At 32.6% G+C, this 140,653-nt stretch overlaps 3 protein-coding genes and 2 long non-coding RNA genes across 5 annotated transcripts; 3 read left to right on the forward strand and 2 right to left on the reverse strand.

Annotated features, from left to right (window-relative positions):
* Positions 1–20,134: 20,134 nt before the first annotated feature.
* Positions 20,135–38,356, reverse strand: LOC133204193 (fibropellin-1-like). Its single transcript, XM_061339943.1, has 18 exons — positions 38,081–38,356; positions 31,700–31,924; positions 30,583–30,695; positions 30,114–30,215; positions 29,492–29,596; positions 29,160–29,264; positions 28,725–29,072; positions 27,666–27,770; positions 27,378–27,482; positions 26,883–27,236; positions 26,671–26,778; positions 26,000–26,107; positions 25,535–25,888; positions 25,331–25,345; positions 24,915–25,178; positions 24,532–24,771; positions 21,771–21,848; positions 20,135–21,442 (listed from the first exon to the last, which is right to left on the reverse strand). Exons 1-18 carry the CDS (start codon positions 38,149–38,151, stop codon positions 21,087–21,089), a joined length of 3,156 nt encoding a protein of 1,051 aa, XP_061195927.1. The 5' UTR covers positions 38,152–38,356; the 3' UTR covers positions 20,135–21,086.
* A 23,538-nt stretch (positions 38,357–61,894) lies between these two features.
* On the reverse strand, positions 61,895–81,626 carry LOC133204108 (L-rhamnose-binding lectin CSL3-like). The gene is made up of 2 exons (XM_061339864.1): positions 81,463–81,626; positions 61,895–62,621 (listed from the first exon to the last, which is right to left on the reverse strand). The coding sequence occupies exons 1-2, from the start codon at positions 81,581–81,583 to the stop codon at positions 62,314–62,316; spliced, it is 429 nt and encodes a 142-aa protein (XP_061195848.1). The 5' UTR covers positions 81,584–81,626; the 3' UTR covers positions 61,895–62,313.
* A 12,940-nt stretch (positions 81,627–94,566) lies between these two features.
* LOC133204106 (uncharacterized) lies at positions 94,567–95,525 on the forward strand. The gene is made up of 3 exons (XR_009723549.1): positions 94,567–94,657; positions 95,074–95,310; positions 95,456–95,525. It is a non-coding gene; the product is annotated as an uncharacterized LOC133204106 (long non-coding RNA).
* An 870-nt stretch (positions 95,526–96,395) lies between these two features.
* LOC133204203 (uncharacterized) lies at positions 96,396–106,541 on the forward strand. Its single transcript, XM_061339950.1, has 7 exons — positions 96,396–96,540; positions 97,517–97,634; positions 101,088–101,227; positions 101,558–101,602; positions 102,124–102,180; positions 104,375–104,441; positions 106,151–106,541. Exons 1-7 carry the CDS (start codon positions 96,402–96,404, stop codon positions 106,539–106,541), a joined length of 957 nt encoding a protein of 318 aa, XP_061195934.1. The 5' UTR covers positions 96,396–96,401.
* Positions 106,542–117,222: 10,681 nt separating this feature from the next.
* On the forward strand, positions 117,223–119,209 carry LOC133204100 (uncharacterized). The gene is made up of 3 exons (XR_009723547.1): positions 117,223–117,321; positions 118,221–118,326; positions 118,675–119,209. It is a non-coding gene; the product is annotated as an uncharacterized LOC133204100 (long non-coding RNA).
* Positions 119,210–140,653: the final 21,444 nt, after the last annotated feature.

Genomic DNA, 140,653 nt, shown 5'->3' on the forward strand with positions numbered 1-140,653 from the left:
CACGTAAACTACAATACTTACACTTTGATCTCCATTTATTTATTTTTTTTATTGGTGAAATATTTTCCAATTTATGTACTTCAGTAGGCAGACTTAACAATTTTAATCATGTAATATTTGCTGCTGGTGTTCTAACGTCTATCATAGCGTGTGAGATCGGATTCTTCGGTCCAAATTGCACAATACAATGTACTCCTCCAGGATTTGGACTAGAATGCCAGTTCACCTGCAACTGTAGCAACCTTCATTGTCATCATGCTTATGGTTGTCAAATATTGTCCGAAGGTAATTTGCATATACCTCACATTATAGACTTTAAAATATTGATTTTATATAAATGCTAATTTTCTAGGATATCTTAACAAAACTTCAGTAAGCTTTATCACTTAAATTTACTTGAATAAGCTATCATCCCCTAAATCGCATATGGTATTTTCATAGTCCAAATCTACCTCAGGGATTGGTTAATCAGGAATGTTTTGGGCTAGCATAGATATAAAGGATATTCAATGTTTTGTTGTTGGATTTGGAATTCATTTCATAAGTCGGATAGAATGTTTTGATATTTCCAAGAGTGCGAAACACTAGTGAATATTTAAGAAAATTCTGTCTCACTAGTGAAATAAAATCCATATTAAACTACAACATATTAATTTTTGTCTATTACACTTGCTTTGATTTTCCCTTTGCCTCTTTTCCTAACACAGTGTCATAGGCTGTGACGTCATATTTGACAAAACATTGTAAACATGGTTTTAAACAACACATTTGAAGAAACTTGAACACTTTTAGTCTATGTCAGGATGGTTTATTTACACTAACCTTATATCAGGCATGGAAGAATTTTTTAACAAACTCTTCCTAAAGGAACGAAAAGTCTCGAATTTTGCCTCACTTCTGATATCCTTTCACACTGTGACAGAATTTCACTTTGATATTCTTTCATACTGTGACAAAATACTAGTATCATTTTGATATTCTTTCACGCTGTGTCAAAATATCACTTTCATTCATTAGATAAATTACTGTAGTTCACTTGCTGAAAATGTAAGAAAAATGAAATTTTACTCGAGCCGGCAGAGGAAAGTATTGAACACATCCGCTGTCAGCAGTACTAGTTAAAAGGACATTTATGATGTAGCTTAATTCGTAGTTAACTTCTGTATCGATATAAAAAGAAGATTAAAGAATTAGAATCTGCAATGTTTTTATAAAGGTTATAAGCTAGGGGTAGAAAGCATGCAATTGGTTGGATAAAATCATCCAATCAGGATACCTAGAAATTCTACGAGGGTTGTCCGTAAAATCGTGGATATCACGTTTTAATAAAAAAATAATTCACGCACTAAGCTGAAATTTTCAACAAACATTTATTCATCTTATTTAAATACATTCTAATATTCTTAATAAATTATAGACAAAAATAAGGATGTTATTATACTTGAATTGCATAGGGTATTATCCTACAGCGCAAACAAATCAGGGATTTATCAGGGAATAGTATTATTTCGTAGTTAAAGCATTTAATAAAAGGCTGGGGTAAAAATTATCATATTTTTAGTTTACTATCTTTTATGTCATCATTTGGAAAATGTCAAGGAATTTGCTTATTTTTGGCAGTTTTCCGAGACTTTGAAATGGGAAAGTGGTAAACGCAAGTTACGGCGCACCGGAGAGGAGTTCAGTTATGTGTTGACTGAGTAATGTCGATTAAGAAACTTTAAATGTTAACAGTAGATAACAATATCACTAATATATTAGAATACAAGGGGAATGGGCATCTTTTTAAGCGGGAGCTTTTCGATCGAGTCCCCCGGTAGATCAAAACATACAGCCAATCAGCTTTGGAAAAGACAAAAGACGCGTACATTGCAGACCGTCGAAAAAAGCTGTCTCTTTAGTTCAGTGAAAGTGAGAGTCCCTTCCATAACTCACTAATAGAAGTTTTCATAAGGTTCCATGTGTGTGCGAAACTGGTCCCTCGACTGTTTATGGAAGAAAAAAGTGGTACTCGATTGTGTGAATCAGTAAATTTTCCGGAATTTAAGTGGGGATTTTACACTTTTTCTAAGCAAAGAAGACACGTAACGTTGCTTTAGACATTTTTAGGCGATACCACGTATAATATAAAACCCCATATTTTGTTTATTTAAGCATATAACTCTTTGAAATTTGCTATATATATATTGATGAAAAATATACTAAAGAGAAGGGAAATTTTTTAGAAAACAGCGTTGATTATTTTACAATCTAGACTACTTGTCTATGGTTTTACCGGACAACACTTACATACGTATCGATTCTACTTAGTTACATATTCAAGTTTTGACATATATTAGCTATTTCTTGATACCTTGTTCACTTTGTTTATTTAAAAAAATCAAGTTATTTGTCAATCTAGAATATAAAAACAAGTCTGTCGAGGAGCAGACAGAATTATCAGGGCATATATTATTATCTTCCAATTTTAATAATGGTAAGGATGTTGTCATTAGATCATTAGAATGATAGTTAACACGTTAAGATTAAGAAATTAACCCTTTGCAGTTGAAAACAGAACAATCGCATTTACAAGCGACGCAATTCCTACTTTAGATGGGGATACAGCAACTGATTTTATATTAAAAGAAAATAAAGGTATGTATTACGTTATCCAAGTCTATATGATTTTATAAATCAGATACTCTCTGTACAAAGTTATACTTCCCATTAACAATAACAATCCAAAAATTGATTTTAATTAACCAATGACAAGAAAGGAAAGATTTAAGAAGTATCTTTTATAGGCATCGACATTAGTTCATCTGAAATTGTTTGGGCATTATTTTTCAAACCAAATTAAAATTGTCAAGCCATTATTTTCAAACCGATTTGTTTACGGTATTTTCCGTTTTCCTGATCAAATGACAAAGAGCACACAGCTGGTGATACCGGTCGACAAGGCATGCTCACTCCTGCATGGCACCTGGTTCCGGGGCCATAAAACTTAGACGAGCTCACTTTTGATCTTAGTCTAACTTTTACAAAAGGAATAATAGTGAAAAATTGAGACTGAGTTCAAAAGTGAGCTTGTCTTAGTTTTATGGCCCCGGAGCCTGATCCCAATTGTTTCTCAGAGGTCTGTGTTTGTTCTGCTCACAATTTGTATTGTTAAATTGGACTCTTGAGCATGATGACTGTTCGTTATCTTCACATTTTATGCTAAATGAACATATTTTGATTCTAACTATATAGGAAAAATGCAGCACTAACAAGCGCTTGATAATGATTTGATAGTACTCGAATGAAAAGAAGTAAAATATTTATATGACAAATTTTAAATATGCCTGAACATTTCTCTGTTTCTGTTTTTATTTTCAAGATTTAACCATTTCTATGTTTACAACTAAAAGACGATCTAAATCTAGCGAAGCTTTGGGAAAAAACATTTCATTTCCATTGGCAAAATAGATGCAAAAAAATTACCTCGCTTTATTTTTTTTACTTCCCATTTAGCAGAAAATTAGTCTACATTTAAAAAATCATGCAAGTTAAAGCATGTCATATTTGGTACTAAATACTCCATGGTCTAAAATTTCACGATGTTTAACAAGGGTACCAATAGAGATGGTTTTAATTTCACACTCCATGCATATACCCTGTAAAAACATACCCTGTATAAAAAATATTTGTTTATCATATACGGTACCAGTTTTGATGTACCAGATGCGCATTTCGATAAGTGATATCTCTTCAGTGATGCAAATATCGAAACGTTAGAAATCCAAAATATCTTTAAAAAAAAAGACTTTGAAGAGCTGAAAAATGGGTTCCAAAGACAGGAGCCAAATACGTCGAAGGAGCTTTGCGTGAGGGAGATAATCCTTACTTTTGAAATAAATTTCTAAATTTAACCACATGAATTAAATATATAAGCGTAATTTCAAGCTTGTACAGAAGTACTTAGCTACTGGGCTGTAGAGGTCTTATAACCTTATTCAGCATTGGTTTTATTTCGCAGAAAAAAGATAGTGAACATCATGCAATTAAAATCATCGTGTTTATTTTTAGGGTATTTTGCTGATTTTATCAAAATATATGTTTATCTTTTTTAAAAACATGATGTTTCGCCAAAGGAGTTATTAGATGCGAGGATGAAGATCCACAAGTGAAAGCTGATAACCTGTCTTTGACCACAAAGTCCGGTTCCATAACTGTTAGTATCATCTGTCTTGCAGCAGTTTTTGGTATAATCATAACAATATATGCTGGAATATTTTTACGGAGATGTACTGGTAGAAATAGTGTAATTTCTCAAACTCAAAGTAATGTCTGAGAAGACATAAGTGAACAATGTAACATGTCCTTTGATTTAAAACTTTATACATTTTATTATAATGTACAAGTCAACACGATAAAGTTAATTTTACATGGGTTAAAATGCAACATTGATCTATTTGTCTACTTTGAGACTTTAATAAGTGGATGAGATCATGTTGAAACGGTTTACTCTATTTTATGAATATGGTGTATGATCATTGTACACTTACATGGAGGGAATTGGACATTTATTGTTTCCACCTGGTATACTTAACTGAAGTAATGGAAGAGCAAGTAAGCTGAAAAACTGAACGAAGATATAGCATATGAAATAAACCATTTACATATATATTGTAGCATACGTTCAATAAATAAATGAATTATCTAGGTAGTTGATGTTTAATATGAAGGAAAATAAGGGGGATAATTTATTAATGTTGATAAGAATCTGACAAAAGTATAGACAGACTACTCATAAACACGTAGGTGTTATCGGGCTGTCAGCAATCTCTTTTTTTTTATCATGTGTCCAGTTTTTGTCCTCTTCAAGATTTGCATTGTTTAAAGTATTAATGAGATTCTTCACTATTCGTTATCTTCACTTTTTTTATTGTGATCTAAGAATTACGCGGAACTCATTTTTAATCATCTGAACCTGATATGAAAGTTAAAGAAATTCGCAAAACAAAAATTGTATTAAATATTACAAAGAAGGTCATACAAGTTATAGTTACACTATAGATATTAATTGGCTATCGGTAAATACACTCACAGTTTTTCATTCACGAGGGGCGGAGCCCCGAGTGAATAAAAACTGTGAGTGTATTTACCGATAGCCAATTAATATCTATTGTGTAAGTTATTTGTACCAGAGGACCAATGAGAGAAAAGCAAGTTAATAATTAGCACCGCCTACTACATGGTGTCATGCCACGGTCCGGAGTCTGTATTATAAATAGCTGTCTCCATCTGCAAGGATCATGTTTTGACACGGCGCTGCTGCTGCAAATGACTGATAAAAAATTCGGAATGGGTGCATGTGACGATGTTGTACTTTCGAAATGTTGAAGACACAGAAGACATGACGTTTTGGTCAGGTACAGGGGTAAAGATTGTAAACTACATGTAGTATACTGATGCCGTCAACTCTGAAAGAAAATTCATCTTTCGAGATCGTTATTTTTAAAGGGGGAGGGTGGTGTCAATGGGAAACATCGCCGTTGAAATTGTTATATTTGGCAATCGACGTATAGAAACAGGGACATATATACTGTCTAGTATATAGGTCCCTGATAGACACCATGAAATGATTTCTGACATTTTAATGAAAGTTTGAAATGCTATGTGAAGTAAAAAAAAATACACAGGGACTTCGGATGTTAAATTGCTACATGTACTTGGAGAAAGGAAAGGTAATTCGAGATAGAACGTATCATTTACTGAATAAGCAAATGCATTGAAAAATATGGAAAAAATTACGAGGCGAATTTTGGCAAGTTAATGTTAGTATTTTTTAAATTAAAAATGTTGACTTCATTCATTCATCAGCCATTGCCAAGGTCTGGAAATTAACATCATTCATTCATCATTCAAGGTCTTGTCACAGTATGGCTTGATGCCAAAAAGTAGGCGTGACTTAAAAAACTCGCAGCACTGTTAAGGCGTACATCAAAGAAATCAACAGAATATAAACGTGCATAAATACATACCTTTTTAGACTGAGTTTATTTTTGTAAAGGTACTATATTATCTTATGACTTTAACATTCCTTGAAATAACATTGTATACCCCGCTCTGTACTGAATTTGGTTTGGTCACGTAATTTGATAGTCACGTGATAAATGCATGTAATGTGTACTGTATGTAGGTCACAAACAAATTTCAATATCGCAAGGGCATACCCTAGTTAAAATTAAAAATTAAAGTAATAGTTTGTTTCTACATAACTTGTAGTTTATGGAAAGTGCTGCTGCTTTAAATAGAATTCGCATTTTATTAGTTTAAATTTCAAGTTATCTGGCTAATGTTGAAATATGTGTGACCTTTACCAAGTATTTTATGTATTTATTAAATCATACTATCGATTTCAGGAAAGCAGCAGCACTTTTCAAGTTAAGGAATACGTCCGTTATGTGTATTCAAAAAATGGTCAAGATCTATTAAGTGTATGCCCTTGCGAAAAGGCGATTTAATGAGGCACCTCGGCGTGAAACATGCACACCCTGTAGACAAAAACACGGTAGAAATAAATCAATACATTCTCTCGATATTTTTTAAATAATGGCACTAAACAAACGTTTCAGATTTGTATTAATGGTCTACCTAAGATTTGCAAATAATATTCTGTTTAATAATAAAATGCATTTTTCACTGTGAAAAAATTACTTGATCCGCCTCTCACAGCACATAAAATGCGTCAAACTTTACCATGATGACGTCATGTCGACAAGTGCATTGCGATCAGTGACTTGTTTGTATCTTGCTGTGTGGGATTTAACTAGCGACAAAAATGAATGCAGTGGTAAGTTTTGATGTAGTTCATTACTCTTATGCAGCTTAGATTCGCAAATTATTTCATTTTCTGTTATTGTGAGGAATTGCTATATTTGTGTGATGTCACAGTAAACTTTTCCCGTATAAATTAGGCCCCGCCCCCTTTATGCAGCCTTAACAGAGCTGCGCTGTGATTCTTCTGGCAAATACACCACAGCAACATCAAAGCAAAATCTAGATTTACCACCAGTCCTATGGTACAATTTGCCATTGTACATACATAAGTGCTACTAAAATTTATCTGTTAAAAATGTCGTTATCAAATTTTAGATATAGATCCATTAAATTTTGGTTTTATGCTAAAGTAAGATTTTTATTTATTTTTTTGTGTGATATTCTCAGCATATCCGTAGCTACAGGTTGCGCTTGGTTTATCTTTGACTGGTCATAAGCTATTCTCATCAATGCACTGACCAGTGATATATAATTAGTGTTGCAACTCTGTGTCTAGAATGCTTCATATGCAATAATTATTAATTTATATGAATTAATGAACAAGAATTTCAAATAGGCAACTTTTGGCTACTAGTATTACCTTATATGATGAAGGGATGTGTTTCATAAAACGCTACCTATATTAGTTAAGGAAGATGTTCAAAACTTGATTAAGTTTGGTTATAAGTTTATGTGATACATCAATGATTCTTTGTTGTGATTGTGAAAACTACAGTATAAACATGATAAAAGTAAGTTATCTAAAATTATTACAAAGTGCATATGTCTTTTAATAATAGTAACAAATAATTTCTATAGTGTCCTATATGATAAAATTATCAGTCTAAGGCGCTTTACATAGAATGGACATAAAACATAGTATATATAACTTCAAAAATAAAAATTAGCCAAACATTAATTTTTTACAACAAATAAAAAGATGTGGTTGATTAAAATTTAAATAAACAATTAAGAAAATCACAAGATACATAAATTTAAAAAGTCAATCAAAGCTAATTTATAAAAATGGGTTTTCAATTGTCTTTCGAAACACTGGATGGATTTGGCTTGTGGAATACACACTAGAATGCTGTTCCATAAATGGACAGCAGCATAGTTAAACTGTCTTTCACCATACGTCCCGGTGTGCACCCTATGTGTATTGAGTTGCAAGCTTCTGTCGGTTCGAGGAGTCCGGTTTATTTTACTGATAGTAATCAGTTCCTGTAAATACTCTGGATCAAATACACTGCTAAGAAGGTATATATAAGGATTTTGTACTTAGGGCGGAATTCTACTGGAAGCCAGTGCAAGTCAGCGAGAATAGGAGCGATGTGATATCTTTTTCTTTTCTTTGTAATAAATCGAGCTGTAGTATTTTGGATTTTCTGTAATCTATCCATGAAACCTTTATTTTTGCCAAAAAGTAAACTATTCCCATAGTCGAGACTTGAAGATACTAGGGAGCTCACAAGTGTCTTACAAGCAACTATTGAGAGGAAGCCCCTGATTCTTCCAGTGTAGTGGAGATGATAATTACACGTTTTAATGATGGAACCTACTTGCTTTTCTATGGTGAGAAACCTGTCAAAATGAATGCCAAGATTACGGACAGATGTTACACTGTTGATGACGCTTTCTCCGACTTTAAGTTGTAAGACTGGCACATTTTTAGATTGGAATTTTGTTGTAAAAATTATCAATTCGGTTTTGTCCTGGTTTAATTTAAGAAGATTATTTGACATCCAGGTGCCTATATCCTGCAAGCAAGTTTCGAGTCGTTTAAAATAGAAGTTTCAGTTTTCATGGGATCTTATTATCATGTGTGTCATCGGCATTGCAATGATTTTTGAAACCGTATTGACGACAAATTCCTACGACTGGTATAGAAAAAAAAAATACAAAGTTTTGGTCCTAGAACGGATCCCTGTGGGACACCAAACTGAAGATGGCAGGGGTCTGACGTGTCCAATCCGATGATAACGCGTTGGTGCCTGTTGGTAAGGTATTATTGTATCCATGCTAGTCATTTTTTACGGATACCATAACTTGTCTCTGAACGTTGGAAAAATTATAACTTTGCAATTTTGTACCATTAATTAATGTTCTTTTTTTTTTATATACATGATGCAAGTTTTTCCAAAGTCACTGTTACTTGGAGATAGATAAAAACATTATTCACAGACGACGTCACCTCACTTCAGTTCTTTGAATAATTTATGCTAATTTACCGGAGGAAAAATAACAACATGCTTATTTTACCATACTTTTTCTCAAAATCTTATCAATTATGTTATGCTTTAAATAAATGTTTGTTTTTTTTTTTTAGAATTTTATTTATATGTACAATATATTAAGATATATATATCTTGAAGGAAGAGAGCTCTAGACAAAACAACCATTTATACATCGCAGCACGGTTAAGGCTACATAAAGAGGGCGGGGCCTAATCTTTACGGAAAATGTTTACTGTGTTCACACACAAAAAAGCAATTCCTCACAATTACAGAAAATGAAATAATTTGCGATTTAAAACTGCATACGAGCAATAAACTTCATCAAAACTTACCGCTGCATTCATTTTTGTCGCTTGTTAAATCTCAAACAGCAAATATAAAAACGTCACTCTTCACAATTCACTTGTCGACATGACATCATCATGGTAAATTTTGACACAGTTTATGTGCAGTGAGAGGCGGATCAAGTAATTTTTTCACAGTGAAAAAATGCATTTTATTATTAAACAGAATATTATTTACAACTCTTAGGTAGACCATTACTACAAATCTTTAACCTTGGTTTAGTGCCATTATCTAAAAACTATATATCGAGAGCATTCATATACATGAATGAAATATTCCTTAGCTTGAAAAGTGCTGCTGCTTTCCAGAAATCGAAAGCATTACTTAATAATACATAAAATACTTGAAAGGTCACACACATTTCAACTAGAGCCAAATTACTTGAAATCTAAACCTGAGAAATTGCGATTTCTTTTTAGAGCAGCAGCACTTTCCAAAAACTACAAGTTATGAAGAAACATTTTATTACTTAAATTTTTAATTTTAACTAGGGTATGCCTTTGCGATATTGAAATGTGTTTATGACCTACATACAGTACACATTATACATGTAAGTACTTATTATGTGACTGTCAAATAATGTGACCACACCAACTTCAATACAGAGTGGGATATACAATGTTTTTTTTCAATTTATATTAAAGTTTCGTGATATTATAATAATAATTTACAAAAATAAATTCAGTTTACAAAGGTATGTATTTATGGACGTTTATATTCTGTTGATTTCTTCGTAGTACGCCTTAACAGTACTTCGATTTCTTCCTCTTCAGACATTTTTGAGAATACTTATTGGTTAAAAACAGATCTCAGGACGCCCTGACATTTTTCAATACACAGTCTTCGAGCAAGGGGGTAGATTACACATCAGGCTTGTTCTGTTCTACTTCAATGTGTTGTAAACAAATCCTTTGTTTGTTGAAACTTAGGTTCGTACATGTACATGTACCTTTAACTGTGATGATGTAATACTGAGAATATATGATATTCAATTATAGTTTGAGTTATATTCTTATTTAATTTGTTACTGAACTATGCAGTCTCCAACAGTTAATTCGTAACACGGGAGTCCTCCAGGGTGTGAAATGGAAATATAAAAAACATAGTGTGTGATGCATATGCGAAGCTGAGCCCAAATATGGATTTCCATTTCACTCTGGATAACTCCATATTAGTACCTAATTCACTGTGTCAGATATTTGCAGGAAACAAAAACCTTCATTATATGTCAATCATTTTGAGGAAGTATAAATACTATTAAATAATTTTCCGCATAGTACCAGCGTTTGGAATGATAAATTTGATAGGTTTAAAGCCGAAGTATCGATGCAATCGACTACATTGTGAAGATATCTCATCTGGATGTGTATATTAATTATTTCCATGTAGTCAGGAAGAGAAATATTTTTAAATGATATTCTGCTATTGCTAAAATGCATTCATATTATCGCGCAATTTTGTTTATTTATGTATCTTCGTTCTTTGCTGTTTCGCCGGAATTCAGGCTTTGTGGAGGGTATGTAAGAGTTTCTTTTATTACTTGATAGTGCATTCTTAGTATTAAAACTTGAGTAGATAATTTAAGGGGAAAAATACCCACTGTTTATAAATTTTAAGAGTATGTTAAAGAGATTATTCTTAGTTCATCAAATATATTTTTGTTTTTTTTTGTTTGGTGGTCCCAGAAGCAGAAAAATATTTGATGTAAATTGAACATGTAATGGAAAAAAATACCATCCGTAGAGCCTCATATACTAGTACATGTAAATGTATTGATGGATACTAAGATTTATTTAACCATACATGTACCTTCTGACTACAGTATTTGTTATCAATGTTTATCCAGTTTTACATTTGAATAGGACTACAGGAAAGGGTAATTATCATCAAACTTGTAATTCCATTTTAGACTACATCATTGTTGCGCTGGGTATAAGTGGAACAAAGAAAAGAAATCCTGCACAGGTACGTTAAGCTACATGGAATAAGCTAATAAAGTCTCTTTTACCATATTGTGTATTTTTTTTCTGTTACCCTCAACATCATCATTACAAGAATTAGGATACCCTTCTGGATACCTCTCCGAATCTTTTTCTTGGGGTCAATGTTGTAATTTTACTTGTTTATTGACAGAAATAATACTTCTTTTCATTTAAGAAATGTATTAAATTGCAATATATCACCCTTTCCATAATAAAATTTGTGGAAAAATTTTTAGAGAAAAACCTTTAAGCTGTTTTAGTTTTGTATCTTTGTTTTCGTTGGCTGATAATGGGAAACAAAAACTTTAATTCGGGTCTTTTTATTTATAATAGAGTGTGAGATCGGATACTTTGGTCCAAACTGCACGAAGCAATGTAAACCACCATCATTTGGTAGATATTGTCAGTCCCTTTGCAACTGTAGCATAAACTATTATTGCCACCATGCAAATGGTTGTATACAACATTATGAAGGTACTTTGCTTTCCTTTCATTACTCATACTAAAATGTCTCATTGACACATCAAGATATTAAATTATTTTGAGCAATGATACTTTGTACCGGGAGTTGCTTATTAATAATTTGTAACCTATCACTTTTGTTTAAAATATTTGCTTAGATGTCATATATGAATTGCCTCTTCACGATATGTTGAATGTAGGGCCACTTTGCATCATTGAACCTATATAAACAACATAATTGTTTATTAAAACTATGCAGATATCTTTCTTATTTTATTTAATATTTATCTATTTTTGTTTGTTTGTTTGTTTATTTATTCCTTAAGCCATATGGCTTATCAGATTACATACACATTAGACAATTACAAAATCCAAAATGTACATATATAAAATATTTACATACACTTGTGTTAACATAATATTATTTGTGTACAATATTTCAAACCAAATATTAAAGAAAAAAATCCTTAGTTTACAGATGTGAATCTCTACGTGCTTCTGCTTTCTGTAGGAATTTCCCTATATTACTTGGTTCACTCACATTTTCAGTTGATAATAATTGTAAAAGTTTATACAAACTAGGTCTATACCAATAATACTTTTAATACAATTTCCTGTACTCATGATAAAGTGAACATTTCAAAATAAAATGGTACTCATCTTCAACCTCTAATTGACAGAAAAACATAATCCATTTTCTCTAAGAATGTGAGTAAATCTTCCCTTCTCAATCATTAATAAATGTGCACTTAGTCTATATTTTGCAATCAATTGAATATACTTGGTTGGAATTGGTTTCATTAAGTAAGATTGCATGCACAGCTTTTTATTCATCACATATTTTTAAGTTGCACAAACCTAAATTAAGTACTGGGTTGATTAATATTAATGTTGAGAAAAAGCACATTTTTTTTTTTTACATAAAATATATTTTGATTAGCTCAACTTGTCTACGTTTCATACAATCATTTCTCACATAAAATTAAAAAGCAGGCTTTTTGAAATCATAGGCAACTGCCTCTCAATAAAAATGTAATTCGTTAATTTTAATTTCATATCTTTTGATTGGTCATCTACAAAGTTACTTTGTTAAAAATCATTCTAATTCTACATACAAGTAACCTGAAGTCGATATTAAAAAGATGCTGTGGTTTCTAATTGACAATGTCTATGTAGCCTTCGGAGGCCAGATCTTCCAAAAATCTGTTGGAATTGCGATGCACAAAAACTGTGCCCCTTTCTAAGCTGATCTGTTTTTATATTCTTACGAAGCAGAATTTATTCAAAAAACCTCTACGAGAGAAGAAGTAAACACTTGCTGTGGCCTTCAACTCGACATTTAGATTTATCGATTAATGCATACCGGAGCTATGAGATCCATTACTGTTTGTCACCTTCACCTTTTACATTAATATACACTACAAAAAGAAATCATAACGATAACAAAAAAATTGTCAAGTAATAACATCACAAAAAAATAGTAACTATTATGACTATTAAGCTTATAATTATGTAGTCTGTTTCATAAGGAATGTCTACTGAAGTTTCTTAGTAGAATTTTTAGCATTATTTTATCTTCTTCCAGCTGAATACAAGCAATCTACCATAAGGACCAACATGAATAGGAAAACAACAGAAAATGATGCATCGTCTACATATTCTTCGAGTTCACAGGAAGGTAAACTTAGCGTACCTCTTTATGACAACGATGAATGACAAGTTCCCAGAAATTTCCTCACAAAGGAATATTTTATTTCTCGGTTAACCCTCAATAACAATACACATTTGATTTATTTAATAAGAAATCTCGATGCAAAATCTCAAACTACTTTAAATGTTTAATAAAGTAGATTGATATTCCTTCAAAAATTGTTTCCTGTTTAATGGATGCTAAAAATATATAACGTTTCTTGTTTTGTTACCTCGCTGTCCAAGAAATAGGATGTTGGACAGGTCGGTGAGGTATTGGACAGTTCGATGAGATTTTTTAAATGTCACACCATAAATGGCATTTATTAATCCTTAAGTAAGGCATGATCATTCGGTTCGAGTGAAAATGATATTCTGGTCTTTGACACTATATAGCAGCTACGGAACTGAACGAGTTAAAGCCATCTTGGGCCAAATAAAATTACTTTACTCTAAAAATTATCATCTACATCTTAAAAGTTGATGCTGGAGAGGATTTGTTATAAAAACAATTTTCATAGGTACAACAAAACAATATATTGACTGAAATCTCAGGTAAAATGCGTATTGTTGAAGCAAACCGTTTGGCTAAGGCCATTGGTATTGCATTCGAGCATGTGACCCTCGAATTCAGTCAATAAATTTGTAGTATTTCGCTTCGTTTGCATCACCTGCCACTGCTCATTTAGCAGGGGGTTTTCTTCGTGTTTTTAAGGTCAAAATATAAACTTTTCGACTCGACGAATTATAACGATTGTTCTTCACACATATGTAATCGGCAAGTGAATAACATGTCTTTTGGATGGGACCTTATAAACCCAGTCCAGAAACATGCTTGGGCATAGAGGTAGAGAAGCTGAAATTAAAGCGAGTCCGTATGGTATGTCAGGCATTAATTGCAATATCCAAACTTTTCCTTTGAAACCTATAATTGTCCTTTTGTATTGTATTGTATATTACACAGTTTATCAATGTGTATTGTAATTATTTCTAATTATATTATATAATTTTTGATTTGTATTCTTTAATAATCCATTTGTATTACATGTATGTACTTCATCGTTTTCACCTTTAAAAGAAACCCAATTTATTCTTTTTAAAAGCTTGATTAATAATTGTGTACATAGAGGATATTCAATGTTTTGTAGTTGGGTATGGAATTTATTTCACGAGTGAGACAGGATTTTTTTATATATATATTTTCACTCGTACTTCGCACTCGTGAAAATATAATAATAGATCCTGTCTCCCGAATGAAATAAATTCCATATCTAGCTATAAAACAGATTTTTCTGTTTATTACATTTTCTTTGATTTTCCCTTTGTCTCTGTCTTTTCTTAACGCAATGTCATAGGCTGTGACGTCATAGGTGAGCAGATGAGACGTCATAGCTTAGCAGTTGTGAGATTGAAAACTTCGTAATATGGATTTTAGCAAGATATTTGGGACCAAATTGGCAGCTTTAGTCTCTATCAAGATAGTTTAGTTACTATCTCAATTTTATTACAAGCGAGATATTAATTAATATATTTTTCTTACTTTGATATCCTTTCACACTGAAACAGAATATCACTTAGTGTAATTTCAAACTGTGACAGAATATTACTTTTATTCCATGAATAAATCACAGTATTTCACTGTTGAAAATGTAATAAAATGTATTTCAAACATATAGTCCACTAGGTGTACGATACATGTACCACAGATCTATATGACATCTGAAAACCTACATGTATAGGGTTAAGAGCGGACATTTTATTTCAAAATCATAATACTCGGAATACATACGTGGTGAGTGGAAATGATGGACTTAATATAATTAAAAAATCGTAATCAGTTATTAAAAGCAAAATTTTAGTTAATTAAACCAGGATGAACATTAGTTGAACACCAAATACAACGAATGAACAAATAAAAAAGGATCTTTTAATTCCATAAATTGTAATTATCTTTAGTTGTTAGAAGAGATTGGAATATGATGTTGGTATATAATCTGGAGATGTTTGCATGACTTGTTTGGCTATGATGTTATTTTTTTCAGCAATAGCCCTTCATAAACATTCGTCTAAAAGTTCTATCAGATGCAAGGATAAAGATACGAAAAGCAATAACCCGATTAACAGCGAACAATCAAATTCCATAACTGTGGGCATCATCTGTCTCTTAGCAATTGCTGGTGTGCTTGTGTTTATTTATATTAAAACATATTTCGTAAGATGTCAGTATAGCAATAGGACAATACCACAGACACAACGTAATATTTGAATAACTTTTAAGACTGTTAAAGAAGTCGCTTAAATTGCTGTGAATTTTTATAGGAGATGGAACACAGATTTGAAATTAATATTTTCTCAAATTGTTTGTATAATATCATGGCTTATATGTTGCTATAGCAATTCACATGAAAATATAATAAAAGCGTGTTCAGAAACTTCTTTTATCTGGAAAGCATTAAAACTACAAATTTCGGGATGCGTTTGATTGACACATAAACTTGCACTTTCACGATGTAAACTTTATCCTTAATACTTAAGAAAAGTAGAAATTTTGTCGTGTATTTAAGAAAAATATTAAAACTATAATCCAGAAAATTCAGAATAGAAATTTGAGAAAGCAAAACCAACTCACCTGTTATGTCAGTCAGTGCTCAGTGATGTGTGCAGAGTTTAACAAATTCAACAAACCCGGTGAAACGTAAACATTAACAAGTAACAGAGTTCGTGCTTTTGTTCATTACAAGTTTACCCCAATGAAAATCTGTTCTTACAACACAGTAAAAATGTTTATTTTAGCTATACAACTTTTAAAAATCTTGTGTACATGTTTATTTGATGAAATTTTATGTAGAGTTTTATAATAAATGTATTATAATAAATATATTATATATATTATATGCATAGAGGAGTAATTTCGCGAAGGGGAAATTCGCTTATTTTCCTTGTGCATCCAAAAATGGTGTGTTTGAAACTGTAAATATAAAACATGTTTTTAATGTATATGTTATCCTACTTTTTTTTTTTTTTTTTTTAAAAAGGTATATTATGTGCAATTTTATTTATTTATCTTTCTTTTTTAATTTTCCATTTTAGCAAAAGAGCAAATACAAAGCGAATACAGCTAAAATTAACACTGCTTATTTTCAGACCTCCTGATATGCTTTTTCTGAATATTTTAAAACTATTATATGAACCCTGTACTGAAAAAAAATTACTACTGGTATTTATGTATTTTGCAACTCACTTCTTTCACATGAAGAATTATGGACAAATTACGATATTTTGTAAAGATATAAAGAAAGCTGAAAAATTATTTTTATGTTTAGATTTGTATTTATTTGAAAACGAAGAAGGTACCAAGCCAATATTGTCAGAACAGACATGTCAATTTAGCTTAAACTTTGAATATCGTTATTGCTTGCAACAAAGTGGTTTAAAAGTCGTAATTTTCAGTTTATAGTTTTGAGACCTCAGTATAAATTAAGAGGAAAAGATTAAACTTTCCGGTGGTAAATTATTATCATGTCATTACGCTGTAACCTGTTGCTGTAATGTTTTTTTTTTAATCTTTGTAAAGTGAATTCAATTAAATATAAATGTAATACATAATTAGTGCATGTTTTGTGTGATATTATACAGTTATTGACTTTTGATTAGATTATCTCGTTACTTTACGGACCTGGTCAGGTATTGATTGACCGAGTCCGAAGGCTGGGGTTATCTAGTACATGACCAGGTCCGTATAGTCTTTATAGTCCCGAGTACACTGAATTCAATCAATACAAGTTTCTTAAATAGTAGTAATTTTATAACATATTTCGCACTATAGATCTTGTCTCCCACTTCTATAGACACTCATTATCAAATGTGTTTTGTATTAACATGAAATATGAAGATAACGAACAGTAATTGAGCACGAAAGTCCATTGGAGCAATACAAATTGGGAACATATGGAGAAATGGTGTTCATTCTGCTCATTTACATATCGGCCATATTGGAGCTATAATGGCGACAGATTCCATAAAGGTTTATATAGAGAACGAATAAAAACCTTCAGATTTTTATATACTAACTATTTCGGATAAAGTTCTTCCGCCGATGTTTAGATTTTTCTTAATATCTTCTTACGGAAATGACAATATTGTTGATGCCAAAGTGAAAGTTGCGACCGCCTTTTTGATTTGAAATTCCGAAGCGAGAGTATAATGTTTTAATGAAGGAAAGAGCACAGAATTGGTGTCTTTATCATTTTTGGTGATTAAATGTAAGTGTTTATCATAAGTTGACAGAGTTCTTCCGCCGATTAATAGGTGCAGACGAATGCCTATTTTTATAAAATACAGATGATTTATCATTTCATTAAGAGTTACGACCGCCTTTATAATTTGAAAACGACAATTTCTTGCATCAGTGTGACCTACTTATTACCAAAAAAAGATGGTTTCATGAGTTGTCAACTGTTAATAACCCAAATTCTGCCCAAATAACTATGACGGAGGCTTAAAAAAACAAAACAAACTGTGCTTGCAGGTTTTGATATAAAAATTTTAAGAAAAGGAATATTTCGAGTTTATGCAGGATCTTATGAATATTAATGAGAAGTAAATCAAGTGGGAGCAACCTCATGAATAAACTGTGCATCATTTCTCCATATGACAAAGCAAAAACATCCAGAGGTGGGATCGGGTGCCGTAGAGGAGTATGCATCCCCTGTCGACCTGTCACGCCCAACGTGTGCTAATTGTCATGATCGGGTAAACGAAAAAAAAAATCATAGAGAATTCAGTATGAAAACAATGGTCTAACAATTTGTATGAAAAAAACATTTGACTTAACGGTAGATAATAAAAGTTACCTCCCTTGTCTATATCTCTTTAATCCAGAACGACATTAATCGGCGTTAAGTATTCACTCCAAAAACAACAGGGTAGGTTTATATAAAATAGTTAGGTTTAATAATTAATTGACGACTAATTAAAACAAGTGTAGTTATAATAAAAGTCCTTGACTATAAACGTCGAATGACTTTCTTATATACTATTACGATGAGCGCATGTACACCCCAAGATCTTCTTTCTGAAGGGATAATACATCGCGGCGAAAAACCACTAGACGGTAAGAAATGTGCTAATGTAGGTCGAAGAAATAATATCCTTCCACATCTTCAGCAAGTTCAAAAGTTATTTGAATGATTTTATAAACAAAATGTCGATAAAAACTAATGCGCATGATAATGCAGGTAACAAATACACTTGGTCACATAGTTATGCACGGGTAATCAAAATCAATGACCCACGTGTTATGATTGATGTAGCGTGGGCTATTAAAACAGCTTTTAAACAAATACGGGTTTATTATCTACTGCTCTAAATTAAAGTAAAGCGTGATAATTAAAATAATTGTGCGACTCGTAATTACTGTAATGACCATGTAATACACGTATATATACCTATCGTAGTCTATTCTCAAATTTCCAAATATAACATGGAGGTTATTGAAAACTTATTCACTGTTTCTTGAATTCACGGATTTATTAACACCGTGAATATAGCGAATATTAACACCGCGAGTTATTTTCCCCCTATACAGTATTTGCTAACAAGGTCATTGTATCGACCATAAAATTTGTGAAATGTTAACTTTAGAAGAGACTGCAGATATCCTTGTATCATCAATTTATTTGTCAAAAGTTCCATCGATTTAGAAATTGTTCTTACCTAGAGCATGCTCATGCGCATCGATTAACTGGGAGACATAAACTCCATATACAGGGGATAATGGTATATTGCATATTTGCATAAATAAAGAAATTAGCAATAAAAAGTTGAAGTCATCACATTTATCATCAAGTTTTATTGTTATAGATTGCCATTTATGTCCTTTTCTAGTAAAATGTCCAAATATGAAATAGATGTGTAAGACTCTTTGTATCTTTTGAGTTCAAAGGGACATATCGAATCAATGTAGGAATGCAAATGAATATTGTTAATTGATGAAACCTCGTCGATTTAGCTAAATGTCGAATTAAGGCCAAAGTAAGAAAATTCTTTTCATGTAGAAGTATTTGAATAAATTCTGATTCATTTGACAAAAAATAGATCTGCTAATAACATATCAATATTATATTTCAACAGTTTAACAGCTGTTCAGAAATTTAAATAACAATATCGACATTATAAAAAAAAAATTCTTAACCATTAACTATTGAAAGAGTTAAGTCTCTTCGATCTTGGCATCTGCCATTCTATCATAATTTTCGATTTAGATTTCTCTTAACGTTTCGGAATTAGAACATAGTTCCTCGAATTTTTATCCACTTGTATTGAAAAGAACTTCCAAAATTTTTCTAAAATTCGATTTGATTGATTTATGATTACCTTCATTGTCATCAGGGAAAACTCTCAGTTTTCTAGACCGTATTGCAACCGTAGTTTATGACATTCATAGGTCACAATACACTGGGCAGCACTTCAATCCAGTTACACTTCTAAAATTGACCGAGGCAAAATAATGTATTACTTATATTCTCCCGTCTGAATTCGAGTGATCCTCCCCATTGTTCATGTCAAACTTATAAATCCTACTTACCCTTTTACCATATTTACTGAATATTTGAAATAAACTAACACAGGAGCTTTTAATATGTAGTTTTTAATAAAATATTGAGTATATTGCATAAAAACAGTAAAAACATGAAATATATACAACCAAAGAGCACATTTTCTCTTCTTTTTAACAACAGACCGGCTGCTTAAAAAACGATTAGCCAAGCAACAAGATATAATTTTCAACAAAAAAATATTATGCTTAAAAATGTGGAACAACGGGAGAAGGCTTTCTTTCTATTTAAAATTGTAGAAAATATAATAATGAAAAATAATTGAGCATCATAACATTTTGTGATACATGTATTACATGCATATAGATATTAATGTTTATGCATACAATTTGAATAAGGTTATAAAAAAGACGATATGTCGTATAAGTGGAATTTTTAGCGAGACGCAAATTTAGCGATTTGTCCTTAAAAATCAGTATTTAATTTTAGCTAAAAGTAATTTTTGCGATTAAATGGTTTATAGAAAGATAACAGTAACGTCTACTGCGGAAAGTTTTTTAGCGATATCTAAATTTAGCGATCTCATCACTCTCGCGAAAAATGCCAAAATTGAATCCTCGCTAAAAATTTCTGCTTATACGGTAATACAATCAAAAAGAATATTAAAAAACCCAAACAAACACAAATTCGATAAATAAATCCGTATACATTATACAAGTCAAGCAATGTCTAAAAATTAGAACTCATGTTTGAAATCAAAATTCATAAAAATACATATAGATAAAAATATGCTTAAATATATAACAGCTCCTGCAAGATGTCAACTTAAATTATAATCTGGTTCGCTTTTATTGAAGATTGTTTCAAAACTCGAGTTGGGCATAAGCAAAATGTTAATGCACACAAGTATGAAAAGAAATTCCAGCACATAAAACACTTAAAATTATATAAATCAACCATACACGTTGGTTAAAAGCAAATACATAAGGAGCACATGCAGGTTTTGTCGAAAGTCTTTCCTCCAATTTTTATCCGCTTACGTTTTCATTATACTTGTTGTCGAGGTCCATTTTGACATCAATAGTACTGACGTATGCTAGATTTTCCACTCCAAAGGATTTCTGTGGATGAGGATCTTTGGATTCATAAACTGGAGGCTCAGAGTTGGAATATTCCGGAAGTTTTCCCTTACCCGGATCCTCGTATTCCGGAGGTGGCGTGCCATACATGGCGTAAATTCCATTATCAAAGCCATTGTTGAACGAAGCCGATGGAGACCTGGATCTATTGTGGGCTGCGCGCGCAGCAGCAGACCTTCGACAGCATATGTAAAGGACAACAACAACGCCAAGAGTTATAAGAGCTCCAAGGGCTGCGCCAATTCCTGTTAGCAATAAATAAATAAATAAAATTGAAGTATCAAAATAAGTTGCTCTAACAAATCAACTCTATGACACAGCAAAGATTTAGAACGTATTTACAATCATAATGCGAGAATAGAAAAATTAATACGTTGTAACGAAATATGAAAATATCGAACAGTAATAAAGCTTAAAAGTCCATCGGACATATATATACAAATTTGGAGTATAGCAATCACTCAGAGGTGGGATCAGGTTCCTTAAAGGAGAAAGCACCCCCTGTCAACCGGTCACACCAATAATAAGACGATCTATAAGAACACTAGCCCTTATAAAGTTAAAAGTACTTACCGACGAACATTTTGTTGCCCTCAACAGTATCCTCTTTAACTTTTTTCATTTGATGAGGCATACTGATATCTGTGGAATCTGGTAGGGGAAAAAATAATAAATTCCAGTTTAATTAATTCGTGATAATTTTCTTTTTAATTTTTTAAGAGCTCTTTAATAAGTCTTTCTTTGCATATATATTGTTAGATACATATTGATATAACATAAACCAACTTGGAGGAAGATGGAACAAAATTTTCTATTACGTATATATATGTCTATCCTAGGTCTATTGCGTTAGCACGTTAACACAGAAAAGAGAATCTCAGGGTTTACTACATAAAATGCTTCCTTACTAATTAATTGAATAACTGTTCATCGCCAAAAGTATGCAAAAGCACAATTTTTACGGTTTAAAATGTGATCAACAGCAGCTGGTGGAATATAAATAATTGAATGCACATAAGAGTACATGTGGATGTATGTTGACAAAAAGGTTTTTTGCATCACTTTTACGGATTTTTAATATAACTCAATATGTTGACGGTGTGACCGTAGGGCGAGCGCAGATACCTTTTCAGTGTATCTATACTACTATATTAAAATAATAGACTCGAATTTTTGGCCTTTAATACCGATAAATCGGAGGAGTACTGTCTTTTGTTTGATATATTTTAAACATCATTGGTACTTGAAGATTACCAATTTGTTTTTATTTCTTCTTAATTAAGCTTCGCTTATTAATAATCAACGAAAATTCCTCAAAAAATTCCGGAAATCAACTGGATTTTTTGGATTTTACAATCTTGCGCATGCGCATTACATTCACGCTAAATCACGGTGTTCAAATCAATCTCCTTTGCAGAGTTGTCGTTCGTTTCTCTCTCATACACGAATGTATGAGCCGTTGGTCGAGAGTGTGTTCAAATCAGAGAAGACAAAAGTAAATACTAAGTAGATGTATATTTGTTATTGTATAATTTCTCTAATAAGAAATCAGTAATATATATGAACAGAATATATAGCAAATTTCCAATGAAAATTTAAAAGTATTTGTCATAGGGGTCGGAACCGGGGGGTTGGGGGGTTGGGGGGGGGGCTAGGGGGGCTTAGCCCCCCTTTTTTTTTGCAAAGATAGACATAATATAGGCATTGAAAATTGGGACTTACCTTTTTTCGTTGGTTTACCCCCCCCCCCCCCAACTTTCAAATAGCCACCCCACTAACTTTCAATTTGCTTCTGATGCCTATGTTTGTATTATTGTAATCGCTTCTGAGTTTATATCCATACAAATGTGATACTGTGGCCACGTGGGTAATCATTCGCCATCTCGGAGACACATTTATTATATGTTATTTATATCTCTGGCCATCTCAACGGAGGCAAAAAGCTCATGATCGTAGGAGCAACATTAATGTAACTACCCGATTTATTTTATCCCTCCTCTTTTATGCTTTTTTGAGGGGAACTGAAGGGGGGTGTTACAACTCCAGTTAGAATCACATCTTATTGAAGTAGGCATTCTTTTTCCGCCAAAAATTACAATAATAACTACTATATAAAAATTATAGACTCGAATTTTTGGCCTTTAATACCGATAAATCGGAAGAATACTGTCTTTTGTTTTATATATTTTAAACATCATTGGTACTTGAAGATTACCAATTTGTTTTTATTTTTTCTCAATTAAGCTTCTTTTTTTTATTACTTTTTCTATGTACTAATTCAAGGATATTACATTAATTTTTATCAAAACAGACAGTCTTTTACAGATTATATACCTGTCTATTACCTGTGTATATATAAAGTACATGTATATGTATTAGCCGTGCTTAACTCTTTTATTGTTGAGGTCATATTTTGAACAAGTTGAGACCTGCAGTGTTAAAATTGTTACAAAAATTTTTACACCTTTACTTTAATAACTGATAGTGTAAAAATACCAGCTTAGCACATTTCTTCATTTTCATTACTTTGCTTGATATATATCAGCAGTGTGCTCAACTCTTTGCTGTTGTCATATTTTCAATGAACATCCATAATTTCTTTTATTAAATTTCTTTGGAAGGGTGAAATTTATGTAAGCTCCGGCGTGATTCGAACTCAAGACTTGATTTATAGGTAACTGGTGGTCAAACCCATTCTGCGCTACGCCGTTACGCAACAATTAAAAACAAAAACAAAAACAAAACAAACACCAAAAAAAAAAACAAAAAACAAAACAGAATTATATTCACATTCATTGTTTATTTAAAAAATACTTTATAATATGAATGTGTCGATGTATCTATTTTGTAAATGTCCGATATGCACATGGATGCATTCATAACAATGTCAACCCGTGCACGCACGGGTCAAAGTCTAGTTGTTTATAATGTATTCAAACCGCACGTGACATTTGGTGCGTCTAGACTCTGACGTCACATGACGTCGTATGTAAGTTGCATTACCAAACCGAAGCCTGAACAGTGCTGATTTTAATGAAGAACCTTTTATTTACTATCTATCTGCAATATATTCATTAAATCAAGGCGAGTTTATTTTTGTTGAACTTCTGTTGTTATTCTCGCGAGAACGCAGCTTAACAAGCGATGCATTGTCGTTCCAGAATTACTGCGGAAAAAAAATCTATTGAATGAATGTGCAGTTGTCCGACTTTTCTCTTCGCCCAGGCGTTGTCGTTAGAGCTTGCAGTGACGAGCGGCGCTTCGCTGCGCTCGCTATTAATGATTTTCCTATGGTCAATAATTGATTTAAAGCAAATAATTTTAGTTTACTTACCTTCCTCCCAGATTGAAACTTTGAACTGACATACAGCAACATTTCCTTCAAAGTCTCTGGCAATGTAACCCAGCAAATAGTTTCCACTGGGAAATTTGGTATTATTACTTTGTGAACCAAGGAAGTCGATACTACCGATTCCTACATTATCAGCGACTGTTGGCCTGTCCCACATTACAAATTCTGTGGTAAAAAGCTCGATGTTGGAAGGACAAGAAGCAAAAATCGGCGGATGAACATCTGAAAATTCAAAGAAATCACTTGTTTTAATGTATAAAATTCAAAACTAAATCACAAATTTTAAGACGAATCAAACAATGGATGAAAGTCTTGGCCAATTTTGAATCTTTCTCAAATAATTCTCAGTATTACAATAACACTACCCTTCACTTTCACAGCCATAGCGCATGTAGCGATACGTCCAAACTTGTCTGGTTTTGATGTTGCAACAACATTGTGAATATTACGTTGACTGTGTGGACAAACACAGTGCTCAAGTTGCCATACACTAAGGGAAACTTCCAAAGCTTGGCCCCAACCATCAATGACTTCAAGTTTTGGCAAGAGAGATTTCCGAAGGTCGACTAATTTATCGTATGAATTGACCTCCAACGTAATGTGTGATGGGCACCGCTGAAATTTAGGTGCTGAAAAGAGATGAGAGATTTTTAAACATCATTTAACAAACATCAATAATTTTCATTTTTAATGATGTTTCATAGTAAAATGGTAGAATGTAAAATATGTCCATTTTAATTATTACATCAAGGAATCTTCTTAATAGCAAATAAATACTTACGAGAAACTGTGACTTCTGAAAATATAGAATTTCAGAATGAATGAGCATTGTTTAAAGATTTAAGCATGTGATTTATGTATCAGAGGAAATGTAGATCAAATAACATTCACAATCCTTTATAAGAAATAAAAAAAATCAAGGATATTTCAAATGTGTATCAACATTTGCTTAATACTTATGTATTGCGTAAAACATCATACCCACCTTCGCAATATGGACAGCATCTGTCTTTTGATGTTTTGTACTCAAATCCTGGTGCACACATGATCTGTGGACAGTCCATCATAGAACATATAAAGCCACTGTCATCGGATCCCTGACCTTGACCCATACATACACAATTCTGACATACTGACATTTGAACTTGCTCGCCCTTCCGGTAAGTCACGTTTCCAACTTTGCAGATGTTTGGGTCTAGGGGGATGCTGCATTCATGACCACATCCATTTGAACAACACTTTTTATCCCCTGTACATTGCAAATCATGAGAGCACAATTCAACACAAATTCCTACTCTTCCCTCCGTGGATGGACAAATTCCTTTCTTTTCATCAACCCCTGTAGGTATAAGACATAATAGAAACACATATAACATCATTTGTATGTTATCAGTCCCTCAGTCTGAAGATAAAAATGATTGTTCAGAGAAAAAAACTTATATCACATTACTTGATTCGCAGTATTTGCCAGAGAATCCGACAGGACATGCACACATCACATTGCGGTCACCATTTGGAACGCACCGTCCTCCATTTTGACAAGCAACTGGACATCTGGCTAATGTAATAAACCAAGAAAATACTATACTATAATAAATGAAAGAAAGGACCAACCATCTTATCTTTTAATGTATGATTTTATGTGAAATTGTTTGCAAAATTTTAATTCATATGCTTGAATTATCTTAATCTTGTAGACGAGACAAGCCGTAAATGTTTTTAATTGCAATATGCAGTAGTATATTTACAAACATGGCTGTATATGACATGGTCATGATAGCTAGTTTAGATTTTGGTTTAAATGAGAGTGCAGCATTTATAAATGTAAATAGTCCTGACATTTATGGCCTGAGATTCGGGGGTATAAACAGCGGAATTACAGCATGGCTGTGAAAAATTTACATTTAAGAAGTTTATTCAGCAGTGATTAGCAGTCCTTAAGTTGGGCACTTCTTAATATCTAGCGTAGAATTTTAATGATAAACATGTAACGCAGTCGGGTTCTTTTTTGTTAAGTGTTTAAAAAAAGCACATTAACCTGTTTCGAAAGTTGTAGGTGTATTTAATTTAAAACGGAAAAGTTTCTTTATAACAGTATGTTATTCTTTTAAAAATACTTACCAATTTCACAAAATTCTCCCTGGAAATATTCTGAACAAATGCACTTTGGAGAGCCCTCATCTAATCGACAATCTCCACCATGCTGACAAGACTGCTGACATTTAATCTCTGTAAAATGAGTAGGAACAAGATGAAATTTCCAATGTTGCTTGAAAAAATATATTATTTAGTCCATATTCATACAATTTTAATACAAGATTTGTTCTACATACCTACACATCTGGCGCAACATTCCCCAGGGAGCTTCTTGTATGTATATCCTGGCAAACAATCCACCATAAGGGGACAGGGCGTCGGTCTACAAGAAAATCCACTCGGGTCCTCTGTATTACCTTGTCCTTTGCACGTGCATGTAGTACAGTTTTCTTTAGTGATAATGGTGTCAATGCCATACGTCATGTTCTGGTGAATACAAATATGGGGATTCAATGGCGGAACGCATACATGGCCACAGGAAGTCAAACAACATTTGTCTGAGCCTGCACAATGCCAGTCACTATTACAGCTATTTCCACAGAGGTGAGAGCTGCCAACCCGTGGGCATATTCCCTCTTTGTCAGGGATTCCTAGATATAAATTTGTAAAATTAAGCTTTGGAAAACATCTCAATAATGTACAAAAAATTGTGACAGGAAGATGGAGAGAATAAATTCAATTAAAATTCCTTTGTTTTTTCTGACTTTTAAACAGTAGCTAAAGTAACTCACTACTCTCACAATGATTCCCGGTGTGGGCTGGGCCACAGAGACAGACGGCAGAAGTGCCTCTAGCAATGCAGGTTCCTCCATTCAGGCAAGGCTTGTCACAAACGGCTAAAAATGTACAAAAATTGAACCTTCCTTTATTTCTACTCGGTAAATTTGTAAATTAATATTATTTCAATTGTACTTTGCAATTAATTGAAAGCTTTAATTAGACATTAATATGATCTTATATCAGGTATAATTTGGAAGTCTACATCCTGATAATCCATTACATGTAAATAAAGTCCTCACGTGTTTCACATGATGCTCCCCGGAAGTTGGTGGGACAGACGCACTGAGGGGTTCCGTTCACCAGACTACAGTGACCTTGGCCACAACTGGTGGGGCATTCGATTGCTGAGGATATTAAAAAAATATTCAATATACATTAATTTGTTATAGTTTGTCCAAAATGAGCATTTCCATTTTAAACGTTTTAAAAGATATCAATGAAACTTTGACTTATTTTCAAAGAAAATATCATTAAAAGTATAAGGTTTTAAAAGGTTTTATAATTCTACAAACAACTTTAGCCAGATTGATATATTAAGCAATTTGAAACGAACAGATTAAACATGACTCGATATTTCAAAGCTGACAGAAGTTTACAAAGTTGTTGTCACGCTTACAAGGGAGTATTCGTTATTTTCGAAATCATCCTAGTGTGACGTATAAATGTATTAAGTGAAGATAACGAACAGTGATCAATTTCATAAATCCAGTGAGCAAACCGAATCGTGAATTGGGCAAAAAACACGGACCTCCTAGAAACACCAGAGGTTGGATCAGGTGCCTAGAAGGAGTAAGCATTCCCTGCCGCCAACCGGTCACTTTAAATTCGCTCTCCTGTCAATATATACTAGTTGACCTTGAGGGTTACTCAGAAAGCTGTATTGATTGAACCTGGTGTGAAAGGCATGTTATGTATGTTTGAGATCTAATGCAAAAGACTTTTTACTGTGAGGCGGAGAAAATTTAATAATTGTTAAATTGCAGGAGCGGACTTGTTTAACAAGTATTCCTTGTCCAATGCAATTAAAATACTGTTCGTTCTGAAAAGAACATGATGAAATGTAATGATTGTTTGAATCTTAGGTTGAAAATTATTACAAATTTGACAAAGTACTGAGATAAATATATATGTATATAAATTTACGGCATAAAATTACCATGAGAATTTATCACTTGCGTCAAAACTTTTTTTTCTCAAAAAATTAGGTGATTGTGTTTACCTTTACTTTGCAAGAGACGTTTAGATAAATATTGTTAACTTCACATACCTAACGCAAATATTTTGATAAAATGAAATACCTTCACACTGTCCACAACATTGTCCAGGGATCCTTTTATACACCATTCCATCGGGACAGGAAGTGACGAAGCAGTCAATGGTGTAACAGTCAAACCCGGTAGGGTCATATGACATCCCCTCTCCCTGGCATATACAAGTAGTGCAGTCATCTTTCTTCATCTGCTCTCCTACGTTGTATGTATGATTCTTGTAAACACAGCGGCTCGAATTGATAGGCTTCATGCATTCATAACCACAGCTATGGTGAGGACAGCATTTGTTGACGCCTGCGCAGTCGTTATCTGTGTTGCATCCTTGATCACACATGATACTTGACGTGTCAATCGGACAGTCGCCCTCTTTGATAACTGAAAAACCAGTTTCATGTTGCAATTTCATTTCATTGAGCAATGCAAAAATAAAATTTTTCCAGAAAGGGTAATATTTATATTTACCTATCTCGCAGAATCTGCCAGCGTATCCAGCTTTACAACGACATCTAGTCTCACACGCGTCTGCCACGCAGAGTCCGCCATTCAGGCATGGCTTTTCACAGATTGCTAAAATTTGATTGAAACTTTTTAGAAACTCGTGCTCAAAATATATATAAATGAAATTTTAATTGTGTTAAAATTAAATGACAGAACCAACACCAACACATATTTATTGCGCTCATAAGTTTTTCCAATGAAAACATACCATGACAACTAACGTAAATTGTAAACAAAACTAAATTCACTTTAATTATGTATATAAGACAACATAAATACTCTTAATATATACTTACGTGTTTGACATTGGTCGCCTCCGAAATTTTCGGGACAAACACAAATTGGTTTCCCGTCTCTAGCTCCACAATGGCCATTGTTTTTACATTCTGGTTTGCAAACAGCTGTAAAGAATATACATATATAAATGTTAAAAGGGAAATGTTCAAATAGGTGATATAAACACAAGAATTTTTAGTTTGAAAAAAAAAAATATATGTACAATGTCTCAAAGGTCCTGGAATAAAGGGTTAAAATTTAAATATTTTCTTTGATAAAAAATTATTTAAAAATTCCTCGTATTTGATTTAATGAACGAAATAGTTTGAAATTTTAGCTTAAGCTTTTATCTCCAAAACTCAACGAAAGTATTAACTAGTGACGTACTTTATTCATTTATTGTGTATTATTGTTTTTCTTTTCATTTACTTTGAATCAAAAACTTGATTACCCAAAAACTGTGTTAGATATCTTATTGGCTTCTCTCTATAAACTATAGTATTTTCTTTATTATAGCAAAATGTATATATACAAAAATATATAAACTGTTTTTTTTCAAAGTTGGAAAAAAAAAATATTTTAAGTTCATCCGCCTGGTAATTCCCCTGTTGCATCATATGTTCATGTGAATAAAATACTTACGCGTCTCGCAGTGAGTTCCTATGAACCCATCAGGACAGACACATGCGTTATCAATGAGAGAACCGCCATTATCACAATACAAGGGGCCAGTACCACTATCCGCTATTTATAGAAATAAAAAAATACGATTTTATATTGTTGGTGTCATCTAACTCAACCTGCAACCAAGATTACCAAGTATATGTCGTCTAACATATTCAATTCAGTATCGATAATGTAAAGCATAATTATATCTGAAATTGCCTTGAGTAAACCTGATATTAATTAAATGACTATGTGTGACAAGTAAATCGATGCATGACACATGTAGTTTTAATATCCTAACTTACGATAATCATATTCTTTAATGATTAAAGAAAATGCTGAACAGAAAATTTCCCGATTTTTGCCAAAACTTGACAGAATACAAAACAAAAGGTCATGAGTAAGACTTTTTATGATACATATTAATTATAAAATGCAGTCTTACGGATAGAACAATCGCCGTATTCATCTTTATTCCACCCTTTACAACAATTCCAGCTGTTATAACTCACAGTGACATTGTAGGCAATCCACAGAGGGCAGAGGTTATACCAGGACCTAAAAGAGAAAGAAGTCGAAAAGTTAAAGAAGAGAAAGATTACCTAATTCTAATTATAGATCAAGCTCTAAAGTACATGTACTATGACTTGTTATGCAGCAATTTAACATGCACTTCGATTTAATTTTGTAATTCTTGAATGCTTTCTCAAGGGTTGATTTAAACGTCCAATAATGGTGTGAATTTAATAAAATTTGTAATCTTATTAGAAAATTTAAAAGTTCTTGATCCGAAACATAAAGCATAGACCCTGTTTTAAACATATCGTTCAATATAAAAGATCTTATGAAATTCATTTACTTCTTGAACTACTGTGCTTAATATAAGGACCCTCTATACACTAATGAAAATATTTTTCGGGCATAAAGAAAATTAAGGTGTCAATATTTAGTTTGTCTTTTTCATTTTCATATAGCTATAAGGTATGTACCGGCCATTTACTTTCAGGAAAATCTTCAAAGACAACGAAGAAATCACAGCTATTCTCATGTTAAAATAGGGAAAAATACTATTCAAATAAAATGTTCAATCAATTTATTTTAGTCAAATAAAATGCAAATATTAAGAATGCTTGAACTGAGTACCCATTATTTAATACACAGTATTTTATTTAGGTCTCTAAGGGAAGACCACTCTAACGGCACAAAATTCACCACTGAATTATAAATACAATGCAGAACACGCACAAGTGTTTATAGTGAAGTTCATGTAATGCTGTCTTGATGGGGACTTTTAAATATATTTTAAATTAAGTAATTAAGGTCTATAGTAATCATATCCTTAAAGAAATGTCAAAAAGAAAAATTTCTGGAGTCTCTATAGTCTAATTTCAATACACAAAATATCAATCGTTTATAATGACATATTTCAGCCCCCCCCCCCCCCCCCCTCCCCTTCCTGATGCATGTTCATGTAATGGTTCCTCATCCAAAAATTAAATAACACTTGTATATATCGACCAGTAGCATTATCCTTTGGTAGAAAAAGAATGAGAATATTAAACCTTCTGTCCCCCGATGATCTACGTCTCCGGTCACTTCCATCAGTTCCACACCAATTCCACTCTTCCTCAGATGGATGCTCGTCACCATGGTCCTCTTGAAGAGCGTCCATTTCGTCACAAGGCCACCAAATCAAGTTCCAGTGCGTCACGTTCTTGGTTTTGACGTCACAGCACCAATGATCGCCATTAGAACCATCATCTGTCTTAGGGCAGCTACGCCGACGTCTATCAGTAAATCACAGGTACAAGTATTTTGTAATCATTAATTTTTTGGAAATCACAAATTACGTATTTTATAAATTACATTCAGTCATAACAGTACAGTAATTTATCAACTTCAAAAGTTCTTTTACAATATATTCCATTCATAAAAAGTAGTATATGTAGGCCTATACAAGTATGAAACTCCTGCTTCCAAATTAAGGAAAGAATTAAGGAAACTTGACTAATCCTGGCCGTATTACGTCCAAATATTTGCATGACTTTCTTTATTTTTAATTTTCACTGAGAATCTTACGTGGTTTAAAAAATACTTGAACAGATAACAAAAAATATAATAAGTGTTTTTGTTTATGATTATGTGTGATTCGTGATTTGTTAAGGTATACTGCAGGGGTGTGCAATTAAAAAAATCAAGTACTAGCCCACGGGCTAGTGGCAGTAATAAAGTTATTAGCCCCAAGTAAAAAGTTACTAGTCCAAATTGTGTGGGGGGGGGGGGGTGTAACTAATATTGGAAAAAAGTAGTTTATTGGTGAAAAGACCAGGATTTTAAGGTTATTCTTTTTAAAATCAAAGATTAATTCTCACTAGTTAAATTGATTCATAAATAAATTAATAATTATAATATAAAATAAAAATTAATTTAAATAAATTATTTTTCCTTTTTCTGTGCATTGCACTAACTCATCTAAAATGAATTGAAATAATCTTTTTTTTCATTTTGAATTATTACTGGAAATATATTTTTATGTAAATCACATAACACTTATCTTTCAGTTGATTCAGTAATCGTAAATAATTTATTAAGATTTCAGCATGTATTTACCATATAAACAGAGGAATGGAGGAAATTCGGATTGGGAAAAAACGATCATTTTTGGAAGTAAGTAAGTCAGGAAGTACTGCAAATTGGATAAGATTATGGATATTTACGAACAACAGGAGCATGCTGCCTGGAAATTTTTCATTGGTTGGGAATTAAATAGCAAAATATGAGTGAAAATACCGGTAGTGATTTTCATATGTTTCATTGGCATTTTTTATTTTTTACTAGCCCAAGGGGCTACCTCCGTGCAGAAAACCACTATAGCCCGACCCCAAAAAATGGTAGCCCCGGGCGTCGGGCGATGCTAATTGCACACCTCTGTACTGTAACTTTGTTTGCCTTTATACCAAATGAAGCTGCCACAATATTGAATTCATTATGACATATATGAACGTAATTCATGTAACCGGTACGTATATCGATTGAAACATGCATTTAGCATTCTTTTATCTGAATATCTATACACAAAAAATTAAGGATAGTTAAACTGTTGTGCAGAGAAGTTCATGAACCTTTCTGTGTTATACATTTGAGAAGCTAGCTGCTAGATTTACAGTATACACACATTTGTATTCATCTATTAAACACGAAATGATCTGCTTTTGTAAACTGGTTCTTAATTCTATTTTAGTCCCTTTCAAAAACATTCAAGTTAGAATGCTTTTGACAGTATTACCCTGTATTTTCCTAAATAATTTGGGACAACGAATCTTTCAGATTCAGAACATATCAGATTTACATTTGCCAACTGAAATAAATACCATTGTTCATTCTGCACGTTTTCCCCCCAATTTCACTCTTCACTTATTCAAGCCACAGTGAACATGAATTGTCGATTTAATGGAAATAATGAAAAAAAAAAAAAGATGGGTGAACAGGACGTGCAGAATGTCAATATAGCTTTAGATGTATAAAAATCATATTCAATTTGTTAATTAAGTATTTAGAATAAAGTTTTCATTATTGAAATTTATGAAATTATGAAAAACAAAACTTTTCTGAGGAAAATATTCTGGACAAAAATTATTCTGTTATTAAAAAAACAATGTGTGGTATTCGTGGGATTCGAGCCTTAGCAATAAAAATCCTAAGTATACATGTACATCAATTTCCTTTGAGACTAACACCGTTTTTTTCCCCCATCTTTTATTGAGACTAATATAACCACAGAGCTCCTGATGAATGATGACATTTAAATCATGCTGTGATATGACCATTTGACTAAATGGACTTCAATTATTTCCCGGAAAGATGCGAATGATGTGTCATAAAAGTGTATTTTTAAGGTGGTATAGTGGGTCTTTGCTCCATGGTTTTATTAACCAATAAATGTATATTTTGATGCATACTTTGAGGATAACTTTAAAAAAATGGAGCGAAGACCCACTCATATCGAAAAATTTTGTTATAGTATAAGAAAATGATCTTTTTTGTCCTCTTTAGTATGTGTATGCTATTTCATAGGCAAATAATTTCAATCTTTGCGAGATTTTTGCAAATTGTGGAGATTCTACATAAAAGTATACTTTAATTTAGATGAAATATCAAAGAAAATTTTGTTATAATTGAGATTTAACTTTTCACCTTCATGTTCGTCGCGCTATAGGCATTTCGCATGCCTTATTTGCTCATCTTCTGAATTTTAACCAAGGCAGTTATGTTTAAAACTGAGCAATTATAGCACACTAAACATTTATATTTATAGTACAAAGAGAAGAATTTTTCCCAATGACACAGCATGTACACGTATGTATATGGAACAGTTTGATGTCTTATATTACAACTGCTTGTGTAATTATCCACGCCAAAGGGGTTTCTTCCATAAAAAAATTAAAAAAAAAATATGTAAAAGATAAACTACATATATTAAAAAGCGTTAAAGTAAGGATTACAAATTCATGAAGTGAAGGGTACATTTACAGCTAAATAACACGTATTATTCTCATCTCGGTGACTGTTTTGTGAATAATTTGAAAAGGTTTAATTTTTCCCAGAATTCCCCAGAGAGAGAGAGAGAGAGAGAGAGAGAGAGAGAGAGAGAGAGAGTAAATTATTGTCCTTCAAACACTTCACAAGATATCCATATCTATGACCTGAAAAAAAGTATACAATAGAATAATATAAAAAAGAAAGGTATGTATACGAAATGCTATGTACATGTATATATATATATATATATATATATATATATATATATATATATATATATATATATATATATATATATATATATATATATATATATATGAATAAATTGCGTCATACAACTCAGATGGATATAAATAGCTTAAAAAATAAATTTTGCAATATTTTTTTTAATGAACCTGCTGTAATATGACTATTCGCAGCCAAAAAGGCAGAAAAAATATTGCTAGTTTAAGCATAAAGAACATGTCTCCCTAATTAAAACATTTTAAAAGTTTAATGATCGACAAGCGAAATTCTGTTGCACTTTAAACTCAATTTAACATACTGAAAGTACAAGCAATGATAATATGTATGTGACGCATCGGCGAAAACTCCCTTTCGTAATTTTCAAATCGGTCTGCAGTATCTTGAATTTAAATCTTTGCACTTAGCAGTAGAAATACTTCATATTTCGTAGCTAGTAAAATCAATTTTAGTCATTTCAGTTTCCTGATTTTTCTTGTTGCTAAGATACGAAAGGCTATGATATCAATTTGGTGTCTAAAGACGAAACGGCATATTTTTTTCATTTACGATGTTGAAAAGAAAATTAACTGAAAGAAAATATAATTAGAGATTTTCTTTTCAAGTAGACAATCATTTTTTATCAAGATTCAAAATAATACTTGAAAAATCAGTTGATGCATGTACATATATCTAGAATAATATGTCAACAATACGAGATTTGTGATTTAAAATCAAAATCTCAATTCAAACGCTGTTTTGCAAATTCCTCATTATCCTCAAAATTGGACTCAACCTTATTTTTTAAGCACATAAAAATTCCTTCATTTAAGAACGCCCTGTGGGAATGTTTAAACTTCTACAGCCCTTTTTCAAGCTAGGAAGAAGTTACTCGATCCCCCACCTCCCCCTTACAAGAGGGTTCTGATTAGATTACTAGAATTTTTGATATATCATACGAAATCATGTACCACATTTTTGACACATATTGAGGACTATTGAGAAAATATACATTTCTGATTGTTTTTAAAAAATAATGATGTTCTCATAGTAATGTTCTAAACTCGATAGTTGCTCAAAGATTCATTATTAGATAAGGAAGTTTATTCTGAAAATTAATTAAATAACAATCAGATAGCGTGATACATAATTGCATGCACTTCCTAACTGAAAAAAGAGTTCTATAACTACAATCTGCTAAATAAGTGATAAAAACAGTTATGTAACATGCGTATTCAAGTCCATCTTTTTGTAATTTATATATATATTTTTTGCATATTTTTATGCCCTCGTAATCGAAAATTCGGGAGAATACAGTTTTTGGTCTGTCCGCCCGTCTCTTTGTGTCTATCTGTCTTTTTGTCCACAAATACTTTAACCTTGGCCATAACTGTTGATTGGTTGGAGCTATAGCTTTCATATTTCATATGTGTATGGCATGCGACAAGACTTTTCTCTGGGTACAAACATATGTGACCTCTTAACACTTTCGTATCTGACACATTTTTATCAATATTCGTTTTTACATACAAAAAAAGTTAAGAAAAACATATGAAATTTCAAACTATAATTCTGAATTAAAACAACTAATATGATTTCTGCTTAGTAATTAATGATTTATTGAGTAAAATCACATGTTTGGAAAATGTCTGGAATGCTTCTGCATTGTTAGATCTGTTCTTTATATATAAATCTCTTATTAACAACTGTACGGACAAAAATGTTAGCACTTCAGTACTTCTTTTCTCGCAATCTGAATATTTGTGAATACTTTGTGAATTAACCCACACTTACGCTTTGACCTTCAGTGTCATTGTATTTCCTGAGAATCATGGTAAAAAATATATTTTTATGTATATTCATTAGAATACGTACAAGATATAAAGATTTTAATTCAAACAATATTTTATTCACAGATGTAAGAGTGAATAGGATTGGGCAGCAGGCTCAGCCTATTTTAGCCCTCTCCCTAAATCAAGGTATGAGATATAAAAAATGATGCTGTATCCATTCAAATAACCAATCCAAAGAGACTAACCTCGGAACATCCACGTTTAAACCTTTCGATTTTTCAAAATTGAATAATTTAATAGGAGGACAATTTATTATCATGAAAAGAAAACCCAGATTTCAGAATAAGATACACAATATTATTTAAAAAGAAAATATACACTTTGTATTTAGAACTACGTATAAACTACATGTATATCATTTTATGTCGAAAATGGTCCTTTTAATAAACACATCCACTGACACACTACCTATCAATGCATCGAAATCAAGTAAAGAAAAAATTCCGCGCTTTCAAAGTACAAAATATAACTAAGAGATCCAGATTTTTTTAAAAAAATTAGAATCCATGAACTTGAGAACAGAACTCTGAAACTGCGCTGAACATGTGATGATCAGCAATTTTTATTCTAGCAGGATGTACCTTAAGTTTGATTTTTGAGAGAGGAGTCTGTTTCGAAACGGAGCCTAACAATGACTTTTAAACAGGTGATTTTCTTTGAAATTGAAGGATAAGGCGATTTGTGGTTACATAAGGTGGGAACGGATAGTGAGAAAACAAACATTTATTACACTCGTATGATTATATGGTATTTCTTAGAATGTGATATGCACTTGAACTTATGATAGGTTCTTTTGTTATTTGGTGTTTCGTCAGTAAAATCCGACTAACTTGATTTTTTAAAAACTTCTTACAAACCCTTGTGAAGCCTGCTCTATCACTCATAAATCGATTAAAATGATGATAATATCTAGAACATCTCTCCAAATATGTCACTTTAAAACACTTCAAATATGCAGCAATATATGTTAAAAATCTGGTTCCATGTACGCAGTGGTATAGTGATGATCAATGAATTAATCACATGGCTCAAAACACTTACATATGCAATATGAAACTGAAGTTTGTTGTTGGTTTTCCTCATATTGTTATAATGAATACTATATTTGTACCTCATCCTTCTCTTTCTTCCTTAACTTCAAATTGCAAAATATAGACGACAGATGATAGAAATCCTTTTCATTCCAACATATCATTTTACTTATGTTACTTGTTTATGTAAAAGAACTAACCTAAAACGTGACAACCATAATAGGACTCAAAAACATTTATTGTTCAGGGTCATGATGTTGCCTATAAACAATCCATTTGAATAGGTCGAAAAACTTACCTTCGTCTACCATCCGCAAGAACCAGAAATGCTGCCAACACGAAGATCATAAAAATCAGTTTCCTGTTCATTTTGGCCCTCCTTCCGCTCTGCTGTTGTTTATTTTTCTTGTAGATAGTGGTCAACACAATTTCAGATTTTCCATTGTATAATCTAGACCCGGAATAAACAGGGTAATCTCTCCAGCGTGATATTGAAGCTTAGTGTTCTGGTTGAAGGATTCTGCTCAATAGGAGTCGGGAAATCCGCCAATCAGAGGTTTAAAAGGAAAGCTGTAAACTGAATGCATACTCGAATAATTAGTGTATTGACATATATAGGTACACCAGCACTAGAACTAAAACATTTATTTCAATGTTCGTTTTGAGGATTTTCCTTCATTCAACTATTTATAGAATATCTTTGTTGTTTAAATTTCCGTGCTGAGAAACGTGATATTATCCATTAATAACTCACCTTTGCTATTTGCTTATCGTAATAAATGTAATTTATTGATTTCTTTAGGATCTAATATTATCCCTTATTGATCGGATCTTATTAATATTTAACGTTTGTATTATTAGAAAATCACATTATATAAAAAGAAGTGCGAAATATGATCACCATATAGTTGATTTTTCTTCATTAAAAAAGTCTTGATGGATTTTACTATAATGAATTTATTATCCTTTCCATTTTTTTTCAATTTGTTCAAAACAGGATCATTCAGTGTCGATTTAGGACACAGGGTTATAAATTTACAGTTTCATGTATTTCAACTCGAATCCTTCAATGAAAATTCACTTTTTATGTAGTTTATGTCTTGCAGGATGGATATGAGAATCTCATGTGACCTCAGATGAACTTAAACTTCCTGATGATGATCTGGAGAAAGCAGTTTCTTGAAAAGAGTAGAAGGCCAATTTTAGTGGGGTTAATATACGTAAATGGTGGATTCTTTAAAACTTGTGCAGTGCACATTCCTTTATTTGAGAAATTCGATCGTGTCATCAATTATTTTCCAACTCGCATTATCATGGAAATTTACGGACTCGATAGAATTACTTTTCACTTGTGAAGTGTGCAGGCGTATAGCTATTGTGCTCAGTATATTTACATACATCTTTGTGAGAAAAAACATACAAGTATATAGTCCCTCACTCCTAAAACATTCTACTATTTTGATTTCTTTGAAAATGACAGACGTTTGTTTTGACTTTTAACATTCTTTTTTTAGCTAACAAAAATAACTTTAAAGTTTGAAGAAATTCTCTTTTTAGCTAACAAAAATAACTTTAAAGTTTGAAGAAATTCTCTTTTTATTTCTTGTATCTTTAGCCATAGTAAAACTGTAAATGAAAACTTGTTGATCATTACAGCATTAATTTTGTAGTTTTCCTCTCATGTACCGCCTTAAGAGTAAGGGTAAGGTTTATCGTACAGTGTACGTAAGTAAAACATTTGTTTAAAAATTAATATCAATAAGCCAAAAGATGTAAAATGTTGTAAAATATTAATTATTAATACCGGTATTGGTTTCAATCCCTTTTATAGTATCTCAAATTAAAATATATGTGCTATGCATTCATTTCTATTTATATTAGATGGAGACATGCAGAGGGGTTAAGATTTCTTGTAACGATCCATTTAAATACTCCATGAATGTTCACCATATCTATGTTCAGTAGGTAAACAACGTCACAAAAAATCAGGTAGATATTAATAATAGACAAAGTAAATTTCTAGTAATGAGGAGGTATCATCATTCCTCGTCATAAATTGTCAAAAAATACACGAAGAGATAAACAAGTCACCAATAGTAAGGCAGATCCTACAGGCAAATCTCAAAAAAAGTAATAATGGAAAATAATGTACTTTTCTAAATGTGTCACATTCCAATCTGACCTGACCTTCACATCGAAAGAGATAACTATCGTTGAAAAACAGTTTTAATAATATATGTAAACAAAATATTCTTATGACATTAATTTTATCTTAAAAAAAATATTTGTGTATATTTAATAGATATTCAAAACAAAGTAGAATCAATTAATTTTAGAGGTGAAGCTGTTTAAAAAATGATACTTGACTGTTTTTAATTTGTATTTTCTGCCTTCGTCAAATACTTACAATGGGTCCCAAAATGTCCTGAGCATTGCTCTGGTGATGTAAAGATTTATGGTATGGTGTGAAGGACATTGAGCAAGAAAGAAAAGAAACGTAGATTTGCAAGAGTATTCAGTGAAAAAAAATCATTCAGCATTTTTTGTCTTTATTGCATCAGAAAAAAAAACTATTTTATACAAAATATAAAGAGAAGTAACTCTACTATCATTCAGATAACTGAGTGTCAGTTGCTTAATCCTGTGTGGTAAATTTTTATTAAATGAATTTAATATAACTCATCGATTTAATGTTCAATTTTGATGAAATGAATACTACTTGTATTTACAACACAGAACCCTATCCCACTGATAATACTGTCATGTTGTAAATTTTGAATTTACCGGGTGGCAGTAAACTCAAAATTTACTAGTAACATGAGAATACCGTTGAATCACATTGAATGATTGTTTATGAATACAGCATTTGTCGTATACATGGATAAGCAGCTACTTGATCAGTCACAGTCCAGTATAATCAAGTGTCACATTCAACTGTATATCGACCATGTTGACCGGGTGGAGGTAACATAAAAAATTGAAGAAAATATACAAGGAATGTACAAGGAACCTAGTAAGGTAGCAGAGAGATGTTTGTGCCTTCGAATGGAATTGAACCCGGGGCCTATGCCAGTCCAGTGCTCTACCGATGGAGCTTAAGGGTTAATCCAAGTAGGAAGCCATGCGTTACACAGTAACATTACACTGCTACTGGTATACATGCACACTGTCAAGGAGATTGAAATTACAATGTATGACGTTGTGATCATAGTAATTAGTAAAACGGGCTTTGACTGCATGACCTCGTGTATTCTTTGTTTACAAAACTTACAAACAATCATTAATTACGATTGGTCAGTAGTCAGTGGTATTGCTGAGTTCTGTGTTTAAAATGTAATGGAAGTATTGTTTTCTTTGAAATAAAATATTTAATCGATGGATAATGTGAAAAATTTACCACTCAGCGAACTGACTTGCTGTACGTATATAGGACTTACCTTTACTGTTGGACTGACGTAAGCGTTCTCTGAGAATCTGTGATAAATAGGTGTATATTCTTCGACTTGTGTGCTTTTTTAAACTACAAGTATTGAAATTAAGGTTATCCTGTTTATATTTCCATTATCAAAAAAAGCAAAATCCATGTTAGCTATCATCACGTAACAGCTGTGAACAGTCATACGATTGAATAACTAATTACCATGTCATGAATCTAAATGAAAAACACAAAATCATGCATATAATTATACAATCAGGAAGTCCTGTTAAAATAATCTGCATTTCAAAAAAGGCCACATTCATTTAACGACATAGTGCATACAGTATAAACAAAACGAACAATGTAATAGTTGTTCATAGTTATACCATAGTTATGTCACAGTTATTGATATCATTTTACTTATAAAAGGACTTATTTCAAAACACATACATGTAGTGTGCATTCATCAGTTTTTACCAAACGAACAAAGTCATAGTAACTTTATTCATAGTTCTGTCATAATTATTGTTGTCATTTTGCTTTAACCGATTAGTTCATACACATTTTTGAGCTTTTTACGGATAATATGCCATTGATAAATTATACAGGGCGTTACAAAGTAGTAACATATGGTTTTGTGAAGAGTACATGTGCATACCGGTATGTACATTTATCATGTTATTTTAACCAATTTTAGCCGAAGCTGATGGTATTTTTTTGTAGTAGTTGTTACTTTGACACATTCAATTTTACCCTTTATTTGTTAAGTATACTTAAAAAAAGACTTACCATGGAATTTTCATTTAAAAAAAAACTGCATCATTTTCTTATGGCTATATGTTACAAATATTTAATCTTATAAATATTTTGAATTAAAACTAAAGTCAGAAATTTATACGGCGAAATTCCGATTCCTAGTAACATGAACAGTCTAAAAATTTGAGTATTTAAGAAACATGCACTGGGACACCAATTTTGTATCGGAATAGAAAAGGTGTCAGCTTCCGCAGTCTAAAGATTCTTAAATAATAAAGTGGGAGTGAAACAGCTTACATGGATGTCGGATCACACAGTTTATGCTGTTTCATCAGCAAAATCTCTTTGGATAATACCATGTTGGTCGGAATCGCGGAAGAACCGCTGCATTTCATTTCCGGAATTTTGCTCTGTATATCCGACAATTTTATTTCATTATGTTCCCCAAACGAAGTTGGGGAACATATTGTTTTTACTCTGTTTCTTATTATTAAGGTCTTCCGTCTCCAACGGAAGACCTTATTGTTTTCGTTCGGTTTCTTTTTCCCTATTATTATTATTATTATTATTATTATTATTCTTACCGATTTTGTGCACGCAAGTTCTCGGTAACGTCTTGGCCGATTTTCATGAAACTTTCAGATCTGATAGGTATTGATCTGAACCTTATTGGAAATTTTTTTCGTTGATGACGTCACTTTCCATCTCGAGATATTTAGGATTTTCTGATTTTCAGAGGGTCGGCCTGTCCTGGAAACTCCTCCGAAACGACTTAAGATATTGAGTCAAGATTTTCAGTGAAGGTAGGGGAAGGTTTGTAGATTTGCAGGCAGGTGTCCAAATCTCTCTAGCGCAAAAGGCGCCGAAGCTCGGTAGGGCTCAAAAAATGTCTCAGAAACATCTCACAAAATTTTACACCTTTTCTTTTGTATCTTCATACATGTTAAGAATTTGTTAAAACATATAGAAGAAAAGTTGTGCAGAATGATACGACCTTTCATTTGATATCAAGAAAAAGGGGCTGACCCCTCAAATTAGGGTGTCAGAGGGGCCAAAAGTCTTCAACCTATAACTCTTTAACGATCAATAATTTGTAATACATTATTGAAGCAAAGATGCTTATCTTAACGATTTACATCAATATATGATAAGATTTTGATCATATGTTACATAATAAGGGGTCACAAGGGGCCAGAATACTAAATCTTTGACGCTTTATATCTCGAAAAGGGGGAATATTTTGATAAGCAATACTGAACAAAAGATGGTCAGAATAATGTTCTAAACAATATGCACCCTTTCAATTTTTGTCAAACGGCCCCATTAAGGACTTGGAGGGGTGGCCCCTAAGTATTTCCATTCAGCATATCTCAACAACGAAAAGAAATCTCTGAATAGTTGTTGAACAAAAAGTCTTCAAAATCACAAGACCTTTCATTTGATATCAAGAAAAAAGGGCTGGCCCCTCAAATTAGGGACTCAGAGGGGCCAATAGTCTTTCACCTATAACTCTTTAACGATCAATAATTTGTAATACATTACTGAAGCAAAGATGCGTATCTTAATAATTTACGACAATATATGATAAGATTCTGATTATATGTTATGTAATAAGGGGTCACAAGGGGCCAGAATGCTAAATCTTTGACGCTTTATATCTCGAAAAGGGGGAATATTTTGATAAGCAATACTGAACAAAATATGGTCAGAATAATGTTCTAAACAATATGCACCCTTTCAATTTTTGTCAAACGGCCCCATTAAGGACTTGGAGGGGTGGCCCCTAAATATTTCCATTCAGCATATCTCCATAACGAAAAGAAATCTCTGAATAGTTGTTGAACAAAATGTCTTCAAAATCACAAGACCTTTCATTTGATATCAAGAAAAAGGGGCTGACCCCTCAAATTAGGGACTCAGAGGGGCCAATAGTTTTTCACCTATAACTCTTTAACGATCAATAATTTGTAATACATTACTGAAGCAAAGATGCTTATCTTAACAATTTACGACAATATATGATAAGATTCTGATTATATGTTATGTAATAAGGGGTCACAAGGGGCCAGAATGCTAAATCTTTGACGCTTTATATCTCGAAAAGGGGGAATATTTTGATAAGCAATACTGAACAAAAGATGGTCAGAATAATGTTCTAAACAATATGCACCCTTTCAATTTTTGTCAAACGGCCCCATTAAGGACTTGGAGGGGTGGCCCCTAAATATTTCCATTCAGCATATCTCCATAACGAAAAGAAATCTCTGAATAGTTGTTGAACAAAATGTCTTCAAAATCACAAGACCTTTCATTTGATATCAAGAAAAAGGGGCTGACCCCTCAAATTAGGGACTCAGAGGGGCCAATAGTTTTTCACCTATAACTCTTTAACGATCAATAATTTGTAATACATTACTGAAGCAAAGATGCTTATCTTAACGATTTACAACAATATATGATAAGATTCTGATCATATGTTACGTAATAAGGGGTCACAAGGGGCCAGAATGCTAAATCTTTGACGCTTTATATCTCGAAAAGGGGGAATATTTTGATAAGCAATACTGAACAAAAGATGGTCAGAATAATGTTCTAAACAATATGCACCCTTTCAATTTTTGTCAAACGGCCCCATTAAGGACTTGGAGGGGTGGCCCCTAAATATTTCAACTCAGCATATCTCCACAACAAAAAGAAATTTCTGATTAGTTGTTGAACAAAAAGTCTTTAAAATCACAAGACGTTTCATTTGATATCAAGGAAAAGGGGCTAACCCTTCAAATTAGGGGCTGAGAGGGGCTAAAAGTCTTTCGTCTATAACTCTTTAACGATCAATATTTTGTTATACATTACTGAAGCAAAGATGCTTATTTTAACGATTTACAACAATATATGATAAGAGTCAGATCATATGTTACATAATAAGGGGTCACAAGGGGCCAGAATGCTAAATCTTTGACGCTTTATATCTCGAAAAGGGGGAATATTTTGATAAGCAATACTGAACAAAAGATGGTCAGAATAATGTTCTAAACAATATGCACCCTTTCAATTTTTGTCAAACGGCCCCATTCAGGACTTGGAGGGGTGGCCCCTAAATATTTCAACTCAGCATATCTCCACAACGTAAAGAAATCTCTGAATATTTCTTGAACAAACGTTTTCAAAATCACAAGACCTTTCAATTGATATCAAGAAAAAGGGGCTGACCCCTCAAACTAGGGGCTCAGAGGGACCAAAAGCATGTCATCTATAGCTTTTTTAATAATGTTATAAAAATCAAAAGAATGAAATCTAATTAGCGAAGTCTATGTATTATTATCTTTTAACAAAGATCATAGTCAAAATCATGTCTCATCTTATCGAAAAATCGGACGGAAGACCTACTCGTTGCTCGCAACGAGATCTCATCTAGTTATTATTATTATTATTATTATTATTCTTACCGATTTTGTGCACGCGAGTTCTCGAAAACGTCTTGGCCGATTTTCATGAAATTTTCAGATCTGATAGGTATTGATCTGAACCTTATTGGAAATTTTTTTCGTTGATGACGTCACTTTCCATCTCGAGATATTTAGGATTTTCTGATTTTTAGAGGGTCGGCTTGTCCTGGAAACTCCTCCGAAACGACTTAAGATATTGATTCATGATTTTCAGTGAAGGTAGGAGAAGGTTGGTAGATTTGCAGGCAGGTGTCCAAATCTCTCTAGCGCAAAAGGCGCCGAAGCTCGGTAGGGCTCAAAAAATGTCTCAGAAACATCTCACAAAATTTTACACCTTTTCTTTCATATCTTCATACCTGTTAAGAATTTGTTAAAACATATAGAAGAAAAGTTGTGCAGAATGACACGACCTTTCATTTGATATCAAGAAAAAGGGACTGACCCCTCATATTAGGGGCTCAGAGGGGCCAAAATTCTTTCACCTTTAACTCTTTAACGATCAATAATTTGTAATACATTACTGAAGCAAAGATGCTTATCTTAACGATTGACAACAATATATGATAAGATTCTGATCATATGTTACCTAATAAGGGGTCACAAGGGGCCAGAATGCTAAATCTTTGACGCTTTATATCTCGAAAAGGGGGAATATTTTGATAAGCAATACTGAACAAAAGATGGTCAGAATAATATTCTAAACAATATGCACCCTTTCAATTTTTGTCAAACGGCCCCATTAAGGACTTGGAGGGGTGGCCCCTAAATATTTCCATTCAGCATATCTCCATAACGAAAAGAAATCTCTGAATAGTTGTTGAACAAAAAGTCTTCAAAATCAAAAGATCTTTCATTTGATATCAAGAAAAGGGGGCTGACCCCTCAAATTAGGGGCTCAGAGGGGTCAAGAGTCCTTCACCTATAACTCTTTAACGATCAATAATTTGTAATACATTACTGAAGCAAAGGTGTTTATCTTACCGATTTACAACTATATATGATAAGATTCTGATCATATGTTGCGTAATAAGGGGTCACAAGGGGCCAGAATGCTAAATCTTTGACGCTTTATATCTCGAAAAGGGAGAATATTTTGATAAGCAATACTGAATATAAGATGGTCAGAATAATGTTCTAAACAATATGCACCCCTTCAATTTTTGTTAATCGGCCCCATTAAGGACTTGGTGGGGTGGCCCCTAAATATTTCAATTCACCATATCTCCACAACGAAAAGAAATCTCTGAAAATTTCGTGAACAAAACGTTTCCAAAATCACAAGACCTTTCAATTGATATCAAGAAAAAGGAGCTGACCCCTCAAACTAGGGGCTCAGAGGGGCCAAAAGCCTGTCATCTATAGCTCTTTGATAATGTTATATAAATCAAAAGAATGAAATCTAATTAGGGAAGTCTATATATTATTATCTTTCAACAAAGATCATAGTCAAAAAACATATCTCATCTTATTGAAAAATCGGACGGAAGACCTACTCGTTGCTCGCAACGAGATCTCATCTAGCTATCATTAAGGTCTTCCGTCTCCAACGGAAGACCTTATTGTTTTCGTTCGGTTTCTTTTTCCCTATTATTATTATTATTAAGGTCTTCCGTCTCCAACGGAAGACCTTATTGTTTTCGTTCGGTTTCTTTTTCCCTATTATTAAGGTCTTCCGTCTCCAACGGAAGACCTTATTGTTTTCGTTCGGTTTCTTTTTCCCTATTATTAAGGTCTTCCGTCTCCAACGGAAGACCTTATTGTTTTCGTTCGGTTTCTTTTCCCCTATTATTATTATTATTTTTCTTACCGATTTTGTGCACGCGATTTCTCGGAAATGGCTTGGTCGATTTTTACCAAACTTTCAGATCTGATAGATATTTATCTGAACCTTGTCGGAAATTTTCGTCGTCGATGACGTCACTTCCGGTCGTGAGATATGGACGATTTTCTGATTTTCAGAGGGTCGGCTTGTCCTGGCAATCACTCCTAAACGACTAAAGATATCGAGTTGAGATTTTCAGTGAAGGTAGAAGAAGGATTGTAGATGTGCTTTTTTGCGTCTATATCTTCCCGGCGCAAAAGGCGCTGAAGCTCGCCTGGGCTTGAAAAATAGGCTCAAAAGCATCTCGCAAAATTTGACACGTTTTCTTTTATATCTTTATACCTGTAAATATTTTGTGAAAACATATATACTAAACGTTGTGCAGAATGATAAGAGCTTTCATTTGATATCAAGAAAAAGGGGCTGACCCCTCAAATTAGGGGCTCAGAGGGGCCCAAAGTCTTTCAAGTATAACTCTTGAACGATCAATATTTTGTTGTAAGTTACTGAAACAAAAATGTTTATCTTAACGATTAGGAAATATAAGTTATAAAAGTTTGATCCTATATTGCATAATAAGGGGCCAAAAGGGGCCAGAATACCAAATCTTTGACGCTTTATATCTCAAAAAGGGGGAATATTTTGATAAGCAATACTGAACAAAAGATGTTCAGAATAATGTTCTAAACAATATGCACCCTTTCAATTTTTGTCAAACGGCCCCATTAAGGACTTGGAGGGGTGGCCCCTAAATGTTTCCATTCGGCATATCTCCACAACGAAAAGAAATCTCTGAATAGGTATTGAACAAAAAGTCTTCAAAATTACAAGATCATTCATTTGATATCAAGAAAAAGGGGCTGACCCCTCAAATTAGGGAGTCAGAGGGGCCAAAAGTCTTATAAGTATAACTCTGGAACAATCAATATTTTGTTATAAGTTACTGAAACAAAAATGTTTATCTTAACGATTTGGAAATATATGTTATAAAAGTTTGATCCTCTATTGCATAATAAGGGGCCAAAAGGGGCCAGAATACCAAATCTTTGACGCTTTATATCTCAAAAAGGGGGAATATTTTGATAAGCAATACTGAACAAAAGATGTTCAGAATAATGTTCTAAACAATATGCACCCTTTCAATTTTTGTCAAACGGCCCCATTAAGGACTTGGAGGGGTGGCCCCTAAATGTTTCCATTCGGCATATCTCCACAACGAAAAGAAATCTCTGAATAGGTATTGAACAAAAAGTCTTCAAAATTACAAGATCTTTCATTTGATATCAAGAAAAAGGGGCTGACCCCTCAAATTAGGGAGTCAGAGGGGCCAAAAGTCTTATAAGTATAACTCTGGAACAATCAATATTTTGTTATAAGTTACTGAAACAAAAATGTTTATCTTAACGATTTGAAAATATATGTCATAAAAGTTTGATCCTCTATTGCATAATAAGGGGCCAAAAGGGGCCAGAATACCAAATCTTTGACGCTTTATATCTCAAAAAGGGGGAATATTTTGATAAGCAATACTGAACAAAAGATGTTCAGAATAATGTTCTAAACAATATGCACCCTTTCAATTTTTGTCAAACGGCCCCATTAAGGACTTGGAGGGGTGGCCCCTAAATGTTTCCATTCGGCATATCTCCACAACGAAAAGAAATCTCTGAATAGGTATTGAACAAAAAGTCTTCAAAATTACAAGATCTTTCATTTGATATCAAGAAAAAGGGGCTGACCCCTCAAATTAGGGAGTCAGAGGGGCCAAAAGTCTTATAAGTATAACTCTGGAACAATCAATATTTTGTTATAAGTTACTGAAACAAAAATGTTTATCTTAACGATTTGGAAATATATGTTATAAAATTTTGATCCTATATTGCATAATAAGGGGCCAAAAGGGGCCAGAATACCAAATCTTTGACGCTTTATATCTCAAAAAGGGGGAATATTTTGATAAGCAATACGGAACAAAAGATGTTTAGAATAATGTTCTAAACAATATGCACCCTTTCAATTTTTGTCAAACGGCCCCATTAAGGACTTGGAGGGGTGGCCCCTAAATGTTTCCATTCGGCATATCTCCACAACGAAAAGAAATCTCTGAATAGGTATTGAACAAAAAGTCTTCAAAATCACAAGACCTTTCATTTGATATCAAGAAAAAGGGGCTGACCCCTCAAATTAGGGAGTCAGAGGGGCCAAAAGTCTTATAAGTATAACTCTGGAACAATCAATATTTTGTTATAAGTTACTGAAACAAAAATGTTTATCTTAACGATTTGAAAATATATGTTATAAAATTTTGATCCTATATTGCATAATAAGGGGCCAAAAGGGGCCACAATACCAAATCTTTGACGCTTTATATCTCAAAAAGGGGGAATATTTTGATAAGCAATACGGAACAAAAGATGTTCAGAATAATGTTCTAAACAATATGCACCCTTTCAATTTTTGTCAAACGGCCCCATTAAGGACTTGGAGGGGTGGCCCCTAAATGTTTCCATTCGGCATATCTCCACAACGAAAAGAAATCTCTGAATAGGTATTGAACAAAAAGTCTTCAAAATTACAAGATCATTCATTTGATATCAAGAAAAAGGGGCTGACCCCTCAAATTAGGGAGTCAGAGGGGCCAAAAGTCTTTCATCTATAACTCGTTAACTATGAATATTTTATTATCAATTACTGAAGCAAAAATGCTCCTCTTAATGATTTGCCACTATATATTATAAAATTAAGATCATATATTATGTAATAAGGGGACAAAAGGGGCCAGAATGCTAAATCTTTGACGCTTTATACCTCAAAAAGGGGAGATATTTTGATAAGCAATATTGAACAAAAGATGTTCAGAATAATGTTCTGAACAATATATATCCTTTCAATATTTGCAAAACGGACCCATTAAGGACTTGAAGGGTTGGCCCCTAAATATTTCTATTCTACATATCTCGAAAATGAGAAGAAACTTCTGAATAGTTGTTGAGCAAAAAATGTTTAAAATCACAAGTATTTTTGTTTAATATCAAATAAAAGGGGCTAACCCTTCAAATTAGGGGCTCAGAGGGGCCAAAAGACTAATATGTAACTCTTCAATATGCAACAATATGTTGTAAAACTTTGATTCTCTATTGCTAAAGTAGGGGCCATAGGTCGTCAGAATGTTAAATCCTTTGCGCTTCATATCTCGAAAAAGGGAAACATTTTGAAAAGCAATATTGAACGAAAGATGTTCAAGATTATATTATATAAATCAAAAGAATGAAATCTAAGGAGGGAAATTTTTATATCATTATCTTTTAACGAAAACTTAATTAAAATCACATCTACTCGTTGCTCGCAACGAGATCACATCTAGTTAGGGTCTTCCGTCTCCAACGGAAGACCCTTCTATTATTCTATTGTTTCTTTTTCACTTTTATTATTATTATTATTATTTTTTTCTGTCCAAATTTTGTGCAGACGATTTCTCAGAGATGATTGGATGGATTCACTTGAAATTTTCAGAGATGATCTATCATGATCTAAACCTTATTCATTTTTTTTATTTTTTGGAAATTCACTTCCGGTCGGAAGTTATCGCCCTTTAATCGAATTTTTAGTGACCATTTTGTCTACACTAAAACTCAAAAACGACAAAAGATAGAGTGCTGAAATTTTCAGTGATAATAGAGGACATGTTCTAGTTGTGTACCTCAGTTTTCAAATTTTCTGGAAGTGCCTAGTATGGAAGCTCGGTAGGGGTCAAAATTTAGGACATGAATCAGGAGTGAATTTTCGAGACATTTTTTATCATATCTTCAAAACTATGAATATTTTCCTAAAACACATTGAACAGAAATTGTGCAGAATTACAAGATCTTTTATATGATATCAAGAAAAAAGGGCTGACTCATCACATTAGGGGCCAAAAGGGGCAAAAAGTCTTAAATCCATAACTCTTTAACGATCAATATTTTGTTATACATTACTGAAGCAAAAACGTTTATCTGAACAATCTACAACTATATATTATAATAAAAATCTCATATGTTACATAATTAAGGGCCATAAGGGGCCAGAATGCTAAATCTTTGACGCTTTATATCTCAAAAGTGGGAAATATTTTGATAAGCAATATTGAACAAAAGATGTCCAAAATAATGTTCTAAACAAGATGCAACCTTTCATTTTTTGCTAAACATCCCCATTAAGGAGTTGAAGGGCCGGCCCCTAAATACTTCTTTTGCAAATATCTCAGAAACGAAAAAGAATTTCTGACTAGTTATTATTATTTTTTTCCCCAAAATTTTGTGCAGGCGATTTCTCAAAAACTATTCAGTGGTTTTAAATGAAACTTTCAGGAATTATGCGTCGTCAAATGAACTTTGTTCATCAGAAGGAAAATTTGGAAAACTCGCTTCTGGTGCCAAGTTATTGACAGTTTTCTGATTTTAAAATGAAATTTTGTCCCCCCTTTTTTTCAAAAATGGTTTAAGATATGAACTGGAGACTTGTTAGAGATGATAGGTTATGTCTTCTAGATGAGGGGAATCACCTTTTTGTGCGTCGTCAATACTTCCGGTCTTTACCGGATGCGAATTTAAAAAAGTCGTATTTTGAAACTTTTTTGTTTTTCTATATTTTTCTTTTATTTTAATAAGGTTAATAGAGACTCTTCTGAAAGTGCTTAATATATAATTTATTTTAGAATTGATCAATCCAAACTCTAGATATTCGCATTTCTAAATTTGAAGCGGGTCCAAAATGGCGGCTGTCTCTGTAAACTCCGATAAGTAGGTCAGAATTTACGGAGTCAGCCGAGCGTTTGTTTGAATGAAAGTACCATAAGGATCAAAGAAATGTGAAGGAAATGTTGGATTGTCACATCACAATTACGTTGCAATTCTGTTTCGCAATAGAGTTTTAATCCGGGGTTTCCTCAAACGTCTACTATAATTTTTCTTGTCTGTATCTCAAAGTAGAAAAACGACATGACTACAAGTGGAAATACGATAACTACAAACTTTTGTTTTACACCACGGAAAAACTGATCCTAAACCATGGTTATAAGTAAAAGCTTTTCAAGAAACTTGCCTGACTAAAGCAATCAATATATAGTAATTATTACCTGGCCATTGTTTTTTCCCCATGCAGGCTTGTGTCATATTAAATGAACAGAAAAGACAGAAATAAGAAAACCATTTTTTTAAAGATTGTTTAATGAAAATGATTTAAATATTTTTTTTCTAAAAGATGTTATTGAACATAAATGGTATCAGATTCCTTGACCGTCGCAGGACGAGACATGTTTTTGGGCGAAACATTCTAATCTTCCCATGAATGTGTAACTAATCGGGATAGTCCACTTTGGGGGTAAACAGGAAAATAAAACTTGTAGAAAAACTTACCTAAATCACTGCTTCAGTGTTACTTATCCATACGATATATAATAAGTACAATATGATAAATATACTTTCTCAAGCTCGATATTCAGGTTATAAGAACATACATTTTGAAATTTCATTGAAACCATCACCATTCAATAGAAAATACATTCCGAAGGATATGCGCGAATATTTACCCGTGACATTTCGCTCGAAATAATGTATCGTGATCAACTTTTCGTAGTAGACAAATGGTCTGATGCAGAAGTATATAGAAGTGCAGAAAAAGATTACATGGACATGCCTGTATATGGAATTACATGAAATAAAAAGTTGAATACATAAAGAATAAAAGAAAGTAAACAGTATCAACAGAGAATGGCTAAAGATATGAATATGAAACTTGCTGAGGTGATAGAGCATCAAATGTAGATATATTGATCGACAATTAATTTTCGTCGTTCTTACTTCCGGTCGCAAACGAAAGTGAATTCAAAAATGTTAAATTTGCAACTTTTTGTTTTTCAATATTTTTCTTTGGGATTTACAGGGTTAATAGAGAGTCTTTTAGGAGTTTTATGTATGTTTTCATCTTTTTGATTGAAAAAGTTTGCAGAGATTTTTATAAAATTCACTTCCGGTCGAGTGATTACCAGTCCTCAAAATTAGAATTTATTCTCACAATATTGCTTGGCAACAGTAAACGACTGAAGTCTAAAACTTTCAGGTCTGATAGTCAGTCATCAGTTTATTTGAATCGTGAGAAAATCTTGTATCGCCGTTACTTCCGGTCGTGACAGGAAGTGATGCAAAAAAGTGAATGGTTAATGGTTAGCTTTCTTGGATTTTCACGCTGAATTTCTTTTATCACTTTTTCAGAGTGAATTTTTGCTTTTATTTTCAGAATCGGACGGAAGACCTCTCATTGCTCGCAATGAGTTTCTAGTTATTATTATTTTTCTTCTTCTTCTTCTTCCTGGGTACTTTTTTGTCCGCGAGTGATCTCGTCAACTACTCATCCGATTGAGGTGAAACCTTTCTAGGGTTAATAGGCATGTTATGTAGATTTGCGGAATCAAGGTCATTTTGCGCGCACGTGCATGCACGTGCGTGCGCGTGCAATGCGTAAAATGACCAATATACTTGATATAGCTGTAACTTTTATATTTTTTGATGAAATGCTTTGATACTCAGAATATAAGGATATATTAAAAGTGTAAACAAGATGACATGGTCAACATGCATATGCATGCACGTGTGCGCACGCGCAAAGCGTAAAATGACAAATATACTTGAAATACTCGTAACTTTTATACTTTTTGATGAAATGCTTTGATACTCAAAATATTTATATATATTAAAAGTGTAGACAAGATGACATGGTCATCATGCACATGCATGCACGCATGCATATGCATGCACGTGCGCGCGCGTGCAATGTGTTAATTGACCAATATACTTAATATAGCCGTAATTTTTATATTTCTTTTATTAAAAATATACAAATATTAAAAGTGTAGACAAGATGATTTGGACATCATGCTCATGAATGCACATGCGCGCGCGTGCAATGTGTTAAATGACCAATATACTTAACATAGCCATAACTTTTATACATTTTTTATGAAAAGCTTTCATACTACATGTAAGAATAAACAGAGATATTATAAGTGTAGACAAAATGGCATGGTCATTATGAACATGCATGCAGGTGCGCATGCGTGCAATGCTAAGATGACCAATATACTTGATATAGCCGGAACTTATTTATTTTTTGATGAAATGTTTTGATACTCAGAATATAAAGATGCATTAATAGTATAGATGAGATGACATGGTCATCCTGCACATGCATGTACGTGCCTGGCGTGAAATGCAAAAAACGACCAATATACTTTATTGCCTTATTTAATGAAGCTTACAGGAAATAAGACACCAAAAGGGTGTTGGGGAGCGTTTGGGGAACATCTGTAACGGTCCCCGTTACAATTATAACTAGTTTCCAACATTTTTATTTTCATTTCCGACATTTATATTTTTCCGTTTCCCGAAACTTTGGGGGGGGGGGGGGGGATCTTTCCAGCAACTTACTGTTAACCAAGCAAGTGGATATAAATTTTAACAAGATATAAATAAACCACATTTCCCGCATAAAACTATTCCAATGCACTGTACATAATACAGTATAATAATAAGTTTAGTTAAAATTTTTGCATGTTTTAAATGAGCGTGCAATTTTTCATCATATTTAATGTCCACTGAATTATACGTCGGTGACTGCACAAATTTATGTTAGAAATTAATTATTTATTTTTTTAAAACTTTTTAGAAAGAAGGTCTTGAATTCTGTTTTCATCGCCGTAAAAGTACTTTGAGATAAATGTCGGAGATGAAAACTAAGAAATGTCGGAAATGAAAACTACAAAATGTCAGAAATGAAAAGTTGAATATTTTTTTTTAAAATCCCGGAAATGAAATGCAGCCGGAAGTACATGTGGTTGACTTTTACCTAATTAATTAGTTTGTGTTTTTTTTTTATCTCCATGCACTGTTTTCGTGATAAATGCCACATTCATTCATACTTTATTTCCCTCATTAGAGGATTATGTGAAGACATATAGTTACATATATATATATATACAATCAAGAATAAGCACATAGTAAATATAGATACAAACAACAAAATAACATGCAATAAACGGCTAAACGAGCTAGGTGAAAGGGAAATAAGAAGATAGATAAATTAGTCAAATAATAAATAAATAGTATTGATATATTCACAAATTTGTAAATTAAAGGTCACTGCAAATTGTGAATTTACATGTAAGTCGGTTGGCAAATTTGCTACTGGAATTGGAGGGCTCGGTTGTAATACGTGGCAACATTTCGTATGTATCGAAAGTTGGTCACATTAAGCTGCCGAAGATCTTTTCCAGATAGGAATGAACAGAATTACGTCCAAGAAGAAAAAGAAATATCTCGACATCTGTCAATGCACACATTTCTGCAGAGATGTGGACATAAAAATTATTGGAAATGTCATCCCACCAGCAATTACGTAAATCCGATGTCAGCGAGCAAGAACAGGTGATGTGAAATATATCTAGAAAGATTTTGCCACAGAATCTGCAGATGTCTGGAATCTGTTCAGGAGGACTTGTTATGAGTTTACAAATAAATTTTCATAACAGGATTTCATACGAGTTCGAAGGAACTGACCATACAATCAAATGTTATTTTTGGATTTTCAGAATATAATCTATTAAGAGCGATCATGTACCGGTATCTAGCAGTAAATAATCCAACCAATTTAAATGAACACAGTTGTATTTATCCCAGTAACTAAACTTTATTGCTCTCAGATATTTAAGATATCTTTCTTTGCAGACTGAAATAATCAAATGATAAATCTTTTAAAGTTGCAGTGTCATTGTACATTTTTTCATCAATACTAATAATTCAATTATAAATATTATACGTATTTCTTTCATTATTACAAACAAAGCAATAGATATTACACAAATGTAGAAGAAAAGCTACAGGGTCTTGTGAATACGTATACTCATTCAAATCTATTTACCTTAAGCAGAAATTAAAACTCTTATATGATTATGAAATGATACAGATAAAACAGTTTTACATCAGAAGAGGTCCATGGAACTTGAAAAGATTCACAGACCTGACAGGTATGAGAATAATTACTTCATTATCAGCTGAAAAAATCAGATAAAGCTGATTTGAATATGTTCGATATTCGAAGTAATTAAAAAATTAGATTTGGGAATTTTATCTTAAATGAGAGATATCTTTATTTCTAAAACCGTATCAATGCGTTTGTGAAAAAAATAATGATAAAGGATATTAATTTATCTTTATTTGACACTAAATGTGTTAATACTGAATTTCCTTTTTCTGTTAGATGAAACTCAATGTGTGCACGAATACTTTGAAGGCTGTCTGAAGCTCTCATTTCATAGAAATTGGAGTAATAGTAGTTGCCAGTCAAAAGAGACTATCTTTCTCTGTTTGAAATTGTTAAGCCTTTTCGTTTCGCTTTTTTTTCCAGCTTTTAAATTGGCGGATTTGTTATCCACCATTGTCCCTTAATTGGTAATTACATTCAGCTTACATATGTATTGCCCTGGGTCTAGAAAAATCTTCTTATGTAATTGGTATTGCTAAAAATATTCTATCAGTATGTTGCTTTACTCGCAATTTTTTAATGCTGAAATACTATCATCTTCCTAGTTTCTTTTTTCTTTTTCTTTTTTTAGACTGTATCATTTTGAAAATATCGATTTACTCATATAGAGAAGATAAAGTCCCGACACATGATAATAAAATATCGATGCATCAAATGCAATTAAATACTATAGCATTCGTGACTTTGAAAGATATTGTCATCAACCAGGTCTCGTACAAATATAAATACCAAAGCGAGGAATCTTTGCTCTCCCTGAATTTAGTCGCAATACAATGATTAAAAACGCACTATTTGTTTATTTTTGGATATATTGTCTTTTCGTCATATCAAAAGCGTCGGCAAAAGGGTCGTCAAAAGGTAGATATTAAAATGTAATGTTCTTAAATTTGATCACGTTGCATAATTCATAAGTGATAATTAGTATCTAATAATAATTGATAATTCTTTCTCGAAAGTTATAAACTTAGCCCGTGAAGGTTTTCCATTAAAAGCACAATAAAAGCACAATAAAAGCAAAAAAAGAAAAAAGAAAAAAAAAAAAAAATTGAATTTCGCGTTAAACACGGACCCCCGGAAATTCCAGAGGTTAGATCAGGTGTCTTTGAGGAGTAAGCATCCTCTGTCGAGCGCTCACATCCGCCCTCAGCTCTATGTATCGATCAGTTAGTAGGAATATTTCAAAGTTAAATTTAGTATAAAACTTAGGGCTAACAATTGGTATCAAATATGTCATTCAAAATGGCAACCAATGATAAGTTATATTTGCTAACAAGGTCATAATAACGACAATGGATTTACGATATCTGACTTTAAGCGAAGTTTTTGAAATCCTGTAAAATCAACTTATCTGTCAGTAGCCTGAGCTGCCTTGGTTTATGATTTGATCGTACTCGGAGCATGCTCTATCGAATACGTTTAATTTGGAGACATATATACCATATACGTGAGTGCGGAATACATATATTACTACTTAAATAAGGAAAACTGACGATAGAAAAGACGAGGTCATCTCATCTGTCATACAGTTTAGTTGTTAGATGGACCTTAATTATCGTCCATTGTCAATAAAACATCCAAATATGAAATATGACACAGTCTGTGGTGTCTTTTATTTCGAGCTCACAGAGAAAAATGGAGTCGACATATGAATGGAAGTAACTCTTGCTAATTGATAAAACGTCCCTGATAGATCTGAATGTCGCTGGAGACCACAGTATGATTTATGTTTTCTTCTCATGTAGAAGTTTTTCAATAAATTCTGCTTCATAGGAATAAAAGAAAAAAAAAAAACAGGCAATCTGATAAAAGACAACAATAACCACGGAATTCAAACGGTTTACAATTGTTGGTAAATCTGGTCTACAAAGACTACATATACGTTGTCAATGAGGAATTCCAGCATACTTTTACTTTTAGAAGCAGCGTGATGTTTAACGAAGAAATGTTGTTGATGACAAATCTCATGATATGAAATGGGTTCCATTTTTATTGAAGAAGCAGCAGTCTATGATATCAAAAAGAATTGTTTTTAATTTTTCGTGAAGTAATAAGTTCACAAATTATACTTTTTGATGGTATGAACTTTCGAAAAATATGTAATTTTAAATTTTCTAAATGTTCTTTGGAATTTCTGAGAATCCACATTTGATGTACACCACTCATAGAATATGCTGGAGCACTGTACGTCTAAAGTTTCTCCTTTACAGCTGTTTATATTTTTATGACTAACTATCCAAACTGATGAAAAGAATTTTTTAAGGTGAAAGGGCCTTTTGAGCAAACAAAACCAAAAAAAAAAAAAAAAAAAAAAAAAAAAAAAAAAAAAATTACAATATCCAGAAAGCAATCTTTGGAAACCAGGTCTTTCAATAATCTGTAGGAATTCTCATGGATATTAATTGTATCCCGTTCAGAGCAGAAGTGTTATCTTATTTTTATGAAGCAGGATTTATCCAAAAATTTCTACGTGAAAAGAAGTCTTTTGCTGTGGCATTCAATTCGACATTTGGATATGTCGACCGTGTTTTGTCAGTTAACAAAATTCATTTTCATTCATACTTTACTTCGATTTATCCCATTGAATATTAGAGAAAGACTGATTACAAAATAAAAAATAATTTTTTTGATAAATGTGATAATTTTATTTTTTGGTCAACTTTCCTAGTTTAAGTGGAATATGCCATTATCCCCTGCATATAGGGTTTATGTCTCCCAGTTGATTATATATATTAGAGCATGTTTTACGTACGAAAATTTCTAAAACGAGGCAACCTACTGCGAAAGAAGTTGATGAATCAAGGATAACAATAATCTCGTGGAAATCAATATATTGTAAAATTCTATGACCGATGCAATGACTTTGTTTGCAAATTCAAATAATGTAACGTTAGTTTGAATATTGACTGACAAAATGTTAGGCTATTATTTTCACATTGGATTTTCTACGCATTTTTCCGTTGTCCAGATCATGATCACACGGCAGGAGTGAACGGGCAACACGGAATGCTTACCCCTTCATGGCACCTCATATCTCCTCTGTTTTCAGAGGTCCGTGTTTGCTCTGCTCACAAATCTTATTCTTTTGAATTTTACGAATGACTTCTGTTCGTTTTCGTCGTTCACATATCATGTGTGACATGTTTCTTTTTTTCAGGATACGCTGGACTGATCATTTGCGAATACTCATTTGCTTACCTTCGTTGTAATCACCCACAGCGAATAAAAATACTTTATGCCAACTACGGTCGAACAGAAGGAGGTCATATCTGCCCTGCAAAAATTACAAAACCTACCCACTGCCGTTCCCTTTATTCTTCACTGTTGACCAAGTGGAAATGCAACGGAGAAAGAACTTGCTTCATATCAGCTGAGAATAGAATATTTGGAGATCCCTGTCATGGAACACGAAAATATCTACATGTGAAATATATTTGTCAATGATTAGACATTTAAGATTGTGATGGTTATAAATTAAACCGGACGGGATCTTTTTGAGAACAATTTTGGAACAGTTTCTTGCTCCAACTTTGGATAAGAAAACCCTATACCTTAATGTATATTCTTTTAGAAATATTTTAATAAATTTGATATTTATCTCATTTGATTATATCAGTGATTTCTTTCAAAGCAGAGAGAGCAGTGTAAAGAAGATTGGGAAAAATATAAATTCAACAAAATAATGTTATCAACATTGTTTGACAGTATTTTAAAGAAAAGATCTCTTTTTTGCATTGTAAACTTTTGTTTTAGATCTGGATTCTTTACCTAAAAACAATCTGCATAATAATTGTTTTAATAAAACAAAGGATAATCTAGTACTATATTGTAACAGGAATATAACCTTTAATATTACTTAATTAATTTAATTTTGATTCTTATATATAAAACATGAATTTTTATTCCACGCAATGACATGGTCGGAGCATACAGTGATACCCCTTTTCGCCCTTCATTCCGTCACTCCGTCATTTATAACATAGTCGTTTACATGTAAGAATGCTTCGTGCATGCATATTACTTAATGTATATTCCTTTAGAAATATTTAAATAAATTATGATATTTATCTCATTTGATTATATCAGTGATTTCTTTCAAAGCAGAGAGAATGCAGTGTAAAGAAGATTGAAAAAAAAAAATCAATTCAACAAAATAATGTTATCAAAATTGTTTGACAGTATTTTAAAGAAAAGACCTCCTCTTTTTTGCATTGTAAACTTTTGTTTTAGATCTGGATTCTTTACCTAAAACCAATCTGCATAATAATTGTTTTAATAAACAAAGGATAATCTACATGTAGTACTATATTTTAACAGGAATATAACCTTCAACATTACTTAATTAATTTAATTTTGATTCTTATATATAAAACATGAATTTTTATTCCACGCAATGAAATGGTCGAAGCATACAGTGATACCCCTTTTCGCCCTTCATTCCGTCATTTATAACATAGTCGTTTACATGAAAGAATGCTTCGTGCATGTATATTACTTTTTCATTGGAATTCAATAGAGCAAATTAAGTTATTTTGTAGCTAACTTTAGCTAACTTGAAATATAATACATCACAAAGTGTGCCACATCTGTTCATATTTGGATGTTTTACTGACTATAGACGGAAAGGGTCAACTACATGTAACAACAAAATTGTATGGCAATCGAGATGACTTCAGGACTTCCTTGGTCAATTTTTCTTATTTTTGTAGAAATATCACTTGCATAAGGTGTTTATGTCTCCCAACTTGTTCGCTACTCACGAACATGCTCTGAGTACGATTAGTTTTTAAACCAAGACAGGCTACAGGGATTTCAACAACCTAGTTTAAAGTCAGCATTTCGTAAATTTAATGCTCGTAATAATGACCTTATTAGCAAATATAACCTATCACTGGATCGTATTTTGGTTGACTTGTTTTATAATCATTGTGTGGCCTTTGTTTTTGTACTAAATACTAAGGAATGTTCCCTATGCTTGATCAATACATAGGGTCCACGGCGGGTGTAACTAGTCAACAGTGAATGATTATTCCTCTTGGGTACCTGATCTCACCTCTGAAATTTCCAGGGGTCCGTGTTTATGCCCTGTTCAAAGAACCGTGTGATTTGTAGTTCTTATCAGATCTATCACTGTTCGTTATATTTTTCATTTAGGTAATTTTCGAACTTTACTACGTGTTTGTTTAAATAGAATGAAGGTATAAACTTTATACAATTGTTATTTCCGGGTTGACATGGGTGAGATGACCGGTTATTGAATTATATTATGACAACGCCCTATTAGACATCGTGGAATAGGTTTATTTTCTACTTAGTATATGATAGATAAATATATGTCTCATGAACAGACGGTGTTTTGTTGCATTATTGGACATATGTTTATTCCCATATTGCAATGTACAGATTAGGTAAATTTTCTCACTTCTGGTATGATTAATGTTTGATGTGTGTTGCCATTTTTCTTCATGGGTCTGAACTTTCCCTAGTGCGGTAAAGTCAGTGGCGTTTTCAGCCCCATTTTCATGATTTTTCTGTTACGTCTAACTAAGTTGTAATTACAAGAAATTTGGATTATCTCCCTTTATAAAATTGGTTTATTTCTCATATTTATATTTTGTGTCTGCTAAAATTATATGCCATTGTTAATAATACTTTTGAGAATTTCAAACAAATTATTAAACGTCACAAAGGTGGCAACACACGACAAACTGTTTTACAGACTTTTTATTCATTGAAGGAGGATAAGATATGGTGTTCTAGTGATAAGAGGATTATGGAAAGAAATATGAAATTTAATGGGTAACTGGGTTATCAAAATACTTACTGCATTAATATAAATAATATTATGTAAAGTACAAGTCTTAGTAAACTGTATACCCAAACTAAAAGACCCTTTCCTGTGTGAAAACACTTTAAGATAGGTATACACTCTTTTAATAATTCGCATTTAATTCTATATGATATGGCACTGATTTGTTGGAAATATTAAATTCCTTTTTGATGACCAACAGCCAAGTTCAGACGTTCGTCGAGTCGGGTATACATGTAAATTGCACTGACATATACTTATAAGTCCCTATGCACGGATCACCAAATATTCCGTTATTTGATTCCAGGTTGCATTCTCTTCTTCCATTACACTTGGTGCCCACTACACCTTTGGCATTAGTAGAGTAACAGTTTGTATCTCTAATAGAAGCATGAGGGCAAATATTGCCACCCTCTGTTCTTCCATAATTTGCCTGTATGATGTGAATAGTCTCATCGTTGTCACAGCGTATGTAACCTTGGTGATTTTCACATATAATCACGGTGGTGAGTTTTCCTGAAAGAGAGAAATTATGTGAAAAAATTTTTTAACCTTAATAAACATTTTTAGAAAGAAAATATGCCAATTTTATTAAAAGTCTCTTAATCTGAAATTGTTTCATGCTAAAAATTTGAATTGTTACCCCAAGAAGTCTTTTGTCACAGTGACAGAAAGACAAGAAAGACAAGAACAGCAAAATGAAATATTAGAAAACTCATAAAATTTACACAAAGAATGAAATATATGGAGATAACGACAGTATTCAAGCTCAAAAGTCCATTAAACATTACAAAATAGGAGCAGAGCAAACACGGACTTCCGAAACATCAGAGGCGGGATCAGGTGCCATGGAGGAGTGAGCGTCCCCTGCCGACCGGTCACACCCGCCGCATGCTCCTTGTCATGATCGGGAAATAACGGAAAAATCCGTCGACAATTCAATGTGTAAATAATGGCCTAACAATTAGTATGAAAAATGTCAGTCAGCATTTGACTCAATAATAAATTGTATTTGCTGACAAGGTCATTGTATCGACAATAGAACTTACGAAATGATGACTTTAAACGAGACTGCTGATATTCTTGTTTCATCAACTTGTTTGTCAATAATTTAACTCGTTTTAGATATTGTACATACGTAGAGCATGCTCTTGCGTATCGAATCAACTGAGAGATATATACCTCGTATGCAGGTGATGAAGGTATATTGCTGCATAAGTAAGGGATGATCGATTGAAAAATTAAAGTCATCACGTTTATCATAAAGCTTTGTTGTTAGATTACCATTAACGTCTTTTTCAAGTAAAATATCCAAATATGAAACAGATGTGTCAGACTCTGTAATATTTTTTATCTCAAGATCACCGGGATATATCGTATCGACATAAAAATGGAAATAACCATTGTTAATTGACAATTCGTTATCGATACATCGAAATGTCGAGTTGAATGCCACAGCAAGTGTTTTCCTCTTTTCACGTATAAGATTTTGGACAAATTCTGCTTCATATGAATACAAAAAAAGGTCTGCTAATAACGGGGAGCAATTGGTGCCCATGGTAATTCCAATAGATTATTGGAAGACCTAGTCTCCAAACATAAATATTGTCAATCAGAAACTCAAGCATCTTTTTAAAGTCAACTTCATAGTACTTGTGTGTACAATCAAAATGTTTTTTAACAAAATAATTTTGCAAATGACAATGACAAGGTAAGTAAATCTAGTGTGCAGAGGGGAAAAGAAAATCAAAAAATGTCATATAATGTACATGCTCTATTTGCAAATGGAATTTGTGAATAACCGAAAGAGCAAGACGGCAAAAACTCAATTATTCATGTATCATAAGGAAGAGGATGAGCAACTAATCACAATAATGATAATTTTATACAAATTAAATTTAAAATATGTGAGCGGAATTGTTCAAGGCAAAGATTGGATGATACCAAAGGATGAGTGCGTAGAAACACATCTGATGTTCCATCCATTAAAAATAACAAAGGTTGAAAGGAAGGGGACGTATGCATCTGATTCGTCTTGGTGTACTCAAGTTTCTTCGAATGTTCATGATTCAAGGATCAGCCAATGTGAATGTAATAAAAATGTATATTAAATTGATGAATAATAAGATCATTGTCTTGGCTTATCACAAAAACTTTTCAAGACGTACATTCAGCACAGCTTGGAAAAAGTATTATATAATGTCAATTTCGATTTGAATCTTTTATCAAATTGTACATACATGCATTACTCATTGTTGAGAATATGTACTGCTCATGTTAAAATAGTGGGCTGTTTAGTTCAATTTGGTGAACAGCATGTGTCAGTTCATTTTGTTAGTCTGCATTAGCCGATTATTTTTATTCCATAAATGCAAGCATGCAACTATTGTAAATATCATGTAATATCTGTAGGAAATAAAAGGTATAGACTTCAATTTGAAAGATTGTGGAATGCAAAACTGGACTTTTCACACCCCCGTTATATATGTAATTTTTTTGCTCTGTTTGTCCGTCTGTCTGTTTGTCTGAAATCAGAAGACCTGCTTCTGATTTTGTGCACGCGAGTTCTTGGCTCAGTAAAATTTCATCAAAACTTTCCAATCTAATAGGGATGATTTGAAACTAACTGAAATTCTTTTCGTTGATGGCTTTACCTGATGTCGAGATATAAAGGATTTTCTGATTTTCAAAGTGTTGGCCTGTTCTAGAATTTCCTACTAAGCGACTTGGGTTATTGAATCAAGATTTTCAATGAAGGTTTGTGTGTTTCTTTGTTTTTTAACGTCCCTCTCGAGGATTTTTCACTCAAATGGAGAGTCCACCACTTGCCTCTAGAAGACTGCAAATTTAGAACTATTCTCGACACTCAGGGCCATTGAGCAGTGAGGGACCTTTTTTGTGCCAACATCTAGTGCGACACGGGACCTCTGTTTATACGGTCTCATCCGAAGGACCGTTCTCCACGTTCCTGAGAACCCGAAGGATCACATCTGCTGTAGAGTATACATTCGTACATTCTAACCACTGCACCGTGCGACTTCAATGAAGAAAAAAAAAGCAGATTTGCAGGCATGAAAAACTTTCAAGCGGAAAAAAGCGTCGAAGCTCGGTACGATAGAACTAAAGAAATAACTAGAAACATCTCAAGACATTTAAAACATTCTCTTTCAAATTTATGCCCCCGTAATCGAAGATTCAGAGGTATATAGCTTTTTTCCTCTGTCCGCCCGACTGTCTGTCTGTTTCTCTGTTTGTCCGCAAAAAGTTGAACCTTTTCCATAACTTTTGACCGGTTGGAGCTAGGGCTTTTATATTTCACATGTTTTCCTTGTTACAAGCCCTTTTAGGGTACTAAGATATTTGACCTTTTGACCTTGTCCTCTGAGTTTGACTAATTTCTACAGAAAAAGTTCATAAGTTTAACCTTGGCAATAACTTTTAAACAGTTGGAGTTGGAGCTAGGGCTTTCAAACTTCACATGTACCTTAATTTGGACAATACCTTTTATAAGTCCCCTACCGGCGAAACCGGAGGGGACTATAGGTCTCTCTGAGTCGGTTCGTACGTCTGTCTGTCTGTCCCTCTTTCTGTCTGTCAGTCTGTCCCACTTGGTTTTCCGCACTTTTTTCTAAACGCTTGCAGATATTGAGCTGATTTTTGGAATGTGAGTGTATCTTGATGAGTTACAGATCAAGTTTGCATTTCGTTCCGCTTTAATGATTTTTGAAGGATTTACGACCTTTTCAATTTTTTAGGGTTTTCCGCATTTTTTTTTTCTAAACGCTTGCAGATATTGAGCTGATTTTTGGTATGTGAGTTAATCTTGATGAGTTATAGATCAAGTTTGCATTTCGTTCCACTTCATTGATTTTTGACGGAATTATGGCATTTTCAATTTTTAACGGGAACCAGATTACACTTGCAGGTAGGGGACTAGTATTGCTACTGCAATACTATCAGAATGCTTGTTTGATATAATATCTTTGACTTTTTGATCTTGAAGTTTGACCCATTAAAAAACATAAAATAGGCCATATCTTTTGAATGGTCAGCACTAGGGCTTTCGTATTTCACAGGTATATTTTATGTGGCAAGACCTTCTTCTAGGTACAATAATTTTGATATTTTGAACTTGACCTTGGTGTTTGACATACTTTTTAAAAACTTTGGCCAAAACATTTGAACACGAAGCTAGAGTTTTGCACATGTTTATTTCCTGTGACAAGACTTTCTCCTACGTCCAATTAATTTTGACTCTTCGACTTTGACCTTAGAGTCTGACCTGATTTAAAAAATCTTTTAACCTTAATATGAAAATACCATATTTTACAGGTATTTTCATTGAGACACAATTGGGTAACAACATTTTTGATTACTTGACCTTGAACTTTGAATTGCACCTTCGAAACTTAATTATAAACCTTTGACTTAAGCTGCCATACGGGGGCATCAGTGTTTCACAAACACATTCTGTTTTTACCTGTAAATATTTTATTAATAATATAGAACAAAAGTTAAATTCCAGGATCAAGGTCAAGAGGTCAAACATGTTGGTACCCAAAGAAAGTCCCTGTCATCATGTAAAGCGGAGGTGGCTTTTTCAGCTCCGAAGTTAGTGTTTTATTTGAGTGTTTATCTAGTGGACAATTTGTGTGAAAATGAACCAAATGTAAGTGCTTTGTGTATATATTTTGCAATCTGAAAATTTAAGCTCAAATATATATGTTCTGAAGAAAAACTTTTGGATCCCTTTGTTTAAAAAACCCGGTAACAAATCAAGGCTTGTCGCCATTGTGAGTACATACTCAACACAATACTTGATCAGTCGACCTGTTAATCCAAAATGGCTAGGAACACAAACACAAAAGACAACCCACTGAAGAGATTCAGATGTGATAGCAGCACCAATTCAGAAAATTTAAGTCAGCTTAACGATTTGCTTGATTTAATGTCTGGTGATGAAAATTCGTTTAAACAGGCTATAGCCCTAATCTTACAAAAAGAAAACTTCAAAAATGCTATCACAGAGGTTCTTGTACCAGAAGTTTCATCACTTCGTGAGGAAGTAAACGATTTGAGAGACAGAGTAGAAGAGAGGGAGCAATACTCAAGAAGAAACTGCCTGAAGATTACCGGGATACCTGAGGATAAAAATGAAAAAAACTGATGAGCTTGTATTAAATGTCATAAACAATCTGATTTTCACCAAACAAGATGAGAAAATGTCCATTAATGACATTTCAAGAAGCCACAGGGTGGGTAAATTCAATCCAAAATCAAACACAAGACCCAGAGACATAATTGTCAAATTTAATAGTTACAGAAATAAAGCAAAGGTGTACTCAAAAAAAAAAGAGAAGCAATCTCAAGTCTTATAATCAAAATCCAACCAAACAGACCGATCCAATCTAAGTCAATGAGGCACTAACCAAAAAAAGATCTTCACTTTTGTGGAAAACACGTAATCTTGTTAAACAACATGTCTTGGACAGCTGTTGGACCTACGATGGCAGAATTTTTGCTAAAACTACTGGCCCGAGGGAAAAGAAAATTTCGATATGTTCAGAGGACGATCTGATAGCATTCCAACCAGAAAATGCTCGTGGGTGTGACGCAGATGAACTATCAATTGAAGACGAACAGGAAATCCAGTCCTCAACTCCTGTAAGTGATACCCGTAAATAAATATGTACATATATCCACGTGTATAAATAAACTCTGATCTTTTGAACGCTTTACTTCAACAATGATACTAGGGGTGTTCCAAGTGACACAGACTAAAACCTCTGCGTGAAATTCATAAGTGACTCATACGGATTATCTTAATCTTAAACCAGTCCTTTGCTAGAAAATATTTATCTTAATTTAATTGAACAAAAAAATATATATATTATTAAAATATAAGCATACATGTATATATCTATACATTTAAAAAAAAAAACAAAAACTTCGGAGTGTAAGCCAATGACCAAAAATAATCGTTTTTCAAAGAGTTTATTTACTGAAAATTGTGAGTCGTACAGATGATCGTATAGTGGCTCTCCCGAAGAGCGCCGTAGATCGTATTTTATAATGTACAATACATAATACTCATTTACGTATGAAATAGACAAATCAGATTCAAGTAAACAACTTATTCAATAAATTTGTACAAAATCCTGGAATTTTATAAAATAAATTGTAATTGAAACATAAACTTTAATAAGCTTCAGTCCAACGTTTTGGTATTGTGCAAAAGTTAAAATAATGTTAAGATAATTTTTAGCAATGTTCCGTTACTGTTCCTGCATCGTCGTCCCAAGATAGATAAACATCCTGGTAGCTTACATTGTCCTTAATCCGATTACCAGGTTTGTTTATTCTTACGGAAAAGTCTTACACTTTCATATCCCGATTGGATTATAGGTCAATGCACTCTATATTAAGTACATTGTAAATAGTTTAATATGTTTATTTTCTGATTAAAATAATTGTCTCAAACCCTATAGGTTTACAGGAGCTTCGCCATTGCTCCATGAACTGTAATGTACATAGTACGTGTGTATTTCATGCTATATTTAGTACTCTGTTTATACAGACCAAAAAATACTAGATCTTTTCCCACGCTTTCGTACAACGAAAGTATCTTTGTTTGTAAATATCAGGTTTACTGCTAGAGCTGATTGCATATATGCATAGGGATTTCACTGTTCGTGACGTTCTGATGCTTTGCTTGTCGAGAAGTTTAAATACATGTACTACGTCACATTGTCACCACATCAAAGGAAGTAACCGAGTGCGCGTCTCCCACGCTGAAGTCGGTCAACTGCAACATACAGCGGGTTCACAAAAGGGGATAGACAGTCCAGCTGTCATTTTATTGAGTATTACCCACAAAAAAAATACTTTAATAATTATAAATAAGGGCATCTATATGCAATCTTTTTGAAGTTCATTATGAATGGAAAGTGAGGTGGTTATATATTCCTTAGTGAATTTTCTTTTATATTAGCAAATAAAAAGTATAGTGTATGATTCATTGATACCTTAATTTATGCGTATCAATCCAGGCCATTCTGAGATTGTAGCATTTTTATTTTTATTTTTACAAATCTCTGCTAAAAAGGGACTCAGTATTAAGTACTATCTACGCATACAGAGCTCTATTTGAGAAAGATATTAAAGAGGGAAGCGGGGGGGGGGGGGGGCTCATATACGTTCACTTTACGTTCAGACTTTATCGATTGAAGTTCATTTAAATTCTGCAATTACGAACAAGCTTTATTATTTAATACCTGTTCTCCAATCCATTTCCATTGAAAGCATAAATTTACTATCAATTAGGTCTAAAACAATACTTTAAATTCATTCACATATATTACATATATTCACATATAGTATGGTTAATATTGAATGACAAATTGCAAGTCGTTCAGTGAAGACTAGAAAGTGTACCTCTAATCGGCCGTTACATAATTGGACTGAAAGAGTACATTTGTAAATTTAAGATGCGGTTTCTCAAGATGTATTGTACAGGATTTAACCAGGAACACCCTTCTCTACCCTCTAGATCTTCTGTTTTTCCCTCTTCCCTTCTACACTCTACGTTTTTTCAAACCCCAATTCACTACAGGTACTTATCATATTTATTTCAAAGAGGAGGTTGGGGTATAACTAACAAGAAATAAAAAAGCCAAATTCCCGAGTAATTCGACGCAAGGGAGCGCGCTAGTGATTTTCTGATTATACCTTGCTTAAAAAAAATGATTAAAATATTTACTAGTATCTACATTGAGTTTCTATAGTTGATTTTCAATTCGATGCTTAACAACTTCCCTGTATATTTGTTATAGTAAAAAGAGGTTTATCAATATGGTTTGTTCTATACAAACCTTAATAGCGATTTCTAAACGGGTCCATATTTCACGCATTAATGGGTTTTGTTGTATTTGATTCGAACTTTGTACTTCATCCTAAGGTGAGTATAAAGATATACAGACTGCTGTAACAATAGTGTATTGCGTTCTTGAATTTTCGCTATAGTCTAATATACAATTCACAATTACAAGAAGTGATTCCATTTTTAAGTTTTATTAAACATGAGGACGTTTAATCAGCCAGGCACGTAGTATCGTTTTTGAGAGGGAGGACTGCCAGAAAAAAAAGTATTCGACAATTTACTTGAAAATAAACCTTACCAAGAAAAAATAAATCAATACGTAAAAAAAAATCGTAAAAAACGGGGGATTGTCCAGACTCGAAAATCCTATTTCGGTGAGGAGTGTAGGTTCCAACTTTTACAAAACCAAATTTCATAAATTCATTTCCCTGATTTGACTACACTGCAAAGGGGGGGGGGGAGGGGAGGGGCAGAGAACATTTTCAACAGAAAAAGATCATGCTATGTTTGGAAAAAAGGCCGCGGGAGTGGGGTAGCATCCTGATATTACTTGCCTGTTTAATGTATAACCCCCCCCCCCAAAAAAAAAATCGGATTGAAATCCGAGCATATTTTTCCCTTGCACTTTTTGCACTCAAATAATCAGTCTTAACTGATGCAGAAATGTAAAGCAATATCATTTGGTTTTTATAGTTCGATTTAGTTAATCATGTTCAAGATGAACTTTCCATTTCAGGTACGAATCGGTGATAAATTAATCGCACCTGTTTTCTTTCTAACTCCTGACATGAACCCCGCCGATCAGTGCTTCAGGAAGGTTAAAAACTTCACTAAAAAGTGACAGATATATGGCGCCAATGGAGAAAAGTCTGAAAGTGGCTGTATCTAAAGCATTTTCTGAAGTACCCCCCCCCCCCCGGGGGGGGGGGGTGCTTGCAAATTCATGTTAAATCGGATTGTGCTTTTGTATGATTATACGTGTACTTTTTGCATTCTCATGTTTATATAGGAATGCGACATTATGTTTTGGTGTACCATTTTTTACGTCAAGCCAAAAATAATAATAATAATAATACCCCCCCCCCCCAACAACAAAAAAATTCATCTGTCTGCCGTGAAAGAGCAAGGATAATTGGTTAAAACTTTGCCTTGAATTGAAATTTATGTAATTTAAAAAAAAAAGCGCCAATTTTTTTTTCTAAAAAGGTCTCCCCCAGAGAATTTATTTTTGATTTGTGTCAGTATGATATGCGGACCATGGGACATAGAATCCTGTCAAAATATTCCCTATCAAAAATAAATCTCAGAAAATCCCAGATCATATACACTTTACATATGATAATAGAGTGAAATACTGAAACATTTCGTTATACGTAAAAAAAAAAAAAAGAGAGAAAGAAACTATAATGCACGCGTTTGTAAGGAAAGATATGGACATGTTCATGATTTTTTATGTTTTGTTTTTGTTTGTTTGTTTGTTTGTTTTTGTTTGTTTGTTTGTTTTTTTTTTAGCATTTTGACATAAATATTGACAATTATAAATACAATTTCCCTTCTCGGCAGAAATGTTCGTTATTCTATGCATTCTTACAGTACGTGTACATTAGATATATGCTAAATCAAGCACGCCCAGTTAATTGTTTTGTTTATGAAAAAATACGAAAAAGAAAACTTCTTTAAGCCTTGTACAATATAAAGACAGCCCCGTACTACAGGAACAGAAAATTTTGATAAAATATTATATAAATAGAAAACAAAGCTAATTTAGGGTTGCGTCCCTAAAAAATACTGAGGACAGGTGTAGTGACTTTTTATGCTTGTCAATGAATTTCTGTTCGTTGTTACGTATTAGTCTCCCCTCCTCTGTACTTGTTTCCTACGGTCTTGTATTACATTAACTCCATCTCTTCTTGAATATCTCTCTCAAAACTTATTTAACTCTATTTTTCAGCAGCGATTTGGGATAAAATGCTACAATCAAAGAATAACCCGGATTGATACGTAAAAATCCAGTAATCAATGAATCATGCACTACTTTTCATATGACAGATTGAAAAAGTGCTTTGCTATAGAATTAAATAATTACCTATAAGTACTCTATTTCATTATTTAAGATACTAATTGTGCAGGAAATATTCGATAAAAGGACGGCTGGATTATCTGTCCCCTTTTATAAACCCGTTAAACCTCGCGATGTGTATTACGTTGACCGACTTTAGCGTGGGAGAGAAGCAATCTCGGTTACTTCCTTTGATGTGGTGACAATGTGACGTAGTATTTAAACTTCTCGACAAGCGAAGCATCAGAACGTCACGAACAGTGAAATCCCTATGCATATATATGCAATCAGCTCTATATATACCTAAACTTTTTGACATGCTTTTGTGTTTTCTTTGTTTATAATGTTTTGATGTTCTTTATTGTGGTCCGCCACCTTTACTATTTGGGGACAACGTGCTTGATCTTTGACTCTTGTACTTGTTTCAGTTTTGATTCCATTCACATTTGTTTTTTTACGTTCAATGTATTTTTACATATTGAATTTACAACATATTCTAGCCATACTTCTGTATCAACTACCCCTTTTGCGGCGGTTCGTTATACATTTTTCTTTCTCTACCCGTTTGATAATGGGTAGTACTATAGAACAATATCGTTCCGCTATTGGGGTTTTCTATCTCAAATGTAGAGGAATTATGAAAAGATCTTTTTTTCAGTGTTTTTAAAATCGCTGATTTATTTTATTTCATCCATAAATTGGTTACATTTTTTGGATTCAATTTGAAAAAAATAGGTTCATACAAACTTTTTATAAATTTCTTCTTCCAGTTGCTCTTATTTTTTAAGCTCCTCTTATCTGGGGATATTGAGACTAACCCAGGTCCACCTTTTGAGAAACCCCTTGATATTATTCACTTGAATATTAGAAGTATTAGAAATAAAATTGACTCGTTGATTTAGTTAGTACAAGACTTTGACATATTATGCTTCACAGAAACCCATTTAAACTCTACAGTAAGAAATGACGATCTCCATATTGAGGGATTAGGAAGTATTTTTAGAAAGGATAGGAACTCATTTGGAGGAGGAATAATGATATATGTCTCTAACTCTCTAAAAGTTACTCGACGGCAAGATTTAGAGCCATTAAACATGGAAAGCATTTGGATTGAAATTGAGCAACCGAACAATAATTTATTTCTTTGCTGTGTTTACCGTCCACCAAACTCAAACATTGATTTTTGGGAAAAATTTTCATGGTCCATAGAAAGAATAAGTGATGTGTCTAATAATATTATTATACTCGGAGATCTTAATGTTGATTTTCTTCAAATAAATCCAAATCATGAAATTTATAATATTATGAATACTGCTGGGCTTTCAAATGTAATAAATGAGCCTACGAGAGAAACACAAGATACCAAAACGCTAATAGACCCTATTCTTATAAGTCAAGAAAAATTTGTGTACGATTCAGGTACACTAATGGTTGACAAAAATATTAGTGACCACAAAGCTACGTACATATATATACAACAAAATTATTGTAATAGTTCTTCATATAAACGAAAAATATGGAGCTATAAAGAAGCAAATTTAGAAGAACTTAATATACTGTTAAGAGACTTTGATTGGGAAAGTATTATATCACAACCTGTTGATATCGAAACCGCAACAACAAACTTTACGTAACAATTTATGGTGATTATACGCAAATGTATACCTGAAAAAACTGTTACGATAAGACCCAACGACAAACCATGGATGGATTCTTCGCTAAGAAGAAATATGCGACTACGCAATAGGTTAAAGCGACAGTTCGGCTGCAAAACGTGTGCTTTTTCATTCAAATTTACCCAAAAAATCATTAAGAAATAAGGTATAAAGTTGATGTAAGCAGTTTGAGAAACAGAAATATTCTCTCCTCATACAAAATTAACGTAATTAGAATCTGCCGGAAAATGAAGGGTCTTACGAACTGGAGTAATTTTAGATCTGTTTATTTGTACCACGTGAATTCTAAAACGGCACGTGCCGACACTGTAGAGTATAATGAATATGAGGAAACAGCAATTTTCAAAAGCAAATTATCATAACTTTCTGATAAAATAATCTAAATTAATGATCGTAAAGATTTTAGTCTGCTTTCAGCCGAATTTAACAGAATTAAAAGTACATATGTTGACGTTTTGTGTATTGGGGTCCGAAAGAGGAAATAACCACCAAATCATACGTTATCGCGGCAAATGTCAAACAGAATATTTTTCTGCACAGTTAAAAAAAATTAGCACTTCAAATGGCAGCAATGTTTATAAGTCATAGGTGTATTTTTATGTTGAGTTTACACTAATTTTTTTTTCTTTGAAAGCGATAGAAAAATGAGAAAATATAACAGGTATCAACAAACCTGTCGAGTAGAACCTTCGCGAGCCCTGCGTGAATGTCGCCGAGTTCCCGTTTCTTCCTTATCCAACGATTATATTAATCCCAAACTAAATTTAAGTCAGGAGAGTTGCTTTTTCAAGAACTATTTTCAGTTTCTTTTTCTTTTTAGTCGACTTTGTCAATGTAGCAGGCCTACCGGGCTTCCCTCTCTTACCATGCTGTTTTGTTTATGAAAACTAGGCATGCGTGCATTGCATGTAATGTGGAACCCCGAACACGTTGCGATGTATATATTCACGTCCCATAAATAACTATTAATTTTAATGAAATAATCCAAATTATTTAATCGTGAAAGTTGTAATTTTCTGAAAGTTTATACATTTATAAGTAGTAAAAAAATTCCAAATCTTGTGGCAAAATTTTATCAAGTCACTTTTTTGATGAGACGCGCCGTACTGTCACTTTAAGAAAAAAAGCACAAAAGACCAAAAAAGAATCAGATAAAGAGAAATTCCGGAAAATTAGAAACAAAGTAAATAATATGAAGAAATATGCAATAGCAAATTATTATGACAACATCGATTCACATCTAAATGACGCAAATAATAATAATAATAAATTATACTGGAAATTATTAAAAAATGTCTTTCACGCTAAAACTACATGCGAAATACCCCCTATTCAACAAATGAATGGTAACGGTGATCCTATATATGCATTTTCCGATAGAGAAAAAATTGAATTGCTTAATAATTTTTTTTACATCGATCTCTGATATAAAAGATGAAGAATATGAGTTATCAGCTTTCGAATCCAAAGATGTAAAAGGATTTAGTGACTTGTATATACAAGAAAGTGAGATTATTGATATTATCTCTATCCTTCCCCTAAATAAAGCCGTAGGCCCTGATTGTATTAGTCACAAAATGTTAAAATCTTGTAAAGAAACAATAGCTTAGCCACTTTGTTTATTATTTAATAAATCCCTAAGACACAAAATTTATCCTGAAAGTTGGAAATTAGCACATGTGCTACCTCTGTTTAAAAAAGATGACCCATCAGTGACTTCAAATTATAGACCTGTATCTCTTTTGAGTTGTGTGAGTAAAATATTTGAAAGAGTAATTTTTAAACATGTATATAATTTTTTTCATACAAATAATTTGTTCTGCAAATATCAGGCAGGTTTTTTGCCTGGTCACTCAACTGTGTACCAACTTTTAGAGACTTATCATACTATTGTAAAAAGCATTGATGAAGGGAAACATTGTTGTATGTTTTTTGCGATCTATCTAAAGCTTTTGATAGAGTTTGGCATAGGGGATTGATTTATAAACTGAAAATGTATGGTATCTCAGGTAATATGTTAGAATGGTTGGAAAGCTAACTTATCAATAGAAAACAAAAAGTCATGTATAAAAATTTATTTTCTTCCGTGAAAAATGTGCATGCTGGGGTTCCCCAGGGCTCAGTCCTAGGTCCTCTCTTATTTCTAATATACGTGAATGATGTTGCCGAAAATATGAGATCTGTTTGCAGACTATTTGCAGACGATAACTCTTTACAAGAAAGCTCAAGTGACGTGCGCCTTATTGAACATAACCTAAACCATGATTTAAAAATTCTGGATGAGTGGTCCAAAAACTGGCTATTAAAATTTAATCCAAGTAAAACAAAAGTAGTGTTTTTCAGCTTAAAAAATACAAATCAATTACCTGCATTATTTTTTGGGAACTGTCAGCTAGAATATGTAACACAACATAAACATCTTGGTGTTATTTTCTCATCTAAGTTAGGCTGGACTGAATACATTGATAGTATTGTCAGTAAAGGCTACAAAAAACTTGGACTTCTCAAGAAACTTAAATTTTCAGTGTCTAGAGATACTTTATCCAAAATTTACGTTTCCTTTATTCGACCACAACTTAAGTATGCATCTGAAGTTTGGTCAGGCTGTTCGTTTGCAGATATTGAAAAACTGGAAAAGGTTCAGTTGAGCGCTGCAAGAATTGTGACAGGTCTGCCAGTATTAGCGTCAAGAAACTCGTTGTATGTTGAAACAGGATGGGAACCTCTTATAATAAGAAGGGACAAAGCTAAACTTTTAACAATGTTTAAAATCCACAATAACCTAGTACCTGGTTATTTAAAAAATATAGTACCTGTAGTTAGAAACAGTGTTTCAAATTACAATACTCGTAATTCAAGTAATTATTTTTTACCGAAGTGCAGGCTTGAATGACTAAAAAAGTCATTTGTCCCTGATACTATTCGTAAATGGAATTCATTGAGTAATGAAACAAGGGAAATAACTTCAATAGGAATTTTTAAAAGAAAATTGAATAATAATAATGACAAGCCTCCCAAGTATCTATCATACGGCAAAAGGTATTTGAACATTTTACATACAAGATCAAGGCACAATTGTATTTTAAATCATGACTTGTATAGATGTAACATTATAACGAATCCAAATTGTTCTTGTGGATATAAGGAGGATAGTCATCATTATTTCTTTGTGTGTAGAAAATATCTTGAAGCTAGGCGTTTAATGATGAATGCATTACTTGTAATTAATAATGTAAAAATTTTAAATGGGCATAAACTGTTATGGGGAGATGAATCATTATCTTTGCAGGAAAATGAAAAAATATTAGGTATTGTTCAAAAATTTATTCAGGATACTGGTCGTTTCAAATAACACTTACGTGTACTTGTATTTACTACCTTTTGAAACTATTTTAATATGGTTATTGACGTCATTATAATCATTATTATATCAATTGAGCCGTCCCATGCGAAAAGGGCCCTTATGTATTTTGACGTCATAATGAGAAAAACGCCGGTAAAGATAACGTCACAAAATGCAAGTCGCGTATGTTATATATTTTTCCAGCATTTTTATCTGAGCGCTATCAACTTATTTTCATTGTTGTTTATATCATTTAGAGCCAATAAAATATCAAGAAAAAAGAGAATATGAATTTTAGAGCTAAGTTCCATATAATTGGACATTTCCAATATTGAATGTTAAATTTTGCTGATATACATGTAATTAGGTGCTAGTTTTTTTTTTTTTTTTGTTTTTTTTTATCCAATTCTTAATACATTGAAAGCGATTGTACATGCACATAAACGATATATACTTCTGCATGTACACATCCTTTTTAACACTAATACATAGTAACCGAAGTGAAATAATTTACAATAAATGAAAAAAAAATTCTTAAACCGTTCCCAGCATATAGGTTTATATATGCGATTAAAATTTTGTTCAGCTCTACATGTAGCAAATGACGAAGTTTGAAAAGGTTGATTCTTTGTAAAGCATTAAATTTAACGAAGAAAAAAAAATGATTTTTGTTTTCAAAACGTTTATTCTGTGTGTATAAACGCGATAAATGACGATCTGCCTTCGTCACGGTCATTTTCGGGTCAATGTGTTTGTTGTCTCATTCAAGTAAAGAACCGGTTTTTACTGTTTACGGAGACAGCCTAGCTTCTGGTTGAGCGAAACTAATGTGTTTGCTTCGATATATATTTCTTGAAATTTGAGAATAAAATCTAGTATCATTTGTTAGAAGTCTTGGACTAGGCGGAAAAAAAATGAGAAAAAAGTAAATGCTGAAACAACAACAACAAAAAAAAATTGACCAGATTTTTTTTAATGTATAATATGGGAAGATTTGAATTTGCTTCAAAAAATGGGGGGTGGGGATGGGGGTTGTTAGAGGTGGGTGCAATTAGCCATTCAGTGAACATTTTCATTCTATATCAATCAATTACCAGTGAAACATTATGTATGGAATATGGAATCCCCCCCCCCCCCCATACAACATGCCTGCATTTAATTCCTAGTAAATAATGCGTCATTATTTATAAAAACCCCAAAACATAATACGAGGAAATTAAATCTTAAAGATTGAATACAGATTTATTTCCCTGTAATATTGCATCTGATTATTAATTTAATTTCTTCCAAAGATGCAGTGTTTGTCTGAATTAAAGGTTACGAAAATAAATACATTTTTGTGTAGGAAGGTTTGCAATAAATTCCGTTTAATCTTTGAATTGATAAATGGGAAGAATGACTGTTTATTTTTTTAATGAATCATATTTGGCCATTTCTTAAGGCATGTACATGATATATGTAACAACGATTTCAGAAAGAAAGGGGGCTTAAAATGACAAGTTAAAAATACCCCCCCCCCCCAAAAAAAAAAAAAACAAACAAAGAAAAAATGCATTTCGGTAGGGGGTAAATCCCTTTTCGACAAAAGAAAATTGAGCTAAAATGACAGTGCTTAGCAATGTCGGCGATTCCACCAGACGTTACTCAGTAGATATCCAATGCGTACAAATTTATCAGACCTCGGGTCAAGGGGCGTTTCACAGATACTAGTATAAAGTGTCAAAATTTTACGAGCTTGAAACGACAGGTTGTTAGTGTTACAAATCTTTATGTAGTGTAAATTGCCCTCAACACTTTTTAAAGCCGTATATAAAAAAAATACTCAATACATGTCATTTTATCACTCAATTCGCTAATTGTTGTTACATACCAGTATCTAAATTGTATGTGTCCGGAGACCCGAAAAATTACTGGCCACTTCCGTCTGTGTCCCCGCATGTATTTCTTGAAAGTTAAAATTGTTGCTTTAATAAACTCGGAAACTGATTTACTCGTTACTTTGGATTTATAATATGTGATTTCGGGAAGAGTCCTAGGAATAGAGCACTACTACTTCCGGCCCGCAGCCATTTCACTGCCAACATTCCCTCTTTCCCGATCATCGACATATCTTATTAGACCCAAACTAAGTGGTCATACTTCCACAAAATTTGAGAACCAGAAAATGAATGGAAGAATATGTAGGCCTAAGCTTTTGATTTTTTTTTCTTCAAACAAAATTTAGCGAAAAAAAGGGGGGGGGGGTTTACATGGTGAATCAATGAGACATAAAAAAAAACTTCAAACTTCAAAATATATTCTGAACTTATAATGACTGTATAAGGATATGATGATAATACGAAAATTATATCCTCATCCTCAGTTTTTGTGAGATTACATGTTCACTGCAACACATACGAATATTGACCTGCTTATAAATCGGTACAGAGCAAATAGGCAGTGCAAATATTGTGACGGTTTACGCCAATATGTAGGGAATATGACCAACTTTAAAATAATGTTTGTATGCCCTCTCGCGACTCAGGACGAAAAAATTGGATCGGTAGGTAGATGAGAATTTTTTCCCCAGAAAATTTTAATATCAATGCTGAATTTTCGAAATCTATTTCAGAAATACAATTTTAAAAAATGCTTCCTGACAGTTAAAATGAGTTTTGAGTCATGCCATTTTTAGCCGGTCGGAGAGGGCGATCAACCAGTTTTGACAGATGTTCTAATATGTACAATATCATAAGAAACATACATTACACATGTAAAAGGGGGAAGGGATTGTCTCGGCACTTATTATTGCCTGTGTCAATATTTACCAATGCAGGACAATGAATACACATATGTTCAGTATTGTAGGTACATATTGCCCCCTCCCCCTCCCCTAAACTTCATTTAATTTGTCAGAAAACCTCCTCAAACTTCATTTTTTGACTTGTTAGAAAATTTTAACTGGATTGTGTTACTGTAGATGCCCCCCCCCCCCCCCCCCCCCCTTGCGGATCAATTTTCTGTATCCGCCCTTCAAGCTTTCTTTCATAAATTCATCTACGTCATGCATAAAACAACAAAAATTATATCCTTATGATGAAAAATTATCAAACAATGAACTCTATTATTACAAGGAAGACGCGATGTTATCAGTCTTATCTTACATATTCTTTTTAAATTTTTAAAAAATATTTTTCATAAACTACAAATGAATAAAATACTAGTCTGTAAAATATCTGAACACATATCTTTTATTTATTTGTTTTTATTCAATATTTACTTTTCTCTGAATCGTATATCAGAGCAATATTCACGTCTAACATGACGTCGCGAGTGTTTAAAAGAAAAAAAAAGCTTACCGGGTATTTACGGATATAAAACCATTATCTGTGTTTTATTTATGAGAAAACTTACATAAAGAATTTTTTTATCGGATTTTTTTAAATCATGTGTGTTAACTACATTTGATCAAAATGGACATTTATGTGACATGCAAAAATGTCGACACTCTTAAAATGCACATGTAACTTACGTCTGATACAGAGTCCAAATCACCTCCTCTTTATAAAATTAAACTAATATTGAAATGGTTTCGACACTTACTATATAATACTTTAACGAAAACAATTTATGCATAAATTTTTCATGTATGTTTTCGTGTGATAAAGTAATTTTTTTTCAATCAGATACATATTTCAATATTTATGGGAGTAAAAAAAAAAACGTCAGTTCGAAAGTCATTTTTCAACGTCATTTTTCAAGGTAATTTTAACATTTTCTTAACCTTTGATTCCCTATATCTCAGTAATTATTCTGAATATTTGAATCAAACTTTATATTTGGTTATTTTACACTATAATCTCTCATAATCCATTGAAAAGTCAATTTTGAAAATTTTTACCTTAAGGGCCCTTTTCGCATGGGACGGCTCAATTGATATTCCTTAGCAATAATAACTATTGTCTTTGTTCTTCTACGTTCATGTATAATATTGTAAAATTGTAAATCTTTGTAAATGTTGTATGGCTATTAAGATTTTATGTATGGGAGAGGACTATCTAAGTTCTAGAACTTGTGTCCAATCCATTTGACACATTGTCAATAAAATATGTTCAAAACAAAAAAAAAAAAAACAAACAAAAAAAAAAAAAAAAAAAACAAAACAAAACAAAACAAAAAGTCCCCTGTCATAAGGAATACACATTTGAAATATTATAGCCATAGCTCAAACCATTTAAAAGTTATAGACAAGGTTAGAGTTTTTGCGAACAAACATACATGTACATACACATACAGGCAGACGGACATAACAAAGACTGTACACGCCCGAATCTTCGATGACGGGGGCATAAAAAAATTAATTCAGAGTTCTCTCTCTCTCTCTCTCTCTCTCTCTCTATATATATATATATAGGATTTACCTTTGCTTTCTCCTTTCTTTTTAATATTATCAATGTCTTTTTCTAAAGCTTCAACCCTCTTTTCAAGTTTCTCCCCGTCTCTCTTTTCTTCGACATAAGCCCTATAAAATGTTTCCAACATTTCTACTTTCGATTGCAGGTCTTTCAGCTTAAAGGAAGACAACTCATTTTGTTGTTTTACTTCCTTGTAAACATCATTCAATCTCGCTTCAAAAATGTATGCGGCTCCAAAAAGAAATGCAATAAGTAATCCAGCGATACACTGTCTAATCGTTAAATCCATTTTATGACAAGCATTAAATTTCTTCCTACTTCTACTTACACGTATCAACTGTTCACATTATTTGGTCTTAATCCATTAAAGAAACTGAACCCTGCACTGTGGGTCACACGTGTACGATAGTAGGTAACTTAAAGTTAAACATTAGTCGTATTCTGTTCCGATATCAACACTAGGATATACTCGGTATATATATATATACCCTTTGCGGTCGTAACACCTGATTGATTGCATATCTGGAAGTAATATGTGTATAATTTTTACAGTGAAAAATTCAGAACCATGAAAAAGTCGGAAGCTTATATAAAGGCTAGAGAAAATTTAATGTAAAAAAATAAGGATATTAGCAAATGATAATGTAAAATATTTTTAAAAATCCTTTTCTATTTTTTTTTAAAAATTTAAATCCAAGTATTATGTTTAACTCTTCAAATTAAAGAAAAACAAATACGCCAGTTCTTGTCTTATGGAAGACAGAAAATATCGTAATTTGTCTTTTGAAATATTTTGGATGTAAAATGTCTCATAATTTAAAACAAATAAATAGTATGATATATGGAGATAGCAAACAGTAATTAAACTCAAAAATCCTCTCAAACAATACAAAACGGGAGCAGAGCAAACACGTCATGCACGGAATTCTTAAAACATCAGAGGTAGAATCAGGTACCACGGAGGAGTAAGCATCCCCTATTGACAGTTCACACCCCCGCCGTGTGCTCCTTGTCATGATCGGGCAAACGAAAAATCCGTAGAGAATTCAGTGTGTAAATAATGGCTTAACAAATATGAAATACGTCATTAACATGTAGTTAATTTCTGAAGAGTGATGGGACTGGACATTTTACTTTAGAGGTAAAATATTGTGAAATCAAAACACTGAATTAAAAAGAATTACATTTTTATTAATTTTTAAATAACGCCATTTCCTTCCTCTAAACGAGAAAAAATAAGTAATACATTTGTAATATGTATAACAGAAATTTTCTGAAGTACATCATGTATTACACGATTTTTTTTTAAATCAAAGAACCCCTCTCACCCAAAACATGCAAATTAACAAACACTCTTAAGAAGTAATGTCCTACAACTATATTAATGATCCCCATTAAATTTACCATAATATTCAAATGAGCATAAGTAGAATGTTATTCATTAAATGTCATTTGCGTAAAATTGCTTGATAAATTAGAAAATTTTAAGACAGTCTGATTTTTCCCATGAGGCACAATACATGCGTTGTTTAAATATTACTAACATAATATGAATTTTTTATCGAGTAAAAATTCATTTAATCTTTTTGTTGAAAATGTAAGGATATTTCTTTTTGATGATCAACAGTAGGGTTCAGACGGAGTCAGGTATACATGTAAATTGCACTGATAAATACTTATAAGTCCCTCTGCACGGATCACCATATTTTCTGTTGTTTGTATCCAACAGACAATTTCTTTTTCTGTTGCAGTTGGCCTTCACTACGAGAGCAGACTTAGTCGAGTAGCAATCGATATCTCTAATTGACGAATGAGGGCAATTAAATATTGGCACCTTCTGTTCTTCCATAGTTTGCACGAAGGATGCGAATAGTTTTGTTGTTGTCACAGCTTATGTAGCCGCGGTGACCTTCGCATATTTTCACAGTGGAATGACCTGAAAGCAATAAAAATATTAGCCTGTAAAACTATTTCTAGGCATTATTGAAAATGTATCAACACAAATCAACTGTGAGTATACGCAATCTTGTTGAGGATATCTGTTATATGCAAGAAAAATTAGATATTTTCCGAACTTTGGCAAAATTTTGTCTATAGGATTTTTCAAGAAAAATCTGATTCAAGCTTGCTTAAAAATTATCACGCTGAATACTTGTGCCCATTACACGAAGGTTATAACAAGCAAAGTTTTATGAATATTTACTTTCAATAATTGTTGAATTTTTTAATATATACACTAGTAAATGACATAATAAGTCTTTTTTTTCGATAAAATGCCTGTTTTTCAATAAAAACCTTCTCATTTGCGTTATAGATCCCCTCTATTACCGTAGATCACCTGTGAATTTACGTACTTTGTGAATTTACATATATAAGAATGTTGCTTTTTAGGTGACACATTTTTACGTTGATTTAACTCATTTTTCGAAAGCCATAGTATCGCTTGAATTGCTTTATAAATTCATTTTCATTTGTTTCACTTTGCTTAATTATAACCTTAGTCGATCCGTAATATTTTTTTGGTCATAAGCTTTGGTGTTCTTCACCTCCTTTCGACGGCGGTTAAAGTAATAAACCATATTAGAAACCAGATTTATACACATTTATAGCGAAATGCGATTTCCTGGACGACAGCCTCAATGTAAAAACCGTATATAAAATTCCAGGTTCATCTAGTCAAAGATGTATTACCTTAGAACAGCCAGAAATATTGAATTAAATCCTTATATCCAATGAATCTTATGAGTTACTATATTAATGATTTATCTCGCAAATGTACATAGACTTTGTGCTTTCAAGAAAAAAGTGATGAAATTAGCATGGTTAAATTTTCTTTAAAAAAAGATTTTAAAAAATTACATAATCGATATTAAACAAAAATGTAGGGGAAAACTGCATATAGCATATTCCACAAGAAGTTTATGATTACAAGTATGGTTATCCTAAAATGTTTCACACCAAGCGACACTAATCAATTTCAACATATATATTAAAACAAAATGTTACATAATGCAATATATAGAGAAAATAACGCAAGAATACAGTGCTGCATTTTTTCAACAACCATAAAAAATTGTACTTAAATGAGTTACAGCTGTTTTTACAACTTTCATGCTGAAGCGTAATATAAACAATAATTGACATGTGATTAATACGTTAGAACACGATAGACCCATTTTCATGACGTCACGTATCTACACCGTAGCCTTACTACATTTAGAAAAAAAATCCATCGACTCAAGAACAATCGTGCCGTATTCATATGTAAAACTATGAAAAGTTTATATAAAATATTTATATGTACTAGGATTTAACAAAAAGTTCGTGGACTGATAAAATTAATACTTTGTAGTTTGTGCTAACAAAATTTATAAGGAACACAAAACAACAAAAGTTCAAGAAGTATTGAAAAGTTCAGTTTGATACGTTGATAATTGCCAAATTATCAAAAAAAAAAAACATTATATGATCACCAGGTGCTGTCCACGTTCAGTTTTATGACGTCCGACAACATCATTATTTCTCAATGTCCGCTCCCTCTACTTCATACATATAACTTGATGAGATTACCTTTAGTTAAGTAAAGATTTAAACCTTGTTAAACCTGTCTTGTTTTTATGACTTAAAGCTGAACACTACTCGTGAAAGGCATTGTCCTCCATATTTCCCTTTCATCGGCGCTTGCTCAACAACCCCTATATAAACCGCAGATCTCTTAACAGTTCAAAGTATTTCGCTGTAGAGGTCTTATACCTGAAAAGTCGTACATCTTACATTGCCGTGTTACTCGGTCGCGATAAAATTATCAAGTTTTACGCACTTAACCGAGCTAGGAGAAAAGTAACATCAAATATACAAGTCAATGCATTATTTACAAACACAAAATGCACATAAAACAAGGAATAAACGCAAAAAAATCTAAGACCACGAAAGGAATACTACACGTCGGCCACAAGTTTCAAGTGTGCAATCGGGTGTAACGAAATCGAAGGGTTTATATACCTGTGTGCCGGTTCCTATTTATGAGTAGTGTTCAGCTTTAACAATGTCATGAACAACTGATTTCAATGCATATAATATTTAAATGGATCTATACATAGGGAATGATTTTCACTTTATTATGCAAGCATAATTTACTTGTCGGAGTTCAATATCTACCAAACATGATCAACGTCACTTTTCGACGTGATTGACGTTGGACAACCTGACTACAAATCGACATCTACTGTGCATCTCTCATCTCTCTGAATCTTTTTCGGCATTTAAGAACATGTACTCTGGATGCATTGTTTTTCTCTTTAGCCCGTTTAAACATTCTCTAGGTCTATGCCAGGTTTCTTTCAGAGGTGAAACTTACAATGTTGGAAAAAGAAACGACTCCCCCTTTTTGACGGCATTTTCAAGTCCTTTTTTGTTTCGACATTTCATATAAAATTTACGATAAAATTTCATAAACTTACAGAATGGAATAAAAATTGCAAATTTTACGGGATAACTGTGTCATACCACCTGAGTGAATAAAGGTATATTTGGACGAAAAATGCTTATATCAAATGATTTTTTCACAGATACACTCAGGTAGAAAAAAACGTCACCTTTGAGGTTGCACCGCCTGGACATACCATTGCTTGCAAAAACATTAACAATTTATTAAAAATTAAAACTTTTGATTTATAGTTTATTATATAGATGGAAAAGATGATGTTACTTTTTTATGAAAGTCATTGATGTAAGTGCCCATCGCGGTTTAAATTTTATGGCGCTAGCCCACAAACATTTTGATAACCAATCGTAGTGTAACTAGTGTAACTGCGGTTTTACTTCAGGAAAACACCTTTGGCTTTATGAACCCGAAATTATATATATGTTTTATTACGTCAGGCTCTCCGACTCTAGAAGTGTCTTGACGTCGAAAGGATAAACTTTTGAAGGTGATACTCGTATTTATATGTATGGTCAAGGTGTCTCCTAAAAACCACCATTCATAATATGTAAAATCACAAAGAACATAATAACAAGTTCTCAAAAAACTACATAGATATTGTCACTCAGTACCTCAAACATCTTTTTATATCAGCGTTGGAGTACTTGTACAGTATGTATTTAATTTACTTTCATTGATTAATTGATTTAAGCAACTTACCTGAAACTGATCTCAAAATATTCAGTAAAAATATAGCAATTAAAAACTTTTCCGTCTTCATTTTCATAAGGTGCCAAGATATTTCAAGCAGGCGATGGAAAGTGAACAATAACTTTTAAATAAGTTAACATTTCACGACGACAGAAAAATGCAGATTAACTATGACATCAAGATTTTTGTAAACATCGATAAAAATTTGTCAAATACACTTGGAGGAATTGAAATAATTAATCACAATAATTATCATCAAAGAATTTATTGGCACAAATATTACGTATTAAACTCTTACGTAATTGCCAACATTACAATAAATAAATACAATTAATTCAAAGATTGTTTTGAAAATAAGACAGTCCATAAAAAGTACTTAAAGAAGTTATTTACATATAAGCAAATCATATTTAAAATGCATGTTTACTGTTTTGAAAAAAATATGCAATATTTGGGCGAGGGTAGGAACACTTGAAAGGGGGCAAAACTTGCCGAGCCTTCTATTACGTTTTCCACCAGAGTCTGAATACTGTTTGTATTGAAGGACAAGTTTAACATATTTTGCTTATCCTGCAACATAGTGTTACATTTATCCTCCAAAGCGAGTTATTTTCATCAAATTTAGGGACATTTCTGAAGCTGAAACTAAAACAATGCAATATATATGACTTCAAAGTTTTAAGGTCATCGTAATGCAGGGGGCTATGTTTCAGCATTGACCGCATATAGCTTTGGTTGATAAGGTTATCTTTAGTCGTTCAATGCCTGAGAAGGGAATGGAGATATTGCTAAATAAATAATGAGTCCGGAATACGCATCGGAGTATTGCATTTTTTCTCTGAGAACTACAGGGTAATGATTTGTCGGTTGATTTGTATCATTTTTAGATAATGTAGATTTAGAATTGTTTTAATGATAGGGAAAACACGAGGATAAAAAGATAATAATTGTTTTAAAGTGTTGTTCTAAAATCAGCAGGGCATAATTAGTAATATTGATATGCAAATATAATTAATAAAAAATGTTACAGTTTGTTAATATCAGGTACACATCCATCAGCATGAGAAGACAAAAGGGATATAATTTATAGGAGGAATTAGCAAATAGTCGTTTAAGCTTCTCAAGACTTATAAAACCCTAGAATTTGCTTAGGTAGTGTAGATTAACCTTTGTTCAGCCCAAAGGAGGTAGGATAAAGCTCAATAGACCATGATAATATGCACTATTAAAACATATAAAGATCCTTTTCAAGAAAAACAGGGACAATATTAGTCATTTTATTCCAAAACTCCCCATTGAGAAGAAGAAAACTCTTGGCGTGGCCCTCCACATTCAGATAATTATATCGACGACGTTTTATCAATTAACAATGGTTATTTCAATTCAATTGCCGACTCAATCCTAGTGAACTTTAAAAAAACACACACAGAATCTGCCACAACTATTTCATATTTGGATGGTAAGTGACTATAGATGACAAAGGCCAACTAACAACTACATTGTATGACGAACGAGATGACTTCAGCTTTTCCATCGTCAACTTTCCTCATTTTTGTAGTAATATTCCGCTATCACCTGTTTATGGTGTTTATATATCCAAATCTATTCGCTACTCAAAGGCATGCTCTGAATATGATCAGTTTTAAAACCGAGGCAGGCTACTCACACATAAGGTGATGTTACAGGGATTTCAACAACCTCATTCAAAATTAGTATTTCGTAAATTCTCTCGTCGTTATAATGACTGTATAATCAAATATAACTTACCAGTGGGTAGTATTTTGGCTGACCTGTTTCATAAATATTGTTAGCCCTTTGTTTTCATACTGAAATTTACTACGGAATGTTCCGCCTGAATAATTTATTTGAGCATAAATGGCTTATTTTAATGTAATGTGTTGTCTATTAAGGTCATATGAAGAAATAATTTATACCAACTGTTAGGCCTTTTTTTTTAAAACTAAATTTGACTAAGGAATTATCTGTCTACTGATCAATACAAAGGTCTCACGACAGATGTGACTGGTCAACAGGAGGTGCTCACTTTTTTATGCACCAGGTCCCACCTCTGAAATTTCCGCGTCCATGTCAATGCCTTGTCCACAGATCTGTATTGATTGTACATTTTTTCAGATAGATCAATGTTCCTTATTTACACCTTTTTCATAAAATATTCATTAATTTCTAAAATTTTAGCGATATAGTGGTTAATGTATCACTCATGCAAAACACCTTTGCCATCAACATACAAACGTAACGTTTTTTTCATTTCTCTGTTTTATAGTGATTGTAATCGTAATGTTGAAATAATACAATCCTTTCTGAAATGAGTGATGGCAAAATCACTTTTTTGACGTATGAACCCTGATGTTAGTAATGCATGCACTTATAATTAAGTTTTTTGGCACAAACGCTCATAAATATCTTCAACAAACATGTGTAAAAACAAGTATGTTGTTGAATTAAATACATGTAAATAAATGTGATTGATTTGTAAAATCTATCTAAAAATAACACGTACATGTATTTACAATTATTAATACAAATGCATCCTTTCTTTTGTCTATACATATATCTTATTCATATTGAAAAACACATTAAGTCCCTACTATATATTTTTATGATGTTTGCCATACAAGTTAGTCTTGAATGTTTTTTGAAAGTTTATTGAGAAACTATTGATGATTTTTGGAATATCTATCGATAACTAAATAAAAATATCAAGTTGATAGTGATCACATTTATTACACATTTACAATGAAAAAAAGACATGTACGCCAAACATGTAGAGATACAGTTGCTAAAATTTCATTCCTTTTCATTATCTCTGAATACTCCTCAATGTGTAAAATTCACACAATGCTGCAATTAATAACTTCAGTTATATTTTTATTAAATTTGTACCTGCTGAAGCGTTGAAAGGTCTTCGATGAAATTTGTATTAATTTGACAAATCTTTGGAAAGTTTTTAATACTGAAACCAATTCATCCAAATTTGTTCAAGTTTTAAGCTAATTTGTACTTAAGCTCTAGAATAGTTCAATAACTTCTTGATACAATAGCAATCAGTGCGTATTTAGTCTTTTATTCTAATTTCTGATATTTAAACGTCCAGGTCAAGTAACTAACTCCTTATCTCCTAATGGAGATTATTCGCTACTATAGGGTAAAGCTAGCCATTAGTAGCTGGCTTCTAGAAACTGACTGAAAATTTGAATAAAGCTAGCTACTAGTAACTGTCTACGACATGTGAGTACAGCTAGCTACTAGAAATTAAACTGACATAAAATGTGAGTAAGAAGTACGAGAAAAACTGACTTAAAATTGAGTAAAAAGGTGCTAGGTTACAAATATTAATTTAGCAAAAAAATAATAATGTATTGAATGCATTTTTTAAAAATAATAATCTCGTATTTTTTCGTTAGACAAAATATATGAGATTTAAATATGTCACGTTAAATCTACCTGCAGTTAAATACTATCGTTGCGTATGCATTTTGAATTAGACATATCTTAGAAAAAACCGTTAGTGTGCCGTTCCTCTTTCTATTTATTTCGAATACATAACTTCCGTCAAAACAGTCTTCTGCTTCTATTTTTGATTTTGAATCACGAGCAACTTCGCCGTTATACGACATCACAAACATTAATCATTTTGTCACCATCAGACGACTTTGATATGTCTCTAGGTGGCGGGCATTAAGACTTTGATGTCAGTGCTAGAAGCAATCCCAACGGACTTTTGTACAGACCATCGGTCTTTGATGAGATTATCAATTTTTGGAGCATTACATATTGTGCCTATTTTACATGAAAGTTTCTACCAATGCACTTTCTTAACAGATAATACATGTATAACATAAATTACATCGATGTCTTAATTGATATACTTAGAGCTCTACGACTATTTTTGGCAAGATATGTAATATATATATATATATGACATATTTGTTTGCACAAAACAACTATCTGAATTTGGAGACTTACATAGATTTTCAATTATATTGTACTGTTTTACATAAAATTATTGTTTTTGGACATATTTTTTGGACATATTTGTTCGAACAAAACAGCTATAATGTATTATAACTGCATGGGTATTTAATTACTAATTAATGCTGCATAATTCTCCTATCAACATAAAGAAACTGACTTAATTTGTGACTAAACTGAACCTACACTAATATTTGAAAGTATTTAAAAAGAATATAATTTTCCTGAAGTCATTTTCTCTTTTTTATTAAATTATCTTAAACACACAAATGAGTGTGGGAATCTGAGCTAAAGAAAAAAAGTGATTAAGTAAAGAATTTTAAAATTTAAAGTAATAGAATTTCTCTCAGATGAATGTATTTTGCAGCAAAGCACAGCTTGTTTATTTTGAATGATTTAATACGGTACCTTAGTAATAATGTAATAATAATTTGAACTAAAGCATTTCAATGTTTAAATATATACCGGAGTTTTCATTTCTATCCTAATGATATGTTTTAAACTTAATCTTATATTTACCATTGAGAGAGAGAGAGAGAGAGAGAGAGAGAGAGAGTAGATGTCAGTACCGGTAAGCATCACTAAATTCGATAAGATTTGCACACTTAAATCACTACCAAAATAAAACGTTCCGGCGAAACATATTTGTCCATACTGCACTTCACTAAACAAAAAACAACAACAACAGTATATGTATTTTAGCGCACTGTAAGAAGACGCTAGGATTTATTTCTCAGCAAATAGAGCAGTACTATTGTAGTAAAATGTGAACCCTATTATGCTTCCCTCACCGCCAATTAAAAAATCAAAATTAAAAATCACAATTTTGTTTTGTGTGTAAAAAACTACAAACCCATGTATAATATGTAAAAATTTTAATCGAATACAGCGTGCGCTAGAAACTGAACTCTAACACTACAAGAAAATATTCAATTAACACGTCATTTCCCAAAATCTAATTTCATTGATTGTTACCCAATATACAAATATTACTACATAATGAAACGAAACTCCCTTTCTACAAACCCAATTTGGTTACATGCCGTTAGGGCAACTATTTCTAGCTATACTATCGCGAGAAATTATATAGCACTTTTGGAGATATACAAAATGCATATCAAAAAAATTCCATTAAGACGATAGGTCATGCTGACACGGACTGAAACAATATGAGGATTCATGCTGTCTTATGAAACAAAGTGTGTGTTAAATGTAGAATAAGAAAAATTCCTCTTATAGATTAGATCAAGACTCTTTATTGAAACATTACTTCCTGTGAAAAAATGACAATTTTTGTATAAATTCCAAGAAAAGTTAGAATAAGTATACAAAACATCTTATGTGCAAATTGCTGTTTAGGGCATTTTTCTGAATCTGAATTTCAATCTGAAACACTTTGATTTAATATGTTCTTGGATTTTCGAGGGTCCGTGTTCACAGATTAGTTATCTTTACCTTTTTCATTTCAAAAGTTATTACTTACTCTTAGTCTTATGACAATTTGGCAATCTTTTAGGAAATATGATTCCGCATTTGTCGCACTTGTACTGAAACACACACACACACACACACACACACATATATAGAGTCATCATTTCGTAAGTTTTATGGTCAATACAATGACCTTGTCAGCAAATACAATTTATCATTGAGTGAAATGCTGACTGACGTTTTTCATACTAATTGTTAGACCATTATTTATACACTGAATTGTCGACGGATTTTTTCCGTTATTTCCCGATCATGACAAGGAGCACACGGCGGGTATGACCAGTCGGCAGGGTGCTCACTCCCCCATGGCACCTGATCCCACCTCTGATGTTTGGAGGTCCGTGTTTGCTCTGCTCCTATTTTGTATTGTTTAATGGACTTTTGAGCTTGAATACTGTTCGTTATATCCATATATTTCATATATATATATATATATATATATATATATATATATATATATATATATATATATATATATATATATATATATATATATATATATATATATATATATATATATATATTTCAGTACAAGTGTGAATGGTATTTCCTGAAGCAGTGCCAATTGACGCGGCAGGATTTTTCATCATTATAAAGGTTCTTTTCGAACTTTGAAACACTCAGCAAATGAACAAAAATGTTATCATTCAAACTGATTAATATAGTTGTTTTCTTCTAATTACGAATTTGGATAGTACATATTAAGTGTACATTGTGAATTGCACAATACAATGTTTTCATGCTATGCATGCAATCAAAATCATTTAACATAATTATTATACTTATATACCTACCTATCTTCTCTCACAATTTAAAATTCAATGTCTTCAATTTTGCAATTTACGCAAATATATTTTTCGTGCAGACGACCGTGTTTAATGCCCAAAATACATATGTTTAAAAGATTGCTTGAGACCTATCACTGTTTTATTACATGTAAGCCATACAGTTTCAGAGCATATCTTTAGAAAAATTACAGACAACGTAAACCTTTGTATAACACTCACTAAATTATATTTTATAAAACGGAAAAGAGTATTTCTCATATCACTCACTGCCGTGCTTTCCCCTAGTGTGCACTTTTTCCTCGGATTTAAAACTGTCATTTTAATGATGATGACTTTTCGTGTGCTTATTGGAAACCTTTTGTATTTCGTATCAGGTAATGCAATTATATTTCGCTCTAATTTTACTTGCTTAGTTTTTGTTAAGGTTTTATTTAGTCTCAAGATCAGTTACATGTATGTTTTGGAAAATTATAAATTATTTCTTAAAGAACAACAACTTCACTGATCTCTTCTTGCCAAAACAAGTATTACACTGTATAACATCGTTTAAATGACGTAATAATTGCAGTGTTCTTTCTTTAAAAGATTTACTATATAGATTACTTTACTTTTTAATTAAGAGTACCGCATGAGTTTTTTTTTATACATAGTATGCAGTTAAATGGTTAAACAAAATATACTTCTGTCATCCTCCACAAGGTAATACTCATGTTATAATGTTGATGAAATGCTAATATTTCTTTCATTAAGAAAATATTGATTCGTGCTCACAAGAGTGAAATAATATGTGTTCACAAAAACATGCATATGACCAGGTGTGACCGGTCAACAGGAGTTGCACCTCTCTGGAATTTCCAGGGGTACATGTTTTTTTCACGTATTTGTATTGTTTATAGATTTTTTGAGATCGATCGCTGTTCGATATCTTCACCTCTTACATAAATTCCAAACGTATACTTCAATAGTTTTTGAAAAATAGTTACTATTTTTTAAAGGTTGAACCGTGTAACAAGGAAAATCCCAATACTGTTCTTCTAATGACTAAGTGTGCTTAGGTTAAGGCAACCCGGAAAAGATAAATCGACCACAGTACACAAAAAATTTAAACTCGAACTAACATGAAATAAAGAAATCAGTGTCATGTCAAGCAGTTTTATCAGATTAGTATTTATATCCGTTTTTGTTGTAGTGTTTTTGAATAGATGACGAACCTCTACTTTAATGTGACTTTTATATCAGTGACAAATAAAACAAAGCATTATTAGTTTTACACTCAATAAAAAAGTACAAACATTTTCCAAATTAAATAAAAACAAATGAAATCATTATTTGTGAATGATATTTAGTGAACTGCAAAAGAAAATGTTAACACTTGAAAAAAATAGATGATGCAGTCAATAAATATACATGTACACCAGATCTTCTATTTTAGTTATGATCAGTAGCAAAAACATCTGATGGCCATTACTGTACTTATTACGTTGTATTCCTGAATTTGAGACTATAGTAATAAATAAATAAATAAATAAATAAAAAAAAAAAAAAAAGCTTTCATCCTTACAAAGTTTAAGTTTAAATCTTGAATATATTTTTGTAGAAATTAATTGTATATTTCAAAAAAAAAAAAAAAAAAAAAAAAAAAAAAAAAAAAAATTCCTAAAATCTTTAATTTTCTATCATTTAGGCATTACACGTACAACTCAAGAGTTTCCAGTGACTATACCTTGGACGTTTCCAATAATATCAACTTATACCACCATATATTTTCTCTCCCATGGCAATCCGGTGACATCAAGTATCTAAAAAAATATTTAAGCTTCATTGAAACTATGTTGTGTTTTTATGTTGTGTTTAAACATGTTATTAAAAGAAGTTAGCTAAAAAGAAACTGTTGTTTTTACCTTTTCATAACATGTAGATGTATTGATGTGCATTTAAATATGTATGTATGGTATCACTGATTGTATATGAAAACAGCCAGACTTTTTGTTAATCTAATCGTGTTTGTTTAAATGAGTCAATAATAAATTCAGTTTTAAATGAACATATTAAAAATAAATCTAGGCGTAGCTATTACATGTAGCTGTTTGCATATTTAGATATTAATTTATTCAATTAATTCTGCTCACGAAATTGTGCATGTGCACAAAAAAATAAAGAAAAAAAAGTGGCAGTCAAAAATCAAAGCTGACATTCTTTTATACATTTTAGAAGAATCCATCTCGAGAGAATGTCGATTGCCTGGGTATTTATACAAAGGAACTACAAACGTAACAAAATCGGGTTTAACATGTCAACGATGGGATACACAGAGCCCACACGAACAAAACTATTACGTTTTTAGTCTTGCACAAGAGAACTACTGTAGAAACTTTGACAGAGAAGAACCTTGGTGTTATACGAGTAATTCAAGTGTTCGTTGGGAACTTTGTGCCGTGGACATTTGTAGTAGGTGCACCAACAATATTCTCCTACTGTATTGAGACTCTTTTTGATTGATCATTTGAATTTAGAGATTCAGAAAAATATGCATTCTTTATGCACATTTTATGAACTATGTGCTCTGGGTATTGTATATTTTCCTTCGTTGTAGGGTCGCCTTGTCTTAACCAGTCATTTTATACACCACAAATAAAATCACAGTGTCTGTCTGCTGAACCAGCTGGTGATCAATTCTGCAGGTAGGCTTAAGCCTTATACCAATGATGACTATACAATTTTTCCAGAGAGATATTTCAATTAAATATATATAACGAACATGTGTAACTCTACGAAACTACCAAATATAACAAATCAAGCGACATCTAGCAAATCCTTTAACTTTTACATCAAAGTTAAATAGAGTCGCATTTCAGATTTGTCTAAAATGGATTGATTGATTGATTGTATGTTGCTTAACGTCCCATTTGAGAATTTTTTTTACTCATGTAGAGACGTCACCGTATGCCTATGAAGGGCTTCAAATTTAGACCTATACTCGGGGCCCATTAAGCAGTGAGGGTTCTTTATCTCGCCAACACCTACCGTGACACGGGACCTCGTCTTTTAAAGTCCCATCCGAAAAATCTGTGATTTTCACTTTTATTGCCGGGCGCTTGGTGAAGGAACAGTCACTACCTATGCTTATGTATTAGGTTTGACGCGGCGCGGTGAAAGAGAATCGAACCTGGGCCTCTCGATGACTAAAATGAAAAGATTTAAATTGCATTGTTTTTTCACAATTCTTCTGAGGAAGGATGTGTTGAAAGATTATTTAATTGTGCAGGTTTTTAGAAATTATTTTTATATCTAAAATATGTAATAATTTGTCTGCATTTGTATATTATCATTTATAGTTTCTTCTAAATAAGACAGGGTCCCTTACCCTTTTCTAATGCCAATACTATCTTTGAAATTCCAACAACTGTTTGACATGAATGTTTTTGTAATTAAATGGGTATTATATCCACTTATTAAAAAAAAAATGTTATAGATTTACATTTTGAATGAATTTCATTTGCTAAAATGGGAATGCTATGAATATTTTTTTTTTCAGTTGGATGTGGAGTATTGTTGAATGTTTGAAGAGCCGAATTGAAAATTCTTCTGGTATTCCGTGTTCCGCTATTAAAACAAAATCTATTGCTCTGCAAAATCAAAACACCATAGAAAGATTAATTGGAAGGTCTATCTCTCAGTGTAAGTTATTTTTTTAAAAATCACTTTGCCAAAGATGTACCTTTCTTCAGCAAAATACATTGAAATTCATTTGTTGTAGAGATATGACCATGGAATCTCTTGATCTCCCCATTATCCCGTGTTAATTCCCTATGCTTCATCGACGGTTGAGGATAAAATATACCCATTTTACTCGCAATAAGAAACATTAAAAATTACAAAAATGTATTGTAGCCAGCTTACAATGTGAATAGGTAATCACCTGTCCTGATAAGAAAACTTGAATGTATTGACAATAATTTGATGGTTGTCTCGAAACAATTGCGAGTAGGTATTAAAAATAATACATTTCTTGAGGCATATATACGGAAAAGCTAAGTAAAAAGAATTCTTATCATTTGTTTGGAATACATATAATATTGTGCATTACATGCTAGCGATGTGTGTGACACCAACGTTATAGTTGAAGTACCTTTACCTTAAAGTTACTTATACATATACGTAAGGAAATTATAAATAATAATCGTTCAAAAAATGATTGATAAATAAATTAATAAAAAATTAATAAAATTTTCTTCTGAACCTTCAGTCTTTAAATAATCTTTTAAATTTCCAACTGACACAAAAATCAATGAGTATTTTATCAGAAGCTAGTAAGTATATTTTTCGCTTCGTTTTAAAGAAAAAAAAAATCTTGGCAATATATTATAATAAATACCTTTTAAGTAGATTTAGCGAGGATTCAATTTTTACATTATTAGTGAGGGTTTTGAAATCACTAAAACTACTTCCTGCTAACAATTCAATCAGCACGAAGGAGGTATGAGTAATCTTGCAAGATATGGGCAACTCGCTGAATTCATATACCAATGTTAGGCCAAATCGCTAAATATGCGCTAAAAATTATACTTATACATTATTCTCATACTATACAAAATGGTCGCACAAACATAACATTTGTATTTAAATTTGAATGAAAATTCTCTACTATTAATAGGTATTAAATCTCCATGTACTGGTTCACGAGTGACAAGTTTTCAAGGATTGGCGAAGTATGCAAACCCTTGTAATATACAATACCCGATTGACAGAGAATCTTTAGACACACAGTGTCCGTAAGTTCGTTTTATTTCATCTAGCTTAATTAAAGAACATTTTGAGTTTAGACATCACTTGGTGTCCGTCATTTTTGTCTTTGGTGAAGTCGCCTACTTCATCTCTAGGCGAGGTTACTTTATATCAAAGACTCTGTTCATTATATTGTGAGATTTTACTGCATAAACGTAAGATATTTCTTCTGTATAGGTTTAACTTTTTATTTCGACTCTTTAGAAATAGAGAACAAAGCAACTGGAATGTAACTAGCTGATAAAGTTAATGTACAATTACTGTAAACGTGGAAATTTTGACGACGTGCTAATTTTGACTATATTGACGATTTTTCTTTTCTCGTCAAAATTTCCACTCGTCAAACTTCATATCATATATATAGCGTCACAATAGACATTGATCGTTGAATAACTTTAACGCTTAATTTTCTCGGCTTCCCCCATTAGATCAAAGTTACTGTTTAATTTTTTTTGTAAATACGGTAGTTATGAAAACATATAATCATAGTTTTAAAAACCATTGAGTATGTCATAAACAATTATTACCCATGGTCATAACATTCTAACTTTGCGTAATTATCACGCCGTGTTTGACCTACTTTGTCACCTCAGGCAATCGGTCTCGTATAATGAAAACAATATACAATAGAGCCATTAATTCAATCAAATATTATACACTGTAGATAGTTTTTACAAGCAAAATTAAATTTTATTGATGAGAACGCTTGTAAATGAGTTCCCGAGGAAGTCGCGGTCCTTGCTTATAACATCGTGAACTCGCACAGAGCGGCTTAATCGTAGACGTTCTCAAGTCAACTAATTTAGCCAATGTTTCCATCAAGTTTTTGGTCCTCTAGCTTCTGGCGAACTTACTATGAGTACTAGTTTTGAAACTCGTTGTTTTAGGAGTTCTTTGTATTCATTTTTTGTTTTAATCTTGTGAAATCAAAGATATATATAACTCTTGATTCAATATTTCATCAAAATTAACACTCGTCAGTTTCCGTAAACAAAAAGTCGTCAATTTTTCAACTCGTCAAAATAACCACGTTTACAGTACTCGAAAATAAAAGTTGAAAAGGGCGAGCATACAAATTAGTGGCATGAAATAGCTACCGACTATGTTACCTAATTATCTGCACAAAGGAAATGTTTAATTCTTATGATTTTTTTTTTTTCAAAATTGTTTGAATACTATTTTGAAATCTATTGAAGATTTATGTAAACTGTATTAAAAAAAATATTGAATGATTTTTTTTTGTACACAATTTTATGAATGTTTGATCCAAAACATGATAATCTTATTTGTATAGTTTATAAAAGAATATTAATAATAGATGAAAAGAGTGAGAAATGATTAAATTGACATGATCTATATCATATTTAGCAAATTATATAAAAATATGATCAAATGTTTTTGAAATAGGTTCCACTGAACTGTCTCAGTTTTGTAATTTTTTTGTTTTAAATCCAAGGGTTTTTTTTTTACAGCAGCCAAGTGAGTAATGTTGCAATGTTGTCTCCTAAAGCTCTTTTTCACACCGTTTTCGTTTATTGATATGGGCATGAACAATATAATGCTAAAAAAGAAGACATGCAACATCATTAATGCATACTATGAAGAAATCAGCATAATAAAACCTAATCAAATAGATACTATTTCAAACGGCTGTTTATATCGTAAGGGGATTCAGGACACCTGTCATATGACAGAATTGACTACGTCATAGTCTCTGTCAATGTAGATGCTAAATGTTGTTATAATCATCGATATTTGTGTAATTTTTTCACAACTTGCTAAGCTTCAACATTCAATATAAAAGGATTTAAGAGCTGTTTTTAATGATCAAGTCAATATTTACAAATTGTGAAATTGATTGATCCCCCTCTCCCTTTCTTTATGCTGCAGTTTAACAAATATATGATCTCTCAGCGCATTGAGATCAAATACTTGTTGATTACACGGTCAGTTTTATTACATCAAAACAAGTCACAGTCATTACATTGTGATGTTTAATAATAAGAAGCAAGAATTACAATCATTTTTGCGTGTTTGGTAGCAGGGGTTTTCTGTATTTCACTCAATTTTGCTTGTTTAAGCTTTTGTGTGCATGTGACGTCAGAGTTGTTTTTCCCGTAATCGGAAAATTTAAACATGAAGCTTTTTATTAGGCTTTTGAATTGTTCATCGATTTCCTGTGTAATATTGAGGTAAGCTTCACCTTTCGATTTTGATACAGTTAATTATTAAGATAAAGGACTTCAATTCAATCGTAAATTTTAAAATATTTATCTTTTTTTTTTTCTCAATGGGTTTTTTTTTGTCGTTGAAGCTCTCTTGAAGAGTGCGTAGATTATCCAATCCATATGCAATGTGAATTTAAAACAAAATGCTGTAAGAATTTTAAAATCTGAAATATTTGAAAAGATACATGTACACATACTTTTTTTTTATTTGTTCATAAAAATTCCCATTATACATCCAATAATGGACCTGTAAATATGAAGAATCGAACCTATACAGACACTGTATGAAGCAATATTTGTGTGGCGATAACTTCTAAATAAATCAAGAAACCTGATGACCGAACTGCTTCAAGATATGTAGGACATAATAAATATATACAATATACAATATATAGACCTAATATAAATTTGAATTATTGACTAGATTTTTTTCAGCTTAAGGTCGTGTTCCTCCTAACAGATTAAAATTTATGATCTAAGTTTCAAACAATCAAGTCCTAAAGATCAATAGGAATGTCGTCATGCCGTCAAAAGTAAATAAGGTGAATAGCTTCTAATGTATGGTTTCATAAGAACTCTCAGATCCGAGGCCAAAGGGTTTTATTAATTTTGAAATCAGGTAAGATAACGTTAATCTGCTGTTTTACAGGTAAATATGCTGTTTTACGTCCCGTTCGAGAATTTTTCATTCATATAGACGTCACCATATACCGATGAAGGGCTTCAAATTTAGACCTTTACTCGGCACTCAAGGCCATTGAGCAATGAGGGTTCTTTATCATGCCAACGCCTTGCCGTGACACGGGGTCTATGTTTTTAAGGTCTAATCTGAAAGACCCGCAACTTTCACTTCAAAGTGCAAAGCGCTTGGCGAAGGAACAATTGCTACCATTTTTTTTTTATCGATTTAGGTCAGTCACGGCCGGGAATTATATCCACGACCTTCCGATCACGGAGTGAGCGCTCAGTCCTACCTTGACGGCTGAACCTGTTTTGAAATAAAACATAATCTAAAACAGTTAAAGGAATACATGAATCAAGACATTTAAAACAGAAAGAAAATTGATTAATTTCAATATTATTGTTGTCCAAAGAAATTAAAATGATCTCTAATGTTGAAAACTACAAATCAAAAATGAACTTAAAAAAAAAAACAAACTTTTGCATCCAAACAAAAGGAAAAAAATATTGTTTTTGTCTTTTATTTTCTAGTAACTTTCTACGTGTAGCAAATTGCCTGCTTTCCAAAATAGGTGATGAAACAAATGAGACTTGTGTGGCAAAGGATAAAATTTCCACTGCAAGGACGTTTTCATCTCTTATACCCCAGGATGCTGCTAATGTTAGCCTTTGTAAGAATATGCTTATCTCCGTTTAAAAATAATCTCTTACCTCTTTCTGTAGAAAGCTACAGATACAATATTATACTAAATATTTCAACTCAACTAATTTTGTGAAGCCTAGCAAAGTAAAGGCTATCAGGTTAATTTAATTTTATGATATTTTTTTTTATTAAAGTATCTAATTATTAACAGTAATAACTGTCTCTCGATTACTCATAAATCTGATATTTTTTTCCCCAGAAAAAGTTGTTGTGCGTAAATGATAACCCAGCAGTTTGTAGGCGTAAAAATGATCAAAATTATATTTACCGATTTGATTCCATTCATTTGAATTTTTAGGCATATCGAAAATGTCCGAGTTTCCTGTAGCTGCATCGGATGAAGGTATTGTTATACATTTCATATGATTACAATAACAAATTATGCTTACTTTACGAAAGGGGGTTGCAAATCTGTTTTAAATTAACATATGGTTTAAGTACATAATACATGTAATTTTTTGTTATAATTAAATTGAATGTCCGTTGCCTAATAATACAAACATATTTTAACTGCATTTAAATTATGGTTTGATACGAAAATCTGTCTTAATATTGCATTACCTAAGGTATACCATTTTAGTTTAAAGGAAATTTCATCTGATGTATACAGAAAAGAAAATTGATAATAATAGGGAAAAACTGACATTTACATTAGAACATTTTTTTCACCATCATTTTTTTTATCGGTTTGTAGCTCACTGCCGAAACCTTGCCTTTATTTGCTAAACGAAGACAAATAATTATCATAAAACTTAAATACAGCCATTGAAGAACAAGTGTGGGTTTTTGAGGAGACTGAAGGGTAAAGTTAAATTTTAAAAAATCTCGCATCACTTTTAATTATACTGCGATTTTCCTCCATAGATTTACCAAACGCGGGGCAGATTTTGGACACAAATGTAAATCAAACTCCAATGTTTGGTAAGTTAAATATAAACCAATAAGTCGTTTTAAGTGTATATAGCAATGAAGCATTTTCCCGGTGTACGTTTATGAATATTCAATATTCAATTACGTCGATTACTCCTTTTTTTCCCAAAGAAAATAAAAACACATGCAGGAAAAAGTGACTGGGTATTTGTGAGCTCTCTCTCTCTCTATATATATATGTACTGAAACGCAAAAGAAACGCAACAAGCAATAATCTACAAATATTTGAACCTTTTAACTAATGATTTTCAAAACTGATTACAGTTGAGTTAAACTCGATTTAAAAACATCAGAGATTTGATAACAATGTTAAATGATTATCTTTTAACTTTAGAAAGTAACACGTTACTGTTAAAACACCCCCCTTCTTAGTCATTCAAATATAGCGTGGAAGACTGCCATGCACAACAATTGCAGCTTGATTTCCACGATGCAATAGGTTCATCAATCTCGAGATCTGAGCGAAAAAAATATTCTTTGCCATTTTCAAATGTCCGTTTTTCAGATGACGAAGTCGAATTTTCTCTAACCTAGCGCAGTGCAGTAACACTTGGACTTCCGGTCCACGGACTATCATTCATGCTAATGATACGTATGAGCCTGTTGAGGCGTGTTGTCGTGCATTTTTGCATCTGCAATTCTCCATCACCTTTATTTTCAGATTTTCCAGCTACAGCATTTGAAATGCGTACTTAAGTCATTTTCAGGAAGCCTTGACATCTCTTCCGGAAACGAAAGAAGAATTTATTTTGCAGAATATTTGCTGCATTACTTATGATTAACAGATACAAACCCTTAAAACCCCATATTTTTGTCAAATGTTTTGCTAAACATGCAATTTTTGAATTCTGTTAAGCGGGCTCAAACTTAACTTCCGTTTATGGCATGAAAATCATTCAACCGTTAAATTATCGATACTTACAATGTTGAAGATATCCGTACTTTTTAGATACAAAATTTTATCCTTTATATAATTTTACCCCCTAAAATAGGATGTTGCGTTTCTTTTGCGTTTCAGTATATATATATATATATATATATATATATATATATATATATATATATATATATATATATATATATATATATATATACCGTATAGAGGGTTTCTTGGTGATTGTAAAATTTGGCGTTTACTTGCTATAAGGTATGCAAATATTTTAGGCGTATTTTGTCTTAGAGGACAAAAAAAAAAAAAAAAAAAAAAAAAAAAAAAATGTCGTTACAAAAGAAATCTCAAAGGAGTATTGAATATTATATTTTATCTTCATTTTATAGCGTATATTTATTAAACGTAACTAAAGTTGCAAATATTAGCTCAGAGATCCCACGCGTCCAAAATAGTCATTTAAAAAGTAAAAACAGGTGCACCACTTATTTAAGGTTGAGACTTTTGTTCTCCACTATTGTTAAATAAATCCATGACGCTCAGGCATTACGTTCCCTTTCATTCCCATGGATTCTTGGATTGAAAAGTCAGAATAGACAACTATATATAGTAGCAATTGAATTTTCTGCTATACAAAATATTCTCAAACGACACCTGCCCGAGCACTCTTATGCCTAAGGATGATTTGATAATGAAAATAATGAAGAATAATTTTTGTCTAAAGAAAACATCATTATTCTTTAAACGAAGTACTTCTTAAGAATTGCTTTCAAAATTTGTTGTGCTGTCTTTACCAATGACACCTTGATCATGATTTGCAGTAAACTTGCAGCAGTATATGCCAAACAGGTGGAGATCTTGTATGAATATTCTTCTCTTTTTTGTCAACTTAAAGATTCCTTGATTGATAAGGATTATTCAAGATATCGATTTATAGGAAAACTAATCCCCTTGAAGGGATTTGTATATATGAAATGAACAAAGGTACCCCCATGTAATTGACGTCATACAAGCACATTTACAAATACTAATTAACAACAAGAATAGGATCAAGTGTTGCTTTCAGACTGTTATAAAGCAAAGAAGTATTCATTACTAGAATTAAACATTTCAGTAAAAAAATATAAATGTTAAGAAAAGCGTGTAAAATCTCGTGAATGCTATGAAAACGCACTGTTGAGGGAACGAAGGTACTAAGAGAATACAAAGACTATGTATGGCAGTAACAGTATATCCAAGGTTTGAAAGTTTATAAAAGTTTTCCTCCTAAACATAACAATGAAAATCCTTTTTCAGTTGGCATAGGATTGGCTGTTGTTGTTATTTTTGTTGGTATCTTGATTGTCAGCCTAATTACAATGAGGTAAGAATATATTCAGAGTGCTCTTTTTCAGAACACGTATTGGAAATCATTTTAACACATATTCTCTTTCAGTAATGTGATCGTATGTTTTAGTGCTTTGTAGATGCCAAATCTTTAAGAACAAAACATTTACCTCTTTGCTATTGAGCTTTGAACTATCCATGTAACCACATAATGAAAAAATTGTCACAGAATAACGTTGTAACAGACTCACACTTTTTTTTCTAATCCTACGACTACATATATGTAAATATATTTTGTTTATATATTTGTATGCTGCATTTACTCTCTTTAACAATCCCGTTATTTTATTTTTTGATTCAGTTAGGTTCTTGTTCATACAATGTACTTAATGTGACAGGGAATTAAGGAGAGAAATATGCAAAAATGATTTTGATTTGAAAAAAATATGACGATAACGAACAGTAATTAAAATTAAATCTTATAAATAATAAATTAATTATGCAATTAACACCAGAATAAAAAAAAATATTTATATGTTATAAAAAATGTTGGAATATGCTAATTTAAAAGACCCTCACTGATTAAATTGATAATCCCCCTCCCCAAAAAAGACAGCAGAAAACATCTTATAAAGAAGCTTTGGTTGACCTTTTTTTTTTATCTTATACGCAGACACAGAAAGAATGTTCTGATATTGTGTTATCAAGAGATAGTGTAATGTGTTCATTCTAGTGCTTGAATGTACAAGATGATATGTTAAGAAGACGGGTGAACAAGGTGTGCAGAATTCTTATAGATTCAGATGTATAAAATCATATTTAATTTGTAAATCTAGTATTTTAAGTAAAGGTCTCATTATTGGTATTTTTGAAATTATGATAATCAAAACTTTTCTGAGGGCAATTTTCTCAACCAAAATTATTCTGTTATTAAAAAACACAGTGTGTATTCCTGGGATTCGAACCCTAGCAATAAAAATATTCAGTATCATTTTCCTTTGCGACTAACATGCTAACCACTACTCTACACAACTCCTGAAGAACAGTGGCATTTAAATCATGTTTGTGATAGGACCCTTGACAAAATGGACTTCACGTTTTTCTCGGAAATATGCGAACGTTGTGTAATAAAAGTATTTTTAAGGTAAAATGGGTCTTTGCTCCATGTTTTTTGTTAACCAAAAATGTATATTTTGAAGCAAACCTTGAGGATAAACGTTAAAAAAATTGGTGGGAAGTCCCACTCATATCGAAAAATTATGTTATAATATGAGAAAACAATCCTTTTTGCCCTCTTTAGTGTGTGTTTGCTATTTCAAAGGCAAATAATTTCAAACTTTTTGAAATATTTGCAAATAGTGGAGATTTTACATAAAGTATTCTTTAATGTTAGGTAAAATATTAAAGAAAATTTTGTTATAATTGAGATTTAATTTTTAATCTTCATGTTTGTCGCACTATAGGCATTTTGCTCGCCTTGTTCACCCATCTTCTTTCAGAATGTCTTTTGATCTTATAATAAATAATTTTTATCTATCCCTTTTTCAAACATACTGTACGTGAGTAATAAATTATAACATCTGAATCGAAGAGAACACTCTTTTCCTTCTAATGTTGAATAAATAAGGAAATTACATTTCGAAAATTAATGTTCTAAACATTCATGGAAGTTGCAGATGGCAAATTTTAGAAATATGTTAATTTTATTTATAGCAATATACTAATTCATCTTGTCTTCTAACGCAGAAAAATGCTTTTGAAAAAGAGAAGAAAAGAACTATTGCGCCTTCCAAGTATTCCAAAGACACAAAAAAGTCCATATGAGGCAAATTGTACCTCACCAGTTGATACATACATTGACCCTGACTATGAAATGATTGAGGAACAAGACGAGGGTTATCAGCAATTGGGTGAACAAAGAGGCGGATCTTACGTTGATCCCAATAATGCAGATGGCACTTACCTCGATGTAGTCCCTACCTCAGACGAAAAAAGTGACGCCAGTTACATTAATGTTAGCCCTTACATAGAGTTGAGAGATGACTCTACTGAAAGTACATCTATAACAAAAATAATTGATAAAGTCCGGGAACCTAAAGAAAACAGTGCCAGTTCCGAAAATATGACACCAAGCTAACTAACAGAAGTATTAAAAACGTGATCGACACTGACCTTGGCTAGTATTAAGTGAGTCAAAACCAAATGCAATACGATGCCATACATCATTAAGTCATACTTCTCATGAAATCATAATTTTCAAAACATACTACATTATTTGAAAGGAAGTGAAAGCATGAATTTTATGATTTTTTTTCATAGCTCCTGAAAATGAGCTGTGATTGTAAGGAGAATTGATTATGAAACGATATTTTATTATCACGTTTTGGGAGCTTGTGAAAGGTGAAAAAATGTTTGAACTTTATCATGTTTTATTGCTTGTTTTGCAGAATTAAATATCATAAAATACAGTCCTTATTGTGATATTAATAAAGAACGAATGAATTTTTTTTTTTCAGAGAGAGAGAGAGAGAGAGAGAGAGAGAGAGAGAGAGAGAAAGAGCTTTGAATCATTGTCACAGATTGTCGAGCGGATTTATCTTTTAATTAATTAAAATACAACTCAAATGCGTTTGTTTACAATTTACATGTTTAATTAATGATGATACTATATACAAATGTCATTGTTGTTGTTTGTTCGTAATTTCCCGTCTCGCCGCTGGCTTTTCCACCTCACAGGCTGGAGGATGGACTATAGGTTCCAAAGCTGGCTGGCCTATCTACTACACGCCATGGGCGGACTTTAGGCACTGGGTGGCCTCACTATTGTACAAAAAACTCTGACATATGGATGGAACCTGCTCCAACATATACATACAAGTTTTACTTACAAGCTCTAGTGGCTTTACACAAATACACATTACACTCATTATCAGATTAATCGATAATGGACACGTCTTAGATAAGACTCAATTACACACACATGAGTTGTTTAAATTATACATACAACTCTTACACAATTGCAATATTGCGAATTGCTACTTTACGGACAACAATTTTGACAGAAATTGTACACCGTACTTTGAAATATTTAAATACGCGTTACTATAGATAGAAATCAAATTAAAGGAAACACACATGCTAAAAATGATGAGAAATGCGGTGACTGGATGTTTTAGAACAAATGAATAATATATGGGAAATAACTAAAATAGAATTATAAATATAAGCCTTACCTCAGAAAAGCTGGACCATTACACTGCTAAAAATAATATCAGACCGGAGCAAGCACTGCCATGAATCACAAGGGTACATACATGTAAAAACAAAGATATAAGAGGAGATAAAGGCGTCCTCCTCTCTGGACTGCCGCGTCCAAACTAACTGGCACGGACTGGCGGGTTTTAAGGTCCAGTGAACTGAGGTTCAGTGAAGGATATGTACATTAATAACACATTTAAAACGAAGGGGTTTCCCACAGGATATTTACATGAAAATTTAAAATACATTATCAAAAGTATGATAGGATGATTTTAATGTGACAATCATATTATAATTATTATAATTCAATCCAAATAAATTTTTGGAAGAAATCTTTTTTTCATATTGAATTGTGTATTTTATTCGATTTATGTCTCATGATTAATTTAACAATCACATATATTTCAAACAAGGTTGCTTTAGGTGCTTTATACGAATAAATGATTGATTGGTTGTATGTTGTTTTACGTCACATTCGCACCGAACTTTACTTTGTTCCTTTGAAACTTTAAAATAGTTTACTTGAAAAGGTCAAGGAAAGTCCATTTTTTGATTCCTCGACAGCAGAATACAGGCTCGGATCTGTGGTTATGGATTTTGCAAATCATAGGTTTTTTAAACAAGAAGAAAATGCAGCTAAATCAACCCGTTTTTCCTTAAACTTCAATATGTCAATAAAGGAATTGACACAGTTAATAAAGGTAATATTCTTAATCACAAAAGGGTCCGGTCTTGTATTCAACCATATCTCAAGGTGAAGACTACACCTTGTATTTCCTACAAATATACATCGACTATTGCTTCCAAACTTTTAAATTGCAAGAACATTTTACAGAGCCCAGATATCGAATATCTGAAATATAATCCTCCTTCGTGTTCATGTTCTTCTTCACCCTATAACTATAGTCCTGCTGGACAAGTTCTTACTGGTGACATAAATATAGTTAATAATGAGGACCTTAAATCAATAGTTTTAAAAGGGTCAAAATTTAGGGAACCCCGATCTTTTAACTGGTGTCATAATTTCATAAATATTGTGGATTCTGTGGAAGATTATGCCAGGCGATGGGCTAGTCATGAAAAAGAAGACCTTGACACGCTGTCAGACTGGATTAAATGTATAAGAGGTATGTTAAAATCTTGCATTAAGCAATTGAGGGGCAAAATGAAAACCGACTATACTTCTGTGTTCAATAATTTAGAAGTTAAAAGAGAATTACATAGAATACACTATCAGTATGTACTGGTCCCTGCTGACAAAGCAGGTAACATTGTCTTTGTTTGTAAGGCTCATTATTTAAATTGTATTTAAGAAGAACTGGGATTTGATTCTGCAAGTGGCAATCCAACTTATATCCATAGCTCCCTTTCTAAGGAGGAATTTTTTCAAAATCGTATGTCAGTTTTGAATATTTTTCATATTCCCAACAACCAAAATGAATTTGAATTACCGTATCTATATTGGATTCCGAAACTTCATAAAAATCCTTATAAACAAAGATACATATGTAAATGTTTTACCAAGCCTCTTTCTTTACTCCTCACTTAAATATGAACAGCAGTGAAGGAGAAACTTCAGGAGTACTGTGCAACAGTATATTTGAGAAGTGGTGTAAATCAGATGTGGATATTTAAAAACGCCATGGAACTTTTGAAAAATTTAAAATCACAAAATTTTACGAAAATCAATGACATAAAAACGACTTTTCAACTCTGTATACAACCATTCCCCGTGGTAAATTAAAGCCCAGGCTTTTTGACATCATTGACAGTTGCTTTTTTCAATAAAAATGGGGCTCTATTGATTACATTGTGAAAATGCATTAAATCTTTGAAATTCTTCTCCTCTGCTCCTGGGTATGAAATAAAGTAACTTAGTATATAGTTATAATGAGCATGGCTGTCTCTTCCAAAATTGTGAATTTCATGGCCCCTCGGTCAGGGGTTCTAGTGTTAGGGCGGGGCTCTATTGATTATATAGTGAAAATACATTAATTCTTTGAAAATCTTCTTCTCTGCTCCTGGGTATTAAATAAACAAACTAAGTACATAGTTATGATAAGCAAGAGTGTCTCTTCTCAAATTGTGAATTTCATGACCCCTGGGTCAGGAGTTCTGGTGTTAGGGTGGGGCTCTATTGATTATATAGTGAAAATGCATTAAATCTTTGAAAATCTTCTCCTTTGCTCCTGGGTATGACATAGAATAACTAAGTACATAGTTATAATGAGCATGGCTGCCTCTTCCAAAATTGTGAATTTCATGGCCCCTGGGGGAGGGGTTCTAGTGTTAGGGCGGGGCTCTATTGATTACATTGTGAAAATGCAATATATCTTTGAAAATCTTCTTCTATGCTCATGAGTATTAGAAAAATTAACTAAGTACATTGTTATGATGAACATAGCTGCTTCTTCCAAAATTGTGAATTTTATGGCCCCTGGGGCAGGGGTTCTGGCTTTAGGGCGGGGCTCTATTGATTATATAGTGAAAATGCATTAAATCTTTGAAAATCTTCTCCTCAGCTCCTGAGTAAGAAATAAAGTAACTTAGTATATAGTTATAATGAGCATGGCTGTCTCTTCCAAAATTGTGAATTTCATGGCCCCTGGGTCAGGGATTCTGGTTAAGGGGGGGGGGGGACTCTATTGATTATATAGTGAAAATTCATAATTTCTTTCAAAATATTTTTTCTACTCCTGGTTATAAAGCAAAGAAACAAGTGTATAGTTATCTTGAGCAAGGATGCTTTTTACAATTTTTTTAAAACTTGTGGTCCCAGGGGTTCTGTTGTTTCTCTGAGAGAGAGAGAGAGAGAGAGAGAGAGAGAGAGAGAGAGAGAGAGGGGGGGGGCTCTATTGATAATATTGTGAAAATGTGCGAATTCTTTGAAAATCTTCAACTAATTGCATAGTTATGATGATTAGGGTACCTCTTCCAAATTTGTAAATTTTCAACATCCGGACCATTTAGTCAAGTGTTCTGGTCCTGGCCAGGGCTCTATTTATTTGTATTCTACTGAGTGAAGTTATTCCCCTTTGCCATTCACTTCTGATAATTAATCACTGTAGATAATGTATTTGAAAGGTTAATATAATAAGAGAATTTCATAGTTTTAATAATCAGGTAGACTTGGAAATAATAGATAAATAAAAATGAAAGAAAAATAACCTATCTTCTTAAATGTTCTTCAAAGGCCAAGTGAGGCCAATGTGAGGGGTAATAATGTAGACATTTTGTTAAAAGTCTGCATGGTGATAGTGATAAATGGGGGACAGATAGAAAGATACTAGACCAATTATTTTGCTGATCTTAATCATACTAATTTTCTTGCTATTGGGTAACAATTAAAGCTTTATTTATCAGTTTATGGATCCTCTAAATTGTTGTACTCAGGTGACCGTTAAGGCCCTTGGGCTTCTTGTTTAAACCGTCGTCGATATATCTTAAAAAATATATCTGTAGAATTGAAGGCTGCAGCAAGAAACTTCCTTATTTAATTTAAAACGTTTTATTTCATATATAGCAGGATAAAATTCGTCTACATATGAATACACAAATAGGTCTGTTAATAAGGGACGCAATTGGAACCCATAAGAATTCCGACAAATTGTTGGAAGACTTGATTTCCGAAAAAATATACAGATATTGTTAATCAGAAACTCAAGCATCTTAAAATGAACTCTGAGTATTTGTGTTTACAAATAGAATGTTTTTAACAAAAAGTTATGCAAATTACCAATAACAAGGTAGGTAAATTTATCAGTTTTATTATTTTTTTTTAAAAAGCAGTTGTCTATGATGTCAAAAGGCTTGGACTTCTAAATTGAATTCTAATTCAAATTAAATACTTAAGCAGGTAAATTTAATTAATTATATTTGTGAATTGTAGTAGATATAACTGTATTTTAATCGGCGTTTGCAATGTTATTGTAACATAATGACTATGTACATCTAATGAACTCATACAATATTAAGATCTGACTTTCGGATACAACATGGGACAGGATAATGATATAAGTTTGTAGCTAGTAGACGAAACAATTTGACTTATTAAACAAACAAAATAAACCAAAATAAACAAAGGAAGGTGAAGTAAATTAAGTAAATTGACAGCATTCTGAAAATTCTTTTAGTAGAAAAATTACAAAAGAAGCTCGTAATGAAAACTGGAAAATCATTGTAAAAGGCGGAATAAAACGGTTGAAATAAAGACAAGAAGAGGAAGTTTGGAGAAAAAGTGACAAAATAAGAAAAATACATATTTTCTAATGAAAGATTTCAAATTTCAGATTGTGATCTGGACAGATACTAGTAAGCGTTTCATATAATCATAAATGGACACTATAGCTAACTGCTCTCCCATCGAAAAGAAACATATTACTGATTACGTGCATGGATACATGTTTGTACATATATGGGGACATAATTTTGCTGTCATGTATGTTCAGAAACATCTGCGCTGTATATTAATATAACAAAAATAGACCGAGGAAATTTAATTTTAATTACGCTATTTATACATGTGAAAATAAGACATTTCGTAATGTTAACTAAGTGTCAATTAATGATGTTCAGCTGTTTTGTTTAAATCTAATCCATTCCTAAGACATTGATATAAAGTTAAATGTCGATTTTACTGAATGCATGCAATTGATATGAACTATTTAGTTTTCTTTTATTTTTATTTTTCCGGGAACATTTGAAAAGGCAAAGAAATCATAAATGACAATTCAAAAATTGGTTGCAGTAAATTACATAAGTATTTAAAAATGGTCTAGATATCCATTATTTACATGAAATTTACTGCGCTTTTAAATATGAAAATATTTAAATATACTATGGTTTGCAACTTTCTCAATTTTACATTTTGTAATAACATCGATTCAAATAGCAAAGTTTTCCCCCTTCTGTTCTGAATAATTTAGATTCTATTAATTATCATTTAAATTTTAATAATAAAGAAAGTATTTCAGGTAAAACATGACAAATCAACAGGTAAAATCATAAATACCTTTTTGATTCGACCACGTATATTTATATTTTATCTAAAACAAAAAACAACAAGTCGATAAAACTCTAAAAGAAAATCCCTTATTAAGATTTAAAATTTATATCGACAGGTCATTACGTATGCAGAACATTTTATCCCTGTCCGAATTATCAATTGACAACATTAACGTTCTTTTCATAAAAATATCTTTTTATTTTTATCAAATTATAAACAAAACCGGAAAACGGTAATGTTTATAAAATACCCATGTCATACGTACGCCTCTTATGTCATTCTTCTTGAGATTGAAACAGCTTAAACTGCATTAAACCTTTTATGGCTTATCACCTGCTTTTTTGGAACTTATTCTATTTTGTATCAGGTAATTTAATCATTTTTGTGTGTATCCTGTTCTCAAAATTGGTCTGATTTTAACATATACGAGTTATTATCTACTAGAGTAAAAAATCGTTAATTAACAGAAAAGTGCATTTCAACAACTTTTGAAAATAAATCATGCAAATCGAGCTTACAAGCACAAAATGATTTTTTTTTGAAGGAATGGATCCCAGCGAAAGTCAGCGCTTACTATATAAGTTTTGATTACTGAAGAATTATATTATTTTTTGTCGAGAATTCCTTAGTAAAAGATGTATTTGAAATACATGATTTAAGTTGTTGACAAAAGTGCAAATATATTGAGTCAAGATCGACAAAACTGAACTTAGGAAAAATAATTAAAGCAATGTGAGAATATGTATATTTTTTAAAGTATTAACTTCCTTATCTCCCTATATTTCATTTTAACTTCCTTATCTGGACGCATTTTATCTAATCTAATACTGAATCTGGGCTTGTAGGTCGTCAGAAACAATAAATACGTCGGTTCATAGGATTTTAAATTATAACCCAAAATTAAAACACCACCCCCAAATATTTCTCATATTAGCAACGGTGTTCATTGCTTTCTATATTCTCAAATGAATCTGTTGTAAATACTGCACTGGAAGCTTAAATTGCCATTTTGTCGTTGTGAAAAATATTTTTGCAATGAAAGAAGTTAATAAATTTATAAAATTATAATATGTATTAGCCCTGTTTCTGTGTTATAAAAATTGATAAATAAGCACATTTGTCATCCTTCACTGTACAATGATATTGTGTTCTCCACTGTACAATGATGTTGTGTTCTCCAATATGATTGTAATATAATCCCCAATGAGTTAATTAACTTAAGTACAAGAAATCCTAGTTTTTTTTTTCAGGACAAGTATATTTTGAGTTTCCAAATTCTGTTTTTCTTGAACATCAAGTTTCAAGGACCGATGTTACCACATGTTCCCTTTTTTTTTAATAGGAAAACAGTGATAGCAGTTATTATTAATTTTTTTTCAAATTAATTTGATATAACATGACATTTTTCAATTTTGATTTCTAAGAAATTCTCAAGACAGAAACATGAATTATGTCTGAGAAGCAAAATTTATAAACAACACCAAATTCATTTAAGATATTTATTTCTTAAAGATGAATTACATATGTAATATACACTGCAACAAATAAAAATTGTAAAATACTTTTAAGGAACGTCTACCTCGAGGGATTGTCGATTCCAAGGGTTTTTGTACAGAGGAACCAAAAATATAACAAAATCAGGTTTAGCCTGTCAAAGATGGGACGCACAGAGCCCACATGCACAAAATTATTACGTATTTAGCCTTGCACAAGAAAACTACTGTCGAAACTTTGATAGAGAGGAGCCATGGTGTTTTACGAGTAATTCAAGTGTTCGTTGGGAACTGTGTGGTGTGAACGTTTGTAGTAAGTAAAAATTACACCATTATATGATCTTAATGTTGATTTCTTACTACATATATGTTCCAATATACATTGTAACAGAAAATGAAAATTCTTTAGTTTTAAAGATTTAGTTTACTACAAGTATTGCTCATCACGGAATTTTCCCTTCGTTTTAGTTTCCCCATGTCTAAACGAATCGCTTTATACCCAAAAAATAAAATCTCAGTGTCTCTCTGCTAATCCAGTTAGTAGTCAATTCTGCAGGTAAGCTCGTTTTTCTTATCTACACGAACGATTATTCACAATAATTGCATTTTTTAAAACTAATTTCCCACTAAATTTTGATTACTTTGTTCTTCCTTAATACAAAATACTTTATGGATAATGTATTATATACTAAGTGTTAATAAGTGGAACTTCTTTTCAGGTAAAATAATGCCATGTGTTCGAATTTCAACACTAGTTTATATTTTGAATATTGTATATTGTAACATTTCTGTTCCAAGTGCCATGAATAATTTACACAATTTATTTTTATTTCATATAGTCGGGTTTGGAATATAGTTGAATGTTTGAAGAACCGTATTGAAATTTTTTCGGGTCTTTCGTGTTCTGAAATTGAGCTGAAGTCCATTGCTCTTCAAGAACAGACTACCATAGAATTGTTGATTGGAAGCTCAATCTCTAAATGTAAGTTATGTTTTCTATTCTTCATTGAAAAACACAATTCAGATAAATAAACTAATAAGATAAATAATAAGCACCAAAACCATAATTCAATGTGAAGTAAAATTTTCAAAAGCACTATTTAAGGTCTATTTATGATCTATTCTCGATATTAAATGGATTACTCTTATCTTCACATCTGCAGCCTAAGATTTTTTTCTTTTTTTGCAAAACCCTTTCATAGAAAATTAAATGATATAGACTTAAATACATAAAAAGAAAGTTAAATTAGCAAAGAATGATCCATCTAAAATATCTACAAACAAAATAAATCTCTAAAAAGGGCATAAATATGTATCCATGGAAATTTCAAAAATGGAATCAGGTGCCTAGGATGAGTAAACATACTCTGTCGACCGTTCACACCCACGGTGATCCCTATGTTTTGATCAGGTAAATGTAATAAAATACAGAATAATCAGTTATCATTTAGCATAAAACAAAGGTCCTTTAATTGGTATAGAACAAGTGCGATGAAGCCCACAAGGCCCTGCACTGTAAAGGAAGAAGAACATGTCAGTTAAAATACCACCGAATGAAGACCAACCACAAGCTATGATAGTTTCTATGGGTTTTTTTTAATTTAAAAACGATCAAAATCCAAATCCATATACCGTATGTCTGATTTAATAAACATTTGATAAAATCTGAGATTGGAAAGTGAGATTAATCTTCTTTGTTCTTTCTTTCCTCAACTGTCTACACAAAGAAAATGCAATCAAACTATTTTTTTAGATATCAAACACCCTTACATGTACAACTTATAGAAAGAAAGACAAAGAAATAGACTTAATAGTTAACTACACTGTATAAAAAATACTTTAACAACAGAATTTCGTTTCTGGTTGCACAAATATGCAGGTGTCTCTTCTCAACAGTTTTATTTTGTATGTTCTATTCAATCTGAGTACATTGTATTCTTGTTTCAATTATTGTTAACATTGTGTTTAGTACAACAGTAGACTAAATTTATCTCAAGGGTTTTAACTTGTAAAAGCATACACACAGATAACCAAATTACACAATGGATAAATATGGACTAAACCTTTTTTTCGTCCTACTGAAATAGAAGGTAAATACATTTTGTTATATTCAAGAGTGATTGATTGATTGTAATGTATGTTTTTAAAGGTCCTATTCGAGAATTTTTCACGCATATAGAAACGTCACCATGTAGTGATGAAGGGCTTCAAATCCAGACTCAGGATCATTGAGCAGTGAGGGTTCTTTATTGTCCCAACGCCTGTCGTTACACAGAGCCTCGGCTTTTTAATATCTCATCCAAAGGACACGCAACTTTCACTTTAAAGTGCCTAGCTCTTGGCGAAGGAACATTTGCCACCAATTTTCTTTCGCGGCCGTGGGTCGAACCCATAACCTTCTTATTACAGAGCAAGCGCTCTTCCGACTGAGCTACCGTTGCGGTGTAACATACAAGAAAAAATAAAACAGTTTGATTTTTTCTGCATCTAGATATAAATTTTTGACGTTGTTTGAGGATACAATACTGCGCACCGCCAAAAGTTGATTGACTCGAGCTATTTCTTACAAAACGTAGTCAATTATTTTCTCCGATGTGATTGGTCGACAAGGAATACTCACTCCTTCGTGACAACGGATCCCAAATCTATTTTTAGATCCCCATGTTTGTAATGTTCATATATCATTTGTTTAGAACTGTATAGAAACTCCCCAACATTACAGGTATAAAACCTCCTTGTACGGATACACGACTGACGTCTATCGAAGGACTGGTAAAGCATGGAATCTCTTGTAATCAACAGTTCCCGTTTGAGAAGTCAACGTCAGAAACACTTTGTCGGTGAATTATGTTTTATTAGTATTTTAAGCTATCTCCTTTGTCTCTATGTACAGGAACAATCAGCGAAAATCAAGAAAACATAAAAAATATTTGTTATGCAACAAAGTTAAAATTTCTAATGATTCAAAAACTGCAAAGAAATGCATAAAACATGCAGTTAACTTTGTTTTTGGTTATTGGTGAAAACAGAGACATATAACAGAGGGACCGCTGACTCATTTTCGCGCCAAATTATCTTCCTGTTTTCGCAGCGCCCCCACCGGGAGGCATAGAAAGACTTCCTGTCATAACAGCTGCTGTGTTGTCTTCACAGCCTTTGGGGTAAATATTGCGATTATATTCTATATTTTATTATATATAGCCTGTGCGTCAATTACTATTTACATAAGGCGATATCTTAGATGTGATTTTCCAGCTATAACGAGAATTTAAAAAAAAGAAGTAGAACTTAGATCATCAGATGTTGACACGCAAGTCGTGGTCACATCGATACAATACATGTAATTTGAGTTAAAATTTTGTCTTGTATAGGTTGTTCCCTTATATCATCAGGATAATTGTAGACTCAGGCCCGTAAGAACCGGTGAGCAAGGGGAAAATAATTTTGCCAGTATACAGGCACGTAGTTAAGTATCATTTTTTAAAAGGGGGGGGGGTGGTTATATCTGAAAATCTTGGACAAGCAAAAAAAAAAGAAAAAAAAGTAAAATTGTCAGAACTCGAAAATCCTATTTCATGGAGAAGGGGGGGGGGGGGGCAGCTTTCAGTGGATATTTTCAACAGTAAAAGATTGTGTAAAAGGGTATGTTTGGAAAAGGGACCCCCCCCCCCCGATACTACATCTTACATGTCAGAGTGTATACAAAGCCTAAACATTAGAAACTACTGTACAGTTACTTTAATGTGTCCCCTAAGAAAAATATTAAATTAAAGTCAAACTTTTTTTTGGCTCAACCAAAATTTCTAAAATGGGTTGTGTTCCAGAAACTGAAATTCCTTCCCACCTGTGGGGCCTGAGAGTTTCTCAACATAAGACCTGATGATAGTCATGGGATGTATTATTTTATCATATAAAATGTTGAATGGTTTTATGTAATCTGTCATGTGATTGAATTTTTGTATATCCAAGAGTGAATAATCAGCATGTTAATTTTTTACATCATGTAAACATGTACTAATTATTCACTTTAATGAAAATTGTTTCTTCATGTAATCTCCAGGTATGAAATCACTTTCCTCAGCAACAGATACAGCTTGCCAGCGGTAAAAAATGCAGAATGCTTATTTTAATGTGGGACTTTATTCCCACCACCATAAATCTATCAAGTGAGTGGCAATTTTCTTTCTATTATGTCACAATGATTTAAAAAAAATGTATCAACCTGCCACATGTAACTGTTAACATCTAAATTAATTTGCATCAGGATCGATGTCGAATGCTGCCTTGATTTAAAGATAATTATGCCCTTTGTGAGGGGATGCTCCGCCTCGCTGTGCCCTTGTTTTAGGGGGAGAATGTTTTTTTTTTTAAACTGCTTTTGTAGTGTGTGTGTGTTGTTTTTTTTTAAATATACATATTTATAATGGACAATTGCCTTAACCCAGGTTTTACAAGTATATCTCATGGAGCTATTAATTCTTTTATTTATTGATTTTGTATTTTCATATTTTCAGATATTATGGTACCTCTACTGATTGACTCAACAAGATTCTGAAGTTTCCTGTTGTCTTCCCAGAAGACCTTGGACCTTGACCTGCTTTATAAGGGTGTTTTAAGTGAGATCTTAGGATGAAAAAGGCGAAGAATAGTAGTTTAGTAAGCTGCGAAGCTTAAAATTGTACCATGCTGCTGCATCAAACTTGGTCAAACTCTAAACGCCATTGAAACAAACATTGGCTTGTATCGCACCACTGTTGCGCTGTTTTTCAACAATACTGCAACTGAATTAATGATATCCTTAACTTTTAATGGTAAAATCTGAGCTATCTCTCACTCCAGGACATTTATAAAGGTTTTTTTCATGACTTCCAAGAATTTACTGATTGAATATTTTTCCACATATTTTTCCACTCCTTGGACTGTAAATTCTGAGTAAAGAAAAGATATATGTGATGTACATTTCAAATTTCAATGTGATGCATATGAACTGGAATTTAATGCAAGGCCTAAATGTGTGACAATAAAACTAACTTGAAGTCAACCAATACATACCGGTATTTTTGTCTTTTTTGAACACCTACTTTTTCAAGTATATATATATATATATATATATATATATATATATATATATATATATATATATATATATATATATATATATATATATATATAGTATACAATGTTATGTACATACAAGAGTACATGTTTGTCATTTAGATTTGAATAAAAGACAAAGTAATCAAGTACCTCTACATATTCACAAAGATCGAGTCTTTATCATCCTCTCTCTGATTTTTTTTTTTTTTTTTTTTTTTTTTTTTTTTTTTTTACATTTCATCAGATTTAAACTGTTTAAAGCTTTGTTACATATAAATATACTTTGTAGTAAATAAAGGGTTTTTGTATGGGCAAAACATTCTTTAACTGTGTCAGCTTGCAGGGCTGATATACGTGTAAATAAAGTATTCATTAAATTTTATTTTGGCTTAATAAATTTTAAGAATGCTTGAATTGATTAATATGAATGAATATACTGTAAATTTCAAATTATTTCATTTTTAATTAGAATGTAGATCTAACAGAAGGTCAGTCTTCCTGCATATAAGTACCACATAATACGTCTAAAGTGTGCAATGAATAGAGGGCTCCTAAAACCATTATCATTACTTAAGTTGCATAGACCGAGTGCACTTTGATAGGGTTTTCTTGATAAGCATCACTTTAGTTAATTTTTTTTTCCATCTAACTTCTTTAAAGCAAAATGGCACTTGTAACAATGTTTTAAAAATACAGTAAATGAAAAAATGTATGAGTTGCTTGATTAGATTACAAGTCACAATCTATGCTTGGTTTCAGGATGGTGTATTTTGTGTTTTTAGATATGTTATAAATATAATAAAAAATCAAATATAAAATAATATATTTTATATACAGCAATATGATTTTTTTTTTAAAAGCTAATTTTAGCGATTTTTTAGTTTAATTTTATTGAATGTATACAGATATATTTATATAACGATATATAAAAAAAATACGGGAAATACACCAACCTAGCTGAATGAAATCTAGCACCTATACGTATACATGTAGGTAACCGTGCACTAAATAATATAATGCATGCCAGTGCAAAACCAACACGGCAAAAAAATGGCCTCGTCAAAAGAGGTCTTCTTATCCTACACAATAAAATACATGTTACAGTGTATTTCTTAGTGTGGAGGTTGTAAAGAAGACAAGCCATCAATCATGAACAAATGCAACTCGAGTCGGGGTTAGAAGATCGATTCCATCTATTTACTGTAGATAAATTTGTTCTCAATTCTTTGTCGTCATGAAAACGAAAGTAACTCATCCCCCGACGATTAATGCCACGAGTAAATTTTGCTTAAAATTGGAGTTGTAGCGATGTTTACTACCCATGCTATGATGAAACGCCATACTGTTTATAGTTTCTATGCCTCCCGGTGAGGGCGCTGCGAAAATCGGAACATCATTTTCCATTCGGAATTAAAGTACCCAGCTTAAAGTGAAAAGTCTAGAGACGCCCCGAATGAGTCAGCGGTCCCTCTGTTATATGTCTCTGGTCAAAACCAAGGGGATTCAAAGTCTGTTTCTAAACAAAAGAAGGAAAGCTTTATTGATTGTTTTTGCTGCAGATAGCGTCAAATATTAAGCGTTTATTTTTAACTTTTTTAAAGTAATTTTCAACGAGTAGCAAATTGTGTTGTTTCCAAAATAAGTGATGACACAAATGCAACTTGTCCGACTAAGGATAAAATTTCCACTGCAAAGAAGGTCGCATCTTTAATTCCTCAAGAATCCGCTGCTGTTTTTAGTCTTTGTAAGTATGCACATATTAAAAGCTATTATAATACCACCACCCACCCCCTTCAAAAGCAGGGGGAGTGTATAGTGATGGGTGTCCGTCCGTCCGTCTGTATGTCGGTCCGCCCGTTACGCTTTGGGATACACTTCTCTCATCCGCAACTCCTCTTATACCACTGAATAAAATTTATTGAGATTTACACAGAATCTTTGTTATATAGTGCCATTGTGCACCTCCAATTTTACTTTTTGATAGGACACCTATTTCAGGTCTCCCGTAGCAAAACATGGGCTTTGCCATTATAAACATATGGGAGGCGGGGTATCATCATTTTTATTACTTTCTTGCTAAACATCGTCATATTCAATTGTTATCTTTACTTGCATTTTCTTAGGTTTACCAGAAATTTCTGAGTTTTCTGCACCAGATGAAGGTATTGTACATGATTTAAATCTTACCTATAAAATCTTTACAATAATTATCCATAGTTTACTATAGTTAACTATAATATATTATATTTAAATATAATTGTCTATAGTTAACTGTAGTAAATACTTTGATTATTTGCGTTACCATAAAGCTATACATCATAACTTATTTTGAGACTAAGGGCCTTAATATCATTTTGAATGCACACGATGAAAGTTTAAATATAAAAAATGTGAATATACGAGTAATATTTTCTTCTATTTCACTTCAAGAAACTAAATGAAAGACTTGCCGAAAATGAAATATAGCTATTTGAAATTCATAGTAATAATTCATTAAATTACTGAAGTAAAAAATTTGATTTACTGTTTGAAAAATTCGACACTATACTAAACAATTGCTAACTAAAGTAAAATATAGTTTACTATAGTCATTTCGCCATGGATTACCATGAGGATAGCGATTAAGAAAGCTGCAATCTGAATGAATATTATCGGTTTTTTTTTTGATAAATTTATTATAGCGGGAAAGTCATTTTCCAGTAGCGTGACAAAAGCTAATAATCTCCCATCAGCAAGGAAACTCAAATATGAAAAAAAAAAAAAATAAATAAATAAAATAAAATAAAATAAAATAAAATAAAATAAAATAAAATAAAATGATCTGACCTACTCTCAATACTTTTATCTTGACCCTGGCCAACACCTGAACGGAAGATTTAAAGACCACCTGTAATGAGACACAAGTTCAATAAAACAAGCAAAATGTTAAACAACGCGGTTGAGGAATTCACTCATGTGATTAAAAATGTTACACAAAACCGACATGATTATGAGATCGACCAATATCATAACACAATTAAAGAGGTAAAATCTCGGGATAGCTCAGTAAGAGAAAACAAGAAGGTCAATCACCTCTTGTATAAAAATTACAAGAGGCCCAAGGGCCTTAACGGTCACATGAGTATAATACAACACTGTAAAAGGACCATAGAAGTATAAAACAAAATTAACTGATAGATGAAGGAATGTTGCCCAAGAATTTCAAAAAATCTGGTATAAATACCCTTTGCTTATTGTAACATGCTAGACTTGAGTGATCTCCTAGGGATCATACTTGGTTTTCCCAAGTCTTACAGGGATGATAATGAATGTAAACTATACAAATACATTGGACACTTGCCTACTGTGTAAGATATTCAATATATACAGATATGTTTTTGTCACTTGTCTAGTGCTACAATTCAGTACACACAGACTTGGGTATACAACATGTCTATTTGCCACTTGTCACTTATTACAATAAGTCACCTGGCTCTTTGTGATTCTTTGTTCACTTTGATAAAGTATAAACAACTTAATCCAGTTGTCAACCATGACTTCACCAATGACATCAACTAATCTAATGTCAAACAGATCACAACAGTGTAATCATACTCATCTGTATACATTTACAACTTTTGCTAAATACATAAATAATCTTTATGTCAATCTTTCATATTGCTTTCCAGACAAGAATCTGACTTTGAGCATGCTTTGCTCATTTAAACCTAACATTCATTTTCATTTTGTTTCTATATATTTAACTTTCTTTCTTGCATTCTCATCCAATCAAATAATCCAGTTAATTAAATTATACACAAGGATTTGTTGATTAACAACATCTAGCAAATGGGAGTAACTCTCATTTGCTTAACTTATCTCAATTGTGTACTCTGTTTGCCTCATAGATACACTAAATAAGAAAAGGCACACATACTTAAAATAATATTTAATACATTTACATTGATATTATTGCATTTAGTTTGTTTGCTAGGTACTCATGGGCAGATGAGAAGATTTTCAAAGCATTAATGCATTTTTGCTGACTAATGAATGGAGCCCCACCCATACATAAGAACCCCTGACCCAGGGGCAATGAAATTCACAATATTGAAAGAGGCACTCTTCCTCATCATAACTATGTACTTAGTTTGTTTGCTTAATACCAAGGGGCAGAGAATATAATTTTCAAAGCATAAACTTATTTTCAGTATATAATAAATGAGCCTCCCCCCCCCCCCGAACCCCTGACCCAGGGGTCATAAAATTCACAAATTTAGAAGAGGCACCATTGCTCATCGCTACTATGTATTTAGTTCATATGCTTAATACCCAATAGCAGAGGAGAAGATTTTCTAAGAATTAATGCATTTTTACTGTATAATCATTAGAGCCCAGCCCTAACACTAGAACCCCTGACCCAGGGGCCATGAAATTCCCAATTTTAGAAGAGGCACCATTTTTCATCATAACTATGTACTTATTTCACCAGCTTAATACCCAGGAGCAGAGAAGATTTTTTAAAGAATTAATGCATTTTCACTATATGATCATTAGAGCCCCACCCTACGGCCAGAAGCCCTAACCCAGGGGCCATGAATTTCACAATTTTGAGAGAAGGTTCAATGCTTATTACAATCATGCCAACAGTTTGACTGTTTGATGTCCAAGAGTAAAGCAGAAGGTTTTAAAGATTGCATTAATTTTGGTGGTTTTAACCCCACCCCTCAGGCCCCAGGGGGTCAGGGGCCATGAAATTCACAATTTTTGTTCCCCTTCATCCATAGATGCTTTATGCCAAAATTGGTTGAAATTGGTTCAGTGGTTTCAAAATCAATAAAATCTCCTTTCAAAAATTAAGATGTAGCCTAAACAATAACAAAATAACGTGTACATGACTTACGTCGCCCCAAGAATGAGAGAAAACCAAGACTTCGAATTACAGAATTCATCAGTCTTTTACACTATGAAAAACAAAATTCTATACATCTCAAGAGCAAAACATAGAATAAAACAAAACAAGAGGCCATGGGCCACATCGCTCACCTGAGCACATTAGTTAGGGGGAAAAAAAAAGAAGCAAAAATCAGTTCAGTATTGAAATGTTTACGGGGGTGGGTTTGAATTTTAAAGTACCTGATGATGCTTTCATATCAATATAACAAATGGCTTTGCTGGTCTTCAGCAAAAGATTTTTTCCTTATATTCATTTGTAAAAATTTGATCCCCAATTGTGGCCCCATCCTACCCCCGGGGGCCCTCATTTGAACAAATTTCATTCTACACTACCCAAGAATGCCTCCATATCAATTTGACTAATCATGGCTTTTCTGTTTTTGAGAAAAAAGATTTTTTCCTATATATTCCTCTGTAAACTTTAATCACCCATTGTGTCCCCACCCTACCTCCGGGGGTCGTGATTTGAACAGACTTAAATCTACACTAACTGAAGATGCTTCCATATAAATATGACCAATCATGACTTTGCTGATCTTGAGAAGAAGATTTTTAAAGTTTTTTCTATATACTCTTATGAAAAAAAATGATCCCCAATTGTAGCCCCATCCTATCTTCGGGGGTGGGGGTGGGTGGGGGTGGGGTCATGATTTGAACAAACTTGAATCTACACTACCTGAGGATGCTTTCATATTAATATGACAAATCATGGCTTTGCTGTTCTTAAGGAAAAGATTTTAAAAGATATTTTCCTATATATTTCTATGTTAAACTTTGATCCCCCATTGTGGCCCCACCCTTCCTCCGGGGATCATGATTTGAACAAATTTGAATCTACACTACCTGAGGATGCTTCCATATAAATATTATCAATCATGGCTTTGCTGTTCTTAAGAAGAAAATTTTTGAAGACATTTTCCTATATATTTCTATGTAAAACTTTGATCCCCCATTGTGGCCCCATCCTACCTCCGGGGGTTGTGATTTGAACAAACTTAAATCTACACTACCTGAGGATGTTTCCACATAAGTTTCATCTTTCCTGGCCCAGTGGTTCTTGAGAAGAAGATTGTTAAATGATGCCATTATTTTTTCACTAATTCCTAATTATCTCCCCTTGAAAGAGGACGTGGCCCTTCATTTGATCAAACTTGAATCCCCTTCATCCAAGGATACTTTGAAGCAAGTTTGGTTGAATTTGGTCCGGTGGTTCTTGAGAAGAAGTCGAAAATGTGAAAAGTTTACAGACCGACAGACGGACGGACGGACAGACGGACGACGGACAAAATGTGATCAAAAAATCTCACTTGAGCCTTCGGCTCAGACGAGCTCAAAACATAATATGTATTATTACGTGACATTAACAGAAAATATAACAGAAAATCTCAATACAGAATCCTCTAATTAAAATCTCTTCGATTCTCGTCTATTACAATTATAAAACTACTGTAATATTAACATCATAAACATTTCCTATGTTTTCAAAAATCTCGTTTATATCCAGTCATTATCGAATGAACATGCCATTCATATTTCCCGCAACGACAGATCTAACATTCGGAATGCCTCAGAACCCATTATACAAAACAAAGTAAACTCCGTATATACAGGAAGTGGGAAAAACAAATGTAAGCATGATGTAAACAGGTGCCTCTTTTACCGTAGAACACATATTAAGTAAGCTATCAACTTTATACCGTACATTGATCCAAACTGTAAAAATATCACATGTACACTTCTTTTATGTATGATGTATATTTTTTTTTTAACTGGGACGTGGTATACTATCTTTTATATGTGCACGTTATACACATGTAACTGAAATGACACAGTTATGCTTTTTTGAAACGGGATTAAATTCAAAACAGCTTTTAACATTTACATCATATAGGAATGAAGCTTCTATCTGGTGTAAACAAAATTCAAAAAAAAAAAAAAATATTGTTGGTATTTTAAAGATATCACTGTGATTAAAATAATATATAATTTTCTTCCTTTCATTTCATTAATTTTTAATGGCAAATATTGTCATATTGGTGCGGATTGAGATGGTTTTCTTGTCCTTAGAATCATTATTTTGTATAAAAAATACCAATCACGTTGAATTCGGCATAAAGCTTGCATTACTGAAAATAAACAGGATAAGCACTGCCATGCAGGGTTGCAATTTTTAAATTCTCGCTATAATTCTTGTTTAAATTGTGATCTTTCTTAGATTCATCTTCAATAGCCCAGGAAAATGGAACAACTGTTAATCAGGCACAGCTGTTACGTAAGTTAAGGATCACTTATTTCATAATATATGTTAAAATACATTATTTATCCCCATAAAAAATATACATTCAAATAAGTGTTTTACTTATATAAATGCCAATAGTTTACACAGTACAGTTAAGGTGTGCAATGAAAATATCGCCTATTTTTGTGGTTTTAAAATATATTCTTAATCAGGATTCTTTTTGGTACTTTATTTATATCGAACATATGTAATTATCGTTATTAACTACATATTGAGGACGATTAGATTTTATATCTAGACTTGTCACGTGATTTTAGCACATATACTTACAGTATTGAGGTCACATATAAATTTCACTGTTGCAAGGGCATAACTTAACTATGTTAAGTTTTTAAATATTTTCAACACGCATTGTAGTTTCTGAAAAGTGCTGCGATCCTATATAAATTTTGTTATTTCGTTGTTAAAATCATGTTTGTATGACCGCATGCTCAAGTTTTTGCTGGTCAACAGCATTAAATATAGGTATAATTAATTCATTTTCAAGATTTCACCAGGAACAAGCACTTTTCAAATACCTTTATACTTCTAGAGTTTACTTGTAAAAGCTTACTATGATCCATTGAGTGTTATCTTGTACTAGATCGATTTATTGAGACCCTTACATTACCCTCCGATGTACTTGCACACAAATAAACAGCGGTATCAATTAAATAGGAATTGTATGGAAAATAAATGAATTTTGAATCCAAGTTGATGGCCTCTGAACTATCTGCAAACAATATTTCATTTATTTATAAAATACGTTTTCCTTTGTGAAAATATTACTTGATCCACCTCTCACTGCATACAATTACGTCATATCGACAAGTGCATTGCGATCAGTGACTTGTTTATACCTTGCTTTATAGGATTTAACTAATGACAAAACAGCATGTTATAGTACGTTTTGATGTAGTTTTATGGTTTCCTGCAGTTTAAAACAGTAAATCATTTCAATTGTGGTATTTTTGAAAATTGTTAGTTTTGTATGATGTCATAGTTAATATTTCCCGTACAAGTTAGGCCCCGCCTCCTTTTGTAGCCTTAACTGTGCTGTGTAATTTTGGTTGTAACGCGTCATCTGATTGGATAAAAATGTAGTCTATATCGTATAAAGTGTGTTGCCTACGTCACAATGAATTCCGTCAAAAACATATCACACGGCTTGATGTTGTTTTTAAAATACGTACAATCTGAATGCATTTTTGAATGAGAAGTTGTATTACTTTCTACACTTAATGATGGAAAATTAAAGTACAGGGAATAAATTTAAAAGCTACCCAAGTTATACTGGTATAACCGGGGATAGAACAGTTTACGCTTTTTTATAAACCGCTTCGCAGTAAATAAAGCGTAAACTGCCCCAACCCAGGTTATACAGTGTAACTTGGGTAACTGTTAAATTCATTCCTTAATAATTGTGTGTGTGTGTGTGAGGGTGTGTGTGAGAGGGTGTGTGTGTGTGTGTGTGTGAGAGAGAGAGAGAGAGAGAGAGAGAGAGAGTAATCATTCGATTAATAGAAAAGTGAACCTGACTTTGTAGAATCTTTTTAAGGAGGTTCGATTCTGAGCTTTTGAGCAGAAAATCTGGACCTTTATTTCTGAAATTCTGCTTCATATTTAAGTTTTCGTGTTAAATGTGTATTCTTTATTCATTATTTACACAATAAATTGTCGACAGATTTTTCCGTTATTTCCCGATCATGACAAGGAGCACAACAAGGGTGTGACCGGTCGGCCGTGTTTCACTTCGGGGTAGTGTATATTATGGACAGACAGCAGTGTTAACAGGTTTAATACTGTACGACGTGCAGCTTTGGTGTACACTCATAAAACACAACTGCACAAGAGTTAACGCTACAACGAACTGATTTATTTTGAAACTCTTATCTTACGAAACGAAAGTAAATTAATAATTTAGAATGGAATTAATAAAGTTTACCAAAACGCAAAGCGTGTTACATCTCCCTTCCTTTAAAACGTCTCTATGATACACAAGATAGACTATAAATTGAAGCGAAATCTGTTACAGTTGAAATGCATGGGATAAAAGCATGCAATTATGCAAAAGTAATATCACTAGAAACATAATATTGAGCTCTTTCTCAAGGTTGAGTAAATCAAGGGATTATTGTACCCTTTTAACACGGCTTACTCATGATTAGCAAAACGAATCTAAACTGACGTCTAATTCACCTAGTCCTTGAATCGAGATGGTTCCTTAATGACTCGACATGATCGTGTGGTAATTGGAGGTACAGGATCACTCAGAGGTGCACTGGTTTGTTTTGAGGGTGGATGCACAGAAGTTTGTCCAGTTAATGTGTCCTTGATAGGTTGTTCCTGGACCGGTTTTTCAACAATGTCCTCATATATGTGAGCGTCAGTGTCAGCATGTTTACTTGGACGGAGGTCACGACGATTTCTACGGTATGTCTGTCCATTAGACTAAATTTCTTCGATCTGTTTCCTAGTGAATACTTCACAGTCCCTTTTTTCCATTCGTTGTCAGGCTGTCCTAATGTTTCCGGTGGTGCCATACGCACCTTTTCTCCAATATCCAGTGGTCGAAGATCTCTAGCTCCACGATTGTAGTACAAAGCTTGTCTTCGCTTTAGATGGGTTAATTGCATCTCCTGCGATTTCAGCGGATAAACTTCCGGAACTAGGAGGATCTCCTTTGTAGGCAAGAGTGTCTTGGTGCGTCGACTCATTAAACGCTGAGCCGGGCTGGTATCCATTCCCTGAGTAGGTGTGTTACGAAAATCTAGCAGAGATAGATAAGGATCAGACTGAGATTTCAAGGCTTGTTTCAGCAATCCTTTGGTCATTTTGATAGCTTGCTCAGCTTTACCATTACTTTCGGGGTACTTCGGTGAGCTAGTCACATGACAGAATTCTCATTCGTTGGCAAACTGCTGGAACTCTGAAGAGTTAGGCTTTTGTTACGATCAAAGTAACTAAGCACCGGCTCAGAAATGACTAGCTGTTTTATGTCATACAGCTTTGGACCTCATACCAGCTCCACACAGCGTCTTTGAGCGTACGTTTCCTTAGTGGCTCACACAAATCACTTAGGGATGGAAAGAATTTGCTAAGATAGTTCACATATCCAAGAAATCTCCTTACACCTGCGACATCCTCTGGATTTGGCATCTTTTTAACTGCTTTTACCTTTTCTGGGTCAGATTCAGCCCTTCTGGTGTAACAAGGTGTCCAATGAATCGCACTTCTTTCTGCCATAATCGAAGTTTGTATTTGTTCAAAACGAGTCCACGTTCTCGACATCGGTCCATAAGTGCACGTAGCTTTCTGTCATGGTCAACAATAGCTTCTTCTGTGTCCCCCTCGCCATACACAAGAATGTCATCTGCTACACTATGTATACATGACAATCCCTCAACAGCTTGGTCTTGTCCCCTTCGATATTCTTCAGGGGCTGTAGACAGTGCTAGCATCCGAAGGGCGTATTGAATTAGTCAACAGTGAACTTTCATGATCCATCTGGAAGTGCCAGAACCCATTCTTGGCATCAAGTATACTGAAAACTTTTGCTTTGGTTAACTGTGGAAGAACTTTCTCAATAGTGGGTAGCGTGTAATAAGTACGCTTCAGAGCTTTATTTAAGTCTTTTGGGTCAATACATATCCGCAGTTTATCCTGTTTGACAACCATGAGACAACTAGAATTCTGACACCATGTTTCACTTCGTGGTAGTAGTTATTATAGACAGACACCAGTGTTAACAGGTTTAACACTGAACGACGTGCAGCTTTGGTGCACACTCATAAAACACAACTGCACATGAGTTAACGCTACAACTAACTGATTTATTTTGAAACTCTTATCTTACAAAACGAAAGTAAATTAATATTCAAGAATGGAATTAATAAAGTTTATCAAAATATAGATTCCTGTTTTTCCACGCTGGTTGTACTTCAGAATTTTCATTTCTGTTTTCTGAAGTACAAACAGAGTTCAAAACAAGCGAAATAGACGATTTTTTCAAGTATTTACATGTACCACTCTTTGTTTATATCTATGTAATTTTTAACTTGCCATATAACGGTGCAATTTTCTCCAATATAAGCAAGATGGGTTTCAGTCGGTAATTAACATTATAGAATCTCATCAAGAAAAAAAGAAACAGAGATAGCGTCTATTGAGATACAATGATGTTAACGGACGTCATGAAACTCTGCAACATCAGCACTGTATGATCGTGTGATGTCTTCTATTATATTCAATGATGGACTGGCAAATTGTCAATGCATCAAGCTAAACCTTTCGACATTTCTTGAAGTTTTGTTGTTTTATGTTCCTTATAAGTTTTATCAGCTCAGATTGTTTGTATTACTGTTATTTTATTGGTTCTTGAATTTTTAGATAACCTCTCCTTTATAATGTATTATCCTCTTTTTTTAGGCGCCATAGGATTAGCAATTGTTGTTATTTGCTTTGTCATCCTGATAAGCTGCATTATAAAGACGAGGTATTTATAATTGTTGCTTTTCATGAAAATCTTTGAAAAACATATAGGTGTGAACATTAAGATTATTATTTATATTTACAAAGTAAATGTACTGGTTTGAAATTTAAAGAAAATGTCTTTGTTTCATTCGAATCTTGCCTAGTTTTAAAATGCACTTCCAATGATTTTCTAGTGCCCTCTTTTTCTTCTTTTCTTCACTTCCTAGGCTTCCTGTTCCTTTGTTTAATTTGTTTCTTTGCTGTATCAAAATGTCAGTTCAAATTTACAATTGCGTCATAAATTTCTTCAAATGAATAACAATTACCTTTACTGTCATAAACAAATGAAATTCCACAACCTTGCTCATATATATATATATATATATATATATATATATATATATATATATATATATATATATATATATATATATATATATATATATATATATATATATATGCATTTAAATAACACTTTTCATATTCATGCGAAAAAGAACTAACTTTGCATTTAATAATGATTAAATATGAAGGTAATGAAAAAGGTAAATATAACGAACAGCGATTGAAATCTACAAGCAGCACAAATTGCAAACAGGTTTGAACACGGACTCCCGGAAATTCTAGAGATGGAATCAGGTTCGTAACAAGGGTATATGTATGGATCCCTTGTCAACCTCTTCGTAGGCCCAATGTTTTATCAGGTTGACTGAATATTCAACAGACAAGTTTCATATGTAAAGAAAGGCCTTATATAAATTTAAAAACTTTTTCAGCCAAAAGACGACCCAATGATAAGGTATTTTTGCTAAAAAGATCGTTATATCGACCGAATAATTAACGAAATACTGAGAATAAACATTTGTTATAACACCTGAAACATGAGCGTATATGTCAGCAATCTGCCTTGGTTTAAAGAAATGTTTGAACTGAGAGCGTGCTAGCTCTTGGGTAATATTCAGTTCGGAGACGTAAACTGAATAATACTACGCAAATAACGAAAGTTGACGATTGAAAAACTTAAGTCATCTCGTTTGTCATACAATTTAGTTGTTTGTTAGCCCTTGCTTGTCAGCGAAACATCAAAACATATAAGATTTAGCACACTATCTTGTGTTTTTTTTATTCAATTTCATTTGATTTTATGCAGTCGACATATAAATGACAGTAACTATTGTAAATTGATTATAATAAAACGTTGTATAATATATATGAACGTCAAGTATTTTCTCTGATAATTTTATCTCAATTATTGCTAGGGACAAGTCTATTTATCTATCTATCTATACATCAACCATCCATCCTTCAATCCATCCGTCTAATTTGTTCAGTTTGTGGAAGGAAAAAACTATATCACTTCATTACTTATTTTTGTTTCTTTATGATAAATAAATTTTGAAATGTTATTAAGAAAATAATGCCATAAAACACTCTTAAAAGTGCCTTTGATTGAATTTAATAGAATTGTTTTAATCCCTTTTGACTTCTTCACAGAAAGGTGCTTTTGAGGAATAGAAGAAAAGAACTTCTGCGCCTTCCAAGTGTTCCTAAGTCAGGAAATAGTTCATATGAATCCAAATTTACCCTATCAAATAATCCATACAATGATCCAGATTATGAAATGATTGAAGAGCAAGACGAGAGTTATGAACATTTGCGAGAAGCAAAAGAAGAAATTGACACTCAGAATGACAAGGAAGTAATAAGGGGTGGATCTTACATTATACAAAATAATGCTGATGGTACTTATCTAGACGTAGGGATCGCCAAAAATGAAAGCGACAGTTCCACCAATGTTAATCCTTACCTTGACTTGATAGATGACTCCCTTGAGAGACGGTCTTCAACAAATATTACCGATGAATTAGACAGTCCAGAGAGATCTTAAAAGTTATTGCAGTCCTAGAAGCGGCATCACGCAATTGACGAATACAGGGAAAGTGAAACCTCGACACAATAGTTTGACTGTTTCCCACATAGTAATGATATATATATATATATATATATATATATATATATATATATATATATATATATATATATATATATATATATATATATATATATATATATATATATATGCACATAGTTAAGTATTAAACGTAGAACTCATACCGTATAATGACATGACATAATGAAAGATATATGTTATTATTTTTTTCCGTATCTGCAAAAATTCTCAACTAACGATATCACATAACTTTGATCCGGTAATCCTTTGGTTAGAAAAGCGAATTGGGTAAGAAACCTTCAATGACCAGCAGAATAAAGCAATATCTTGCGGATAATATCTCAATCATATATAAATTAATGGAAATATTAACTAATACAGTTTGTAATGTCTATTTTGAAATCATGTGTATTCATTGGAATACCTATGGGTACCAATTGCGCCCCGTTATTAGCAGACCTTTTTTTGTATTCATATGAAGCAGAATTTGTCCAAAATCTTGTACGTGAAAAGAAGAAAACACTTGCTGTGGCCTTCAACTCGACATTTAGATATATCGAGGACGTATTGTCAATTAACAATGGATATTTTCATTTTTATGTCGATACAATATATCCTGGTGAACTTGAGATAAAAGATACCACAGAATCTGGCACATCTGTTTCATATTTGGATATTTTACTTGAAAAAGACGTTAATGGTAATCTAACAACCAAGCTTTATGATAAACGTGATGACTTTAACTTTTCAATCGTCAACTTCCCTTACTTATGCAGCAATATACCTTCATCACCTGCATACGGGGTATATATCTCTCAGTTGATTCGATACGCAAGAGCATGCTCTACGTATGTACAATTTCTAAAACGAGGTAAATTATTGACAAATAAGTTGATGAAACAAGAATATCAGCTGTCTCGTTTAAAGTCATCATTTCGTAAGTTCTATGGTCGATACAATGACCTTGTCAGCAAATACAATTTATGATTGAGTCAAATGCTGACTGACGTTTTTCATACTAATTGTTAGGCCATTATTTAAACACTGAATTGTCGACGGATTTTTCCGTTATTTCCCGATCATGACAAGGAGCACACGGCGGGTGTGACCGGTCGGCAGGGGATGCTCACTCCTCCATAGCACCTGATCCCACCTCTGATGTTTGGAGGTCCGTGTTTGCTCTGCTCCTATTTTGTATTGTATAATGGACTTTGAGCTTGAATACTGTTCGTTATCTCCATATATTTCATTTCAAAATCATAATTTGTTAACTATTATGTTTTTTTTATGTTTGCTTTATAGTAAAATGTTAATTTCTTAAAATATAATCGAATAGAAATAATATATCCATTTTAAGACAAATACTAGGTTGTGAATCAGAAAATACAATCGAAACAGATATATAAGTTTCACAAAATGTAAAGTACGAGGGATGTTCCAAAAATAATGACACTTTGCTGTTTTCACTCACATTTTTTATCTTTGATACTTATATTCGTCCTTGCCATTCAAAGTACTCACTTTTTGCCTAAATATACTTCTTAGACAATAAATCCACTTCTGAAAACATTTTTCAGACTTTTTAATAGGAACACTCATCATATACTGATAAATTGCAGACCCAAGGGCACTTCGTAATTTGTATCTTTTGCAGATAGGTGGAATTTAAATTGATTGATTAATTGATTGATGTTTTACGTCCCATTCGAGAAACTTTCACTCGTATAGAGACGTCACCATATTCCGGTGAAGGGCTTCAGAATTTTGACCTTTATTCGGCACTCAGGGCGATTGAGCAGTGGGGGATCTTTATTGTGCCAACGCTTGCCGTGACACGGAGCCCCGGTTTTTAAGGTCTCATTCGAAGGACCCGCAACTTTCACTTCAAAGTGCTGAGCGCATGGCGAAGGAACAGCTGCTACCTATTTTTTATCGACTTAGGTCAGTCGCGGCCGAGATTCGAACTCACGACCTCGCGATCATGGAGCGAGCGCTCTTCCGACTGAGCTATCGTGAACAGTTAGGTGGAATTTAAGTTTGGGGAAAGAAGTTGCACGGGCTAAATCTGGAGAAAACGGGAAAGTGTGGTAGGACGTTAACCTTTTCCACCTCCATATATTCCTTTACAATGCGTGCTTTGCGGACAGGCGCATTGTCATGCAAATGTCGGAAATACTTCATACGGTTTGGGGCGTCGGCTTTCGTAATATTTCTTGTTTTTTTAAGAACAGCATTTTTATAGAAGTTACCTGTGACTGTTTTGCTTTCTGGTACATGAATTGGCATGAGAGGCCCTTTATTGTCAAGGAAAATAATATATAAAACCTTCTTCATGGTTCGTTATCTTTTACCAATACTAGGACGTTCTTTGATGCCCAGATTCTGTTAGAACTTTTAGGTTTTGGCTCAAAATAGTATATTCAGGTCTCATCACAAGTAACAATATTATCAGAAGTCTTTTTGGTACATTTTGGATACAATGTTAATAATTTTTTTGTATTTTCATCACGGGCTCTCTTTTGTTCATCACTAAACAAATGAGGTATCCACATAGCGTTTATCTTTCTAAGCTTGAAATTTTTAAAAATACCATGAACACGTGAAAACGACAAGTTTGTCATCCGATCCAATTGCTTTACGGTAGATATTGCGTCTTTCTCTAAGATTTTGTGGATTTTTACGATGTTATTATTGGTTGTAACTGTTTCAGGGTGACCTTGGCGAGCAGCATCTTTGACGTGTTCGTAACCTGTTTTAAATTTAGCAACCCACCTACAAACAGACCTACAAAACATTTGACAATTCCCATGCATATCAACTACCTCAAGATGAATATCTACGGATTTAATGCCAAGTAAGGACCAACCTTTTATAAAGGCCCTTGTGCCTTGTGTGCTCCTTTTCCAGCCAGTTTCACTATAGTGTCAAGAATATGCTATATAGCAGTGCACACCGTAGCTAAGTCAGTGAAATTGGTAACATGAAAATTCCTTCCACTACTGGACCGTTCACGGTATCTCAGTCGGTTGAGCGCTCGCTCCGTGATCGGGATGACGTGAGTTCGAATCTCGGCCGCGACTGACCTAAGTCGATAAAAAATGGGTTGCAACTGTTCCTTCACCATGCGCTCGGCACTTTGAAGTGAAAGTTGCGGGTCCTTCGGACGAGACCTTAAAATCCGAGCCTACGTGTAACGTTAGGCGTTCGCACGATAAAGATCCCTCACTGCTCAATGGCACTGAGTGCCGAGTGAAGGTCAGAATTTGAAGCGCTTCACAGGAATATGGTGACGCCTCTATATGAGTGAAAAATTCTCGAATGAAGACGTTAAACAACATACAATCAATCAATATTCCCCTACTGTTCAGTGATCAATCTAACATGTCATTGTGGTTTCAGTAAGTTATTTTCAAGATTTTCACGCGATGAAGATGACATTATTTTTGGAACACTCCTCGTAAGTGGAAGGAGGGTAACTGAATTTTAATATAGACGCGGAGTTCTTTTTCTTCCTTTTCATTGCATGAAATATGTACCTGAGTATACTATGTGCAGTAAACTGCAAAAATCGAAACAACAACGCAGTTCTTTTACCAGACTGTGTATTATTACAGAATGGCCGCGCATAAAGGCATCTAGATATACAATTTGCGGTCGGCTGAAAACTATTGTTCAAAAATCAGAAATTGGTACGACAATCATCAAGCGGCACAAACATCAAGCGGCGAAGAAGTAGAACGGCGTTCACAAGCAACAATGCTGGACAGACTAGAAGATACCATTCTGCGGATAGAATTCTAGTCAAAAACTCTTTTCTACAAAATCTAAATCAATCTGTATAAATGCCACTAAATGTCTGTCAGGTAAACTTTTAGAAAAGTTTTAGTACTGTTTTAAATTGTACGTGTATGCTGTTCTACATATACATGTTGACAGCAATATATATAACGTGATATTATTCCTTTTATAACATTTCTCTTGTTGAGGAAAAAATGACTTAAAATTTAAAGTCACATTGATATAGAGGTCCCATTTGGGAGGAAGAACTTTATAAATTAAAGGAGAGTAGTCTTGTCTGGAAGGTAGGGTTTGACTGTAGTTTCTTCGACCTAATCGGGTTCCGGGGTATTAAATTCTCAATTTAAATCAAATGCAAATAATAAAATATTGATTGTTTCTCACTCGTTACATTTCTGCTGTAAAGTATGACCCATGTAGTAATCTATTCATCTCATTTTTCCCTGTGCAGCATTGCTTAATGGTCCGCTGGCTCGGAGAATAATAACACTCACGACTAATGAAGACTTATATGGTAGAGTATCATTTATGCATTCCCATTGATCAAAACACAGTAAAACGTGTATTTTTAATGTTGAAGTACAAACTGAAAGTAAAAAGGCAAAGTAAAGTAATGAGAACACCATTGCCTACATACATTGCAATGTGAGAAAATAACTTCATACCCACTGGTCCGGTAAAAGGATCCTGTCCAAAGTCAAAATTGACTCTTTTTTATCCCAAAATTTATGGGAAAATTCCCAAATGACTAGCAGTTGATTTTTGCGCTTTTTATCATAGTTATGATGAATTCGACATTAGACAGTGATTGTGCAATAGAGTGTATGCCACCAATATTCGAGGGGTCGTCCAAAAAATAATGCAACATACAGTTTTCATAATAAGTATAGAGGTATTTCATTTTAAATTAGTTTTTCACAGTTGAAAAAATTCCATTAAAGTAGTACTAATCACAGAAAACCTCAACGTTTTTCCTATTGTCCTGCAAAGAAATTCCCTTTTAAAGTAAGCACGGTCATTTCACTGAGCTGAAAACAATAAAAATGCCAAGAAGATGAAAATGTGACCGTATATGAAAATTTATCGTCATTACAAAAATTTCCGAAGAACACATTTTAAAGAAATGATTTGTATATGTGAAAAGACTACTCTTTACCAATGTATAGTTTCAAATGGATTCAGGGATTCAAAAGTAAATAAGGAAAGTTAAAATATAGAAGTCACTGGTCGATCGAAATCTATAGGGCCAACTAAAATATCGATGCTTTGAGCAACATGATATTTGAAAATGCCAGATTTACATTTAACGACATTGCAATTGCTAAGACACTAAATATTTCATCATCACAACAGTTTAAAGAGTTCTGACATGAAAAATGAATGTAATAATATTTCTATCAGAGAGGAGCCTTATTTCCTTATTAATGTCTATGAGAAAACATGCGTTACATGTAAATGTGCTAATGGTCTATTTAAAAAAGAAACAAATATTTTTACCAGGAAAAATTTGGAAAAAAAACGCTTAATTGATGACAAAACATAAGTGCACTTTTTAATTATTTGGTATATTTGCCAGGGGGAGATCAGATTTAGAAATTAGATTTTCAAAGAAAAATGCATAAAAAATAGACGCATTGAACAAAAAAATGTACAATCTTATTCATTGTTTGAGTGTAAGCAAAAAATTTATATTGAAAAAAAAATTGATAAAACCAAAAATCATAGTTATGGTTACAAAAAAAAAAAAAAATCCCACTGCTTTTTATGCAAGTACATGTAAATATTTTTTATGATCAGGTTTAGAGGGTCATGTTGCAGTGGTTACACGTATAACCAAGAATTGGGGGGTTGCATACGTTTGTATCATTATAATAATTCAAAGTCTTCATCGCATGAATGGACTGTCATTTATTAAATCATTAGCTTATTCTGTGTCTTTGTATACGTTTACAACTTGCATAAAAGGTTTTTTCTTTGGTCAAGGTTGCATATCTACTTGCCCTCCACCACCATTCGGCTTGGAGTGCCCGTCCTTGTGTCATTGTTCTGTTGAAAAATGTCACCATGTTTACGGCTGAAAAAAATCTCTCACATACTTAAAAGCATGCAATTTCAATTATTTAATAGCCATTTGTAAATTCAAAAGGAATAAAATAATTTAAAAATGAAAAATAAATATTTGCTGGGAGGTATGGTGATTATTGTGAAAACATTTGTCTTTATCCTAACTATGGAAAAGGATGCCAATTACATTGCAACTGTACCAAAGAACACTGTAATCCTTTTAAAGGATGTATAGGTAAAAATTTTTACTGAAAAAAAAATTCTGACACATTATTAAACTGCAAAGCCTTAAATTGTTAATAGTTGCTCTCAAGAACACGCTGTGTTATAATAAGTAATCAGTTTTATATAAGGGATGAAGATTAAGGGAATAAAAGCATAGAATTCTTTTTTTGTAAAACTAACGGTGGTAAAACGATTTTTTTTAAAATTGAAAGTCCCATTAAGTTCATCCTGCCTGATTAATAAATTGTTTATAATTAGCAAATGTCTAGTATACCTTTATTTAACTTTTTTTTTACTTATATTTTGAGAGAGTTACAATATATTCTAGTCCGAAAACAACCAAGGAAGGAATATTTTGGCGAAAATTACATTTTATGTAAAGATTTTATAATATTGCTTGTAAAATAAATTTTCAAGAAATTAATAATTGTATAAATAAATTGTTCACAAATGATTATATTGACGTATATCAAACAACAAAAAAAGTTTTAACACTAACAAAGTAATACGAGTTTCGATATTAGAGAAAAATGTGTTGAAGTTCCTCCTATAGATGTTTTGCAAGGAACGAGTGAATTTTGGTCGGAAAAAAAAATTGCAGATGAAGATAGAAAAGTCGTCATCCGCTTTAATTTTTAAGTATTGTTGGGATTTTAATTATAGCAGCTTAATTCTTAGTATTGTATATATGCATTGTCTTATACAGAGCTCCTGCACAAAGTTCTGGTTACGTTTGAAGATGTGGAAACAAAATACTGCGTTTGTCACATCAAAATATATGGAATGTAATTACATGCAGATGAAAAGTTTCAAAATCTAAAATGTTTAAAATATTCTATGAGTTCTATTTCTACAATTACACAGAACATTATAACTGTTATATTATATATTACCTAAATTTCTACAAAAATGGAAATGAAATTTCTCACAAAAAGAAACCATATGTGAATGTATAGGTCCATAACATTCTACTATGTACCCTGACAGATGGCAGAGTTAAGAGTGCTGTTCAACGTATACCTTACAAAAGCATCTATCCATAATTTATTGAATTATTGTTCCCCGCTTTCACTGAAACTGGGGGACATTAATTTGGGTCTGTCTGTCAGTCCGTCTAGCTGTATTTCTGTCTGTCTGTAACACTTTCGTTTCCACGCGATATCTCGAGAACCCTTTGAGCTTTCGCAATGAAATTTTGCATAGCAACTCCCTATGGCCTAAAGAAGACCCTTTTGATTTTGAGGTCAAAAGTATAAAGTCATAAATTAATAAATTCTGTCTGTTTTAACACTTTCGTTTCCGGACGATATTTCAAGAAGCTTTTGCAATGAAAGTTTATTCCATGGCCTCTATACCATAAAACTCCCTTTGGCCTCTCTCGCCCCTCTCAAAGTGTCCCACCCCGTTTTTTTTAAATTTATTTTTTGTATTTAAAGTCACCTGGCAATATTTTAGCACAGGGGCATGTAGATAGTTATTATGTAAAATACAGGTTGTCGGTGGACTTTATAATTCTAATTACATCTATTAGAACTGTTTAGTAAAGGCTAAATTAGAAACAATGCATTTTTTGTTTCCTTCAATATACAAGACCCCCCTCCCCCCGAACTGCGCATACTTTTCTTTTTTTCCCTAAAAGGGGGGGGGCACAAATTCTCTGAATTAGCTTGTT

This window comes from Saccostrea echinata, unplaced genomic scaffold (assembly GCF_033153115.1).
Source record: "Saccostrea echinata isolate AGI-Se365-2 ecotype Australia unplaced genomic scaffold, CSIRO_AGI_Sech_v1 ptg000052l, whole genome shotgun sequence".
In the NCBI taxonomy this organism is placed as follows: domain Eukaryota; kingdom Metazoa; phylum Mollusca; class Bivalvia; order Ostreida; family Ostreidae; genus Saccostrea; species Saccostrea echinata.

What these genes read in the sequence shown, in the direction of transcription:
- LOC133204193 (XM_061339943.1), bottom strand. Translation starts at nt 38,151, where the DNA reads ATGAACAGGAAACTGATTTTTATGATCTTCGTGTTGGCAGCATTTCTG. An exon ending in AGATCATCGGGGGACAGAAG is followed by an intron (nt 30,696 to 31,699) that starts GTTTAATATTCT and finishes TTTCTCTTTTAG; the next exon opens with GTCCTGGTATAACCTCTGCC. An exon ending in TATGGCTGTGAAAGTGAAGG is followed by an intron (nt 24,772 to 24,914) that starts GTAGTGTTATTG and finishes TTGAATTTTCAG; the next exon opens with ATGTTCATCCGCCGATTTTT.
- LOC133204108 (XM_061339864.1), bottom strand. Translation starts at nt 81,583, where the DNA reads ATGTTGGAAACATTTTATAGGGCTTATGTCGAAGAAAAGAGAGACGGG. An exon ending in AAAGAAAGGAGAAAGCAAAG is followed by an intron (nt 62,622 to 81,462) that starts GTAAATCCTATA and finishes TCTCTCTTTCAG; the next exon opens with GAAAACTCACCACCGTGATT.
- LOC133204203 (XM_061339950.1), top strand. Translation starts at nt 96,402, where the DNA reads ATGTGGAGTATTGTTGAATGTTTGAAGAGCCGAATTGAAAATTCTTCT. An exon ending in TGCTGCTAATGTTAGCCTTT is followed by an intron (nt 101,228 to 101,557) that starts GTAAGAATATGC and finishes TTGAATTTTTAG; the next exon opens with GCATATCGAAAATGTCCGAG. An exon ending in AAATCAAACTCCAATGTTTG is followed by an intron (nt 102,181 to 104,374) that starts GTAAGTTAAATA and finishes ATCCTTTTTCAG; the next exon opens with TTGGCATAGGATTGGCTGTT.